The 144,179-nt window shown below is 37.6% G+C and overlaps 2 protein-coding genes and 1 pseudogene across 3 annotated transcripts; 2 read left to right on the top strand and 1 right to left on the bottom strand.

The window, feature by feature from the left end:
• The first annotated feature begins 4,250 nt into the window (after positions 1-4,250).
• LOC114220938 (nucleosome assembly protein 1-like 1 pseudogene) lies at positions 4,251-5,484 on the top strand (annotated as a pseudogene).
• A 32,702-nt stretch (positions 5,485-38,186) lies between these two features.
• On the bottom strand, positions 38,187-86,077 carry TMEM68 (transmembrane protein 68). Its single transcript, XM_028119015.2, has 8 exons — positions 85,945-86,077; positions 79,218-79,262; positions 78,215-78,608; positions 59,790-59,954; positions 57,324-57,517; positions 52,350-52,410; positions 50,544-50,683; positions 38,187-39,538 (listed from the first exon to the last, which is right to left on the bottom strand). The coding sequence occupies exons 3-8, from the start codon at positions 78,537-78,539 to the stop codon at positions 39,434-39,436; spliced, it is 990 nt and encodes a 329-aa protein (XP_027974816.1). The 5' UTR covers positions 78,540-78,608; positions 79,218-79,262; positions 85,945-86,077; the 3' UTR covers positions 38,187-39,433.
• A 97-nt stretch (positions 86,078-86,174) lies between these two features.
• Positions 86,175-130,269, top strand: TGS1 (trimethylguanosine synthase 1). 2 transcript variants are annotated; one of them, XM_028118989.2, is made up of 13 exons: positions 86,175-86,442; positions 91,436-91,500; positions 93,781-93,941; positions 94,261-95,086; positions 97,722-97,839; positions 99,193-99,279; positions 102,756-102,927; positions 104,633-104,936; positions 107,027-107,176; positions 108,618-108,761; positions 112,134-112,350; positions 113,237-113,315; positions 125,434-130,269. In XM_028118989.2, exons 1-13 carry the CDS (start codon positions 86,339-86,341, stop codon positions 125,554-125,556), a joined length of 2,550 nt encoding a protein of 849 aa, XP_027974790.1. In that variant the 5' UTR covers positions 86,175-86,338; the 3' UTR covers positions 125,557-130,269. The 2 variants fall into 2 exon arrangements, with proteins under 2 accessions (XP_027974790.1, XP_027974788.1); XM_028118987.2 differs by having other exon boundaries at positions 107,024-107,176.
• Positions 130,270-144,179: the final 13,910 nt, after the last annotated feature.

Raw genomic sequence — 144,179 nt, 5'->3', positions numbered from 1 at the left:
CCCTGTCCTTCAGAGAGGGAGAGGGGCTAGAAATGGAGTTGATAATTGATTATGCCTACATGAGGAAGCCTCCCTCAAATCTCAACAGTATGGGCTTCAGAGAGCTTCCAGATTGCTGAACACATCCACACCTGGAGGATGACCTTCCCCAACTCCACAAGGATAGAGCCTCCTGCACTCAGGACCCTCCCAGACTTCCCCCTACATATCTCTTCATGTGGCTACTCATCTGTATCCTTTATCATATGTTTAATAAACTGCTAAACGTAAGTAAGTGTTTCCCTGAGTTTTGGGAGCCACTGTAGCAAATTCATTAAACTCAAGGAGGGGATCTTGGGAACCTGGGGTTTGCAGCCAAGTCGGGCAAAAGTTGTGGGTGACCTGGGCACCTGCTGCTTGTGATTGGCATCTGGAGTGGGGTGGGAGCAGTTCTGTGGGCCTGAGCCCTTAACCTGTGGGATCCACACTATCTCTGGATGGATAGTGTCAGAATTGAGTTAAGTTGTAGGACACCCAGCTGGTGTGGCAGAGAATTGCTTTGCGGGGGAGAAACGGCCACATGTTTGGTGACCAGAGTAAAGAGTGGCTGCAGTGTGAGAAGAGAGGAGGCACCCGGGGGCACCACTAGAGTTGTTTTCTTACACAGAGCACAATAGTTGTTCTCTTGGAGAACTTTCCTAATGTTTTCTGGTATCACTCAGTCCCTCATGAAGAAAGCACTTCACTGAAGGGCCATGAATGTTTTCCATGGCAGGGTGGAGCAGAGCTTAACCTAAAAGTCAGTCCCCGTGACATACAAATGCTCCTTTCCCTGATGGAATGAGGAGCAAGAAGGTTGTGTTTAGACTTACTGTCCCTGTGCAGTCCTCCCCTCTCATCCCTGCTCACTGCCACAAACGTTTTGTCCCCACTGCACTCCAGCTCTGCAGCACGACGCTGATGGAATAAGCTGCAACTCCAGAGCTGGCTGCTTTGCATTCCTCATAAACCAAGGGACTCAAATACCAAATTTAAACCCCCAAAATAGTAACATCAGTTTGACACTGCAAACCATGTTGGACTTTTTCCTGGTCTCTTCTTTGCTTTTAGGAATTCATGACAACCCATCTGGACTGATAATGAGGACAGGTGCCCTTGTGGTTAGGTGTCTAACAGGTGAGTCCCTCACAGTCTTGGGCTCAAATTCCAACTCTGCCACTTTTAGTGTGTGATCTTGGGGAAATTGCTTATCCTTGGTCAATCTCGAGTCCCACATCTGTAAAAGGGGGCTGTGAACAGATGGCAGCCGTTTCAGTATTTAAATAAGATCACACATGCTAAACTATTGTCATGGCACCTAGAATGTCAAAACTGGTTAATAAATCATTGTTATTGGTATATTATTATTAGTTTATCATCAGCATGATCACCAGCCAGAGAACGGCATCTTTTAGAAAGAATTGCATAAAGAAGTATGAGGGTGGATCTGTATCCCAGGGTCCCAACAGGAAACAGATGCCATACTCAAAACAGGTGTTCAAAGAGAGCTCAATGAAGGACCTGTTTACCAGGGTGTGGACAGCGAGTAACCAAAGGGGAAGAGCAGAGCACTCCTGGCCTAGTAGCAGAAGCCACTGCCACCTGTGGCCTGAAGGGACCAGAGGAAAAAGTGTCCCAGCTCTAAGAGCGGACCGTCCAGCAGGAACTGTGCCTTGACAGAGACAAGCAGCCACTGTCAACCCAGGGCTGGTCACGGAGGTGGCAGGGGGCTCAATCAACAGACCTTCTCCTCCTTCCACTCCCCAGTCTCCTGACAGAGTCCATTGGCCAAACCCGCATCAGAAGCCAGAGGGCAAGGGCTTGGCTTGCCGGAGCAGACAGCAGGTAGAGAAGGTGAAGTGTGCATCCTCAGGGACAAAGGGGGCATGTGAACAGAGGTGGCGGGACTCTCCTTGACAGATGCAAGGGACCCTCCTTTACTGAACCATGAGGAGAGGAAGATGTCTGAGTAGAGATGGAGATGTTTATGGGTGACAGGTGGAGAGAGCTAAGGGAGTTCTATCATGAGGGTAATGATTTTTGTTTCCTCAATAAAGTTCATGGAGCCCACTAATCACGAGGCTGAAGGCATTATAGTGGGGACTTTGAGAAATGAGGGGAAAGTTGGAGATCATCTTGGGATAGCCATGAAGAACTTATATAAAAGATCTTCAGGTAATGTTTAGGGTCTTAATGATGTTAGAGATTACTAACCCCAATTTCCATGGAGCTTGTAATGTTCAGTGGGCTGGGAACATAAGTAGAGATGTTGACTGATGGGCTAGATGGGGAAATGCTCAAGCAAAAAGAAGTTGATGGATTGGCGGGAAGGGGAAAAGTGAAGAACTTTGAGATTTTCATGAAGTAAAAGTAGCAATCAGAAGAAAGAATGTGAGATAGATGACAGGAGAATGTGATCAGGGTATTAAAGAGTAGAATAGAGGAGTAAAAGGTAAATATCTTCTAGGTCAGGACAAGAACTAGGGTGGTCATCAGAGCAGCTGGCTAAGGGAGAGGTGGAGGTGGGAAGGTCATCAAAGTTAAAGAAGTTGTATCAGTTAAGATAGCATGCCCAAACTGTACCAAATGCTGAGATGCCACAGCAAATTCACAGGGTGCCATGCTCAAGGCAAGCACAGAGATGCCAGACATCTTTCAGACACCATGTGAACTATTAGCTTAAAATATTTCACAGTTCCAATATCAGACCACACTACTTACATTCAGCGACATCATATCTCTGCAAGGGTGAGTTCTCCACAATTATAGAGACAGAAAGCAAACACCACACAAAGACCAATGTGAACAGGAAATGAGGGCACCATCTGATTCCAGTATCCAGTCAGATTCCAAGATCTGAGATGTTATGCATCACCCAACACACACTGCATTAGGAAGTAGTTGTGTTATTTAAGAATAAAATCAAAATAGTATTTTTTCTTTCAATTTATGTGTAGTATTTTTTTTCAAGTGGCTAAGTTGTTCAGGAATGAATACATATTAGTTTGTTCAGACCTAACTATTCAATGAGTGAGATTGTTAAGTATTTCTTTTGGACTCAATGCACCATAAAAAAAATTTATTAAGATGCTAAGGGTGTCCTGACCTGGGAAAGTTTGAGAACCTCAGAGGTAACATGTTTTCTGCTACATTCAAAAGAAAATCTTGTCCTTTTCAACAAATGGTGCTGGGAAAACTGGATATCCACACGCAAAAGAATGAAGTTGGACCTGTACCTTACACAATATGCAAAAATTAACTCCAAATGGATTAAAGACCTAAAGGTAAAAACTAAAACCATAAAACCTTTAGAGGAAAACTTCATTTGGACATTGGATTTGGCAATGATTTCTTGGATATGACTCCAAAAGCAAATTCAACAAAAGAAAAATAAGATAAATTGAATTTGTTCAAAATTTAAAACTTTTGCACCTTAAAGGACATTAACATGAGTGAAAAGGAGACCCATAGAAAGGGAGAAAATATTTGCAAATACATCTGATAAAGGATTAAATCTAGAATACATATAGAACTCCTAAAACTCAATAACAACAAAAATAAACACCCCAAATCAAAAATGAGCAAAGAACTTGCTAGACATTTCTCCAAAGAAGATATGGAAATGGCCAATAAGCACATGAAAAGATGCTCAACATCACTAATCATTCAGACCGTATAAATCAAAACCACAAGACACTACTTCATGCCCAATAGGATGGCAAGTATCAGAAAAAAACATAAGTAGGGATACGTGGGCGGCTCAGTCAGTTAAGCGTCTGCTTTTGGCTCAGGTCATGATCCCAGGATCCTGGGATTGAGCCCCACATTGGGCTCCCTGCCAAGCAGGGAGTCTGCTTCTCCCTCTCCCTCTGCCTGCCACTGCCCCTGCTTGTGCATTCTCTGTCTCTGTCAAATAAATAAATAAAATCTTTAAAAAAAATCATAAATAGGGAGGCCTGGGTGGTTCAGTCGGTTAAGCGTCTGCCTTCAGCTCAGGTCATGATCTCAGGGTCCTGGGATTGAATCCCGCAGTGGGCTCCTTGCTCAGCAGGAAGCCTGCTTTTCCCTCTGCCTGCTGCTCCCCCTGCTTGTGCTCTCTCTCTCTCTCTGACAAATAAATAAAATCTTTTAAAAAACTTAAATAATTAGGCCTCCTGCTCCTCCCGCCACTGCCCTGAGTCACTGCCTGCACAGTTCTGACCACCTGGTTCCCCATGCTAGCCACCGATATTTGGAGTTCTTACAACATGGCAGACACTGACAACAAAGAACAATCTGAACTTGATCAAGATTTGGATGATGTTGAAGAAGTAGAAGAAGAAACTGGTGAAGAAACAAAAATCAAAGCATGTCAGCTGACTGTTCAGATGATGCAAAATCCTCAGATTTTTGCAACCCTTCAAGAAAGCCTTGGTGGACTGGTAGAAACACCAAGAGGATACATTGAAAGCTTGCCTAGAGTAGTTAAAAGACGAGTGAATGCTCTCAAAAATCTTCAAGTTATATGTGCACAGATAGAAGGCAAATTCTATGAGGAAGTTCATGATCTTGAAAGAAAGTATGCTGTTCTCTATCAGCCTCTATTTGATAAGCGATTTGAGATCATTAATGCAATTTATGAACCTATGGAAGAAGAATGTGAATGGAAACCAGATGAGGAGGATGAAATTTCAGAGGAGCTGAAAGAAAAAGCCATGATTGAAGATGAGAAATAGGATGAAGAAAAAGAAGACCCCAAGAGAATTCCTGAATTCTGGTTGACTGCTTTTAAGAACGTTGACTTGCTCATTGATATGGTTCAGGAACATGATAAACCTATTTTGAAGCACTTGAAAGATACTAAGTGAAGTTCTCAGATGCTGGCCAGCCCATGAGTTTTGTCTTAGAATTTCAGTTTGGACCCAATGAATATTTCACAAATGAAGTGTTGACAATCATGAAAGATGAGGTCAGAACCAGATGATTCTGATCCCTTTTCTTTCAATGGACCAAAAATTATGGGTTGTACAGGGTGACAGATATATTGGAAAAAAGGAAAGAATGTCTCTTTGAAAACCATTAAGAAGCAGAAACACAAGGGACGTGGGACAGTTTGTACTGTGACCAAAACAGTTTCCAGTGACTCTTTCGTTAATTTTTTTGCCCCTCCTGAAGTTCCTGAGAGTGGAGATATGGATGATGCTGCTGAAGCTATCCTTGCTGCAGACTTTGAAATTGGTCACTTTTTACGTGAGCATATAACCCCAAGATCAGTGTTATACTTTACTGGAGAAACTATCGAAGATGATGATGATTATGATGAAGAAGGTGAAGAAGCAGATGAGGAAGGGGAAGAAGAAAGAGACGAGGAAAATAATCCAGACTATGACTCAAAGAAGGATCAAAACCCAGCAGAGTGCAAGCAGCAGTGAAGCAGGATGGTCTACCTTCTGCTCCCCTGGAGAGGATGATTTTACATCATTTGACAAGCCTATTTCAAGTTTTTTTGTTGTTATTGTTTGTTTGCTTGTTTTTGTTTATGCAGCCTAAAATAAAAATGTCAAATATAATTTAAAAAAAATAATTATAGCTGTAAATGCTTACTTTAAAAACAAAAATAAAGGGGGGCGGAGCAAGATGGCAGAGGAGTAGGAGACTGGGATTTCGTCTGGTCTCAGGAATTCAGCTGGATAGGGATCAAACCATTCTGAACACCTATGAACTCAACAGGAGATCGAAGAAAAGAGTAGCAACAACTCTCTGAACAGAAAAGCGATCACTTTCTGGAAGGTAGGACGTGTGGAGAAGTGAATCCGAGGCGATATTCAGGAGGATAGACGGCGAGGGAGGGGCCTCCGTCGGCCGCTTCCGGCAAGTGATAGAGCCGCGGAGCACAAAATCAGAACTTTTAGAAGTCGGCTCCGCTGAGGGACGTCGCTCCAGTGGTTAAGCTGGGGGTGGAATCCTCGCGGAACAGTGTGGTCTCAGGACCCTCGGGGTCACAGAAAGACCGGGGGTGCCTGAGTGTGGCAGAGCTCCCAGATATTAAAGCGGGGACGCCGGCTGCAGAGATGGAGCCGAGGCGCGGGCTCTCAGCTCGGGGTGCCCATAAACTGTGATCCGCGGCCCAGTCAGGCCACTGCTCCTCCAGCAGGGACCCAACAAGCGGCAGAGCTGGGGAGACTCCCCTTCCTCCCCCGGGAGGAGCGGCGCAGGAGTGCACCGCAGGGATCTGCTTGGTTTGGAGACTCCACACCGAGTCGGGTGCCAGAGATAGAAACACTCGGTCACAGGCCAGGTGAACACTGAGTGCGGCCGGAGACCAGGGAGACGGGAGTGATTGCTTTTCTCTGGGGGCACACTGAGGAGCAGGGCCCTGAGTTCTCAGCTCTTCCGGATGGAGATTGGGAGGCCACCATTTTCACTCTGGTCCTCCAAAGCTGTACCGAGAGCTTTCAGGGAACAAAAGCTCCTGAGAGCAAACCGGAGCAGATTGCTTAGCCCAGACCGACAAGGGCGGGGCAATTCCGCCTCCGGCAAAGACATTTGGGAACCACGGCAACAGGCCCCTCCCCCAGAAGATCAGCACGAACAGCCAGCAAGCCAAGACCAAGTTTACCGATCAAGGAGAATGGGAGAACTCCAGCACTAGGGGAATACTGCACAGAGAATTCATGGCTTTTTTTACCATGATTCATTAGTTTTTCAAAGTTAATTTTTTTAACTTTTTTTTTAATTTTTCTTTTTCCCTTTTTCAACCAACATCTTATCAATCACTTTAAAAAAAAAAAAACGTTTTTTATTTTTCATTTTTAGAGTCATATTTTATTCCTTCATAGTAGTTACCCTTATTTTTGGCATATCTATAAGTTGTTCTCTCTTTAAAATTTTGAGATACAGTTTCCTCTAACAGATCAAAATATACCCTAAATCACTAGTGTATGGCTTTGTTCTAGTCTCCTGCCTGATCACATTCTCTCCCTTTCTTTCTTTTCTTTTTTTTTTTTAAATCTTCCTTTCTTTTTTCAAACAACTTCTTATCAATTCCTTTTATAAAATCTTTTATAATTTTCATCTTTACAGTCATCTTCCATCCCTTCATTGTATCAACCCTTATTTTGTACATATATAAGTCTTTCTTCCTTTAAAATTTTAGGAGGCACTTTCTCCTAACAGACCAAAATACACCCAAAATCTAGTGTGTGGCACTGATCTATGCACTGGCCTGATCATATTTGATCATATTCTGTTTTTTGTTTTGTTTTGTTTTGTTCTGTTTTTGTTTGTTTTTATCTTTCTCTTTTTCTTTTTTTCTCTTTCTTTTTTCTTTCTTTCCCTTTCCTTTCCCCTGGTTTCAGGTCTTTTCTGATTTGTATAGAGTATATTTGCAGGGGAGGTTGTAAACCTGTTAGCATTTTATTCTCTCATTCATCTATTCTCCTCTGGACAAAATGACAAGACAAAAAAAAATCACCTCAGCAAATAGAACAAGAGGTAGTACCGTCTGCCAGTGACCTACACAATACAGACATTAGTATGATGTTGGACCTACAGTTCGGAATCATGACTTTAAAGATACTACCTGGGCTTGAAAAAATGGTGGAACTTATTAGAGAAACTCTTTCTGGAGAAATAAAAGAACTAAAATCTAACCAAATCTAAATCAAAAAGGCTATTAATGAGGTGCAATCAAAAATGGGGGCACTAACTGCTAGGATAAGTGAGGCAGAAGAGAGAATCAGAGATATAGAAGACCAAATGATGGAAAATAAGAGGCTGAGAAAAAGAGAGGTAAACAACTACAGGATCATGAGGGCAGAATTCGAGAGATAAGCGATATGATAAGACGAAACAACATTAGAATAATTGGGATCCCAGAAGAAGAAGAGAGAGAGGGGCAGAAGGTATATTGCAGCAAATTATAGCAGAAAACGTCCCTAATGTGAGGAAGGAAACAAACATCAAAATCCAGGAGGCACAGAGAACCCCTCTCAAAATCAATAAAAATAGGTCAACACCCCGACATCTAATAGTAAAACTTACGAGTCTCAGAGACAAAAAGAAAATCCTGAAAGCAGCTCGGGAGATACGTAACCTATAATGGTAGAAACATTAGACTGGCAACAGACCTATCCACAGAGACCTGGCAGGCCAGAAAGGACGGGCATGATATCTTCAGAGCACTAAATGAGAAAAATATGCAGCCAAGAATACTATATCCAGCTAGGCTGTCACTGAAAATAGAAGGAGAGATTAAAAATCTTCCAGGACAAACAAAAACTAAAGGAATTTGCAAACACGGAACCAGCCCTACAAGAAATATTGAAAGGGGTCCTCTAAGCAAAGAGAAAGCCTAAAAGCAGCATAGATCAGAAAGGAACACAGATAATATACAGTAACAGTCACCGTACAGGCAATACAATGGCACTAAATCCATATCTTTCAATAGTTACCCTGAATGTAAATGGGCTAAATGCCCCAATCAAAAGACACAGGTTATCAGATTGGATTAAAAAACAAGACCCATCGATATGCTGTCTGCAATAGACTCATTTTAGACCCAAAGACACCCCCACATTGAAAGTGAGGGGGTGGAAAACCATTTACCATGCTAATGGACACCAAAAGAAAGCTGGGATGGCAATCCTTATATCAGACAAATTAGATTTTAAGCCAAAGACTGTAATAAGAGATGAAGAAAGACACTATATCCTACTTAAAGGGTCTATTCAACAAGAAGATCTAACAATTGTAAATATCTATGCCCCAAACATGGAGGCAGCCAATTATATAAGGTAATTAATAACAAAAGCAAAGAAACACACTGAAAACAATACAATAATAGTATTGTATTTAACAACCCCCTCACTGAAATGGACAGATAATCTAAGCAAAAGATCAACAAGGAAATAAAGACTTTAAATGACACACTGGACCAAATGGACTTCACAGATGTATTCAGAACATACCATCCCAAAGCAATGGAATACACATTCTTCTCTAGTGCCCATGGAACATTCTCCAGAGTTGATCACATCCTAGGTCACAAATCAGGTCTCAACTGGTACCAAAAGATTGGGATTATTCCCTGCATATTTTCAGACCACAATGCTTTGAACTAGAACTCAATCACAAGAGGAAAGTCAGAAAGAACTCAAATACATGGAGGCTAAAGAGCATCCTACTAAAGAATGAATGGGTCAACCAGGAAATTAAAGAAGAAATAAAAAAATTCATGGAAACCAATGAAAATGAAAACACAACTGTTCAAAATCTTTGGGATACAGCAAAGGCTGTCCTGAGAGGAAAGTATATAGCAATACAAGCCTTTCTCAAGAAACAAGAAAGGTCTCAAATACACAACCTAACCCTACACCTAAAGGAGCTAGAGAAAAAAACAGCAAATAAAGCCTAAACCCAGCAGGAGAAGAGAAATACTAAAGATCAGAGCAGAAATCAATGAACTAGAAACCAAAAGAACAGTAGAACAGATCAACACAACTAGGAGCTGGTTCTTTGAAAGAATTAACAAGATTGATAAACCCCTGGCCAGACTTATCCAAAAGAAAAGAGAAATGACCCAAATCAAGAAAATCATGAATGAAAGAGGAGAAATCACAACCAACACCAAAGAAATACAAACAATTATAAGAACATATTATGAGCAACTCTATGCCAGCAAATTAGATAACCTGGAAGAAATGGGTGCATTCCTAGAGATGTATCAACTACCAAAATTGAAACAGGAAGAAATAGAAAACCTGAACAGACCTATAACTACTAAGGAAATTGAAGCAGTCATCCAATATCTCCCAACAAACAAAAGCCTAGGACCAGATGGCTCCCCAGGGGAATTCTATCAAACATTTAAAGAAGAATTAATACCTATTCTCCTGCAACTGTTCCAAAAAATAGAAATGGAAGGAGAACTTCCAAACTCATTTTATGAGGCCACCATTACCTTGATCCCAAAAACCAGACAAAGATCCCATCAAAAAGGAGAATTACAGACCAATATCCTTGATGAACATGGATGCAAAAATTCTCACCAAAATACTAGCCAATAGGATCCAACAGTACATTAAAAGGATTATTCACCACGACCAAGTGGGATTTATCCCTGGGCTGCAAGTTTGGTTCAACATCCGCAAATCAATCACCGTGACACAATACATTAACAAAAGAAAGAACAAGAATCATATGATCCTCTCAATACATGCAGAAAAAGCATTTGACAAAGTACAGCATCCTTTCTTGATCAAAACTCTTCAGAGTATAGGGATAAAGGGTACATACCTCAATATCATAAAAGTCATCTATGAAAAACCTACAGTGAATATCATTCTCAATGGGGAAAAGCTGAGAGCTTTTAGAGCTTTTCCCCTAAGGTCAGGAACGCGGCAGGGATGCCCACTATCACCACTGCTATTCAACATAGTATTACAAGTCCTAGCCACAGCAATCAGACAACAAAAAGAAATCAAAGGCATCCAAATCGGCAAAGAGGAAGTCAAACTCTCACTCTTTGCAGATGATATGATACTGTATGTGGAAAAGCCAAAAGACCCCAAAACTGCTAGAACTCATACAGGAATTCAGTCAAGTAGCAGGATATAAAATTAATGCACAGAAATCAGGGCATTCCTATACACCAACAAGACAGAAGAGAGACAAATCAAGGAGTCGATCTCATTTACAACTGCACCCAAAACCATAAGATACCTAGGAATAAATTTAACCAAAGAGGCAAAGGATCTGTACTCAGAAAACTATCAAATACTCATGAAAGAAATTGAAGAAGACACAAAGAAATGGAAAAACGTTCCATGCTCATGGACTGGAAGAACAAACATTGTGAAGCTGTCAATGCTACCTAGAACAATCTACACATTCAATGCAATCCCCACCAAAATACCATCCACTTTTTTCAAAGAAATGGAACAAATAATCCTAAAATTTGTATGGAACCAGAAAAGACCCCGAATAGCCAGAGGAATGTTGAAAAAGAAAAGCAAAGCTGGTGGCATCACAATTCCGGACTTCCAGCTCTATTACAAAGCTGTCATCATCAGGACAGTATGGTACTGGCACAAAAACAGACACATAGGTCAATGGAACAGAATCGAGAGCCCAGAAATGGACCCTCAACTCTATGGTCAACTAATCTTCGACAAAGCAGGAAAGAATGTCCAATGGCAAAAAGATAGTCTCTTCAACAAATGGTGTTGGGAAAATTGTACAGCCACATGCAGAAGAAAGAAACTGGACCATTTCCTTACACCACACACAAAAATAGACTCCAAATGGTTGAAAGACCTAAACATGAGACAGGAGTCCATCAAATCCTAAAGGAGAACACAGGTAGCAACCTCTTCGACCTCAGCCTCAGCAACTTCTTCCTAGAAACATTGCCAAAGGCAAGGGAAGCAAGGGCAAAAATGAACTATTGGGATTTCATCAAGATAAAAAGTTTTTGCACAGCAAAAGAAACAGTCCACAAAACCAAAAGACAACCGACAGAATGGGAGAAAATATTTGCAAATGACATATCAGATAAAGGGCTAGTATCCAAAATCTATAAAGAACTTATCAAACTCAACACCCAAAGAACAAATAATCCAATCAAGAAATGGGTGGAAGACATGAACAGACATTTTTCCAAAGAAGACATCCAAATGGCCAAACAGACACATGAAAAGTGCTCAACATCGCTCGGCATCAGGGAAATCTAAATCAAAACCTCAATGAGATACCACCTCACACCAGTCAGAATGGCTAAAATTAACAAGTCAGGAAATGACAGGTGTTGGTGGGGATGCGGAGAAAAGGGACCCCTCCTACACTGTTGGTGGGAATGCAAGCTGGTGCAACCACTCTGGAAAACAGTATGGAGGTTCCTCAAACAGTTGAAAATAGAGCTACCATACGATCCAGCAATTGCACTACTGGGTATTTACCCCAAAGATACAAATGTAGGGACCAGAAGCGGTACGTGTACCCCAATGTTTATAGCAGCAATGTCCACAATAGCCAAACTGTGGAAAGAGCCAAGATGTCCATCAACAGATGAATGGATAACGAAAAGGTGGTATATATACAGAATGGAATATTATGCAGCCATCAAAAGGAATGAGATCTTGCCATTTGCAACGACGTGGATGGAACTGGAGGGTGTTATGCTGAGTGAAATAAGTCAATCAGAGAAAGACATGTATCATATGACCTCACTGATTTGAGGAATTCTTAATCTCAGGAAACAAACTGAGGGTTGCTGGAGTGGTGGGGGGTGGGAGGGATGGGGTGGCTGGGTGATAGACATTGGGGAGGGTATGTGCTATGCTGAGTGCTTTGAATTGTGCAAGACTGTTGAATCACAGATCTGTACTTCTGAAACAAATAATGCAATATATGTTAAGAAAAAAAAAGAAGGAGAAGATAGCCGGAGAGGAAGAATGAAGGGGAGTAAATCGGAGGGGGAGACGAACCATGAGAGACGATGGACTCAGAAAAACAAACTGAGGGTTCTAGAGGGGAGAGGGGTGGGGGGATGGGTTAGCCTGGTGATGGGTATTAAAGAGGGCACGTTCTGCGTGGAGCACTGGGTGTTATGCAGAAACAATGAATCATGGAACACTACATCAAAAACTAATGATGTAATGTATGGTCATTGACATAAGAATAAAAAAATTTAAAAAAATAATAATTATTGGCAAGGATATAGAGAAATTGGAACCTTTGGGCGTTGCTGGGAGGAAAGTAAAATGGTACAGGCATCTAGAAAAAATTATGGTAGCTCCTCAAAAATGTAAACATAATATCATGTATATAATCCATGAATTACACTTCTAGGTATATACCCAAAAGTAGTGAAAGCAGGAACTTGAATAGGTATTTGTACATCAGTGTTCATAGCAGCATCTCATAATAGTCAAAAGAAGGAAACAACCCAAATGTCCATCGCCGGATGAATGGATAAACAAAATGCAGTGTATATATACACAGTGGAATGTTACACAGTCTGTAAAAGGAATGAAGTTCTAATACGTGCTACAACATGAATAAAACTTGAAGACATTAAACGAAATGAAATAAACCAGACACAAAAGAATATTGAACAATTTCACTTATATGCAGTACCTATGCAGTGAAACTCATAGAGACAGAAATTAGAGCACTGGTTACCAGGGGCTGAGGGGGGGGAGTTTTTTTTTAATAGTTACAGAGTTTCAGTTTGAGATATCTAAGAAGTTATAGAAACGGGTAGTGGTGATGGTTGCCCAACAATGCGAATTATACACTCAAGAAAGTTTCAAATGGCATGTTTTATATATGTTTCCCACAATTTTAGTTTAAAAACAAAAAAAAAACCCCATAGGATACGCTATTTGACAATCATCACAGTAATAAATGATTTAGGCATCAATGGATGCTAATACTGGTGGGTGAAAATATGATGGAGAACAGGAAACTTAGAGTATCAAGGTACCTCCCTTCTATTAACTGTAGAAGGAAAACAGTAACTTTTAGAGTAGAGAAACCAGGCACCTTAACCGAGTGATCACGTTCACTTCACCAGTATTAGGGGTAGTGGACCCTCTGGGCCTCCTGACAGCTTCACTTCTAGGAAGAACACAACAGTACTTCCTTTCAGCAGTGCTCCTACCAAAAATGCGTAGCCTAAATCTAATGATGAGGAAATATCATGGTAAAAGATACTACAATGAAAAAGGAAATTTCCGGTTCAACTGGCTTACAGCAAGGAAGATTTTTTTCTTTCACCAGGTGGTAAAATGGGCCCAGGCTTACCTAATCTAGCATTTCAGATTTGTTTTTGTCTCTGGACATTTTTCACTCTGCCATCCTTAGCCTAGTTTAGCTCCCCTGTGGTTGCAAGAGTGGCCGTGGCTCCTGTGTTATGTTCCAGACATAGCAATGGGCAACGGAGACAAGGAGCTATCTCTTCTTGTACTTCTCCACTTTTAATCAGCGAGGAAAAGATTTCTTAGAAGACCCCACTATAGTTACCCTCCTGGGTCTTTGACCCAAACTGGGTCACATGCGAACCCCAAACACATCTCTGGCAAGGGGAAAGGAGTGGACTATTCAGCAACTCTGTGGGTGTCTTGTGCAGAAGGGTGGCCACTCAAACCAAAACGGGGCTCTTCGGCAAGGAAGAAACAGGAATGGCTGTTTCAGGGTGAATGGTGGACCTCCAGGGTCAAGGCCAGCTGCAAACTTAGAATGTTAGATGATTCATTAATCAGGTAGGGGACCAAGGGTCACCATGGGGGGAGGGGAGGGGAGAGGAAATTGTAAATTACATCTGGAGGTAGGTAGACAGGAGTCGCAAAAACACATGAATGATGTTGTAAGCAGAAGATATAGATCTGAAAAGAGACTCTTTTTGTTGGTTAAAATGGGCAACTAAGGGTATTGAAGTGGTAGCAGGCATGCAATGTGAAGTGCATGAAGAATCCTGTAACCCACCTTTTTCGTAAAAACTAACAACGTCTTCAATGTTAGTTGAGTAGGAATGGGAAATGAGAAAACACACGCTGAAATAATGGAACTTGGGTGGATGAGGAAAAATAAAGTTTTTCCAGGAGAAAATGAATGGACTATGTCTTGTATGTAGTTATCTTTTTAGTGCTTTAAAAAAAAAAACATTCTTTGGGATTCACAATGTCCCTGTCTAGCCGAGTATAGTGCTTTATCGCCCTTAGTCTCAAGAAACCTAATCAATACCAGGCTTGCCTAAATGTAAGCCCAATTAGTCTTTTTCAGTCTTAAACACAGATGAAATACAACTGTTCATTTCCCAAAGTTGCTCCACACAGATTTCACAAAATCTATTCAATTGTATCACGGAACACTTAAAAGATACCTCATTGTAGCATCTCAGCCTGGCAATGCCAATCAATAAAAATGAACAATTCCTAGATTCAGTTTGCAGAAAACTCAATACATTTTACAGGGGGATTTCTTTGTTATGTCTACATTCTAGGCTTGGTGTTGTCCTGAACGCTGATCTTTAGGGGATCAAATTCTTTCCATTTGTCAATAGAGAAAAACATTTTTGAACAGGTTCTAATTTCCTAGCTAGTAGAACTTGTTGCTTGGGATTTAAATACGTTGGTGCATTTTTATAAATAAATTAAACCACCTTTTTATATGAAGTCAAATGATGTTATCACAAGAAAATGTTTTAATCTTTTCATACACTTTGCTCATTTATTCAGTGATTATGTATAACACAGCAAGTATTCTGGAAGGAAACAAGGACACAACAGTCAATGATGCAAACCATTGCTGACAATAATATATGACATGTATCCACTGTCCAAGGGAGGTACATCTTGTTTTTTTGTTTAGTTTTGTTTTCTATTTGTTTGTTCTTCTCAAAGAGGTCATGTGAGTTGCCGAGCTATTGTAGCCAAGAAGTGGAAGAGGTAACATTCAAACCCAGTTTGGATGTCTCTAGAACCCAAGTCTTAACCACAATGCTATAATGCTTCTGGCAGATAATATGTGCTAGGAAACTACAAATGTGGCCAATGAAATAGAAAAGAAATCTATGGCAGCCAACATTGCAGGGACAGAGAAGACCAAAGTGGGTATGACATTTTAGCTGAACAAGAGTTAGCCAAGGAAAGCAAGAGGAGTTGAGGGAAATGTGCAGCTAAGCAGAGGAAAATTGCGGGCAAGGTGCAAAGAAACTACAAAAGAAAAAACCCTGTATGTCTATAATCAAGAGATGAAAGGAGGGAGAAAGGGCAAGGAGCAAGACTCTACTTGCAAACCTGGTCAACAATGCAGGACTTTAAGTGCAAAGGCACCTCAACCTATCACCTCAATGTGGCTTTCCTATATTCTTCTATTTTCATGAATATTGTCCTTTAGTTTTAATAGAATATTTCAATTTTTTAAGTTACCAATTGAACACAAATAAATTTAGTTTTCTTTTACTTTTCATATGTTAGAGATATGACTTGGGTTGCTGTACTATTTTTTGAAGAAAATGATTTTTGATGACGACAAATTCCACATCTTGGTTAGAGTCCTTCACTGTGAAGATATGTTTGACTGGTTTTGAAGGGGATCCTAGCATTTTCAGCTATTTGAAAGGCACAGACCTTATGATAAGTGGGTACGTTCTGCTTTATAAACACGCTTTGACAACTGGTTGGCAGGTGGGGCCCAGCTCCAGGCAGTGGCATCTGGTACCACAGGCCAACCAAGAATCAGGTTCTGCAGCCCACAGCCAAGGCTTGCACTTTCAACAGGTAAGTCTCTAAAGGCACTTGCTTCTAATAGACACCTGTTACATCAAAATTAAAATAATACAGATATGGGAGCAACCTTCAGCATCAATGGAAAAAAAAAACAACCTCCTACAGAACACTCACAGCTTCTTCCTCAGCACCTGCTGCCCCCCGCCCCCAGATCTCTTAACTTTGTGGAAAGAATGGTGCTTCTTGAATCCACTAGAGCAGTCACGTGCACTGAAGAAAGCACTTCTGCAGAATTTCGGCCCTTTTAAGTTTTTTTGTACATTGCTCAGGCTTTTTCGTTAACTCATGAAAAAGCTTGCCTTTGATCAACTTAAAATATTAACAAAGGGGGGGTACCACATATGAACCATGATGCTTTCATGTTATACTGACACTGTCCCCTTATTTCCCTACTTTACAAGGTTGTTAAAGGATTTTTAGAAGACACCTAAAATGCTTTGAACAGCCCCTGGCTCGTGATGAGTGTTCAGCAGCTGTTGGCTGCTATTATTAAATTGGGATCCTCTCTTATTTACAATGTTTAAAATGAAGCCTTCCGAGCCTTGTCAGGTTACAGGACATTTCCCAGGCCTTGGAAGGGGGACTGGCACGACAAGGAAGGGCTAGCTGCTGGGTGATGCTGGGTAATGCTGAAGGGAGACTGAACTGAAGGGAGACGGTTATGGATGAGTCTCATTAGGGGAGCCTGACGCAGACCGAGCTGTGGGGGAGCCGGGACAAAGAGCCTGGTGCCATGACGGTCCTTGTCATGTCTGGTTAGTTGGTTACAGATTATAGGACTGGCAATTTTTCACGCAACTGCTTAATCTCTATCCTGGAGGTATCACTTTTAGATGATTTTTCTCCTCTTGACTGACACAAAGGGTTCCATGCAGACCCAAAACACACCATTGTCATCTTAATTAACTTAATACTTTGTTCCCCGGGAAGGTGGATGCTTACTCCAGCAATCCTTTCGTCCTCTTTGGCATTTTGGTGAAGTTCTTACAATTCAAAATTTGTAAATAGTCATGCACTGTCATATAATATACTTACCCTTTGAAGGCTTGATAGGAATTTCTCTTCTCAGGTCCTCCATGGAATACTGGATCCCATTATGACCCCCAAAGAAGGGAGATGTGAAGAATGTTGATGTTTCTCAGGTTCAGCCACACTAATTTAGTACTTGGAGTTTATCTGCAAGTCGTTCACAGAAATGAGATATTCTAACATAGACAGATGACTATCAAATGAGTCCCTGAATATCCACCAGGAAAAAGATGGTTTACCAAAGTAAAGGGTGTATTTGTTGTGGAGTATTATGCATCTATTAGAAAGGATGAGTTAGGTCTTTATCTATTCATTTGGAGGGGTGTTCAAGCTATGGTTTTTTTCTTTTAAAGTAGGTTTCAAGACAGTGTTTATAATCAGATCTTATGTTTGCAAAAACAGCACGCACGCACACACGCCACACATACACACACACATACACACCCCAGAGTACAACATTTCCATCTAGTACGTATCCATTTGAATATGTCTTGCATGCATGAGGAAGGAGAGGAAGGTGTTCAATTGCACACCAGAAGGCCGACGACACACACCTCAGAGGCTCACAGAGGGGGAGGCATGAAGGAGATCTTTTTATTTTCTTTTATGACTTTGGACAAATTCACTCATTACAAAGAACATGCTTTACTTTTGTATTTTAGAAATCTATTAAAGAGGATTTAAACAGGAAACATTGGGGCACCTGGGTGGCTCAGTCATTAAGTGTCTGCCTTCAGCTCAGGTCATGTTCCCAGGGTCCTGGGATGGAGCCCTGCAATGGGCTCCCTGCTCCGCGGGAAGCCTGCTTCTCCCTCTCCCCCTCCCCCTGCTTGTGTTTCATCTCTCACTGTGTCTCTCTGTCAAATAAATAAATAAAATCTTTAAAAAATAAATAAACAGGAAAAGTTGTTCCAACCAAAAATAAAGTTTCCCTAGAAACTTCTATTTTTTCATGATACCTCCACTCTAAGATTAAAAACCTTCCTAGAAAGGTGGGGCTGGACTCTCAATCATCTATTGCTGTGTGTGTATTTCCCGATTCTTGAAAATGGCCTAACTTGGCTTGGCCTCCTGCTGAATGCCCCCAGCTCCCAAGGCAGTGCCTCCTTTCCAGGGCCTGCTTTTTACCTCTTTTTCCCCTGGCTCCCCTGATGGCAGCCTCTTCACTCACCCCATATCTCTCAATGGCCTCTTAATAACTTGTGTTGACTACCTCCAAACCTCTGGGTCCTGAATTGAGAACTGGACTTGATTCCTGCCCCTCTTGTTCAGTTGAGACCAGGTCAGAGTTGCATGAGATTGTGTGCCTCAGTTTACATCCTTCCCCAAAGCAAGTAAATCTTCTCATTTCTGGGGATTCCCTTCCTCATAGTTTCCAAATTGTGGCTCCCTCCTCCTTGAGTCTGAGGATCTGCCAGGAGAAGTGGACCAAGCCTGCAAGTCCACGTCAAATGAGATGCTTTCCCACCTCGTGATTTCACCAAGGTGACTGTAGCAAAGGGTGCTAATTTTGTTTCCTGGTGTCCTTCCTTCTTCAGGAATAGGAACCTCAGGAATAGAACCTTCGTAGCTGGGCACTTTGCCATCAGCCTCCCTTGTGGTTAGATGTAGTTGTCTGGAGGTTCCTCAAAAAGTTGAAAACAGAGCTACCCTATGACCCAGCAGTTGCACTATTAGGTATTTACCCCCAAAGATACAAATGTAGTGCTTTGAAGGGGCACCTGCCCCCCAATGTTTATAGCAGCAATGTCCACAATAGCCACACTGTGGAAAGAGCCCAAATGTCCATTGACAGATGACTGGACAAAGATATGGTATATATATACAATGGAGTACTATTCAGCCATCAAAAAGATGAAATCTTGCCATTTGCAATGACGTGGATGGAACTAGAGGGTATTATGCTAAGCGAAATAAGTCAATCAGAGAAAGACAATTATCATATGATCTCACCCATATGTGAAATTTGAGAAACAAAACAGAGGATCATAGGGGAAGAGAGAAAAAATAAAACAAGATGAAATCAGAGAGGAAGACAAACCATAAGAGATTCTTAATCATAGGAAACAAACTGAGGGTTGCTGGAGGGGAAGGGGTGGAGGATGGGGGATGGGGTGCCTGGGTGATGGACATTAAGGAGTGATGTAATGAGCACTGGGTGTTATATGCAACTGATGAATCACTGACCTGTACCTCTGAAACTAATAATACATTATATGTTAATTAATTGAATTTAAAAAACATATGAGTAATTGCCACTTCCCAAAAATATTAAAAAATAAAAAACAAAAAGAAGAAGAAGAAGAAAGGCAGGCAGGGACAAGAGGTCCCCACCCTAAGAGGAAACCACCCTTCAAAGGATTTTCCACCACTCTGGAAGGAGCCCTCCACCCTTTCCCATGTGATAGACAGATGACAAAAACCCGATTGGATGACAGGCACATGGAGGGTTAGTCAGATTAAAACAGCCCACTAACAAGCCCATAAAATCCCCTAGACTTAGAAACTCTGGTGGCAACCCTCTCAGGTCCCCTCCCTCTTGGGGAGCTTTGTACTATCACTCAAGAAACTTCACAGTCACTCAATAAACTTAGTTTTGCTGTCCACCCCCCTACACTCCCCCAAAGGATGTAGTTGTCTGAGTAAGTGTTGGGTGTTGAGATGTAAACTAAAGTACTATGTGAAGAATTCCAGGAACTCCCTTAGAGGGAGGGGGGCAGAGCTGTCTTCTGCCCACTCTCCTTTCTGTGGTCTGGACCACAACAGGAGCCTAGACCTTGAGCCACATCATGAACCATGATCCAATTCAGGGGCAGCAGGAGACAATGATGGAGAGGTCCAGGGCACAAATTTCCTTTAAGTGAAAGAAAGATAACATTCCAATGTTTTGAAGTCACTGTTATTTGGAGTTTTCTGTCACATGCAGACAAATTCATCCTAACTCATACATTGAGGTTCCAAATTCTATAGTGACTGATTGCTTCTTTACTCACTGTATACGTTTTTTAATCAGCAGGTAGTTGTTAAGCATCTATTATGTGCCCAAGCATTGCTCTATGCTCTGAAGGACACAAAGAAAGTAGAAAGAGAGAGTCACAGTCCTGAAGAAGTTTATATCCTACTTAGGCAGCTAAGATGGAAATAAGAAAACAATGAAAGGGCAGGAAAAGCTAGCACTGTATTTAATTAACTTACGTGACAGTGGTTGAAAGTCCAAGAGGAGTTGTTGTTTTTTTTTAATTTTTTAAAAGATTTTATTTATTTGTGAGAGACAGAAAGAGAGAGAGCGTGCGCATGCATGAGCAGAGGGGCACATAAGCAGGGGGAATGGCAGGCAGAGGGAGAAGCAGGCCCCCTCTCAGTAATGAGCCTAATGCGGGACTGGATCCCAGGACCCTGGGATCATGACCTGGGCCAAAGGCAGACGCTTAACCGACTGAGCCACCCAGGCACCCCCCAAGAGGAGTTTAGAGAAATGGAAATTTGGAAGAATGACAGTAGTCTTCGTTTTGTCAGAATGGATTATTTTCTTTCTTTTTTTATTATTTATTTAAATTCAATGAACATATACTGTATTATTAGTCTCAGGGGTAGAATTTAGTGATTCATCAGTTGCATAAAGCACCCAGTGCTCATTCCATCAAGTGCCCTCTTTAATGCCCATTACCCACTTACCTCATCCCCCCACCCACTTCCCCTCCAGCAACCCTCAGTTTGTTTCCTAGAGTTCAGCATCGCTTATGGTTTGCCTTCCTCTCTATTTTTGTCTTATTTTATTTTTCTTTCCCTTCCCCTATGTTCATCTGTTTTGTTTCTTAAATTCCACATATGAGTAAAATCATATGGTATTTGTCTTTCTCTGACTGACTTATTTTGCTTCGCATAATACCCTCTAGTTCCAACCACATCATTGCAAATGTCAAGATTTCAATTTTTGTGATGGTTGAGTAATATTCCATTGTCTGTGTGTGTATATATATATTATATATATATATTATATATATATACACAATGGAGATATATATATACACACACACACAATGGGGATATATATATATATACCACATCTTCTTTATCCATTCATCTGTCAATGGACATCTGGGTTCTTTCCATAGTTTGGCTATTGTGGACATTGCCGCTATAAAAATTGGGGTGCATGTGTCCCTTTGAATCACTACATTTGTTTTCAATGAGGAATGCCTATAAATTCTATTGTTAAATGTTGTTAAATGAGTTAAGTGATTTCTCTAAAGGCCGGTTATGCCTCATTCAATACTTCAGGTTAGACTTTTAAAATAAATCAAGAAATGCTAAAATGATAAAATCACTAACAGAATGCAGAATTATTGCTCAAATGATGAGGATGACTCGAGATGATCATTGGACAGAAGATAATTTTTGGTAGTCCTTCTAAATCTGCTAACGTGTTTCAGTTTCCCAATGGCAATGTGATGAGACTGGGAAAACAAGTCTTCTTGGACTTCCTACTGCTGGTGCCCGCACTGGACTGCCTATCCCTATTCCAGCCAGTTCATAGTCATTTATATTATTCTTGATCCGCATGATATTACTAAAACCCCAACTTTCTCCCTGCCTCTGACTTTTGTACCAGAAGCATAGATTTATAAATCATTGCTGCTCAGATTTATAAATGTGTAGCTTCAAAACTATCTGCTCTGGAAGATTGGATTTGTTTAGAATCTCTGTTAGGAGTAAGAGACAAACTCCCTACTTCTTCCCCAGATTTTCAGAATGGGTTGGATATGGAAATGAGCCTTCCACCCGTCACATTCAGTAGTTGTGGACAGAGTAAGTCCACTAAGAGTTGTTTTCTTAAAATCCATGTCTTGCTTTTAGCCCAGATCCTCTAGAAAGCAGAGCCAGGGGCAAGGATTAAGATGCTAATATTTTATTTAGGAAATGCAAGCCGAGGGCATCAATGGTAAAGTAAAAAGAGAGGTAAGGCAGGCAGAATTGTGACACAGCATAATGGGATGTGTTAGCGTGACTGCTCGAGCTGTTTTTCATTCAATGATAACAAAAAACAGCAGGTTGCTCTGCAGTATGTTTATTCACCACATATCATCTTCCAGAAGGGTTGTAAAGAGGGACTGCATCTCAGAGTAGTCCACCGCAGAGAGAAAGGAAGGGAATGCACTGGCTTAACTTCCACTCATCGCTTGGCTCCCCCTCACTGGTAGTCACCACAAGGGGAGCTAATTCCCTCACATGCCCAGGTAGTATATCCAGCCCATTGGCAGCTGCTCAGAAAGGCAAATATCATATTCTTCTGCGTAAAGTGTTAACAAAGTCCAAAAGTGGAAGGCCAACATGGTGCAGGGAGTGGGCCAACCAAGAAATCAAGAAAGAGGAGGAAGTCAAGAGGGTCTGAGAAGGAGGGCAAGGTTTCAAATCTATTATATAGCCACATGCCAACTGGGTATGCTTCCAAAATTTCTTTACTATTGGCCAGGTTTTTTTGTTTGTTTTTAAAAATTATGAAGTAATTTTGGTTATGACATTTTTGATACAGTAAACAAGGGAACAAAGGCTCACCAAATGATAGGCATTAGCTAACATACCTGGGCAGTGTGAGAAGTTCTGGTCAAGATAATGCTGTAAGGTCAAGTTTTATGTTTCTGCCTCAGCTCCAAACAAAGCAGTAATAGAGGTTAAAAGTAAGACAAATTCATCCTCTATGGGACTAGAAGCAGAAGAAATACAGTCATCCCTACTGAACCTTAGAAAAAAAATATTACTAAAGGAATTCTGTAGTTTGTTTTGTTGTTGTTGTTGTTGTTTAGAGAGAGAGAGTGCACAAGTAGGGGTGGAGGGAGGGAGAGAGAGAGAATCCCAAGCAGGCTCCACGCCCTGCATGGAGCCTGACATGGCACTCAATCCCACAACCCATGAGATCATGAGCCGAAATCAAGAGTTGGACGCTTAATCCACTGAGCCACCCAGGTGCCCCAGGAACTCTGTAGTATTTGTGGCAAACAGTTGTGATTTTTGTTTTGTTTGGTCTACCTAGAAGCTAAACACATTTCCTACTTTGGAGAAAACCAAATTTGTAGGAATAGGATGCTCCCAGTAGGGTAGCTAATGTGAAGGGACAGTTATAATTTCTTCTCAACTCGCTCACAACTAAGACATGGTTGCATGTCTTGACTTAGCGAATTAGATGCTTCTGCCTAGAGAGTTGAATCTTGAGAAATAATGTAAAAGTGATGAGGCAGAGATTATTCCTGATATGGGTGGTAGAGACAAGGAGCCTGGGACACAGAGCAGGAGCTCAAGAACAAGAGTGTCATAAGTTTGTTCCATTGGTGACTGTGCATCTTTGAAGCCCAAAAATGTAGACTTTCCATTGATCACGCAAGCTAACCAATATCCTTACAAAAAGGGTTCTTCTGCTTAAGTTAACCAGAATTAGTTTCTGTTGTTTGCAACCACGAACCCTGACAGAGAGAGAGAGCGGGGTGCCTGGTTGACTCAGTCATTAAGCGTCTGCCTTTGGCTTAGGTCACGGTCCCAGGGTCCTGGGATCAAGCCCCGCATTGGGCTCCCTGCTCAGCGGGAGGTCTGCTTCTCCCTCTCCCACTCCCCCCACTTGTGTTCCCTCTCTCACTGTGTCTCTCTCTGTCAAATAAATAAATAAAATCTTTAAAAAAGAGAGAGAGAGAGAGAGAGAACCTGAAGGAAGTAGCATGACTTAAGAAACTCTCATAAAAATAAATATGCCTGGAGTGACACCTGGCTTCCCCATACGTTCTCAATTCCATTAATAAGCCTCAGAGGGGAGCTGTGTGCACTCAGACTAAATGTGTTTCTTTGTCACCTAGAATCAAAGGCCAACACATTGGAATATGATCATGCAAAGAAGACAGAGGCAAGGGCAATATGAAGACAGAGATGAAGATGGGAACCACATGGCCACAAGCCAAGGAAGCTGGCAACCATGAAAAACTAAAAGAGGCAAGGAATCGATTCTTCCCTTGTGTGGCCTTGCTGACACCTTGATTTTGGACTTCTGGCCTTTAGAATTGTGAGAGACTCAATTTCCATTGTTTGAAGCCACCGAGTTTGTGGTAATTTGTTACAGAAATCCTATGAAACTAATACACACAGCAATTTCATTCCTAGGTATTTATCTAAGTGAAATGAGAACCTATGTTCACCTAAGACTTGTACAAAAATATTTATATGCAGCTTTATTTGCAATAGCCAGAAACCGAAAAACTCCAATGTCCCTCTTATGGGGAATGATTAAACACACTATGGTACGTCCATATCATGGAATAATGCTCAGCAAGAAAAGGGAACTAACTAGCAATACATGTAATGACATGGATGAATCCCAAATATATTATGGTAAGTGAAGGAGGCCAAACCCCAAATGCTATCTAGTGTATGATTCCATTGATTTGACATTCTGGAAAAGGCAAATCTTCAGGGATGGAGAGCAGAATAGTAGTTACCACGGGATGGAGTTGGAGAAAGGTCGACTAAAAAAGTGGCACATGGAGAAGTTTTGGGGGTGGATGACAAAACAGTTCTGTATCTTGATTGTGATGGTGGGTACATAGTGATGCCTTCAAAGCCCACAGAACTATACATCATAAAGAGTGAACTGTAGATCAATTGTAAAATAAAAAAAGTAAAAATACTCTGATAAATCATCATTCTAGATTCTAGGATACCCGGGGACCTGGTAAATCAGGAATGTCACTCAAATACTCATAAATGTGGATCTTGTTTTGCCTCAAAAATACCACCGAGGAAGAGGGTACATTTCATTTTCATTTAATGCTACCAACCAAAAATATTTATTTGAAGGATAAAGTTTGTATGAGATATGATAATAGTGGATAAGTTTCTTAAAAGAAATAGTACTTGACTTTAGCGCTAAAGACCTGGAGAAAACTAATATGAAGTAGAATACAAATATGTCATTTTGACAACTTGAAGGAAATGTGGTATCAAAATTTGCTCCTGGTTTATTTTTCACTTCCCTGTGCATTTAGGGCTATTTTTTTTTTAACAAAAAGGTACACTTTGCAGTATTAAAAGAAAAAAGAGTTCAAAAGTAATAGAGAATGAAAGAGGAGATTTTAGAAAGCAGGAAGATTCAAGTAAAGGAGGAAAACAACAATAAAGAAACACAACTCCCTTCCAAAATGGATAAGAATCAGCAAAATATGAAAACTGCTGCTGAGGATCTCACTGGACCAAGAAGAAACAAACAAAATGCAGTTTGTAAATCTTGACTTGCCTTGAAGTTAATTACATCCTATATTCAGTAGAGAGAAAAATACGAAAAATTGTTATTCTTTCTCAATTGTGAACAATAGAACTGGTTGGAGAGGTAAAAAGCCAAGATACCTTAAAAGCTAGCAAAGGAATTCTGAACACAGACACTTCTGAGTTCAGATAAAAAATAGCCACATTTCTGTACCTGGAGATTCTACAAAAGGAAGATGACTCAAGAGGAAGGAGAGGCCACAAACAGATGACCAAGGATGAAGAAATGGAAGGTACACATCAAAACCCTTGTAGCTAGGCAAATTGCCCTCTGGTAGTCTCAAGTTTTAATAGGTCATTATGAAAGATGGAAGAAATGGCAAATGTCCGAGAACAAGTTCCAAAATGGCATGACATGAAACTCTAGATTGGCATTCCAGGCTGAAATAAGCAAATGAGAACAATATATTAGAGTTCTCCAGAGAAACAGAACCAAGAGATATAGATGTATATAAGGAGGTTTATTATTAGAAATCATTTCCTATGATTAGGGAGGGTGAGAAGTCACATGATCTGCCAGCGGCAGAACCAGGAAAGCCACCAGTGTAGGTGCCGGCCCTGTTGCAGACCTTTGTAGTGGCACAAAACCAGACAGAGAGAGCAAATTCTGCCTTTCCCTGCCTACCCCAATAGCGTTGGGCTCCCTGCTCCATAGAAATGTGACCATTTTTTTAATTATGTTATGTTAATCACCATACATTACATCGTTAGTTTTTGATTCTTTTTTTTTAAGGTTTTATTTACTTATCTGGCAGAGAGAGAGAGAGAGAGAGAGCACAAGCTGGGGGAGGGGCAGGCAGAGGGAGAGGGAGAAGCAGGCTCCCTGCTCAGCAGGGAGCCTGATGCGGGGCTCGATCCCAGGATCCCGGGATCATGACCTGAGCTGAAGGCAGATGCTTAACTGACTGAGCCACCCAGGTGCCCAAAATGTGACCATTTCATATATTTTGTAATAGAGATCATAATTTCTACCTCCAAGGATTGGCAGAATTATGTCATATCTGTAAAGGATTTTTAGCACATGGCAGTTACCTATGATGTGAGTACTGAACTGTTTCCTAACAGAATGGTAAGTAACAAATTAAAAACATTTAATAACAAAGCTAAACATTTAATGGCACAGCAAAAACACTCACTTTTAACTTGGATTTGGTCTTCTTCATTAGGAAATATCTTAAAGGTGATGGATATTAAGGAGGCCACATACTGCATGGAGCACTGGGTGTTATACAAAAACAATGAATCGTGGATCACTACATGAAAAACTAATGATGTATTGTATGGTGACTAACATAACATAATAAAATAAAATTTAAAAAATATATCCTAAAACTGGAAAAGTGTAAATAAGCTTTCTTCAAAAGACTTGATGCTTAAAATATGTTGATCAAATCATAGCAATTCCTCATTGTTTTTTATTTTTCAAATCTCCAGGTCCAGATGAATTAGAATTTATAATTACTAATATCCAAGGAATTTTGGGCAGCAGTATAGAAACCCAGGGGGAACTTGAATGAATGTCTTAATTTTCAAGAAGGGGCAGAGGTGAATTCCGAGAACACCAGACCCATAAAGAAAGAAAATGCAGATATTGAAAGCCAAGTGAATTGTTTTAACTCATAGACATGCTGCTTAAGACAATTCTAGCTCTGTTGATCAAGCAGATGTTCTGTAATCACTTAAAAAGGAAGAGATAAACAGCTAAAACCGGTGTTGATTTGCTAAGAACAAGTCATACCACACTAATCTCAATTCTTTTTTGGAGAAAGTGAATTTAACAAGAGATCTGGAGAGAACCATATATTAAATCCAGGAGCCTAGGAGCAGGCAATACTCATGACTCCAGCAGGTGGGTGGAAAGATTTACAGTTGAAGATAAGAAATGACAAAAAATTCAGAATTGAGAACTCCATGATCAGAACTAGGGTCTGAGGATCCTGGTCAGAGCTAGAAATAGAGCACACACACAGAGCTGGCCAAGCAGGGCAGTTGGTTTCTGAGATGGATATTAGCACGCAAAGTGCTATGGTCTCTGGACCATGAGGTCCATTAGGGGCAGGAGAAGAAGATGAACTACAGTGAAGTTGCAAGAGAGTGCTGCCAACTCCATGGGGAAGGCTGGAGCTGGGGTGGCCCTTTAGAGACGTCTTGAATTGAAACAGGGACCACGCCTATCTTCTTCCCGCCATGGACCAGTCACTGGAGGTGAGCTAGTGCCTGGGGAGGGGTGTGCCTTTGGGTAATGTTGCAGCCCTTTCAGCAGAGGGCAATGCCAGGAGAGACGCCCAGCTCTTGAGTCTTCAGCAGCTGGGGGAAAAGCACCTCTGTCCTGAAGGAGGATGCTACCCACTACCCTTGGCCTGATGCTGGATCTCCACAACCCCAAGGAAGATCGCCTACAGCCCCCCTGGGCCCTGAGCAGGGCTGAGACTGGAGGCAGCAGTCATAGTTGTAGAAAAGTCAGGGACTTTTGCTGACAGATCAGCAATTTGCTAGCAAGTTATAAGTTATTTCACTTCTTTGAGCTCTCGGTTTCATCTGTATTTATAGGACACTTGGGGCAGAACTAAAAGGCATAACATATAAAAGAAAGAAATAACAGTATGTGGATGATAGAGTCAGAGAGATCATTACAACTTGGAATGATAGGGTGAAGTAGAGAATATAAAATTTAAAAGGGATACATAAGAAGTTATTTACAAAAGGTCCACAGTTAAATTGCACATACACACATATACACACCAGGAGAGTAAATAATAATAGGAAATATTTACTGAGTACCAAGTACCTATCATGAGCCAGGCCGTACCCTTTGTGCTTTCTATACCATGCAACTAGATGCCTCCAAGTATTAAACCCCTTACAAGGATGATTTCCATTAATCCTCTCAGCAAACCTGCAAGATAGGAGCTTTTATTACCCTTCCTTTTCATAGAGGTGAACTTGTTTTGGGAGGGTAAGTAATTCTACCCAAGCTCACTTAACTGGGAAGAGGTTAGACCCAGGATACTGAGAACCTTGAAACACAAAGCTCTTACATGTGACCACCACACCATGTGACTCTCCAGTCTTAGAGAGAAAAGAAACTAGCATATAACAAATCACATGTTATATTATTTGATCCCCACATCAGTCAGGATATGTAAATTGCAAGTAATAAAAAATCCTATTTTAACAGATTTAAGCACAAGAGAAAGTAATTTGTTCATGTAACTGGAAGTCCAGAGGTAGACTGGCTTCGAGGGTTGACTTCCTCTAATGGCTCCATCTCTGTTTTCCTGCAAATCTTTCTACTTGGCCTCCAGTGAGGTTGGCTTCTTCCCAGCTGAAAGTGATAAACTCTCAGCAGATCCAGGGCTCACTGGATCCAGAAAATAAATCCAAACAAAGATAGAAAGGGTCGTTTCCAGGAGCTCACCCAGGAAAATGAGAAAGAATTTTCCCAAAGCCCCTGGCTCACTTCTACTTCCATCTCCCAGGTCAAAATTATGAACAGATCAAGGACATGAGATCATCCTTAGACAAATTGGGCCATCCCTGGGATTGCAAGAGGGGTCAGCATACCCTAAGATTCACAAACTTCCTTGAGAAGGGGTGGGTACCTGAATAAAGTTAGGGATCTTTTTGGAAGAAGAAAGGAAGAAAGAATGGGTCCTGGGTAGATAATCAACAATGTCTGGTTCAGAGAAATAAATTCTCGTCTCACCCTCCTTTTGCAGGTGATCTGTGACTTTAAAACAGTTTTTGTAAAAAAGAGCTGTGATTTTTGTATTAATAATAAATTTAATATGAGCCAAATGGATCAGATGGTTAATGTAAATGTATCAGATGGTTAATCTTGAGCTCACTGATAAGAGTGGCCAGCTTAAAAGAAGGAATAGTCTTATTGTACTCAATTCTGGTCATATTGGGACATGGTATCAACTCCAGAAGTTGCATTTAAAGAGGAATATTAAACAAAGATCATAGAGAATGTGGAAGCATAGCAATTAAGAATAGGGACCCGGGAGGTTCAAATCCCAATTCTGCCATTTTCCTCCTGTGTGAACTTCAGCAAGTTGTATAAACTCTAAACCTCAGTTTCCTCATCTTTAAAATAGGGATACTTACCTTGCAGAGTCACTGGAAAAATCAAGAAAGACCAAATTCTGCAAGTTCCCAGGAGCATAACGTTTACTTGGATATCATGGTCTCCAGACCCCAGCTTCTGTTGGATTTGTCCAGTTTAAGAATTGCATAGAAGGTCCCAGTGAGCTCGCTTGGCACTGCTCCTAACCCACCTAGACATAAATCTTGGTCCCTTTCTTTGATTTCCACAGAAAAACAACTCCCTCAGTCTCTTGAATAAGTATCAGTGGGAACACTTGACAGACACATGCAAAAGAACGAAACTGGACCACTATTTTATACCATGCACAGAAATTATATCAAAATTAATGAAAGACTTGAATGTAAGATCTGAAGCCACTAAACTCCTGGAAGAAAACAGTAAGCTCCGTGACAGCAGTCTTAGCGATGATCAGATTTGACTTCAAAAGCAATGACAACACAAGCAAAAATAAACAAGTAGAGCTCATCAAATTAGACAGCTTCTGCACAGCAAAGGAAACCATCAACAAAATGAAAAGACAACCTACTGAATGGGAGAAAATATTTGCAAGTCACATATCTGATAAGGGGTTAATATCCAAATCATATAAAGAACTCACACAATTCAATAGCAAAAAAAATAAAAAATAGTCCGATTGAAAACGGGGCAGAGGATTTTAATAGCCATTTTTTCAAAGATGACCACAGATGGCCAACAGGTACATAAAAAGATGCTCAACAAAAACCACAATGAGATATAATCTCACACCTGTTAGAATGGCTATGATCAAAAAGACAAGGGGTAACAAATCCTGGAGAGGATGTGGAGAAAAAGGAACTGATGTGCACCATTGGTAGGGATGTAAATTGATGCAGCCCTGTGGAAGACACTATGGGCGTGCCTTCAAAAATTAAAAATTAAACTACCATATGATCCAGCAATTCCACTTCTGGATATCTATCTGAGTAAAACAAAAATACTAACTCAAAAAGATATCTGCACCCTGGTGTACATTGCAGCATTATTTATAGTAGCCAAAATATGTAAACAACATAACTGCCCTTTGATGGATGAATGGATAAAGATATGGGGTGTGTGTGCGTGCGTGTGTGTGTGTGTGTGTAATATTAGTCATAAAAAAGAATAAAATCTTGCCATTTGGGACAACATGGATGGACCCTGAGGGCATTATGCTAAGTGAAATTAGAGAAAGAGAAATACCCTAAGATCTCATTTTTATGTGTAATTTGAAAAACAAAAAGCAAACAAAACCAAGTACATAGTTACAGAGAACAGATTGGTGGTTTCCAGAGGCAGGGGTAAGGGGTAGGCAAAATGGGTAAAGGGAGTCAGAGGGTACAAACTTCTGATTGTAAAATAAATAAACCCTGGGAATGTAATATACAGCATGTTGACTAGAATTAACAATACTGTACTGCATATTTGGAAGTTTCTAAGAGGGCAAATCTTTCAAGTTCTCATAAAAGAAAGGAGGAAGGAAGGAAGGAAGGAAGGAAAGAAGGAAGGAAGGAAGGAAGGAGGGAGGGAGGGAAGGAAGAAAGAGAGAGAAAGAAAGGGAGGGAGAAAGGGAGAAAGAGATTTGAAAAAAGAAAAAGGAATTCATCAAATATCCAGCTCAAAGGATAAAGAGTTAAACAAGTATCAACAAATTGCAGGAGACTTGGGATAAAATGAAACTACCAGAGAGGAAAACGGGTCCCACAGAAAACATTTACAACCAAAATGCCATGGAGTATCTTATAGGAGATACTAGAAGATAATAGGAAATGATTCAAAAATTCTGAGAATGGAGGCGCCTGGGTGGCCCAGTCTGTTAAGTGTCTGACTCTTGATCTCAGCTCAGGTCTTGGTCTCAGGGTTGTGAACTCAAGCCTCACATTAAAAAAAAAAAATCTGAGAATGATTTCCATCATAGAATTCTACCCCCAGGTAATGTATGTGAAGTGTGAAGCTGCTCAAAAGCTTAAACATGTGTGTCTCACGCAACCTTTCTCAGGAAACTACTAGAGGATGTGTCCCACCAAAAGTGGGCTTAAGCCAAGAAAAAGGAAGAATGGGATCCAGAAAGCAGGAATCCAAAAGAGAGAAGTCAGAAGACTTGCTAGGATGCTACAGCCGGGTCAGAGAGAAACTATGCGAGGCCACAGCAGACAGAGAGAGCAACAAATAGCCTGGCTGGTGTGCTTCACCATAAAACTGTTTTGACTGTTTTTAACAGCTTTGTAGAACAGTTCGGGGAGGAACTATTAGGGCCCATGGAAAATTAACCAAACAGAAAGTGAGATAATTACTAATTCAGCAGGGGAAGTGAGAAGGCTGTTCAAAAAAGGAAATTTAATCATAATACACTCTATGGCTAAGCTGTAAACATATTTGCATAGTTGCAAATCACACCGGATACTAATTTCATCCAGTTGTTGGGCATAGGAGAGGTATGGGAAGCAGTGGATCTAAATGAATTAAATCACTAGTTTCTTAGTAGGAAATCCATAGGAAAATCAGCAGATAAATCTAGAAGTCGTGGTATATGAGCATGTTATTTGGAAGTAATTACCAAAAGCAGCTAGAAGAACTGAAAGTGTTTGTGTCTAGAGTAGGAGATGGGGTGGGGGAAAAGAGAGGATGGAGGACTGCTACTTTTCCTTGTAAGTTTGATTCAGCACATGTACTACTTTGATGAAAATTAGATTTTAAAAAGTATGAGTGTATTTTGACTTCCACAATTTCACAGATACCTAGACTAAGCCCAATTTCAATGGCAGAAAATTACAGAGCTTTTATTATATATATTTTGTTGAGAATCCTTTTTCTTCCTTTATTGATCAGAATAAGCCAAAGACAGTTTTGAGTTACAGAATTTTTGAGGAGAGGCAAACAATAATACACAGCTTTTTGAGAAAAATAGTGTCTTCTGATTTAGATTTATAGAGTTTAGGGTCATTTTTGATTTGTATAAGATAATATTTAGACAGCCAAATTTTAAAAGTGAGAGTTTCTGCTTGGAATTTGATTTTGTCCACCAATTGAGGAATGTGTTCTTTTACCTATAAAACAATAGTCTTGAATGGGGAAATAATGTTAAATGTGGAATTTAAATAAAGGTTTTGAATAAATAATGAGTACTTGGTTTTCAGTACTGCTGGATGATGGCACATATTAGACAAGAGGTAAGAACGGGACAAATAAACAGCTTCTGTAGGGTAAATTAAATGGGATGAACAAGACAGAACAAATGTTTCACAGATATTGAATTATGATCATAAAGCCACCCAGAATTCAAAATAATCCTAATACCACAAACCAGACTGATGTTTAGAAATCAACAGCCAGGGCGCTGGGTGGCTCAGTCATTAAGCGTCTGCCTTCGGCTCAGGTCACGATCCCAGGGTCCTGGGATCAAGCCCCGCGTCGGGCTCCCTGCTCAGCGGGAGGCCTGCTTCTCCCTCTCCCACTCCCCCTGCTTGTGTTCTCTCTCTCACCGTGTCTCTCTCTGTCAAATGAATAAAATCTTTAAAAATCAAAAAATCAACAAACAACATGGAAGAGATATGAGTCACATCTATTCTTTCGTCTTTGAACATGAAAAATAATCATAGAAAGACAAAAATGCCCACTTTCACCACATGTATTCAGCATACTGTCAGAAGTTCTAATCAGAGTAATTAGGCAAGAAATAAAAGATACCCAGATTGGAAAGGAGGACATAAAATTATCTCTGTTTGCAGATGACATGAATTTATATACAGATAACTGTTAAGATTCCACCAAAAAGGGGTGCCTGGATGGCTCAGTCAGTTAAGCATCTGCCTTCAGCTCAGGTCAGGATCCCAGGTCCTGGGATTGAGTCCCATGTCTGGCTCCTTGCTCTGTGGGGAGTCTGCCTCTCCCTCTGCCTGTGACTCCCCCCTGCTTGTGCATGCTCTCTCTCTGACAAATAAATAAAATCTTAAAAAAAAAAAAAAGATTCCACCAAAAAACCTGTTAAATAGATGAATTCAGCAAAGTTGATGAAACAAAATTAACACACAAAAAGTACTTGTATTTCTATACATTAACAGTGAACAACTGAAAAGTAAATTAAGAAAGCAATTGTTTAATAGAATGAAAGAGAATAAAATGCAAAGACTTGAACACTCAAAACTATAAAATATTGCTCAAAGAAATCTAAGATGATATAAATAAATGCAAAGTATCCTGTTCACTGGATACTTAATGTTGTGAAGATGACAATACTACCCAAAACAATGTATGGATTAAATACAATCCCAATAGTTTTTTTTTTTTTTCACAAATAGGAAAACCCCTCCTAAAATTCATATGGAATCTCAAGGGACTCCAAATAACCAAAACAATCTTTCAAAAGAACAAAGAGGACTCATACTTCTAGATTTCAAAACTTACTACAAAGTTAATCAAAACAGTGGTACTGGCATATGGACAGACATATAGGCCAATGGAACATAATAAATAGTCCAGAAATAAAGACTTGCATTTACGATCATTTGATTTTTGAGAAGGGTGACAAGACCACACATGGAAAGGACAGTCTTTTCAACAAATGGTTCTGGAAAACTGGACATCCACATGCAAATGTATAAATTTTATACCAGACACAAAAATTAACTTAAGATGGATCAAAGATCTAAACTTAAGAACTAAAATCATAAAACTGTTAGAAGGAAAAATAGGGGGAAAGCTTCATATTGGATTTGGCAATGATTTCTTGGATATGACACCAAAAGCAAATACAACAAAAGAAAAAGTAGATAAATTAGATCTCAACAAAATTTTTTAAAGATTTATTAGCCATTCTAGAGAGTGGGGGAGGAGCAGAGGGACAGGGTGAAAGAGAAGCCCAAGCAGACACCCTGCTGAGTGGGGAGCCCAATGTGGAGCCTGATCTCATGACCCCAAAATCATGACCTGAGCCAAAATCAAGAGCCAGAGGCTCAAATGACTGAACCCAGGAGGCCCTAGATCTCAACAAAATTAAAAACTTTTGTTCAACAAAGGACACTATCAAGAGAGTAAAAACACAACCCACAGAATGGGATCAATGCAAATCATATAACTGATAAGGGATTAATATCCAGAATATATAAAGAACTCTAAAAACAAACACAGGACTTGAACAGACATTTCTCCAAAGACAATACGCAAATGGCAAATAAGCACATGAAAAGATATTAAATCACGTCAATTAGGGAAATGAAAATCAAAACCACAATAAGATACCACTTCATACCCATTAGGATAAAAAAATTGAAAATAACAAGTGTTGATGAGGATACGGACAAAATGGAATCCGGGTACATTGCTGTCAGGAATGTAAAATGGTAGTCTGTGGAAATTAGTTTGGTGGTTCCTCAAAAAGTTCAACATGCAATTACCATGATCCAGCAATTCCACTCCTAGATATATATCAAAAAGAATTGAAAGCAGGAACTCAAACAGATACTTGTACAACAATGTTCATAGCAACATTATTCACAACAGCCAAAGGGTAGAAACAACACTTTGGATAAACAATATGTGCTATATACATACAATGGAATATTTTGCAGCCATAAAAAGGAACGAAATTCTGATACATGCTATATGAATGAAACTTGAAAACATTATTGTGGTGTAATAAAATATATATGTATTAGGTCTTTGTTCCTAGCTCCTGGTGCTGAGCTCCTAAAATCCTGGTAAATTCCTGAGTGATAGGGATACCTATTTTATGCTAATGACTCCTACTTGGGTATGGTGGGGAAAGGCTAGCTTCAGGATGGGGCTAGTTATCAGGAAAACTATGTGATTAGAAGGTTAGAACTTTCAGCCCCATCCCCAATCTCTAGGGAGGGGAGAGGTCAACCAATGATGCCAAGATAAGCTTTGGGGGAGCCTTCTGGATTGGTGAACACATCATATGCTGGGAAGGTGGCACACCCAGAGAGAACATGGAAGCTTTGACACACCCCCTACTCCCATACCTTGCCCTTTTCCATTTGGTTGTTCCTGAGTTGTATCCTTTATAATAAAATTGTAAGAATGGCTTTTTCCTGAGTTCTGTGAGTTGTGCTACTAATTATCCAACCTGAGAGGGTTGGGAGGAAATCATGGAAACCTCCAAATCTGTAGTAGGCCAGGCAGAGGCAGAAGTGGGGGAAGCCTGGAGGCCCTATTTGCAACTGGCACCTAAGTGGGGACAACCTTATGGGACTGAGGCCATACTTTGTAGGGTCTGTGTTAACTCCCTCCAATAGTTAGTGTCAGAATTTAATGGAATTGTAGGAAACCCAGTTGATGTCAGAGATTGGAGAATTGGCAATGGAACTATGTTATCTGGTGTCAAAGAAGACACAGAATAATTCTGCTAAGTGAAATAAGCCAGACATGAAAGAATAAATATTTTGATTCCACTTATATAAAATACAGAGATCGGGCAAATTCATAGAGACAGAAAGTAGAAAAGATGCTACCAAGGGCTGGGGAAAGCAGGGAATGGAGAGTTATTATTTAAAGGCTACAGAATTGCTGTTTGGGATGATGAAATAGTTCTGGAAATGAGTAGTAGTGATGGTTCTACAATACTGTAAATGTATTTAATGCCAATGAATCATATACTTAAAAAGGGCTAAAATGATAAACTCTGTTATGTACATTTTACAATACAAAGGTAACAAAAATAATTTTAAAAATAGTAATCAGATACAAATACAAAAACATATCCCACCTACCCTTGTAAATATTATTTCAAAGGTTCATAAATGCTATAAACTTCAGAGGGTCTCATATTTAAATTACTTAAAAGTGTAAGTATACTCCTTTGAATAAAATATGAATCTCAGAGTCCACAATGATAACATCAAGTAGGTGGGGAGAGCAGAAATTGGAAAATTCTTTCTTATAGAATGCCAACTAATAAATGTAGAATAGAGTTAGAAAATCACACTTTTGAAAACCTCATAGTAGTAATTATTTCAGGAAATAGTCAACTCAAAGATGCGAAAACTGGAGGGTGAAAGTTTGATGAGAAACAGATATTTACATAGTCTCAAAGTATCTCTCCATAAACTTAATACAAAGGAAAAATTTACAAGGAAGAAACCTGGTGGGCACCATTTTAACCACGTGATCAAAGTTATTACCGTTGCTAATGACAAAAACCAACATTATGTGCTTCCTGACATGAAACACTTGAAAGAGCACAGCATCATTTATGTAGTATTTCTGGAATAATGCATAACCTGAATCAAATCATGCAAAAACAGAGTGAAGGGTATCTACAAAACAGTCTGTCTTTTCCAAAAATGTCAGTATCATTAAAGACAAAGGGCTAGGGAATCATTCCAGATTAGTGACTAACGAGATAGGAAAACTAAATGCAAATTGTGATCCTGCTGTGAACCATGCATCAAGAAGAGAAACTGATATAAAGGATACTGAGACAACTGGTGAAATTTAAATCTGGCCTTAAGATTGGATAATACTAGATATCAATGATAAATGTCCTGATTTGGATCATTGCTCTGTGGTGCTATGAATGGATGGCCTTATAATCAAGGGTAAAGGTAAGGGGCATGGTATCTGCAATTTAGTATCAGTTCATTCAGAAGAAAACATTTAAATTATTTATAAATTTATATATGGGGGGAGGGGTGAGTGAAGAGAACAAATGTGACATAACAATTAGCCAATCTGGGTGAAGAGTATATGGGAGTACTGTGTACTACTATTGCAATTTTTCTGTAAATTTGATATTGTTTCAAAGTTAAAGTTTTTTTTTTTTTTAAAGGATATGAAAGATTTCCCACATGTTCATGCTTCTGGAGAGTCCCTAGCTTTCATCAGACTTGTGAACACTCCCTTCAAAAACTTAGAACATCCCCTTTTATTACTTGCATTTCTATATTTGACCATATTCCCTCATTCTTCTAAATGGCACTTAAATTCAAATAGCAAAGACAAAGATCTTGCATTGAGCAAGACAGGATGGCTTCCAGTTAGTCTGAGTATCAGAGAACAAAACAAGATTTTAAGGAAAGCAGTAAAACTTAAATACTATAAAAAAATAATAGCTTTTGCTACATTAGCAATGAATATTGTTCTTTCTTCCATTTTTAAAAACCAATCGTTGCCCCAAAACATTATTCTCACTTGTTTTATAATCATTTATTCATTCATTCTGGAAATATTTATTGATTTCAAACAAACACTGTTCACTGCCAGAGGGGGGAAAAAGCTGCAAATAATCATTAATTGACTCTTTTCATTGAAATTGAAATTAAAATATATTTATTACATTAGAAAGTGAGGTTTACTCTTTGTGGTTGAGACGGATGAATATGATTGTGGGTGAAAAATGAATAAACAGTAAAACAAAAAAAATAGTTTAAAATAAAATGTCACATATGCAATTTCACAAGAAAATGAATTGCAATTCACCTTTACTTTTATTTTATGTTGCTTAATTCTATATACATTACACATATACATATATACTCGTTATACAAAAATTTATACAAAAATCCAAGTAATTTAATATCTAAAAAAGGAAGAGGGAGATACTGCATTTGATTTCTGGTACTCTTCCACTTAAATACTTTTAAAATTCAGATTTCAAGGAGACAACAAATCGAAAGCCATTAATTTTTCAGAAAGCTTTGTGTTCACATAAATTTATCATTCAAGTATATTTTTATTGAAATAATAAACCATCTGACTGTTTGCAAAGTCAAACTGAATAAGCCATGGTACTGAGCAAAAGCAGAACTTTCTTTAGCTCTGCTTTTATCAGCCTAGAATCAACTTCTAACATATGAAATGTAGAGCACAACAGTGATTTTTAACCTTATACTATTAAATGCCATATTACATAGCTGACAATGCATAGCACACCCTATATGGTGTGTCTACAGATTCTTCCTAAAAAATATAATACTAAAAATAATAATGATTATTCGAAATTTTACTGTTCCTAATTTTTTTTATTCAATTTGAAAAACAGTGTATCTTTTCCATTGTGCTTGGCAACTGGACATCATACCTAAAGAAATAATTTAAACATCGTGTGGACCAAATATATACATAAACTTTTAAAAATTCTTGGTATTGTTTAATTCAGTTATAATTTCAGTTCCTTAGTTATCAATCAGAGCAAATATAAAGAATTTAAAATTTAAAAAAAGAATTTAAAATAATATTCCTCAACAAAGTGTTAGCATGTTTTTATAGAGTGAATTGTTGAGGCATAAAAACATTATATGATTCGCCCAAGGTCAGGAAAGGAATGAGAGGCAGATGAAAGAGTATTTCTTCTCTAACGTCAGTGTCTGTACTGAATTATGCCATCCTGCAAAATTAGCTCAGTGCAACAGATACAGAAATTAGATGCAGTATTTTAGGAATGTTTGTTTAACCTAAACTGCGATTATTAATGAACTTAATTTTTAAAATCTATATGTTTATTATACATTATCAGGAATTTATAAAAAGAAACATGATCATTTTCTGAATTATTAGGCATGTAATGAGTTACTGTTTAAATTTGACACAATTGATTGCAAAAACAAAATCAACAATACAATTTTAAACAAACAAGTTCAGTCTAGGATGCTTATTAATATTTTTTTAAATAGTAATTATAGAACCTACAAAATTTAGAGGACAGTACCACAGACACAAACATACTAATATAAATGGATTAAATCGTCTTCTAGTTGGTCTTTTGTTTTTTATGAAAACGTTCTAACAAAGCGCTCATAATGTTTCCCGGTATTCTTTGGTGCTTATCAATCAAAGCTTGAACAGCATTCTTTGTCTATTAAGAAAACAAAAGAAAAGCCATTATTCCTTTAGTTCTCAAAATAGATCATTTATGTTGTAAAGATTTTAATACACTACTTTCAAAAAAGTCCTTCTTAATTTAGCACCCATCTCTCCTCAAAATTAGTGACTTCCTTCTCAGCACACCCAACAGTGTAGTGTAGTCCTCATACTGATTTTATTATGCTGGAAGTAGTTAATGTTACATGGCTATTTTCTACACCAGACTGTAAGTTCCTTAAGACATAGCTTTGTATTCCTCCAGCACCGAGCACAGCAATGCTTTGCATACAATAAACACTACAAGGAATTGAAGGAGAAAAATCAGAAGAGAAAAAGTAGCAGGAAATTTTCTAGTGGAAGTTTTACTCCTTTCTATTCATGAATAAACTTTTGTGTATTTTTCTTTCATCACTACACACCCAAACAACTACAGCAGGCAGTGCAAGAGGAGAAAGAGAGGAAAACTATGAATGAGTTGATATACTTTTTAGTTCATTAGGTCAATTTCTAGAGAGTTTAATAGGAATTTAAATTAGGTCACAGCAATGGAAAAGTCAATTAAGATATAATAAGAAATTTCCTAAAACTATTTGTTTTCCATTAAATTCACGATAAACTTCAATAATTTTTACTTTTAGATCAGTCTGTGGCTATCTGAAAAAATTTCTGTGCATGCACATAATGCATGTGTGTACCCACATACACACTTCCTTTTAGATGCTAGCCTTTCAATAGCCTTCTTTTTGTAAATCTTGGACCTTCATCTTTTTTTTAAGTTTTTAGTTAAATTCCAGTTAGTTAACATACAGTGTAATGCTAATTTCAGGTGTACAATTTAGTGATTCACCACTTCCATTCATTACCTGGTGCTCATCAGAAGTGCACTCCTTAATCTCCATCAAATATCTCACCCATCCCTCCACCCACCTCCCTTCCGGTAATAATCCATTAGTTCTCTATAGTGAAGAGTCTAAGCTGCATCTCTTTTAAAATATAATTAATAAACCCTAGCCCAAAGATTTATTTTAAAAATATGCCTCTCTAGGGGCGCCTGGGTGGCTCAGTCGTTAAGCGTCTGCCTTCATCTCAGGTCATGATCCCAGAATCCTGGGATCGAGCCCTGCATTGGGCTCCCTGCTCGGCGGGAAGCCTGCTTCTCCCTCTCCCACTCCCCCTGCTTGTGTTCCCTCTCTCGCTGTGTGTCTCTCTGTCAAATAAATAAATAAAATCTTTATTTAAAAAAGTATGCCTCTCTAAAGCACAAGTTTTCACATCTGTGAAAGGAGAACTATTTCATACACTTATTGTAAATAATAAATGAAATTGCAACCATGTCTTCAGGTACTTGGCACAATGACTAAAAGTGGCTAATACAGGTTGTTTTCTGTGAAGTATATTCTTTAAATTGTATTCATGTATTTAGAAAACAGATGCTTTGGAAGCTATAACATTAGTGAAACAAGTCTCTAATCTCAAGCTCATAACTTAATAAATGGATCAAATACAAAGTAATAAAAATGTAAGATCATTTGTAAGATGTACCTGTCATCTGAGATGTGAAAAGAAAGCATTTGGAAGTTCAGACCTGAGAGCTCATTTGGTGGGAAATGACAGGGAAGGACACATGAATGAGCCGCTCTTTGGTCTGGGTCTCCAAGGACCAGTAAGATTTCACTGACAGTGAAGGCAAAAGCAGGAGGAAAAAGTCCACAAGAAAACAACTGCCTAGGAATGGTGAGTTAGTGAGTTTGGCTGGAGTTTCAGGTATGTGTTCAGAAGCTGGGTGTACAAGGCTCTAAAATTAGACTTCAATTAAATCATGAAAGGCATTAAACACCAAGTGAAAAAGTATAGACTTAATTTAATATAAATTGAGGTGTCAAGGAAGTGTTGTGGGTGCAGAAATATCAGGGTAATGATTAAGAAAATACAACTCTTGCAAAATCACCAATGACACCTTTCTGTCACCAAACCCAGTAACATTCTTTTAATCTTACTTGACCTCTCAATCACCATTGATCTTGCTTCTGAAATTCTCATACTGGAGGAAAAGCTAGATTTTCTTCTAGCTTTCAGGCTGCTCCTTTCCAATCTTCTCTGCAGATTTATAATCCCAAAATCAGGCACTGACTTACTCTTCAAAGGTTCAGACAACTTTAATTAACTTTCATTTGCTGATGACTCCTAAATTTGTATCTCCAGCCTGCTCAGCTTCATATAGGAATATTCAATATGACTTCCCATGAATGTTTTAAAGGCACCTCAAATTCAATATCCTTAAGACTAACCTAACGTTCTTTCCCTCATACTTTGTCCTTTTCTTAGTTCCCTCCCTATTTCAGCAAATGACACTACCATGAACCTAGCCAAGTAAGCCAAAACCTAGGAGTCACCCTTAACGACTCCTGCTTCCCACTCACAATGGCTAATCCATCGGCAACATCCATTTGTTTCACCTCCCAAATACCACTCACATCTAGCCACTTCTCTCCATCTTCTTTCCACCCTAACAATACATGTATACTATATATGCATGTATATATGAATAAACCTGTATTTACATATATGTGTGGATGTGTGAATGAGACTGTAGAGAGAGAGTTAAAGAGACAGACAGAAACAGACACTGTAAATACAGAGATGGAACAACAGCTTAAGCCTGAGAGAACTTTCAGGAAATGTCCCAAGTGCCCTGTTCAGCATTAGCACACTATATTTTAATTTAGATTTAGATAGTGCTCACAAAATGGTTTTCCACAATCAAATGACTGAACAATCTATCACCCATTTTTAAATGAAATTTCATTTCTACAATAATTTGGATGCTAATAATTTTGAATTTGTGATAATCCAGGGATTATCTTACAGTTTATGTTTATATTATTAACAATGAAGATTGGAAAATCATGACAATATATTCACAAAAGGAAAATTTCAAGTATTCCTTATTTCAAGTATACTTCAGTTCAAGAATGACAACGTACAATCAAAATTACGAATACGGCAACTATGTATTTAAATAAATTCCCCCAAGAAATTCTACTATGCTTTGGTAGACTACTTGCTCCTTTTGGTACTGATAATAAAGTACATAAAGTAACTGGAGAGGGTAATTGAGGTATTTCAAGGATTCAGAAAGGCCTTCTTTCATACTTAGTTTAAATAGGTAAGGTTGTACTATGTTTATATATTTTAATATATAAAATATCTAATTCTACCAGTGACATGAACATGAGTAAATTTTGCTCTCATATGAAAAAACCTCATATGAAAAATCAAGGCACTGGAATTTAACTGGAATTTTCCTTAACTGAGGAAAATAAGGGAACAGGATTCATTTAAGAGACCTGAAAAAAAGTCTGAGATCATCTAGTTCAATTTATCTGCTCTACAAATAAGGAAACCGGGACCGAGAGAACATATTTATCCGAAGTGACACTGCTGCCTAGTGGTAGTGCGAGGATTATAACCCAGATCCCTAAACCTCCACACCAGGCTTTTCCCCCTCCTTCTCTATTATCTTCTATTTTGCCCATAAAAATATATGGTATTTATAAAAAGTGTTCCTAAGTAGCTCTGACCCACTTAAATCCTAATAGACAGGAAAAAAATTTTAAAAGAACAAAACAGAATTTGGTTATATTCTACAGGAGAATGCAATGTTTGGGGGTAGCAAAAAAATGTGTTACGTTAATAGTAAAGTGCATGCAGGTAGAAGCAACGTCACTGGGTAAGGTCTCACCCTGGTGTAAAAGCTCGTGGAGGCCTATCAGTAAGGCATCACTTCAGGATCAAGATGAGCGAAGCATCATGCACACAGAGAGCATGTCCTGACCCTGAAAACCAGTGTCAAAGAGTTTTGTTTTCAGGATACAGGAGAACAATAAACTGTGAGTATATTTAATGGACCAGCAGCATAACTGGCAGTAAGTTTTCTAAGAATGAAGTTCATAGACAGGGCACATAATGTTTCTTTACAGTTCCCTTCGTGAAACTTCCTATCTATTTGAATTTCCTACCTGATTTTAATAGTCTCATCTAATATAACATTATAGCTGTTTCAGCTGTATATTCTTTTCTAAGTGTCTGGTCTTGCTGGGTCCCAGTATGGTATAGTAGGTTACCGTGATTCATTCCCTCTGCCTACCAGCCCCTGTCTTTTGGGCCATCCTTTGGGAAGAATACAGATACTGTCCCAGTAAAGTCTAGTGTGTCCGTGTGACTGCTTTGGCCAGTAAAATGTCAGTGGGAGTAAGTGAGCCACTTCCAAACAGAAGCTTTAAAAGTTTCCATTCCTGACATTTTCTTTTTACCATGGCAACATCCCACATGTATCAGCCTGAACCCAGGAGAAAGAAGACATGGACCTCAGGGGAAATACAACATGAACAAGAAGTAAGCTTTACTGTCCTAAGCCTCTGAGATTGTTTGTTTGTTACTGCAGCACACCCCAGCAAAACTAACTAAATCATCCAGTTTTCTTACGTGTAGAACAGAATAAGGTCTACCCTACAGGATTAAATCAGACTTATGCATAGGAAATGTCATCACAGATGACATGATCTTATACATAGAAAACCCTAAATACTCCATAAAAGAACAGTTAGAACTAATAAATTCAGCAAAGTTGCAGGATATAAAATCCACACACAAAACTCAGTCGTGTTTGTATACACTAACAATGAACACTCTGAAAACAAAACAAAAACCAAAAAACAATCCCATTTACAATAGCATCAAAAAGAATAAAATACTCAGGAAAAAAGGTAACCAAGGAGGAGAAAGTCTCACACATTGAAAATTATAAAACACCGCTGAAAGAAATTAAAGACACAAATAAACAGAAAGACATCTGTGTTCATGGATTAAAAGATTTAATATTGTTAAGCTGTCCATTCTATCCAAGGTGATCTACAGATTCAAGGCAATCCCTATCAAAATCCCAACAGCGGGCGCCTGGGTGGCTCAGTTGGTTGAGCGACTGCCTTCGGCTCGGGTCATGATCCTGGAGTCCCGGGATCGAGTCCCGCATCGGGCTTCCTGCTCAGCGGGGAGTCTGCTTCTCCTTCTGACCCTCTTCCCTCTCGTGCTTTCTATCTCTCGTTCTCTCTCTCTCTCAAATAAATAAATAAAATCTTTAAAAAAAAAAAAAAAAATCCCAACAGCATTTTTTGCAGAAGTAGAAAAAAAAATCTTAAAATTCATTTGCAATTTCAAAGGACTCTAAATAGACAAAAGAAGAAAGTTGCAGGCCTCATACTTGCCAATTTCAAAACATATGACAAAGCTACAAAAATCAAAACAGTGTGATACTGGCAGAGAGACAAATATATAGACCAATGGAATAGAATGGACAACCCAGAAATAAATACTTGCATATATGGCAAATGATCTTTGACAAGGGTGCCAAGACCATACAATGGGGAAAAGGCAGTCTCTTCAACAAATGATGGTAGAAAACTAGATATCCACATTAAAAAAGAATGAAGTTGAACTTTATCTTACATCATATGCAAAAAATTATCTCAAATTGGATTAAAGAACTAAACATAAGACCTAAAACTTATTATAAAACTCCTAGAAGAAAATGTAGGAGAAAAGCTTCATGACAGTGGATTTGGCAATAATTTCTTGAATATGACAACAAAAGCACAGGAAACAAAGCAAAAATAGACAACTAGGACTACATCAAACCAAAAACTTCTATACATCAAAAGAAAAAATCAACAGGGTGAAAAGGAACCTGTGGAATGAGAGAAAATATTTGCAAATCATCTATCTAATGAGGAGTTATATATAAAGAGCTTCTATAATTCAACAAAAAACCCAAATAATATGATTAAAAACATGAGCCAACACCTTGAACACACATTTCTCCAAGGAAGATATACAAATGGCCAACAAGCCTACGAAATGATGCTCAACATCAGTTGAGATAATCATTAGAGAAATGCAAATCAAACCATTGTTACAATGAGATACCATCTCACACCCATTAGGATGGCTACCATCAACAAAACAAAACAAAACAGAAAATAACAAGTGTTGGCGAGGATGCAGAGGATTGGAACCCTCGTGTACTGCTGGTAGGGATGTAAAATGGCATGGCCAACTATAGAAAACTGTATGGATGAGGCTCCTTGAAAAGTTAAAAATAGAATTATCGTAGTGTGAAATAACTGAAAATACATATTGGTCTCTGCTCCTGGCTCCTGGCACAGAGTTCCTGAAATTCTTATAATTTTCTAAGTGATAAGGGCACTAGAAGCACCTTTTGTTCTAATATTTGGTTTCTGACTCCAGTTCCTGATGCAGTGCTCCTGAAATCCTTATAATTTCCTGGGTGATAAGAGTGTCTTTTGTTCTATTGGACTTGTGGATGGCTTCTGGATAAGGGCTGGTCACCAGAAAGACCAAACCATGATTAGAAACTTAGAATTTTCAGCTCGACTCCATCATCCTCCATCAAATCCCAATAGTACAGAGTTCAGGGAGTTTCCAGGTGGGTGAACACATCCACACCAGGAAGGTGATGCACCCTAACTCCATAGGGGCCCTGCACTTGGAGCCCTCCCATTCTTTGCCCTACATTATCTCTTTATCTGGCTTTTCATCTGTATCCTCTATCATATCATTTAATAAACTGATAAAAGTAAGGGCATTCCTGAGTTCTGTGAGACATTCCAGCAAATTAATTGAACCTGGGGAGGGGTCATGGGAACCTCCAAATTGTAGCCAACTCAGACAGAAGTTGTGGGTTACCTGAGGACCCAGTACTTGAGATTAGCATCTAGAGTGGGGTGGGAATAGCCTTGTGGGACTGAGCCCTTACCCTGCGGCATCTATGCTATCTCCAGGTAGACAGTGTCCGAACTGAGTTAAATTACAGGACCTCCAGCTGGTGTCAGAGAATTGCTTGGTGGGGGAAAAACCTCCACACATTTGGTGACCAGAAGTGTCAGAAGTCACGTTGTGTGTAAAAGTAAAGGAGACTCACAAGTGAAAGAAAGGCATAGTACAAAAGAACTGGGCTTTTCCCTATAGGAGGGAAAAGCTGGAGTTTTTTCTTTCCACATATGATACAGCAATCTCACTTCTGGTATATATCCAAAAGAATTCAAAACAGGATCTTGAAGACATATTTGCACATCGATTTTACCTGTAGCATTATTCACAACAGCCAAGAAAATGGAAGCAACCCAAATGTCCAACAATGAATGAATGGATAAACAAATGTGCCATATACATATAATTGAATATTATTCAGCTTTAAAAAAAGAAGGAAATCCTGTCATAGCTACAATATGGATGGACCTGAAAGACATGCTAAATGAAATAAGCCAGTCACTATGATTCCACTTTCCTATGGTAGTCCAACTCATAGTACTAGAAAGTAGAATAGGGGTTGCCAGGGGCTGCAAGGAAGAAGTGGTGAGCTGGTGTATGATTCTCCTCACATGCAGGATCTAAAAAAGATGAATTCGTGGAAACACAGAGCAGAATGGGGGTTGCCAGGGTGCGGGGGAATAGGGAGATGATGGCCAAGGGTACAAACTTACAGTTCTAAGATGAGTAAGTTCTGAGGATCTAATGTGCAGCATGGTTACTTACAGTTAATAATACTGTATTATATGTTAGAAAGTTGCTAAGAGAAAAGGTCATAAATATTCCCACCACACACACAAAATGGTAATTATGAGGTGCTGGAAGTGTCATCTAACCTTATTGCGATAATCATTTCACAATATACACATGTATCAAATCTTCACTTTGCACATTAAACTTTTACAGTGTTATATGTCAATTATATCTCAATTATGAAGCTGGGGGAGAAAAAGAATCTTGCATTGACCATAAAGGAACCAGAATAAAATGTTGATGGATATATATGAAAAAAAAAGAGAGAGAGAGAAAGAATGGGTAGTTGGTGTTCAGTGGGTATAGAGATTCAATTTAGCAAGATGAGAAGGTTCTAGAGATTGGTTTCACAACAATGTATAAATATATATTTAGCACTAATAAAACATACACTTAAAAATGGTTAAGTAATAAATTTTATATCTTTTACAATTTTAAAACTTAAAAAAAATCACAGTATACATACAAAAGGCTGGTATAAAGTTATAATCAAAACACATTCATCCCATTCTCCAGGTGATTCAATAATATGACATTCATGGCTTTTATCTAGTTCTATACTCTCCGAAGGTGTAACTGCAAGCTGAGTGGTCTTTTCTTCCTTCATGTCTTTGCAGGGATGAATATTACTGATCACTCCTGTTTTTTAAACATCCTCACCTGTTGACTTCTCTCACACAAATTTACTTATTCCCCACCTCTCTGCCATCTCCCTTTCTGTCAGCTTTGGGTGTTTTCCTTGGTACACCCCTTACATGTTACTTATCCTACGGTCTGTCCTAAGTCCTCTTTCTTCTCTCTCTAAGCTGCTTTGTAAGGCTCATGACTTCAGTAACTGTCTCATGCAGATAACTTCTAAATCTTCATCATCAATTCTGACCTTTCTCCCAAACTCCAGTGCAATATTTTTTAAAACCTATGCAGGGGCGCCTGGGTGGCTCAGTTGGTTAAGCATCTGCCTTAGGCTCAGGTCATGATCTCAGGGTCCTGGGATCGAGCCCTGAGCCCTGTGCTGGGCTCCCTGCTCAGTGGGGAGTCTGCTTCTCCCTCTCCCTCAAATAAATAAATAAAAAATTTTTTAAAAGTATGCATATAAACATATACATACATATCCTGCAGGGAGCTATAGAATTAGGTTTCAAGTCTGGTATTTTCTATCGCTGTAAAATCTCTCAAATCTGCAGCCTGCTCTCCCTTTCAAGTAGATAAAAATATCATTATGTAATTCATTCATTCATCAAACATTTATTGAGATCTAATTAAATACCGAACGCTGTGCTGGGAACTGGAGACACAAGAATTCATAGCATAACCTCTGCTCTTAAAGAGTACACTTATATGTATCTAAGTAATCACAATTTCTAGAGTCATCTTCACAAACCATTGCAGAGAAACAGATTATACATCTGCTTGCTTCCGCCAAACAAATTTGAATGAAACTGATATGAGCCATTCCCAATCAGAGGCGTATCCTAATTGAAATGTATTTGGTAGACAAATTCCCTAGTCTGACAGTTAAGGGCCTAAAAATATAGCTCCTACTTACTTTTCCAGTTTCATCTCAACCAAACCCTACCCATCAAGATAGTGATTCCCCAATTGTTATTAAGTGCTACTGAAGGAAAAATAAGGAGAGGGTTTTGGTCAGGTGAGAATGGAAAATGTGTTTTGAAACAAAGTTAAAAAGACCTCTTTGTTGCAGGGCTTCTTAGAACCTTTAATATGTTAATGTGTTTCGCAAAATCCCTGGAGGAGAATTTATCAGGCAGTTTTTCCCAACCCTGCTGTTCTAACCCCCTCAGACTGCTCACCATTGTTGGTACATGGTCAAACTTCCCTACCGCCATTTCTTTGTTCATACTCTTCCTCCAACCCCAAGTCCACATGTCCAAGTCACATCCTTCTTTCAAGACCCACCACAAATGCCCTCATTCCAGAAAGATTTTCCTATTTTTTCCTTCACAAAGCAGTATTTTTCCCCTTTGAGCTTCTACTGTCTCACTCAAATTCAGCCTCCATATTGCTTCCAGTGATCTTTGCAAACGCAAACCTATCACACCATTCACCTATTTTCAAGAGCACCACATGCCGCCCCTGCCCCGGCTTTCAGGAAACAAAATCAATTATAGGCCATCATAGTCCAGACCCGTCCTGTGTTTCTAGCCTCATCTTCCATAACATATATTCCTTTTAGCTATAAAAGACTACTCTCAACTCCCCAAAGATTTTATGCTGTATCATATTGCCATCCATTTATACATTCAGTTTCCTCTACCTCATTACTCTCTGTCCAGCTAATTCCTTGTCTTTCCAAACTGAATTCAACCATCATCTCTCTCAAGGAGGCATCCCCGATCTAATTTAGATATCTTTCCTTTGTGCTTCCATAATACCCTAAGACAGCAGTTCTCAATCAGGTGAGATTTTTCCCCGCTGGGGGTTACATGAAGAGGTCTGGAGGCATTTTTTATTATCACAATGAGTGAGGGTCACGTGAGGATGGGGAGTGCTACTGGCATTTAGTGAGCAGAGGTGAGAGATGGTGGTAAGCATCCTCCGGTGCACAGCACAGGCCTCCACAACAAAATGTCAGTAGCACCCAGGTTAAGAAACCTTGCTGTAAGCACACCATTGTGGTTAATGCATCACCATATAAATGCTGATTTGGTTCTTCAGCTCCCACACTGGACTGCAAGTTTCTAGGACGACAGTATTCACTATTGTTAATAATGTTAATACCCAGCATTCACGGAGCACTTACTGTATGTCACTGACTGTTCTAAACAATGATCATGTAAAATCTCACGTAATCCTCAGGGACAACTGTGAGTGGGTACTATTCTCTTCCCTGTTCTGCAGACTCCCTGAGGTCACACAGCACACAAATAGTGGAGCTAGGAACGACCTGATTTCATAACCCACACTCTTAAAAACTATTCCATTTTTCTGCCAGGATATTTCTATCAAACAAGAACAATACTTTCTTTTTATGGAAGTCAACTCTTTCTTCTGGACATCACTTATGACACTTTTTAATTACCAGTGCCAAGAGCCCCAACCTCTCAGCACTTGTGACATTTTAAAATGAGTGGTTCTTTGTTGCGGGGGGCCATCCTGTGCATGGTAGGAAGTTCACCGGCATCCCCGGCCTCTACTCACTACATGTCCGTAGCCCCACCACCTCCCAGGACCTGCCTGTCATGACAATAACTAAATATCTCGAGACACTGCCAAATGTACCCTAGGGAAAAAGCACCACTGATCTCAAGAACATGTCTGTGGAATTAATGAATTCAATTTTAATATAATAACTGAAAGTAAAAATCTGTTCAAAGATTAAGAAAGAAAGAATAATTTACCTTTTCAGCTAATTCTTCTGCTGTTATCTTTGGATCATAGGGGATAGGATCACCTAAATAGGTGCGTAATTTCACTGGAAAACCACCATACATTGGAGCAAACGGATAGCGGAATTTTTCATAAAGCCACCTAAATAACCCTGTTTTAAAGTAAACACAATTATTTTAATTGGTTAAATATTCTGAGCAACTGTGAACTTTCAAATTAATAATTAATAATGTAAGACTTAGAAGAAGGTAGCGAACAGTATCACCTCCTGGCAATTAACACAATGTTTTTTCTTAAAGATGAGCTTTTCATCAATTCTAACGAATGTAGCACATTAATGTAAGATGTTAATAATATGAGAAGCTGGAGGGTGGTGAGAAGCTTTATGAGTACTCTTTTGTACTTCCACTCAATTTTTCTGTAAAGCTAAAAATGACCCCCAAAATAAGGTTTATTAATTTTTTTAAAAATGAGCTTTCAAAAATATGAGAATTTTAAAAGGCAAACCAATTACTATTATTACAAAACCATGGGTAAAGACTGCAACCAAAAGCTAGAGGCTAAAAAGTTTAGAGACTCACAAATAAAGACTTATATGAATAAAAGAAAAAAAATAAAAGCATAAGATAAATTCACATAAACATGAAACTAAAATGCACCAACAGGTAAAGAAAAAAACATTACGGTAAATTAAGAAAAATGCAAAGAGTAGCAAAGAATTACTAATGCTAATGACCAAGTATGAAATTTAGCAAGATTAAAAGCAGTAATAATGTAAAATAAACTGGAGGATTAAGTAAAAAAAGAAAGTCAAAAAGCAGTCAACAGTAATTTTTAAACCACTTTATAATTAAAGAAACAAAATTAGGAATAATTTGTTATGCAACTAAAATTCTGAAGAAACAACCTGAGAGAAAATTAGAAGAAATAATTCTACAGCAACAGCTAAACCTCACATCAATCTGCCTTTCCACCTTAAATTTGAAAAAAAAAAAGGAAAAAAATGTTAACACCTAAAAAAAGTAATAGAATATCAACAACATACCAACATTACACATAAAAGAAACAACAGAAGTTTAAAGTTTTTTAGGAGGGGATCTGTATGTGGATAGGAACAATATAGTGCTAGGGATATAAAATATAGTCAATCAAATATATAAACCATAGGGTATAAAAACAAACAGAAAATTTCAAAATAAAAAGAAAACAACAGAGAAATTGCAAAGAAAAAGCACTTCTAATCGTTATCACTCCTATAACTACACTCAAAGCTTATTTTGTTACCCATAAATTAAAGTTAGGCAAAAAGAACTTTACAATATAAATGTATCATGGTTCAAAATATTTAAAAAGCAAAAAACAAGAAGTAACAGAAATGAACCAAAGCAGACGATACATCCTTAGGTTGTTAATCTTAATTCAGTATCATATTGTCATCCATTTTTAAAGCTATAACTTCTTCAGCAGTGAGTTAGGAAGATAATCTGGGCAATGGGTACATTTGTTCTAAACCTCAACAGCGTGGTTCAACCAAGGAAATTAGATAACTCACTCTGTAATTTTAAGAAGCCCATGAAACAAATAAGCTTCAGTATGTATGTGAGACTCTTAATAAAAATCTAACATCTAAGAACTGCCATTACTTAGAATCAGTTATCATTTAGACTTTAAACAGAAAAACATCTAAATAATATATCCATTATCTAAAGTAGTAATTCAAAAGAATTTCTTAATAGTGTTCAAAAGCCCAAGTATTTCAAAGATTATATTCTAAATATTACATTATAATTAGAAAAATCGTATGAATCAGAACTTACTTGTTCCTCCAAGTGATCTAAATCCTTCTCGAATATTTTGTGTAAACATAGGAATAATGGGCTAAAGAGAGAATTTGAATTAAAAAATAAATATATTGATACATTCAATATCTCCACTGAGTCAATAATGCAAAATTTTGAGGGCCTGTTCAAGATTATGAAAATGAGGTATTTTTAAAATAAAGGTATACTTTTATTACCAGTGTGATTTATCAGACTAAATTTAACTTGATCTGTAAAAACAAAAATTGGAAACACTACCCTCTAGTGGTAACACATAATATTTCATTTACCAACTTTCCTACCTTCCACATAAACTCTTGACCCTCAAAATAAGATTGCAGTAATCATTAATTTCATTAAATAAAATTAACGTATAGTGTGCTCACTGGAGAAAAAGTTACAAGGTAGATATTCCCTCTATGGGGAAATTTATATAAATTTAAATGACAGGTTTTGGCAAGATGCTGTCACGGAACTACGGAAACACTATTTTTTCGTGTGTGAGATTATTAAATCTAAAAATTTTGAACATCAATGAAAAGTATGACTGCAAAAAAAAAGGAAAATATATAAAACAATTCCTTTTAGCATTAATTTTAGAGGATTTCTGCTCACAAGTTCATGGTTTTTATTGTTCCATGAATATCTGTGATTAAGTATGATTTTTTAAATGGAGACCTTAATTAAACGTCCTAAAACAATGATGAAGCAGCAAAGGATCATATAAGGAGGTTCCACCCTGGTGAAACTGAAGTAGATAAAAAATTGAATAAAAACATTTTAAAATGCACATAAAATACATTGAATTAAATGATGTTTTAGAATTTAGAAAACTGAGTATCACTTTACTTACATTCTACCATCAGTATTTGCCTAATACAGAGTTATCTGCCTTAGTGAACAGGGTTTGAGATATTTAAATAAGTTGACACTTAAAGAGCCACTCTTACTCAGCTGTGGAAAACAGTAAAATATGGTGGACTGAAGGAAAGGAACTACAGGTAGAGCTTTCTTCATAAAACGTATTACCTCACACAGAACTACTGATCATTTATTTAGTGTATTTCTCCCCTCTCCAGAAAGAAGACCTCCAACAGCAGAGACATTGTTTTGTTTACTGTTGTATCCCCAACACCTGGAATAGTGCCTGGAACAGACTAGGTGCTGAAACAAAGTGTGATGGATGAATTAAAGAAGGAACGAAGACACACGACAGAGAGACAATGCACATAATGAAGTAGTTTGTATTCTCTGAATATAAAGTGTCGGAAACAGGCAGCAGCAATCTTAAAACCAGTTTGGAAAAAAGAAGTCAGGTAAAGAAAGGCACTCTGATGGAAGAATTTAAAGTTTCATGGTGTTAATTCACAAAGCTAAAACATAAAACACTGACTCTTTCATACAAAATTCAGATTATGATCTAGGAAACCAACACTAGTTTTGCGAAATAGTGACTGCTGACATCCTAATGTTTTAAAGAGTTATAAAATGTCTTTAGAGTTGAGAACATAAAATGCCCAAAAAGGACCAGAAACCTTTCAGCTCGTATATATACCCTTTGTCTTCTCTGACCAGTACTGCTGGATTTATGTCTGACTGGCATGAACCCCTAGGTTCATACTGAAGCATGCACTTTATAAAGACTCTTCAGGGTACATACCACCCTTTAAATAGCTTACTCTCCAGAAGCTCGATATATCTAGAACCTACTCAATAGGAAAATGCTTACCCTAGCAGGCTCAGTATTCCAGGCTAGAGTCTGGGCATATGATTTCTAAATTTGCATTCAAGCTAACAGCCTTAAAGCTATAAGCATTACTTTATTACAACTTGATACTGAAGTACATTATCCATTCCTTTCCTTGTACACCTTCTGCATATAAGGTATTAGCATAAGTAACCTAGAAGTAAATTATTTGCATGTATACATGTGTCTCCTTATGTATGTGTGTGCACATGTGTGCAAGAGAAAGAGAACGTGTATTTTGTTAAAACTATTCTTGGGGAATTAGTTTAATATGGTCTTAGAGTCTAAACTTTGCCCCTAAAAATAAGTGAGCACCAATGGACAAGTTACTTACCATGTCTATGCTTCAGGTTCTTCATGTATAAAGTGGTAACAATAATAATTATACTATCTCAAAGGTTATTTTATGGATTGATATAATACATATAAACAATTTTATTAAAACAAATGTTGGGGCACCTGGGTGGCTCAGTTGTTAAGCGTCTGCCTTTGGCTGAGGTCATGATCCCAGGGTTCTGGGATCAAGCCCCACATCGGGCTCCCTGCTCGGCAGGAAGCCTGCTTCTCCCTCCCCCACTCCCCCTGCTTGTGTTCCCTCTCTCGCTGTGTCTCTCTCTGTCAAATAAATAAAATATTTAAAAAAAACACACACACAAATGTTATCTTCTTTTACATCAGTTGTTTTCCAACTTGAGTAAATGGGCTAATATTTTTCCAACATGAAGTTCCCTAAAAATTCTCAGCAATTTCACAAATAAGAGTGACTTAAATTATATTAAAAAGCCTGTAACTTTCAGATAAACCTTAAACATTTTTTATCAATATTGTGTGAATTTGCATTGACAATCTAGGTTTTTCCACTTTAATTTGTTACTATGCCACAATTTAAATATAGTTATTCCTCCAACAGTTTTAAATTTTTACCCAAAGCTTATGATGATTTCGTGAGGACTATGAAGGGGTTTTCCCGATGGGATACTTGTACCATTTACGACGATCTCTATATATGGTTGAAAGAGCTCCCTCACGTATCTGGAAGGTCGCTCTAATCTCAAGGTCAGCAGACTCACTGTGAAATGCAGTCAGGGATGGCAACAGCCCCGGCTGCCTGTGGTCCTGAACTGTATGCTCTGCTCTGCTTCTCCCTTGCTGTATGACCCGATCCCTCCATCCCTTCATCTCTCTGTGCCTGAGTTTCCTCATCTGTAACATTGGAATAATTATATATGTCACCTACTTACAGTAAAAGTACTGACATAAAGCCTTTAAAAGCACTACAAAAGGTTGGGGTGGTACAACAGTTATCAAATGTACAATGCTATCCTGTAAATCAACAATGTTAAGGATTTCTGGCTTTAAACTTACAAAAGGATGTTTATAAAATGTTCTCAAGTTTCATACAAAAACCTTAAATCATCTAGATTATCTTATCTAGAAACTCTAGCAAAGATTGAAAAAAATAGTTCCTTTCTCTCTATAATTTCTTTCTTTCCGGCCTTCTTCCAGGCAATATTCCTTAAATCTGTGAAGTTAAGGATAAGAAATTAGAATCTCATGATCAATTTATATAATTCCAAATCTATTTTTGTCATTTTTACCTTTAAACTTCATAAGAAATAATCCTTTCAAAATATAAACCTGAAAATAAAACTATCTTGATTAGGGTTTTAGTTTTTATCATTGCTTTAATAGACATTACTTTCATTACCCTTAATTTTTGTACAATGGTACATATATCCTTTTGTACTTTATATTCATATATTCTAGAATTTTGTTTTATACATCAGCACTTAAGACTTTTTGGGAAATAAAATGTGCTGTGAATTAATTTTCTGTATCACTAATACTATTAACAAAACGTTAAATTCCAAATGTCCCTTTCTAGTAGTGCTTAATATTGTGTTAAAAAAACCAATTCAATTCAATTCAAATAGCCTACTAAGTGCTAGTCACTGTACTAAGCGCTAGTCATTGTACTAAGGACTCAGAATATAAAAAGATGATCTTGTCCTTAGGGAGCTTATAATCTACTGTAGGATAAGAATGTTTAAATTTTTATGTTGTCTATTATTAAACACTTGGGCAAGTACATTAACTCTTATTCTGGGATCACATTACTAAAGCACTACAGCAATAACTTCTAGTAGTTATGTGTACATGTGTACAGGAGAGAATAAAGCTCAATGCATTTTATTTTAACTCTGCAGTTAAAAAAAAGAAAATTTCCATTTTTCTCCAAATAGTGGTCTTGGGTTAGAATGAATCATCCATAAACTCTTTCTTTTTAATCCTGTATTTGCAAGATGAACAGGCAAGCTAAGGGTGCATACTGGTCTCTATGTAGCAGCAATGGGTACACAAAAAAACTGAGACATCAAAGTATTGGCAACAGTCTCTAACTAATTGGCCTGGAAAAAGAACACCGTCCTGTCAAAGGTCCTACCATTTCTTTTTCTGACATACAATCTAAAACGAAAACAAAAAACAAAGAAGAAACATTCCATAAGTAATAAATAAGTGTTTCATAGGATAAAGTACAATATGGAGACCAAAAAGTTGAGAATTACTTTCCAAAGCAAAAGAAAAGGACAAAATGGCTTTCACATTCTCCAGTCTGCTAAGGAGAATAATTACCGTGGATCCCTGAGGAACATTAATTTTATTGACTAATTCTTTTAGAAAATCTTTTTAAAAAAATCTAAATTACACTAATATCTATTTCTCATCTTTATTCATACTATCAGATAGCTGATCAAATTTGTTGATAAAAAATAATAGGAGTTATGTATTATTCAAGTCCTGTTATTATACAAATTGGTCACAGATAAAAGAATTGCAATGAAACCAACCAACAACCATCACTGAAATATGCCAACTCAATCATACCAAAGGCTTAAAATACATAGAACTGAAATGATTATACTTTTGAAAAAGGTGTAACTGAAGGAATACAAAAAATTTTACAAATCTAGTTAAAAGAAGCTGGATTTTGAAATGTAAAATAAAACTTGGATGGATATTTGCCAAATTTCCAGATTGAGTTTTTTAAGATGGCATCCCAAGCTCAAGGAATATTTCTCTATCGTTAACCTTACAAAGAGTACACTGATTTTTAAGTAGAGCAATGAAAGTATCTAAATTCTTATATATTCTGGCCCACTACATAAGCATTTATTTTAAATTCAACCTAGCTTTACTTTAATAATTAGTTTTACACAACTCACCACTTTTGCATCAATTGCAACCTGAGCGAAGCCTTTACGATTACCCCAAATGATGTTGTAGGTTTCATCACTAATTAGGGCTTCTCGAACTCCACCTGGTGAAATAGCTAACAAGTGACCACTCCTCAGAATTTCAACACATTTTTCTCTTGGTCCATGTAGAGCACAAAATACATCAAGTAATAAACTAAACCCTGTAAGAAACATTAGCATGAAGATATATCTTAAGTACTTCTTGTCCAATTCTTCAAGACAAAAATCTTTACAAGCTACATAAATATCTATACTTAAATCAGTAAATTCCTTTTTTTTTTTGAAATCAACAAGAACTCTTACGGTTTACATAAGATTAACATTGCTGGTAAAGTAATAGCTATGTCTTATTGATCACCTCCTATTGATCATCTCCTCAGCAATCACCTACTACTCGGGTTACAGTACATATTCAAACTCTGAATTAAAACTCACAAAATCCTTGGAAAACAGGGATTCTGATCCCCATTTTTCAGACAAAGAAAGTTGGCTCAGAGGGTAAGTATCTTGCTCAAAGTCACACACCTAGCCGATGGCAGGGCAGAGATTCCAGTCCAGGTATGTTTAGTCCAAAGCTCCTTCCACTGCATCTCAGGGCCAAACACTGTCTACAGTATTTATTAGAGCAATCAGAAATGATATCCCATCAGCAATCACAAATCTAATCTTCCTTCAACCCTATAAGAAAAAGAATCACTCAAGAGAATGTAAATCTGACTAAACTTAGCCCTACCAAAATTGGCAAGCCATAACCAAATCTGCTGAAATTAAAAGTTAGATGATATTAATCCCACAATTAAATTTTTTAAGTCAATAATAATAGCAAAATCACTAAGAGTTTTTAATAAAGTGATGGTTTAATTCAGTAACAGCCAATTCCAAGTCTTAATATTATACAGTTTTTCAAAGCACAACTATTTATGGATCAAAGAAATAATCCTATCGGTAATTAACTATTTTAACCAAATCCTAAACCAGAACTTTGGAGGACTGATGTTATTGTAATACATTATTTTTGAGAATGGGAAATATGAGTAGTGAAAACTTCTCACAGGTTTAAGGATCTGAAGCAAGATTATAAATATTATTAAGATTGAAATAATATTCACCCCATATTATATTAAAAGCTCATTGACTTAACGGAATGCATTTTCATAATAGGTTTCATAAATTACAAAATCAGAAAGGGGGAATCTTTTTAAAAGCCAAGTGCTAAATAAAAATATTCACATTATATTACATATAAAAAGAAAAAAATGGAAGCAACCTAATATTCTATAAGAGAAAATTAGTTAAGTAAATATTTTAGTCATACATTAAAACTATTCTTTATAAAGCATAGTAAAATGTTAATGCTAACATTATATTTTTTTTAAAAAGAACATAAAAGAGTTTGCATAACGTAAAAATATGCAAATTAAAAATGAAGTATAATAAATAAAAACGATAACTGTTTATGTTAGGGTGGTAAGATTAAAATGATGTTTTCCTTTTCTCTAGTTTTCAAATTTATAATAAAGTGATCATATTGCTTTCTAAAGAAAAACCTTTTCTAGCCAATTTAGCTTATACAGACATAAGGATACCCAAAACATTAACCATGTCTATGAAAGCCACTGAGTAGACTCTTATTTAATTCATTGCTTGGTGTTTTGTCTCTCTGGTTGATGGGTGGCTTTGGGTTTTATTATTCTAGGGGACATACTATAAGCTTTGTTGGCTTATTTCTGGTCATTCAATGACAAAAGAAAATAGGATTTATTACCAATGAGTTTATTTTAGAATGGCTTTTTAAAAACTGTTTAAAACTATTTGGTTAATTAATCTTTTTAAAAAAGGTATAAAGCCTTTACAAACAGATTAAGAATATAGTCCTTAATTTTAAGAGTTATAAGTCTAGACGGCAAGTGAAGTATGATGAAGACATACAGACTCTTTAGGATAGGATTTCTGAAGCAATATTATTATATGAAGACAAAATATATCCTGGTTGATTTTTTTAAATAATTTTGATTTGCTATAATACTGACAGTAATCAAATTACTATGAAGTTAAACTCCAAAAATCAATATCTCATTGAAAAATTCATCATATGAAAAATCAACTACCTTCTATACCAAAATATAAATTACATGGCAAAAGTTACAATTTATTTTTTTAAAGTGGAAGTTCAGCATTTAACTTAGAAAAATAATGACTAAATACCTGTTTATAAAGAAAAAAATTAGATAACATTTTTGACCACGTTTTTATATTTAGATATACTACCTAAATAGCATAATCAGATACTCCCAAATTAGAGCTAAGTGCATTACCCTAAAAAGGCAAAAAGATTTTCCAAATGATACTAGAGACCTCAAGGATACAGACTTTAACATAATTTGATCATGTTAATTAAACATTTTTATATCACTATCTACAGTCAAAGTTTACCTGGGATTTTAAAGACAAAGTGATCAGCTACTACACGGCAAGTTCTGCCTTTATGGATAAAAATTTTAGCCATGAAGTAGTAAAAATCTATAGGAATAGCTCCATGATAAAAAATTATAAGTGCTGGTCCTTCTGGTATTTTTTCCATCCCATGAACTTCATAACCTGTTAGAAAGACAAAATACAGATGCTTAAAATATATTTATTAGTTTATTTACACTAAAGGACGTTTACTAACTCAGAAACTCAGTCTTTTCTTATAGAAGTGCATGAGCCTTCCTCTTTCTCCTTCCCTTCTTGCACAAATCAGTCCTACAGCCATTAGGTGGGCCAGAGTCAAGTCTGGGGTGGAGGGGTGGCCTGGAGTGGATGCTGGAGCCAAGGCAGGGTGAGGAGGGCATCCACATGAGGTGGCCCAGAGTCAAAGTCCAAGCAGAGTTGTGAGTGCACCCCCACAGGAGGAGAGCCTAGAACATGGTGCTGGGGCCTGAGTGGGAAAGGGAGGGGACCCATGGGTGGGATTAAGCATGAGTGTTAGAGGATAGTATGCAGACACTTCAGCGGCCTAGTATGGGGTATCAGCCCAAGTGGGGTAAGATGGTGTCTGTGAGAGGCAAAGGATGGCGGCAATGATAAGAGGTTGGTTACATACGTGGGGTTGGTCAAATGAGTCTACACATTAAGGATAACGTGAGCCTAGTTTTTCACTGTTGGAGAAGGTAGCTACAAAAACAGAAAAGGAGAAAACTAGAATAAACTCGAGCCATAAGAGAAGCTCGCTCCTACCCTAAAACTAAGAAAAAGCAGTATGTCAGAAAGCTGAGGTTGCTCTCTCAAAGAGATGAATCGACAGCTCTAATGGGTGACAAGCTCCCCTAATGAGAGACAAACCAAGGATGGGAGGAAGACGTAGGTGCCCTAAAAGTAGACAAATAGAAAATAACTGAAATGTTAACAAATTTAAAGGCCAAGTGCAGGTGACCACTGAGTGTAGAATCACCGGGAATCCCAGATACAAACAAGACTTCACACTCACTAACATTCCTCCACAGGACTCAGTAGTTGCTTACAAGAAAAAGCAGGGCCATGGCAGGGAAGAGACCCAAGAGAGCCCCTGCAAATAGTATAGAGAACAAAACCCCACTGGCTTCTCAGAAGCTTCCCTTGGAAAAGCAAAACCTGACACTGGGAGAGGTGCAGGAAACTCTTCCATCCCTTCTAAGAAAAGGGCATATACAAAAAGCATCTGATGCTGGAAAGGCCAGAACTCACTCCCCCTCTCCCCTCACGCTTGCCTCACCCTACCACTCCACTCTCAGGCAGAAGTCCACCACTGCTAGGAAAGGGTAGAAGCCAAAGGATGAGGTAGAGAGTAGGCCCAGGTTCTAAAATGACATCAAGCAGAGATCTGCTACCACTCGGAGGAAGAGCAAGAGACTTGCTGCCAACCCCAAACTCCCATGTACACAAGGCAGAGTTTGCCTTCCACAGGGAAGAGGCAAAGGGACATTGAGAAAGCCTCACACCTGAGCCTCAGGCAGACAGGACCTGTGTACAATTCTGGCTAAACCAAGAAAATTGAAGAGTTGCCCATCATCCCCAACCCACCACAAGCTTCACATGGAGTTTTAAGCAAAGGCAAAGAGAGACCCCCTCTGTGGCACAAGTATACTGGATTGAGGATGGAGAAGGAAGATGGAGAAAAACCCTCTGGCACTCCAGGCCCTATACTAATGCACAAGGTAGCAGCAGGATTTTGTAGTCTGTGCTGAACTGAAGGTACCTAGAGCTACAAAAAACCCAAACCCAGTTTAATTACAGAGTAAGCTGAATTAAAGTCCACCCGACTCTAATGGCCTGACATCAAAAGGTCAATTTTCAGTTATAAGTATTTACCTCATTCTCTACTGTTCTTCTACAAGTAATGCCCAGAATTCAATAAAAAGAAATTATGAGACATACAAAACATCAAGAAATAAATCCATTGTCAAGAGATTGTTTAATCAAAAGAACCAGACCCAAATGTTTAAATTATTAGATAATAACTTTAAAATAACCATGGTTAATATGTTAAAGGACTTAGCAGAAAAGTGAACACATACATAATCAGATTAGAAATTTCAGCAGATGGGGCGCCTGGGTCGTGAGGTAGGTTGAGCATCCTACTCTTGGTTTTGGCTCAGGTCGTGATCTCAGGGTCGTGAAATCAAGCCCCATGTCGGGGTCTGCACTCAGAGTGGAGTCTCCTTAAGACTCTCTCGCTCTCCCTCTGCCCCTCCCCACTACACACACACTCTCTCTAAAATAAATAAATCTTTAAAAAAAGAAAAGAAAGAAATTTCAGCAGATAGAAGGAAATTATAAAAACGAGTCTAATGGAAAGCCAAATACTTGAATGAGATCTAAAGATTAGTAACATATCCACATTAATTTCCTGATTTTAATGGTTTTGTTGATGTTAAATATGAGAACATCCTTATTTGTCAGAAATATACACTAAAAGTGTATATTTAAAGAGAAGATAATGTAGGTTCTTATAGTTAAATGATTTAGGAAAATAAGTTCTTTGTATAATACTTGGAATATTAATTTTTAAAAAGTCTATGAATAAAAGCAATAGTCATTATTCCTTCTATGAAAAAAACATGTAAGACCTTAGAATCATAGAATCTATAAAATATAAAGAACCTTTGGGTTCCAACCCAATAGACAATATTAAAACTTAAGACTATCTCTGGTTGTTAATCAAGGCTATTCAAGGAGTTACACATCTGTGAAACATCAAGCATATTTTATTAATCCTCTAGTTTCTATAACATAATCTGGACCCTTCTGTGTAAGCTTGATACAGAGCAGTTTAATAGGAGTATGAGATTCTACTTGTTACCAGCAGGTTGTAAAAGGGGGAAATCAACAGATAAAGGGGACTAGAGAAGAGGGCCAGGGCAGGAGACATCAATTAAGTTATGGCTTCCCTGAGATAACAAAATCTAGAGTAAAATTTAACAGTTGGTCATAAAATAATTCATTGACGGCCTGCTTTGGCATACTAAATAATTCATTGATAAAAATAAAACTCTTAAGAAACTCTTGACCCAATGCAAAATAAAACATCATTTAAACTGTTATATCCAAATGGGTAACTTACTAATGCTGCAAACTTTTGTTTCATTCACAAACACATAAATTATACTTTAGAAATTCCCATTTTATTCATCAAAAACAAAAATGATTTATAAAATCTAACTACTACATGCAGGGGAAAAAACCGTGATGAGAAATTTGAACTAGATGTCAAGAAAACATCTCTCCTGTACTACAAGTGAAATTAAAGACTTGTGCCACCCCTTATCTCTCCTTCCTGCCACATTGTTAACCCTATTCCAAGTCACTATAAGGGGAACAAGAGTTTCAGTAAGACAAGCAAATGACAAGATGAAAGGTTGATGGAGATGGGGAGGGGGATGACCTCTGGAGGCTTCCTTCTAACATGACCCAGTTTGCATTGGCTTCCTGTCCATACTTTTTTTCTCCTCTGCCAGCTAAAGAGATTAACCTGCCTACTACCTTTTACACTGCTATATCAACACATTTTTTTAAAGATTTTATTTATTTATTAGAGAGAGAGAGAGAATGAGAGATAGAGAGCATGAGAGGGAAGAGGGTCAGAGGGAGAAGCAGACTCCCCGCTGAGCAGGGAGCCCGATATGGGACTCGATCCCAGGACCCTGGGATCATGACCTGAGCCGAAGGCAGTCACTTAACCAACTGAGCCACCCAGGCGCCCTATCAACACATTTTTTAAGGCAATCCTGTGCTATTGGTGTTTGTGGAGAATATAAAAGATTTAAGTAAACTCCACCAATGCTTCAGAGGAAAATGTCCTGCATATTTTATCACAAGAGTTGTAACTTATACTCTGGGTAGCAGATGAAATGTGAGCATGGCTCTAGTCATAAGATCTGTTTTTCCTTCCCATCTCACTGATGTCAGGTGTCACGTGGACCTCAGGCTCAGCTGGTCCCAGCAAAAAGAAAAAAGCCTACTGAACAGCCCATGAGTCAATGAAGAAATCAAAAGAGAATGAACAATACCTTGAGACAAATGAAAATGGAAATATACCATAACAAAACTTGTGGGATATAGCAAAAGTGGTTCTAAGAGAAGTTTACAGTGATAAACGCCTATCTCAAGAAAATAAGAAAAATCTCAAAAAAACAACCTAACTACACCTCAAGAAACTATAAAAAGAACAAAGTTATAGAAGGAAGGAAATAGAGTGAGAAGGAAATAAGTGAAATAAACACTAAAAAGACAATACAAAAGATCAATGAAACCAAGACATGGGGCGCCTTGGTGGCTCAGTTGGTTAATAAACCTTTGCCTTCGGCTCAGATCATATCCCAGAGTTCTGGGATTGAGCCCCACATCTGGCTCCCTGCTCAGCAGGGAGTCTGCTTCTCCCTCCGCCCCTCCCCCTGCTCATGCTCTCTCTCTCTCTTGCTCTCTAGCTCCCTTTCAAGTAAATAAATAAAAATGTAAAAAAAAATCAAGAGATGGCTCTTCGAAAAGATAAATGAAACTGACAAACCTTTAGCTAGACTCATAAGAAAAAGAGTACTCAAAAAATTAAATCAGAACTCAAAGAGGGAACCTTACAACGATACCACAGAAATACAAAGGATAAGAGACTAGTATGAATAATATACACCAAGAAACTGGACAACCTACAAGAAATGGATAAATTCAACCTTCCAAGACTGAATCATGAAGAAACAGATAATCTGAACACACCAATTACTAGTAAGGAGATTGAATTAGTAATCAAAAACCTCCCAACAAAAGTCCAAGACTAGATAGGCTTCACCAGTGAATTCTACCAAACGTTCAAAGAGGAATTAATACCAAATCTTCCCAAACTCTTCCAAAAAATAGAAGAGGAGAGAACTCTTCCAAACTCATCTTACAAGGCCAGCATTACCCTGACACAAAAACCAGCCAAGGACATCACAAGAAAAGAAAATTACAGACTAATATCCTTGATGAACATAGATGTAAAAATCCTTAACAAAATATTAGCAAACCAAATTCAGCAATGCATTAAAAAAATCATATACCATGATCAAGTGGAATTTATTATAAGGATGTAAAAATGGTTCAACATTTGCAAATCAATGTGATAGACCACATTAACAAAATGAAGAATAAAAATTATATGATCATCCCAATAGATGCAGAAAAAGCATCTGACAGAGTTCAATATCCATTTATGATAAAAACTCTCAACAAAGTAAGTACAGAGGCAACATACCTCAACATAATAAAGGCCATATATAACAAGCCCACAGTAACATCATACTGAATGGTGAAAAACAAAGCTTTTCCTCTAAGATCAGAAATAAGACAAGGATGCCCACTCTTACCACTTTTATTCAACATAGTACTGGAAGTTCTAGCCAGAGCAGTTAGGTAAGAAAAAGAAATAAAAGGCATCCAAATTGGAAAGGAAGGAGTAAAACTGTATTTACAGATGACATGATATTCTATACAGAAAACCCTAGACACTCCATCAAAAAACTGTTAGAATAAACAAATTCAGTAAAGTTGCAGGACACAAAATCAATATAAAGAAATCTGTCGTGTTTCTGTACACTAATAACAAACTATCAAAAAGAGAGATTAAGAAAACAATCTCATTTAAGATTGCATGAAAAAGAATAAAATATCTAGAATAAATTTAACCAAAAAGGTAAAAGACCTATACACTGAAAACTATAAGATACTAATAACTGAAGAAGATACAAATAAATGGAATGATATTCCATGCTCATGGATTGGAAGAATTAATATTGTTAAAATGTCCATACCAGCCAAAGCAATCTACAGATTCAATGCAATCCCTATCGAAATCTCAATGGCATTTTTCACAGAAATGGAACAAGCAATTCCAAACATTTATATGAAACCATAAAGGATCCCAAAGAGCCAAAGCAATCATGAGAAAGAACAAAGCTGCAGGCACCATCTCAAACTATATTATAAAGCTACAGTAATCAAAACAGTACGGTATCGAAATAAAACCAGACACACAGATCAACAGAACAGAACAGAGGGCCCAGAAATAAACCCATACATATATGGTCAATTAATTTTGTCAAAAGAGCCAAGAATAGGCAATGGGGAAAGAATAGTCTCTCCAATAAACAGTGTTGGGAAAACTGGATGGTCACATTTAAAAGAATAAAACTAAACTACTATCTTCCTCATTCACAAAAATTAACTCAAAATGGATTAAAGATTTGAACATTAAGACCTGAAACCACAGAACTCCTAGAAGACATAGGCAGTAAGCTCCCTGACATCAGATTTGGCAATGATTTTTTAAATCTGATTCCAAAATCAAAGGCAACAAAAACAAAAATATACAAATGGGACTGTATCAAACTAAAAGCTTCTGTACAGTAAAGGAAACCATCAATAAAATGAAAAGGCAACCTACTGAAAGGGAGAAGTTATTTGCAAATGATATATCTGATAAAGTTAATGTGCAAAACACAGAGAACTCCTATAACTTCCCCCCAACTCAAAAATAGCAAAAAAAAATCCATTTAAAAAATGGACAGAGAATCTAAATAGACATTTTTCCAAAGATATACAGATGGCCAACCAGTACATAAAAGATGTTCAACATCACTAATCATCAGGGAAATGCAAATCAAAACCACAATGAGCTATCACCTCATATCTGCTGTAATAGTTATTATCAAAAAGTCAAGAAATAACTGTTGGCAAGGATATGGAGAAAAGGGAACCCCCATGCACTGCTGGTGTGAATGTAAATTAGTGCAATCACTATGGAAAACAGTATGGAGGATCCTCAGAAAGTTAAAACTAGAACTATCACACCATCCAGCAATTCCACTTCTCGGTATTTATCCAAAGCAAACAAAAACACTAATTCAAAAAGAGATCTCATCCCCATATTCACTTTAAAGCAGTATTTCCAACAGCCAAGATATAAAAACAACCTAAGTGTCCATGAATGGATGAATGGATAAAGAAGATACAGCATATATACAATGGAATACTATCCACCTAAAAAAAAAAAAAAAAGGAACACTATCTTACATCATCTGCGACATAGATGGACCTTGAGGGCATTATGCTAAGTAAAATAAGTCAGAAAGAGAAAGATAAATACCGTATGATCTCACTTATATGTGGACTTTAAAACAAACAAACAAACAAACAAAAAATGAGCTCACAGATACAGAGAACAGACTGGAGGTCACCAGAGGCAGGAGATAGGGGGTGGGCAAAATGGGGTCAAAAAATATAAACTTTAGTTATAAAATAAATAAGTCATGGTGATACAATGTACAGCATGGTGACTATAGTAATACTGCATTATACATTTGAAAGTTGTTCAGAGAATAAATCTTAAAAGTCCTCATCACAAGAAAACAAAATTTTTGTCACTATGTATGATGATGTATTTTAACTACTCATTGTGGTGATCATTTCACATATATACAAATATGAAATCACTATGTGTACACCTGAAATATGTTAATTTTATCTCAATTTTTAAAAAGGAATAAAATTATAAAGTGATAGAGAAATTGTTCTTGCTATTACTATTTTTTCATGTCATAAAAGAAACACCAACTTTGGTTTATACTCCAAATCATTCAATTAAATAAAAATGTAGACATTCTTCTCTAAAAAAAACCCCAAGACAAGGGAAAAAAAACACGCATTTAGAGGCCAATGGCAGAATTAGGCTCAAAGTTAAAGGAAGCCAAGAAGGAAGGAAATCTCAAGTGACTAGAGCAGAAAAGGAAAGGAAGCTCCTAAAGCCATACTGCCCCGCAGAGAGCAGCTGTCCCAAGAGGCCTGCCGTTCATGTGTAACAAAAGTCCAGAATATGAAAATCTGAAACTATCTGTTTCTTTCCTTAAGTTTAACCCCATTTGATTTGCTAAAAAACAAACCTGAATAATAAAGACTTCAGTGTAAATTTTAGAGCAGGAAATTCATTTTTGAAGTAGTCTATAATGTCTTCACCCAACAGATGAAAGTTAAATGTGGTAACTGTGATTCTAATATTAAAAGAATAAAGTACTTAGTACTATCTCAAATGGACTTAAAAGAATGTTTTTAAAAATTGAATTTAATGGTATTTTGAGATTATGTATACTTTTAACTTTTCTTTCTAATTACCTAGTTCTAATTCAAGTAATTGGATTTACTTTTGGCTCTACAGAACAATCACTGAGGTGGTCTCAAGTTACCAAAAGAATCAACTATTTCATCAGATAAATTTTTTTAGAAATAAGAAATACTTCTTTGAGGGATACTACACAGAATATTTCTGAGGTTCCTTCTTGCCTTCCAGCATATTAAAAAAAATTTAAATAATTGTACTTATATAATACCAAATCATCAGCTGAAAGCAGAAATGTACAGTTAATTCAATTATTGACAAAAACTATGGTTTACCACAGTGGCAATAAACATGAAGTCCAAATATTAAGCGGTGTCACTCTTAAAGCAAAGATGTGATATACCACTCACTGCTCAGAAAGCATCAGATTACACTCCAGTCCAACATTTTCAAGGTCTTTTAGAGCCCAACTGCGTATCAAGTGTTATTAGTAAAATTCTTTCATGAATTATATGGACAAAAGGTGGCTCCCTAAAAATACTTTCCCATCTTTGTGCTTCCATTCACGTGACTGCCTCTAAATGGAATGCTTCCTGTCCAATGTTTCCCTGTCTAGCAGAAGTAGAAACATTAGGGGCATCTGGGTGGCCCAGTTGATTAAGCGTAGGATCTTGGTTTCGGCTTGGGTCATGATTTTAGGGTCATAGGATAGAGCCCGGTGCTGGGCTCCACACTCAGCATGGAGTCTGCTTGGGTTTCTCTCCCTCTACTTCTCCCCCCTGCTCTCTCTCTCTCAAATAAGTAAATCTTAAAAAAAAAAAAAAAGTAGAAACTTAAGGACATTTTAGTTCTTCCTTCCTCAAGACTCCGTATTTACCTGGTCACCAAGTCTATGTTTTACCTCCAAAACCTCTTAAATCTATCACTCCCTCTTCCCAATGTTACCTTCAAAGTGCAGTCCTATCATCTCCTGCCTATAGTATACCAATACTTAGGGGATTTCATGAACAATACAAGCTCAGATAAAGTAATCACAATGGCAATTAATTGTCACTGTCCATCCAACCACTGTCCGGGGGGGGGAGCAGATTTTGAGTAGTATGGGCCCTGGGCCCAGGTCACACAGTGGTGGGGCCAAGGTGTAAACCCACATTTGTCTAACTCCAAAGTCTGTGCTCTCGCCCTATACTGTAACTTGTACTACAGATTTGTCCATACTAAGCTACATATGTGATTTGTAAATGCTGGTTGCAATCTATTAGTGAGTTATGAAATCACTTTAGTGAGTTATGAGCATTTTTCTTTTTAAATAAGAAAGTAGAATAGAAAATAAAACAGATCACTGTAGAAAGTACATATACTTTTCATGAAATAGTATGTATATATATATATATATACACACGTGTGTATACTTGGTAGCAAAATGCATTTCTTACTAAAAATAATAGTAAAAACTGTGATGGCCTAAAAATAACTTCAAAATGCTAGGGACTCTGAACATAGGTATGTTAAGTTGAACTTAATAATGATCAAAATACAGACAATGTATTTTGGTGCCTTCCAAATTATTGGAGAGAGATGCTCTTTCGGGAGCCCGGGTGGCTCAGTTCATTAAGCGTTCAACTCTTGATTTCGGCTCAGCTCATGATCTCAGCGTCATGAGATGGAGCCCTCGGTCGGGCTCCATGCTCAGCAGGGAGTCTGCTTGAGATTCTCTCCCTTTCTCTCTCCCACTGCCCCCCCCGCTTGCATGTGCTCTTGCTCTCTCTCTAAAATAAATAAATAAATCTTAAAAAAAAGATGCTCTACAATTATGATAGCTAACATTTATTAAACATTTAGTATGTAATAGAAATTATGCTAAATACTACTTTACATGAAATTTCACTGAATCCTTAGGAAAATGAGGTTCAAAAACATTAAGTATCTTGTTTGAGGAGAAAGGTTACTTACATAGTTTTAAGTGGTCCCCCCAAGATACTTATCAATTACAAAATAAAAGATAGCAACTTTATGGTGGAGAAACACAGAGACACCTCCTTAGCCACATAATCAAAGTTAGTATCACTAGTAATAAGACATATCGACATCATGAACCTCTGATATAATGCACTGAGAAGGACACATCATTTTTGTGGTATTCTTGTCAAATATGCATAAATATGCATAACTTCAGTCTCATTATGAAAAACATCAGATCTAAATTGAGAGTCTACAAAATAATTGAGCAATCCTCTTCAAAACTGTGAAGGATATGAAAGACACACAACAAAACAAAACACCTAACTAAATAACCATCATAGATTGGAGGAGACATGACAACTAAATGTAGCATGGAACTCTGGTACAAGGACACTGGTGAGAAAACCAGTAATACTTGAGTAAGACCTGTAGCTTAGTTAATGGTATTGTACCATTATTAAGTCAATAACTGTAGAAATCGTTATGTAAGATGTTAACATTAGGGGAAGCTGGGTGAAAAATATGCATGAAAAAATATATTTTTGCAACTTCTCTGTAATTCTAAATTTTTTAGAAAAAATCATAATGGTTGCAAAAGGCAGGGAGGAGAAAGGAGAGGGGGAAGTGGGAAAAGGAGTTAGGTAACTTGTCAAGGCCAGCAGCCAGTAGATGGGGAGAACCCGGTTTTAAGCTCAGGCAGTCCCTCACTCAATAAAAGACAAGAGAAGAGGTTAAAGGAAATGCTTTTCCAGCTGAAGTAGAGAGGGGATGTCTCTTAAGACCTCAATTTAATTAATAGACTTCACTACATACCGTTTAATTTATAGGACCCTTTTAGTGAATAAAATGTATCCACTTCTTTATGAAATAATAATAAAATATAAAGTAAAAGAAAGTTAAGTTTGTGCTATTACGGCCCATTTAAAAAAAACTCTAACTCGGGGCACCTGGGTGGCTCAGTCATTAAGCGTCTGCCTTCAGCTCAAGTCATGATCCGGGGTCCTGGGATCAAGTCCTGCATCAGGCTCCCTGCTCAGGGGGAAGCCTGCTTCACCCTCTCCCACTCCCCCTGCTTGTGTTCCCTCTCTCTCTGTCTCTCTCTCTGTCAAATAAATAAAATCTTTAAAAATAAATAAATAAATAAATAAAACTCTAACTCATATAACATAAATAATAAACCATAAACCAGCCTACTTAATCAAACCATCGTATTTTTCAAAAATTTTGTATTGCCAATGAATTTAACCAGTTATGACAGCATTAGGTAAGCATACATATTTTCAGACAATGAAGTAAATTTCCTTGTAAAACAAACAAGATAAAACAAACAACTAAGGGGCACCTGGGTGGCTCAGTCAGTTAGGTTCAGGTCATGATCTGAGTGTCCTGGGATCAAGCCCTACATCGGGCTTGCTGCTCAGTGGGGAGTCTGCTTCTCCTTCTCCCTCTGCCCCTCCCCATTCATGCTCTCTCTCTCTCTCTCACTCAAATAAATAAATCTTTAAAAAAACAAAACTAAAAGCCCCAAAATGAAATATTCCTTACTTCCCTAAGGTGAAAGTTACAGTCCTCACCTTTACAGTTGTGCTAAAATATATAGCTTTTATTTTTCTCAAAAACATCTAGATATCTTACTGAGGACTCTTCCTGATCCTATTAATTTTCAGGGGAAATATTAAATATTAAAAGTCCAGCTTTTAAAAATATTCATATTTTCTAGGAATAATTTTTTTTGAAAAATAAGTCAAATTTTTTAATAGTTTAAAAGCTAACTTGAGGGTAGGGATTCCATCGACCTACCACCAAGCAAACTGCCTAGAAATGTAGGTATTTAAGAAACATCAAATTAATATTTTTTGATTTACTATAGGCATTATGTTATGCAGCAAATAAGAATCAGGAATTTTTTGAAAAATGACAGAACACTTAAATTATGTACAGTATGACATAAAATACAACTTCAAAACAGAAAACACTGGATAGATTCTTATACAAAGATACTTATAGTGAACAAATTATAAGTGATGGTTCAACAGGTAACTGACTAAATTCATTAAGATTTACAGAGTTCCATGTAGTCATTAGAAGTCACTAAGGCTTAGTGACATGAAAAATACTAGTTGGCGGCACATATAAAAAATCATAAACACACCACAATATTAACAAAATGCAATTGCAATAGTAAATTTTAGGTGACCATCATTTTCCTTATTTTTTTTGCCACTTTTTTTTTATAATAAACATTTTTATTAGTTAAAAAATTCCTTTGAAGATTCTTTTAAAAAGCATGAATTAAAACTGATTTGACACCAATACAAAATCCAAATATGCACACAAATGCCTTTTATATATGTCACTAAACATGGCAAAGAAAATCATTTTTTCCAGTTTTATTGAGAAATAATTGGTATGTATCACTGTGTAAGTTGAAGGCATACAGTATCATGGTTTGAATTACATATTTTGTGAAATGATTATTACCACAGTAGGTTCAGCTAACATATATCATCTCATATAGATAAAATAAGAGTAAAGAAAAAAAGTTTTTCTCCTTGTGATAAGAACTCTTAGGATTTACTCTTAAAAACTTTACTATATACTGTACAGCACTGTTAGCTATAGTCACGTACATTATATCCCTACAACTTATTTATCTAATAACTGGAAGTTTGTACCTTTGACCACCCTCCTCCAATTCCCCTTCTCCAACCTCTGCCTCTGATAACCATAAGTCTGACCTCTTTTTCAATGAGTTTGGGTTTTTTTCTTTTTTAGATGCCACATATAAGTGAAATGATACAGTATTTGTCTTCCTCTGACTTATCTCACTTAGCATAATGCCTTCAAGGTCCATCCATGTTGTTATAAATGGCAGGACTTCCTTGTTTTTTTAATGGCTGAATAAGGAAAAATCACTTTTAAAAAGAGTATCACTTATCCTAATAAAATATAATGTCAAGTTACCATAAAAAAATTAAAACAGACTAAGAACTATATATTTTACTTCCTCTGAGCCATAAATGCATATTTAAAAATACCTCGGAAAGCTCAATACTCCACTCTCCGCAGAAAAACAAAGAAACAAGAGCTTTGAATGACACACTGGACTAGATGGACCTCATAGATATATACAGAACATTCCACCCTAAAACAACAGAATACTCATTCTTCTCGAATGCACATGGAACTTTCTCCAGAATAGACCACATACTGGGTCACAAATCAGGTCTCAACCGATACCAAAAGACTGAGATTATTCCCTGCATATTCTCAGACCATAATGCTTTAAAACTGGAACTCAAGCACAAGAAAAAATTTGGCAGAAATTCAAACACTTGGAAGCTAAAGACCACTCTGCTCAAGAATGTTTGGGTCAACCAGGAAATCAAAGAACTTAAACAATTCATGGCAACCAATGAGAACGAAAACACATCGGTCCAAAACCTTTAAGATACTGCAAAGGCAATCCTAAGGGGGAAATACATAGGCATCCAAGCCTCATTCAAAAAAATTGAAAAATCCCAAATTCACCAACTAACTCTACACCTTAAAGAACTAGAGAAAAAGCAACAAACAATGCCTAAGCCACGCATTAGAAGAGAAATGATTAAGATTAGAGCAGAGATCAATGAATTAGAAACCAGAAACACAGTACATCAGATCAACGAAACTAGAAGCTGGTTCTTTGAAAGAATTAATAAGATCGATAAACCACTGGCCAGACTTATCCAAAAGAAAAGAGAAAGGACCCAAATTAATAAAATTATGAATGAAAGGGAAGATATCACGACTAAGACCAAGGAAATAGAAACAGTTATTAGAAATTATTCTCAACAACTATATGCCAATAAACTGAGCAATTTGGATGAAATGGATGCCTTCCTGGAAACTTATAAACTGCCAAGACTGAAACAGGAAGAAACTGACAACCTGACTAGGCCAATAACCAGTAAGGAGATTGAAGCAGTGATCAAAAACCTCCAAAAAACAAGACTCCAGGGCCTGATGGATTCCCTGGGGAATTCTACCAAACTTTCAAAGAAGAAATACTACCTATTCTCCTGAAGCTGTTTCAAAAAATAGAAAGAGAAGGAAAGCTTCCAGACTCATTCTATTAGGCCAGCATTACCTTAATCCCCAAACCAGGCAAAGACCTCATCAAAAAGGAGAATTTCAGACCGATATCCCTGATGAATATGGATTCCAAAATCCTCAACAAAATCCTAGCTAATAGGATCCAACAATACATTAAAAGGATCATCCACCATGACCAAGTGGGATTTATCCCCAGGATGCAAGGGTGGTTCAACATTCACAAATCAATCAATGTGATAGAACACGTTAATAAGAGGAGAGAGAAGAACCATATGGTCCTCTCAATTGATGCAGAAAAAGCATTTGACAAAATACAGCATCCTTTCCTGATTAAAACTCTTCAGAGTATAGGGATAGAGGGAACATTCCTCAAGTTCATAAAATCCATCTATGAAAAACCCACAGCGAATATCATCCTTAATGGGGAAAAGCTGAGAGCCTTTCCCTTAAGATCAGGAACACGTCAAGGATGCCCACTCTCGCCACTATTGTCCAACATAGTACTAGAAGTCCTAGCAACAGCAATCAGACAACAAAAAGAAATAAAAGGTATTCAGATTGGCAAAGAAGTCAAACCCTTTTCGCAGATGACATGATACTTTATGTGGAAAACCCAAAAAAGACTCCACCCCCAAATTACTAGAACTCATACAGCAATTCTGTAATGTGGCAGGATACAAAATCAATGCACAGAAATCAGTTGCTTTCTTATACACTAACAATGCAACTGTAGAAAGAGAAATTAGAGAAACAATTACATTTACTATAGCACCAAAAACCATAAGAAACCTCGGAATAAACCTAACCAAAGAGGTAAAGGATCTATACTCTAGGAACTACAGAACACTCATGAAAGAAATTGAAGAAGACACAAAAAGTTGGAAAACATTCCATGCTCATGGATTGGAAGAATAAACACTGTTAAACCGTCTGTGCTACCCAGAGCAATCTACACCTTCAATGTCATCCCGATCAAAATTCCAATGACATTTTTCAAAGTGCTGGAACAAACAATCCTAAAATTTGTATGGAATCAGAAAAGACCCCTCATCGCCAAGGAAATGTTGAAAAAGAAAAACAAAGCTGGGGGCATCATGTTGCCCGATTTCAAGCTATATTACAAAGCAGTGATCACCAAGACAGCATGGTACTGGCACAAAAACAGACATATAGACCAATGGAACAGAATAGAGAGCCCAGATATGGACCCTTAACTCTATGGTCAAATAATCTTCGACAAAGCACGAAAAAATATGCAACGGAAAAAAGACAGTCTCTTCAATAAATGGTGCTGGGAAAATTGGACAGCCACATGCAGAAGAATGAAACTCGACCATTCTCTAACACCATACACAAAAATAAACTCAAAATGATGAAAGACCTCAATGTGAGACAGGAATCCATCAAAATCCTAGAAGAGAACATAGGCAGTAACCTCTTTGACATCAGCCACAGCAACTTCTTTCAAGATACATCTCCAAAGCCTAGTGAAACAAAAGCAAAAATGAACTTTTGGGACTTCATCAAGATAAAAAGCTTCTGCACAGCAAAGGAAACAGTCAACAAAACAAAGAGGCAACCCACAGAATGGGAGAAGATATTTGCAAATGACACTACAGATAAAGGGCTGGTATCCAAGATCTATAAAGAACTTCTCAAACTCAACAACCAAAAAACAAATAATCAAGTCAAAAAATGGCTAGAAGATATGAACAGACACTTCTCCGAAGGAGACATACAAATAGCTAACAGACACATGAAAAAATGTTCATCATCATTAGCCATCAGGGAAATTCAAATCAAAACCACACTGAGATACCACCTTACACCAGTTAGAATGGTAAAAATGGACAGGGGAAGAAACAAATGTTGGAGAGGTTGTGGAGAAAGGGGAACCCTCTTACACTGTTGGTGGGAATGCAAGTTGGTACAGCCACTCTGGAAAACAGTGTGGAGGTGCCTCAAAAAATTAAAAATAGAGCTACCCTATGACCCAGCAATTGCACTACTGGGTATTTACCCCAAAGACACAGATGTAGTGAAAAGAAGGGCCATATGCACCCCAATGTTCATAGCAGCAATGTCCACAATAGCCAAACTGTGGAAAGAGCCGAGAGGCCCTTCAACAGATGAATGGATAAAGAAGATGTGGTCCACATATACAATGGAATATTACTCAGCCATCAGAAAGGATGAATACCCAACTTTTACATCAACATGGATGGAACTGGAGGAGATTATGCTAAGTGAAATAAGTCAAGCAGAGAAAGTCCATTATCATATGGTTTCACTTATTTGTGGAACATAAGGAATAACATGGAGGACATTAGGAGAAGGAAGGGGAAAATGAAGGGAGGGAAATCAGGAGAGATGAACCATGAGAGACGATGGACTCTGAGAAAAAAACTGAGGGTTCTAGAGGGGAGGGTGGTGGGGGGATGGGTTAGCCCGGTGATGGGTATTAAAGAGGGCATGTATTGCATGGAGCACTGGGTGTTATATGAAAACAATGAATCATGGAACACTACACCAAAAACTAATGATGTATTGTATGGTGACTAACATAATAAAATAAAATTAAAAAAATAAAAAAGTAAAAAAAAAATACCTCAGAAAGATAAAAACACCTCAAATTATATTCTACTACAAAATAAGCTTAGTGCTTGAAGTTATCTAAGTTAAATCATGTTTCCTGAAATCGAAATAAACTCAAATTTCTTTTGATATACATTATCCTGAAATATAGGGGATGTATATTTGGGAGGGGGATATATATTCCCAACAAGTATTGGAAACAATGCCACTTAAGTTGTGTGTGACCGTATTAAAGACAATAAACCAAAAGCAGCCTACAAAGATGCAGTCTCTGCACATGTACACATCTGATATGCTGAAGTATCATCTTGTCTCATATAAAACAACCATAAGAGGGTATGAGAGTTGTAATGACTGGCAAGAGCATTAGTGTTAATGAGTAATATTCAAAATTCAATACATCAAAGGCATATGGCTCCTGTTTGCAAACCTGCTGAATACCACTACTTTTGACCCTGAATTCCCAACCTGGGACAAACTGACCACACAGCACAGATCACAAGAGGACAGGCTCTGGAGCTGAGATTGTATCCTGTCTACTTCCTAGCTTCCTAGTGTGTCTTGGGCAAATAACAATCTCTCTGTTCCTCAACTTCCTCACAAAATCTGTAAAATGAGATAAGATGTAGATAAGATCTATTCTAAGTTTAAGAAGAATGTATGTTAAACATTCGACAGTGTATGGCATAAAAAGTGCTCAAAAAAGACTTGATAAGACTGCATGTAGTATTAAAATGATGACACACTGGCCTAATAAGCATGTCACTGGTGATCTTTGCTAACAGCAGCCTTGTACTCCCATGGTATATATCCTCTGGTATCTATTTCAAAATCTGTACTTCTGTGTCTTTCTGTGAAATGACTTTGATGCCCAAAATGAAACAGAAAGTACAACTTTGTTACACACCTACTGAATTCTCTGTATTTTTTTATAGTTCTAATGCAAAAATGACCAACAGATAAGATAAATATTGGCAGAGAAAGACACCAAGTCCTTGATAATAGGCCACAAGAGGGTAATTTTCATGTTATCCAAAGAACCACACCAATCATTAAATGTAGAACAACACAATCTCTCAAATGATAAAGAAAAGGATGAATACCCTAGAGAGAAACTTGTTGCTATCTCATTTATTCAAGAGACATATGACCTCTGAAATGAATCAAACAGGAAATGGGTAAATTATGGTATACAAATTATATTTAATATTATCAGTTAATATTCATTTTTTAAAAAATACACTACACAAAAATAAGTCAAACTTATTTTGAACAAAATGGAATTAAATACTAAATAATTAAAGCAGATTTCTACAGGTTTCTATAGTTTTAATTAGTTTCTTAGTCTTTCAGACGTCTTACATATGAACTTTAATATTTTAGGTTATAGTAAGACCTTACACTGTTGTATGGTTCTTTGTTTAATGGAAATTAATGTGTTTGGAAAAACTCACTTTAAGAAAAGCATATGCATGCAAAGAGATAAAAGGAAATAGTAAATATCCCTCATATTTTTCAGTATTGATCAATAAAATGGGATGATGATATAGTTTCAGTGCCACACATATTATCAGCCACACACAGACAGCAAAATCATCTTGCTTACCATGCCAAACTGCTGCATGTCCATCCCAGAGAGTTGCCACTGTCTTCCTTGCGCCATCCCATAAATTATGAGAGTAGGCTTCTTTTAATACATTCTTCCTCTTATAAATGTGTAAGAAAATAATAGTAAGATAGAGAAGAAAGATAGTGAAGTAAGGAAGTATTAAAAGTATTAGTGGTGTAAAAACCCACAAGAGATAGTTTGCAAAATTCAAATAGTCCTCCAACTGCTCCACACCAAACCATTCTTCAAGTATGTGAATCAGACAAGTCATATAGGGCATAGAATCCTGTCCTGTACCACAGGTTTGATTTTTGTCTATCATTTTTCTTTAGGTGAAAATGACAAATTCAGTCTCTTTCTTCATTGTCATGGTAGGTCTTTAATTTGGCCACTAGAAGGGAAAAATAATCCAGTGTTATTCTCTTCACAGCTGAAAAGTTAAATGTTTTAGTCTATATAAATACTACATAGAATCATTTCTTAATACCAAAAATGAGTAGATTGTTAATGGTTAACTTTGTTGCAGACTTCAGTGTGAAAATTATAAGGTTTCATTTGCATGCTCATGAAGCATGTCAGGGTTAGCTTTTGAAATAACTCACAAGCTATAATTGAGAGAGAAAAATAAACCTGATGAAGAATGAAATTTCAGATTGATCTTAATAATGTGACTTACATCTTAAGTGGATCATACTGAATGTTTCTATCTTAAACTAGGTTATGTTGAGATAACTTTCTTCACAAAGGAAAGCATCAATATGTGATTCAATAAAAGTAATCCAATTCTTTAGGAAATGATGACCTACATTTTTGGCTACTGTCTTTTACAAGCAAGTTCACAAAAAATTCTCTGTTCTTTTAACATTATGCAATAAGAAAAATTTATCCCTGCCATTTTTATCTTATAGTCACTAAAATTTCTCTTAAATGTTCAATGACTAAAACTATAGCCATATAATTATTTCACGTCACTTATCTGTAAACCAGTCACTTATCTTACCAGAAATTAGGTAAATATCTTGTCCCAAGCTTCAGTGTATGTGTTCTGGAAAACAGAGGATACAAATGGGAAGAAAAATATTAATACCTAGAGTTAAAGTTTCCATAAAATAAATAGCAAGAGACATTCACAAATGTGTGACAAATATTATAGAATGTGTGACAAATATTAATTGTAATCCACACCAGTGTATCACAATTAAAAATTATACTCATGTTACCAATGCTTTAAGGAGGATAGCTCTATACACTGTTTATTTCCATTACATAAAAACCCACCTGAGACTTTTTTAAAAATCAGAGCTATAAAAACCTTTGCTTATTTGGAGAAAAAGTATGAAGGTAAAATGTGTAACTGACCATGTCTCTTCTTAGTAACTTTGCCAGATAATAAGCTGATGTCAAATATGGATATTCAATGATATAATGACATTAGGTCTTAACGATCATGTTATCCTGTACAAGATTTCCTTCTTTCATTCCTATCTTCCCTGGTTCTGATTCTATTCTTAGAGCTATTTTGTCATTACTCCAGGCTACATAATCTTTATGAAAATCATCTCAAATCCTTTATAGCTGAGATAGGAAATGAGTAAATAAAGAAAGGGATGGAGGGGGAGGGAGAAACAGATATACAAGAGCAGTTATATGTTGTCTTTATGCCAAGGTTGTCTTGCTGACTGACTTATTAACAGGGCATACACTTTGACTTAGTCCTCCAGGGATGGAATATTTAGTCTAATTTAATTTCCTTGTAACCAACAGCATTTACTTGTGAGAAATGTAGGCCTGCTATGGTAACAGAAGGTAAACACAACACACGTTAAGCCCACAATCTGGGCTTTATTTTTTTTTCTGAAGTATAGTTGACACACAATTTTTGTTTCAGGTATATAACATAGTGATTTGACAACTCTATATGTAATGCTGCGCTCACCACAATTGTAGCTACCATCTGTCACCATACAATGATGTGGGCTTTAATTACATCATATTCTCATCAATCCATCTAAAGACTTGAACCCTTATAATGTATCATGGTTTGAAAATTTAGAAGGCAACATAAACATAGTGAAACTTACTACTTTTAAAATGAGAGCTGCCCCCACTGGGAGGGCTGGAATCACAAAAATGTAAAGTAAGTGATGTGGAGAAATTAGAACCTCCATACATTGCTTGTGGGGATGTAAAATGTGCCACACTGTGGAAATCCGTTTGGTGGTTCCTCAAATAGCTAAACATAGAATTACCTTATGACCCAGCAATTCTACTCCTAGATATGTATCCCAGAAAACTGAAAACATGCATTCACACAGAAATTCATATATGAATGTTGATAGCAAAACTACTCCTAAGAGCCAAAAAGTGAAAACAACACAAATGTCCATCAACTGATGAATGGATCAATAAAATGTGCTCCACGCCTACAACAGAATATTATTCAGCCATAAAAAGGAAAGAGGTAATGGTTCATGCTACAATAGGCATGAACCTTGAAAACATACTAGATTAAAAAAGCCAAACACTAAAGGCCATGTTCTGTATGATTCCATTTATATGAAATACCCAGAATAGGATAATCAATAAAGACAGAAAGGTAAGTGGCTGCCAGGGGCTGGGGGGAGGGGGGCAAAGAGAAGTAACCGCTAATGGAAACAGAGGTGTCTTTTGGGAATAATGAAAAGGTTCCAGAATTAGATAGTAATGATGGTTGTGCAACCTTGGGAATACCCTAAAAACCATGAAGTTGTACATTTTAAAATGGTCAATGTTATGGTGAATTACACCTCAACAGAAAAAGAGATTTTAAATATTGCTAATAAATTAAAATTTATGACAGTCTCTCAAATATGTTAAAAGGAGCTGTTCCTAGGCCTAAAAACCAATCATTTTGATGATCTGACCTCTACTGCTTAATACAATTGCCCTAATAATCTAGTCTCATTTCTGATTTTAACAGGACCATAATATGTTATGATTTTAAAACCTTCTTTAGTACTTCCCCCCACTCAAATTGGTAATAGAACCATACTTCTTATCCTCAATTACACTCTGACTTATCAAACAAACACAGTACAAATACCAATCAGCAATGAGGGGCATCTTCAAAAGTAGTCCCTGAACAATAGCCCAGTGCTGCATGCAAGGCCTCCTCCAGAATGGTCATCCTCGATTTCGATTTAAACCCTTCCACAACAGAAAACTGAAAAGGTGTCCGATTCCATCTTCAAAACCATCCACCGAACTACTAAAAAGATCTTCCACATACTTATCTCACTGTAACTTTTCCCTACTGCACCTAGTTCTATACTATAGAACCTTTTCCATTAAACAAACTCTTAAGGTTTAACAAAGCTATGATGAGCTGCGAAATCCCATTTTCTGGTCAGAATCCTTACTTCTTTCAACCACTCCTCAGACCCTAGTTTCATAACCTTCCAGGACTCAGGTCACTCCCCATGACTGACTCTAGTGGTCTGATATTGAAAGGAGCATGTACAGTAACCCACCTGTACCTCAACTTGCGAAGATCTGTAAAATTGGGATATAATAGTACATATACTACATTAGATGATGACAGGTGCTATGGAGAAAAATACACAGCAGGGTAAGAGGAAAATGGAGGTCTCTAGCTGACTAGAAGGTAGGAGGGGGGTTGCTATGTTATATATAGTAGCCTGGGAAGGACTCTCTGAAAGGTACATTTGAGCAGAGAACTGAGGAAGTGAGGAAGCAAACTATGTGGGTATTTGGAAGAGAAGATCTCCGGCTAAAATAAAAGTAAATACAAACGATGTGTACTTGGTGTGGTCTGAGGAGCAGCAAGGAAGCAGGCTGAGGAAGAATGATAGAGAGAGCAGTCAGAAATGGGCAGAGGGGTAGCACTGTAGAACTTTGTAGGCTTGCTTTAATCTTAAGTAAGATGAAGAAGGCACCAGAAGACTGAGACTGCCTAACTTGGGTTTTAAATGATGGCTATGTTGAGAAATGCACAGGAAACAAATAGGAAGTTCAGGCAATAATTGAAATAAGTGATGAAAGTGGCTTGGACAACGGTGACAGAGTGAAGGTCTGTAAGAGATGATCAATTTCTAGATATACTGTGAAGATAAGGCAACAGGAATTGCTGATGAATGGATATAGAACGTAAGTGAGAGAGAGAAGTCTGGGATGACTACCCGGTTTTTTGGCAAGGTGGGTTTGTATTCCAGGAGACTCTTGCCACTTACTGTGTGACCTAGGCAAGTTACTTATCAAGTTGGCCTCAGTCTCTCCATCTGTAAAGTGGGGATATTAACAGTACCTGTCTAATAAGACTGTTGTGAAGAATATATGTTTAAAAAAAAAAAAGCTTAGAGGAGTACCTTCCACTATATAAGCACTAGGTGAGTATTGCTGGCATCGTCATTATTAGCTTGCTTGTGAAAAGATGGAGTTACAGGAAGAACAGGTTTGAGAGTGGGATAGAGATCAGGAATTCAGTTTTGAATGTATTAACATTCTAATAGACATCCAAGTGAAGACCTTAAATAGGCAGCTGGTCATAGAGGTTAGCAGGAAGATCAGGTTTAGAGAAATATATCTGGGAATTGGCAACATATAGATTGAATGAAAACCATGAAAGTAAAAAAGATCCTTCTAAGGAGGAACTATAGAATAAAAAGAGTCCCCAGGACTGAGCCTTGGGGCACTCAACACTTTAAAAGTTGGGAGAACAATGAGGAACCAGCATTCCCCTTCCAGGAGTGGCACCCTGAATGTCAAAAGTAACAAAGTGTTCAAGAAGAAAGGAGTATTCAGCGGTTTCAAATGATGTGGAGAGGTCTAAGAAATGATCATGGATCACTGGGTTTTACAACACAGACATTGACAAACCCTGGTAATTAAGAACTATTTTGATACAGTGGGGATAAAAGTCAGGTAGAGTAAATTCATGAAAAAGTAAGAGAAAATGAATTGGAAACAGCAAATATGGACAGCTCTTCAGAGGAATGCTGATGCAAAAAGGAACAGAGAAATAGGTGATTATCTAGGGAGGACTGTGGGCCAAGTTTGTTATTGTTTTAAGATGAAAGAAAACATAGCAGTCTTTAATACCAATGGTAATGCATCAGTGGGAGAGTAAGAAATAGATGATGCAGGAGAGGAGTAATTGTTGGGACCAGTCCTTAACTAGGCCACAGGGGATAGAATACAGTGTACTGGGCATGGCTCAGACAAGACTTAAATCATTGGGTTATTAATTCATTTACTCAACATGTTTACTAAGCAAATAATTTGTGCTTGACACTATTCTAAACACTGGGGGACATACTGGTAAACAAAATCATATGAGAAAACATATGTAAAGCACTTACAATAATATGACTGGCACATAGTAAGCACCTAACAAATACCACCTAAAGATAGACCTTAACTGTGTTCATTCAAATCTTTGACAAAAGATGTGGACCAAGACAGTGCCCTAAAACTTGCCACTCAAGAACTATCGGAAGAGTCTGAATAACAAGCTTTTGAGTTAATAAAATACTTTCAATAATATGAGAGCATGGCTTTAGAATTCAATGAATGCAACCTCTTAATTTTGCAGAAACCAGTTAAAAAGAGACAGCCAAGTTGACTTGCCCAAAGTTACTAAATCAGTGAAGAACCAAGGGCCAAAATTAAAACTCGATTCTCCTACTTCCTACCCTGGTTTTCATTACACTTTCTTTAACATCTCCCTCCCTCTCTCTTACAGGAAGGATGAAAATGTTAAGATTCCAATCTCTGTCTTCCCTCTACTTCTGCCTAGCCCTTCTCCCCCTCCAATTTAACATTGATTATATTTGACTCCATACCAATTTCTTTTAATCCAATTAAAAACTATAATCGTTAAAAGATGTTTTGGGGGAGATACAATATTTTAATTACCAAAATTCCAGGTCATTTCCTAACAACGACAACAACAAATCTACAATTAAACATAGTCCTGTGCATCACATATAAAGAAAATATCACCATGTTGATATTGATGGTGAGGAACATTCACTGTAATTGACTTTATACATTTTTAAAATAAAAGTATTTCAAAAACTAATAAACCAGAACAGAGGATCTTTTGTTTTCTAGAAACCCTTAAGGAAATAAATCTATTTTTAAACACCTATTATCAGGACTTTTAGCACCATAGATGGCAGCAGATCCATTTTTTACTTTTAGTATATAAGGCACATTGAAGATACATTGAAAATGCCAATTAAATTAAGTACTCACTGAAATAAAATTAATTTTCCCTTTTCCTTTCTGCATTTTTGATAATTGTTTAACAGGGGTTCAGGACTCCGTTCTAGTGAATGAGCATTCCACTTCAAACTAAAAGTAGTTTATCTAATATAAATTAATCTATTTGGCAAACCTAATCATTTTCTCTTTAAAACAATACCTTTTAGATTCAAGCTTCAAACTCTAGGCTCTATTATGAACTACCTTTCAAGGTTTTGTGTTTTCTTTTTTTTTAAACCCCAGAATGTCCTTCGACTTCTAGCTAAAATCTTCCACTCTGATAACTACTATTCTACCTTTTTTTCTTAACCTATCCTCATCCCCCAAATGTGGCACATCTATACCGGTCTATCTGTAACCGTGCAGCACTCTTACCTCCTTGAGTCACTAAAATGAGCGAATCTCCGACATCAAAGTAAGACAGAAGTAAGGTTGTGGAAATAAACATTTCATTTGAAAATTAATCTTCTATTTCCATCCAATAGTAAATGCGACCAAAATATTAGGGACTGTCTTAAATATCCGGATTTCACCCTCAGTTGTTACACATTCTAAAGCAATAACAATGCCATTTTGGCATTAATAGCACAACCAAGTCCTGAAATGCTCCAACCACCTTCAAGTTGGAACTTGCTTCTTTGAGGAAGCTGCCTGGACAGTCTCAACGACTACCACACACCAAATACGAACTGCCTTTTTCAATTTTAGCAGTGGTGTTCCAGTTTTCGGCATCCTGGTTAAGCGCACATGCATTTTTCTTACGCATCAGCAGCTTGAGGACAGAGACCTGTTCTACAGGCTGCAAACCCCAGAGACCAAGGCAGCGTCTGCCGCGCACAAAGCAGGTACCCACTAAAACTATTAATAGCATTTGAGAGGTCTGATATACACAGTTTCATTTAGTCGTTCCAGTAGCCCTAGGAAGCAGGGACTATTCATCATTCCTATTTTACAGATGACCACAAGGAGGCTCAGAAGGGTTAAGTCGCTTGCCCGGATCACACAGGTAGCAAAGGAGCATCAAACCCGGATTCCAAGCCCGACTTGTCGGGAAGCCTTCTTAACCACTTATTCCTGCGGCCTCCCGAGTACAGGAGGTTCGATTCGGATCCTGGAAAGAAAGGTCACCGGGTAAGCCCAGAGGCCTCTGCCGAGGTTCTGACACCTCGCCCCGCCGCCCAAGTTGAGACGAAACGAGATTTTTGAGCGCGAAGGAGGATGCGCGGCGGAGTGAACGGGCTCGTTGTGACCCAGGCACTATCACCCCTCCCCGCCACTCCGGTGCCCGAGCTTACACCGAGTGCGGCGGGAAGCCCAGTCCGCCCGCCCCCGCCGGGGACTCCGGGGCTGCCCCACGGAGACTAGACGTGCGGCCTTGACCGCTCTGAGCCCCGCGAGACTGATGCGGAGCCGTGCGCCCGGCGGGGAGGAGCGCGAGGTGGCCAATATGAGGACCGACGCACCTCGGGCGGGAGGGGCAGAAGCGGCTCGCCCTCACCCTTGAGCAGCGGCGGGAGCTCTTCGGTGGCTCAACGACCGAGGGAGAAGAGAAATTTCAGCGGCCGTTTCCCCCCCGAGCAACCTGGGAAGAAAAAGACAAACGGCGGCTGTAGTCCGGACGGCGTTGAATGTGACACCTCCCATCGCCCCGCCCCTTCCCGTGGGCTCCCGGAGCCACTTCCGGTGGCGGCTCCTTAGCCCGCACCAGTCTCGTGCGGCCCCGGGCCCGTTCCTGACCCCTGGTGTACCCTTGGTCGCGCCGGCGAGACCTCTTTTCGGTCTCCAGGAACCGAGCAGAGGCCGGGAAGGCCTGTCCCGTGCCGTCTCCCGCAGAGTGTCCTGCACTGAGGTGGTAAAATGTGCTGCGAGAAGTGGAGCCGCATGGCTGAAATGTTTCTCTTCATTGAAGACCTAGAAGAGGATTATAAGATCCTTTGCCTCTGCTCCAGGGCATTTGTGGAGTAAGTAAAAACGTGTTCCTCTTCATCTCTACCACGGTTATTTCCCAGAAATGTAGGCTTTGCAAACTACTTGGAATTGGGATCCACGGCCGGAGTGTATAAGACCGTTGGGCAGGGTGATGTTTCAGAGAAAAAAGTCCTCGAGCTTCACGGAGAGGTCGCCGATTGCCATTAAGTGAAAAAGTAAAATCTACTTTGTAGGCTGCCGTGAAAAAATGTGGTAGCTGATTCATTTCGTTTTAATGAGGGGACGTTTAAAAATCGGGGAGCGAAATGTAAAATGAAATCTCCTCAGTGGCTGTGACATCACAAGTTGAAGGCTATCAGATAAGTAACTTTCGTGGGTTGACATTTTTTAAAACCTAAAGCAAATGCGCTTAATAGAACTAATTACCTGAGATAAAAGACTTAACTCTAATTACATCAGTTTTTGAGCTGTATTTTTGGAAAATATGTGTTTGCGGTAAACATTGCCCTGCACGGAAAATAGCCAGTGGGCAGGAAAAAACTGACTAAAGAATTGGACTCCAGGTATGGCTTTCTTTATATTAGGTGTGTGAGTTTAGCCCCTTGAATCTTTTTTTCATTCCTAAAACAGGTATATCTACCCCAGTTATCTCACAGGCTGGTTGTTAGATTCAACTTGTGGAGGCAAATTTCATGCGCTAGACTTTTAATATAGTTTATTGTGGTAGAGTTTAAGTTTGAAGCAGTTCTTACTGTTTGTCATTGTGTTTCTGTGGGGTAATCGGAAAATTAATCCGAAAGGAAATGAAACACTTTTTAAAAAGTATTGTCGTCTTTGTATACATTCATGCACATATTCATTCAGCAGATGCTTTTTGTGCTTCCTTGTATTAGCTACGCTGGTAGGCACTGGGGTACAAGACACAGCCGGTCGGAGCCCTGGGTGTTACACACAAACAATGAATCATGGAACAGGACATCAAAAACTAATGATGTATGGTGATTAACATAACAATAAAAATGGTAGAAAAAAAAAGACACAGCCTGTCCCTACACCCTTTGAGTGTACTTTCTAGCAAAGGAGATCACTTAGCTAATTACGTAGTTACTTAGCTAATTACAGTTGTAAGTACTATAAGAGAGAAGCAGTACAGCTGTATATGATACAGAAACCTAACCTTTCTCCAAAGAGATCAAAGAGATTTCTTGGAGGAAGTAACATTTGAAAAGAGGTCTAAAGAGTGGTGATAAACAGGGGTGTATTTGAGTGGTAGGGAGTGATAATCAGAACTCTGTGTAAAAAGCAAAAGAAAGCCAAGACTACATACTTAGTTCTTCGCCTGAAGCTGGGTTGAGTCATGGGGCTGTCTTCATGAAGCCTCCTTTCCAAAAAGAAGAGAAAGAGAATGTAAGTTATAAAATGTAAAAGGTTGAGAAAAATTGTCATGCCAGACCCCTACAAAACAATATGCTACTGGGTTCCAATTAAAGCAACTTTATTTAAAACACACTTTAATTGCCATATAAATCACCAATTACTTTGAATTTAGTCTTTTTTGAACCAAAACATTCATCTTTTAAATTTCAGATAATTTCATGCATATTTTTAAAACTTAGAAGCTCTATTTACTTTTCGAAACTACCTTCTGAGTTCAAAATAGGTAAAGAGAAAAGAATGGCTTTTTCCTTTAGATCATTTAATGCTCAAATTATAACACTTTAGAACAAAAAGAACGTGATCTTGGCATTATTTCCAGTAGCTGTTTGAAAAGTCTTTGAGACTTGGAGACATGCTGGAAGTTCAGAAGCTTATTAGTATAACCCTACTTTCCAGGTAGGGAAAAGGTCTGTTTCACGGTCTTGTTTGTTTGTTTCAGTCTTAACAGATTGATTGATAGCAAAATTCTAGAATAAATTATTAAACTGAGAAAGTAGTCCATGTAGCAGAAAACAGAAAATGAGCATTAGCATAGATGCCTAATACCTTCTCAGTATTGAGTTGATCTCATAGTGAGTAAGGTTATTGTACACCTCTCCTCAAAGGCAGGAAATAGAACCTAATATCATAACTAAGTTTTATTATCTGAGGACATTATATTAACATACTGTAGTCTTAAGAGCTCTAGAATAATAATTCTATTTCATCTGCACATTCAGGTTTCCGTATATTATATATACGAAGAAGACATAATTATGATATAATGGAGCTCTTAAAAATAATCTTTATAATGGCTCAGTAGGTAACATGAAAAAATATCTTGTGTTACTTAACGTATCTGAATATAAAATACCTACACTATGACTACAGTTATGTAAAATTTTGTGTTGTTATGTACAAAGCCTAGAATAGAATATAGGAAAATGCTGAAATGATGGAGTAGTAGATTTTTGTTATAAAGTCTGTGCTATAAGTAACAGACTTTACTTAATTTTTTTTAGTAAATCATTTTAAAATAATTTCAAACTTGCAAAAATAAGTCAGTAGAGGAGTAGAGAATGGGTTCAAACTTAAAAACAAACAAAAAACCAAAAATAGGTCAAAGAACTCTCATATTCCCCTCTCCCAGATTCACCTAGTGTTAACAGTTAACTGCATTTGTTCCGTCTCTCCCTCCGCATACACACAGACACACGCGTGTGCCCCCCTCCTCCCCCAGACTCAATCTTTAGTCTTTTTCTGGACCCAGCTGCACATATGATTCCCCATCACTCCTAAATACTCCATCGTGTATTTTCCTAAAACAAGTGTTTTCTCTTCCATAACCACTGTGGTGGGTGCACATTTCCCCAGCTTTCCCAGTAGTGTCTCTTTTCTTTCTGATCCAGAGTTCCACATAGTTCCTCTTATGTTTACTTATGACTTGTCAGTCTCCTCCTTTGGAAAAATTCCTCACCCTTTCCCTCCCTATCATGGCCTCAGCATTTAAAAAAATGCCGACCTTACCTTCTGTGCTGATCTTCCTTAACCTGGGTCTGTCTGACATTTCAACACGAACAGAGCTGGGCCATGCCTTCTTGGCAGAAATGCCACAGAAATTATCCTGTGCTTGGCTCTGCATCATTTCAGTCACTTGCTGTGGACCCATTTCACCCCTGGTGACATTGACCTCCGTTACCTAATCATGTTGCAGTCTCATAGCTATCTCTACTGTAAAGTCACAGCGGTTCCCTTTGTATGTATTAGTATTTGGGGGGAAGGTACTCCAGTGTTACTAGTACCCTGTTCCTGCCTGAATCAGCTGCCTCTGAAGGTTGCCAAAGAGCAATTCTCTGTCTCTGTCATTCTACTTTTATTAGTTGACATTCTGTATGGAGCACTTTCCCTTCTCTCCCCATGTATTTGTTTACTTCTTTATTTACACTAACATGGACTCTGGATTATTCATTTATTAATAAGTTCTATTATTCTCATTTATTTTGATGTTCCTATTATCTCAGTTTAGGTGGTATGGGCCCCTTGAGGTGGCTTGATTATCATTTTAATGTGTCCCTGGCATTCTTTGACCTCCTCCTAACCTGGCACAGAAGGTGACCCAGTCTTACCTTTTACAGTTCATGCTTTAACCTGGAGCTGCGATTTCTCCAAGGTACCTTGGCTCCTGTTAGCGGAGTATAGTGTTCAGAAACCAAGACTTGGATGCTCATTGTGTTCATTGCTCCTGGGTTTCCATTGCCTCTACACTCTCTCAGCAGACACAGTCAGGATGTATCCAAATTTTACATACATACATGAATACATGTATGTGGGTGGAAAATCTTAGCTATCATTATCTTCAGTGTATTTACTTATTTGCTCAATGTAACAAATCTTACAACCATATTAGTCTTTTCCTCCACCTGACATCTAGGGCCCCATATCCGTGGGTACTGGTGGGCATACCATTGATGTCCTCTGTACAGCTGCTGATCTCCCCCACCACCTAACCACTTCTCCATTGTCCAATGTTCTTGGGGGCCTGTGGGCATGCGGCCAAAGCACATTTGCACTTCATCCGCTGGCTTGTTTGCTGTCCTGCTATGAGTCATCACCTACTTTATGTTTTATAAAGTACCAAAAATAAACAGGATAGTGAAATATATCAAGTATATAAGAATTTTATTTTGTTGAATTTATTGTGGCCCCATTAGAAAAATAGTGTTAGCTAATACTTAAAGATAGCCTTATTATGGCACTTCTGATGGAGTTTATTACAGCTGAATTTAATGGTAGAAAGATAGTAGCAAAATTTTATTTTTTTAAGTGTTCTGTTAAGTTTATTTGGGTTAGGTAATTTCCAACCTTAGCAGATAGAGAAAAAATTTAGAAGTAGCTATGTAAAGAAAAGTTTAATCATTCACTGTTTTTTAAAAATTGTTGAGACTGGGATGGCTGTCTGGCTCCGTTGGTGGAGCATACGACTCTCCATGTCGGGGTCTTAAGTTCAAGGCCCATGTTGGGCTTAGAGCTTACCTAGGTGGGTAGGTTGGTAGGTAGATAAAATTTAAAATTGTTGAGGCTGAATTGTTTTGATTTATGTTTCAGTTTGATAAAATATTTAAATAAGAACTTTGGGGTTAGTCCACAAAACAACCTTTGCTTGGACCATGAATAGCTCGTCTACTAGGCAATGATAACTTGACCTATTTGCAAATGGAGTAGGGCCTGCATGTGGATTTATATATATGTAAGATAAATCTTTCCACTTTTATGCTTACTTTGTACAGCAAATTTAGAGAACACTTCATTGTTCATGTATTATAAGATTGCTTCTTCCCCCAAACCAAAACTACCATTTAATTTTAATAATTAGTAGTTACAGTTATAAATGCTTCCCATGTGATATATATTACTTTACATATACTATTCTTATAACAATTTCACGAGATATGTATTATTACCTGTATATTACAGATGAGGAAAATATATTAGCAAATTGCTTTTCTGTTCCTTAACCTTTTTAATTAATCTGTGCTGCCTCAAACTTGTTTTTTTCTCGAGTTTATAATTTAATTTATTTCAGTATTGACTGTTTAATTTGCTTTGTAGAGATCGAAAATTGTGCAATTTGGGATTAAAAGGCTACTATGTCAAAGGCAATGGCGACAATGCAGGTAATACAGTAGAAAACAATATGGCCCTTTTTTTGCTCAAAGTAATAGTGTATTGATTTTAAATATAATTTGTTATAATACTATATTAATTTGTTGGCATAAAATATAAATGACAACCAGTAATGATAGATAGTCCTTATTTTTTATTATAACGTGGTTCTAGAACCCCTGTCAAAGCAGATCTTTTCTTTTTCTGTAGCTAGCTCCTGTATGGACTTGAGGTAGCCTCTTTTGTTCTGTGTAGCATTCCTTCCTGAGTTGTTGCCATTAGATAAGAGCAAGCTGAAATTTGAAGCTTTGAAAAGTAGAGAACATAAGGTTTTTTTCAGCAAAATTTTATTGTGTTGGAAGAGAAACAGAGGCACATTAAAATTTTCAAGAGTTTATTTGAGCTTATATCTGTGCAACTTGGGCAGTACCAGCTCCCTAGATAGGAGCACCACTCCAGGACAGGAGTTAAGGGAGGGGTTTTTATAGAGAAGATGTAGAAGCAAAGCAAGGAAATTATTGATTGGCTCTGCCTTAAGCAATGACCTCATTTGGGGAAGCCTAGTTAACTGTTTGTGATTAGTTGTTCTTAACTGTTATTTTCTTAGATTTGAGTGCTTTGATTCTGGCTTAGGTGTTTGGTTTGCTTACATAGACAATGAAGGCCTTCAAGCTACCTCAGTCTAATGACCTCCTTGTTTAGATACTTTAACGGTTGTATAGATAAATTATTCAGGATAGATGCCAGATGAACATCCATAGTCTTCTGCTTGAAGTAAAGAGGCCACAATCTGGGTTAACTTTCCCAAATAACAAATAGAATTTGTTCTGTATTTTGAGTCTCACCTAGTTACCTAAAAACCGTCTTGCTCTCTCTTAGACTTCCCTCAGTGACCCCATTTGTTTTTCCCGCACAGATCTTTTTTGTTTCTCTAGATACAGGGAAAGCTAGCGTGAGTTCTAGGCTAAAGTCAGCACAAGTAAAGCGCATCATGTTACCCTTAAAAATCCCTTAACTCTCACAAGGATGGAACAAATCACTGTTTCTTCAGTTGATCACTCAATGAAGTGTTTGGTTTGTATTTCAATGTAATGTACAAATGAGGTTTCTTTAGACACCAGGCTCCTACTGAACATAAAATATGCATACCATGAAAGGAACATAAAAGCTCATTTCTTTTTCCTGTTTGCTCCCTCCTGAACTTTCATAAGTTCATTGAATGGAATGGTAAGTGGAGTCCACTTTATTATTTAGGTAGATATCTTTTTTCCGAATGTGTTTCAGTAGAATTTATACACAGAAGATTCCTCTTCTTTACAGTCTCCATTTTTGCTTTGTAAGATTAACTCTTCTGTTGTCTACGATCATTTAGCTGGAATGTAGCTCAGCCCTAATTGAGTATGCTAATGTGTAAAGTGATATTTATCTCACATTTTAAATGGTTAATAGAGCATTTGAATGCCATTTGTCCAATTAATGGTGTGATATACTTTTATATAAGCATATTAATATAAAGCTAAACTTGTTTTGTTACAATAAAACAGGTTTTCTGGGAGAATCAGGGAGCTTGAAAGGATCTTCCAGTTCAGAGGATTTCAAACTTTTAATAGCTTTCATTAAATCATTTCTCGCTCAGAGTCGCAGACTATAAATCCCAATTGTGATTGAAATATCCATGAAGGGCCTAAAGACATACCTTTCACCTCTCTTTTTACTAGCTCCTAAAATAAACTCCACAAATCATTTTAAATTCACTGATCTAGTTTAGTAATATTGCATATAAGGAGTGTCAATGTAAGTATTTTCCCTGTGGTTATTCTGCCATGTTCCCTCTTATATTCTCAATACTTTGCACAGTGCACCGCACAGAGGAGATGCTCAGTAAGTGTAAGTTGAATGGGCAGCTGGTGGCAGGCAGAGCCAGACCAGAAGTTGTCTCCTGATTCTTAATTGGCTATTTTTTACTAGTCTATATTACCCCTTAAAAATCGTAACATTTGCATAACTCTGGGTCTCAGGTTCCTCTTTAAAATGAGGATGAGGGGCCCCTGGGTGGCTTAGTTGGTTGAGCGTCCAGCTCTTGATTTTGGCTTGGGTCATGATCTCAGGGTCCTGGGATTGAGTCCTGTTTTGGGCTTTCTGCTCAGAGGGGAGTCAGCCTTTCTCCCTCTTCCTCTGCCCTTCATGTGGGCTTGTGTGTATATGTGTACGCTCTATCAAGTAAATAAACCTTTGAAAAAAACCTGCATCTACATTTTCTCTAAAATGAAGCTAACGAATGCTGTCTGTAGGAGACCAAGCTACAGAAGAGGAGGAAGGCGGCACTGCAGAGTCACATAACAATAAAGGCTTAGGCCTAGATGAAAGTGAACTTGATTCTGAAGCTGAACTCATGAGAAGTATGGGACTACCACTTCAGTTTGGTGGGATATCTGCACATAAGAATTTTGAGGTAAGTTACTTATATTTCTTTTTCTTAGTTTTCTTTATAAGATACCACAAAGAATTTTTTTTATATTCATAAACTAGAGCATTCCATCTCTTTTTAAATGTACATATTTATAAATTAGTTAAAACTGCAAGTATGATACATTCATGTATGATTTTTCCTCCTCCTGGAAACATAAATAGTAAGATTAACTTGTTTGTATAACTAAAACCCAGGATGGGGGTTTGATGGTATATTATTTAATGTTTAAAATAGACTTGGTTTCTCTTTCTCTTATAGTTTATGAGGTGCATTTTATATTCAAGTTATTTATCTTATGTAGGTGTCTATGAATACTAGAAATAAGGTTAAAATAAAAAAGAAAAAGAAAAAACATCAAAAGAAATACCTAGATGAAATTATGAGAGAATCTTGGAGACAAGTATATGAAGAAGATGACATTTTGGCTTCAGACGATCCATCTTCAGTTGAACAGTATGAGAGCACCAAAACATGTAAACTTCAAACCAAAAAAGACATTGAAACTGAAAATCTTCCTGTTGAAAATATATTATCTCCAAAGCCAGAAATCACAGAAAATTGGGAAAAGTATTGGAGTGAATATGGTGGAGGACTATTATGGCAAAGCTGGCAAGAAAAACATTCAGATCAGATACTATGTTCTGAACCTTGGAACATTCCTGATACAAAGGAGGAATGGGAACAACATTATAGTCAACTTTATTGGTATTATTTGGAACAATTTCAGTATTGGGAAGCTCAGGGTTGGACTTTTGATCCCTCACAAACCTGTGAACCAGATACTTGTGGGTCTAAAATAGAAGTTGACAATGAGAAAGATGAGAATTGCATGAAAGCAGACTTAATATCTTCTCCATCTCCATCTGTTACAATTGATAGTGAAAGCTCTAGTTCAAGTGATAAAGAGCATAATGAAATCCTTGGTGGAATTAGAAATATAAGTTTGAATTCAGAGGAAGTGGAACAGAGCCAGTTAGATTCTTCAGTAAGTTGTGATGGACGTCCGTGGCTAAGTGAAGTCAGCAGCAGCAGAGAATGCCCTACTTCTGGCCAGAGTGAACCATGTAATGGAGGAACCAAGGACAGCAGCTTGTCTGGGAACAGAAGCACGAACCAACCAGCTCAGGGTAAGGTTGGCCAAGATTTATTCTACTAAATAACAGTTGGGAAAATTAACCTACTGATCAAAATAATTAACACCTATCCTTTATGGTAGGGTTACACAATGCTAACTACAATTTATAGTATCATATGATTTAATCCGTATATCACAAGTTGTTTATTACCTTTTCATGTAAATAAAAAGAATATTTGTTTAGAGTTCTCAAAAGTATCGTTCCTTCCACTTGTACCTAGGTGGCCAGTGAGTTAAAACTTGGAACTCCCTTGAGAAATTTAATAGAGTGAGTGTGGAATTTCCAAGTTTCTGTAGAGCAAATGAATTTATAGGAGGCATATTAGAGAATGGTTCAGAGTACACAGTGGACATCAGACAAATCTGATTGTAAGTCATACTGGAATTTATTTCAGAACAAATGAAGTCTTGCTCTGTAGGGAATCTCAACAGGGCATGATATTTATAACTGGAAGGGTTGACTTCAGGATAAGGAACTTGGTTAACTCTAGCCTAAGTGATTTAAAACAAAACAAAACCTATCATGCAAACTAGTGTCCAAAGAACTAAAGAAAGCCAGTGAGAGGTGTTTTAAGAAAAGTCAGAGGTTGGTAAGAATGCTCTTCCTGGGAAGGAGAATTCTAACTGATGGCACCAGGAAAATGAGAGAGGAGAAAATTTTTATAACTTCTGAATTTCCAGAAGGCCACTAAGATGTCTTCTTGGCATCCTTGATGTTTGGTGCTAAAAAAGTCTGGTCTATAATATAGGACTTTCTTCTCTGCCTCTTCATACCCTATGTGAAGTAAAAGGTTTTGGCATTTTATTTAACAATTGGATTTGCTTTGCTCCTCAGATTGCTGCATCTAGCTGAGAGTTTCCTTTAGAGAGTTACCAAAGGGCTCTACCTCTTTTTTAATTTCTTTTTTCTCTGTGCTCTTCTGATGGAGCCTGCTTAGGTATTCTCATTCCTTTCTACTTTGGTGTTATTTTCATATTTTTGTAAATAATGTGATTATTTTACATTGGTCTTTTGATACTCTTCTATACCTTCCTGATTACTTTCTATGCTGATTTTGACCATAAAACCTGAAATATATTTACTGGCCAATGTATTTTCCCTTGTCTTACTCCTTCATGTTATTCCTTTGAGCATCCTCCCTTATCTTCCTATTTTTCCCTTTGTCAAACATAGTAAAAACCTCGTAGTCTGTGCCATCTGTTGCCTCTTTCCTAACTTATATGTATAGATTGTCCATTTCTTTAATTAGTCCCAGGGTGAGTGCCATCGGGATGAATCTGAGAATTCTGAGTTTTAATTTGTTTCAGATCCTGCCTTGAGATCAAAACACAAGGTAAAGAGGCACCTGGGTGGCTCAGTAGGTTAAGTGTCTGCCTTCGGCTGAGTTCATGATCCCAAGGTGCTAGGATCAAGTCCTGAATTGGGCTCCCTCCTCAGCGGAAAGTCTGTTTCTCCCTCTCCCTCTGCCCTTCCCCCCACTCATGCTCTCTCGGTCTCTCTTGCTGTCAGATAAATAATATCTCTCAGATAAATAAATAATATCTCAAATAAATATATCTCAAATAAATAAATAATATCTCAAATAAATATATCTCAATATCTCAAAGAAATATATCTCAAATAAATAAATATCTCAAATAAATATATCTCAAATAATATCTCAAAGAAATATATCTCAAAGAAATATATCTCAAATAATATCTCAAATAAATAATATCTCTCAAATAAATAAAATCTTTAAAACACACACACACAGGTATATATTGCATTTCTTTGTATGTTTTCTACTGTTTGTGGTTGGGTGTTCTCCTGAAATAGTCTGCTCCTACACAATCAAAGCCTCTCACTGTCTACACTGCAGACAGTTCTCCATTTCCAGTCCCACCCACTCGCCTTGTGCCAGTCTGAAGAAAGACAGACAGGTGCCTCAGTTGGAGCTACCACAAGTTAAAAATATTCTTTCTAAATGGTGGAGCTTACCTTGCTATTACTTTTAATTTAAGAGCTATACTAGAGATAACTAAATGTATTTGCTTATTAATAAGGAGAAATCATTTTTAATCAATGTATTCTGTCTTCAGAGTGATTTAAGTTAAAATTCCATCAAAATGTGGAGTGCCTGAGTGGCTCACTCAGTTAAGCATCTGACTCTTGATTTCGGCTCAGATCATAATCTCAGGGTCATGAGATAGAGCCCCATGTCAGACTCTGCTCAGCAGAGTCTGCTTCAGATTCTTTCTCTCCCTCAAATTAATTAACTAAATTTCCATCAAAATGTGGTAACTGTTCAGCTATCACAGAGGTAACTGCGGATTACTTTGTGTAGATTTGGACAGCTATGAGGAAAAAGAAGTTTTAGTTTGCTTTTTAAGTAGTTAAATTTAAAACTTTTAAGTAGTTAAACTTTAAACTTTTAAACTTTAATAGATAGACATAGCTATAGGTTTTTATGCTCGGACTCTGAGTGTAGATACACAAAATAGGTAGATGGGGTCTGTCACTGTGCCTGATGTGCATATACAGTTCATTGCAGGAAAGTAACAAAAATATTTTGATGGCCTTTACAAAAGGTAGAAGAGTTGTTAAGCTAAAGGGGAAATCCACTGCAATATCTCTGCCTCTTTAGATTCACAGGACTCTTCAGAAGCAAACACAATCAAAGAAAGACCACATCCCAACAGTACTGATGGAGATGAGAGTGGAGAAGATCCACCTGAACGTAAGCCAAGCAAACTCAAGAGGAGGCAAGTTACATATTACCTCTTTGTCCACGGTGTGGTAGCATAAACATTTGTGTCTTGAGGGAGTGGCTCTAAATGCTTGTTATACTGCAGTACTGTTAATCCTGTGAGGAGAAGAGACAAGACATTCTAGCAAGACGCTGCATCTTTGAACACCCAGCAAATCCCAACTCTTAATTCTGCCACAGTTTCTTGTTTCTAAAATGGAACTGCTGCTTTTTTTATGAGCTCATTGGGAAGACAAAAACTAGCATATAATATATCTGACAGTAGCTATCAATGAATGACAGCTTTTAACTAATAGATAAGTTGATATGGTTTCTTTCAAGGAAGTTCTATTAAGTGCTATGCCCAGAGTTACATAGTAAAACAATGGCAGCTCCAAGTCTAACACCCAGACCAACTCTTCTGGAAGCAGTGCTAGTATACTGTTGATATGTAAAATTAAACAAGTAGCAAGTAATATAGGTAGGATATGGTTAAATGCTAATTCCTTAAAATACAAGGAAAGGATGGACATTGCAGAACTCAGATGTTAGCTAGTAACATTTTATTTCTTTGACAGGATATGAAGTGTTCCACATAAGACTTATGTTCCATACAGCTTCTAAAAAAATATATAAGCTTTGGAGGTTCAATAACTTAGTATATTCATAAAAGCATGCCTCCATTGTGTTCCTTCTACCTGATACACAGTGCTGGTTAATTCCTCCTTTAGTTCTGGAGGCAGAGACTAGGTTACATTTCTGGAACCTAGTAGGTCCACCGTAAATGTTCAGTGACCTTAACTTAATTTGTAAGAATTACTTCTCACCATTTTCTCTTTCTTGGTACTGTCACCAGGTAGTAGGGATCACTAGAAGGCATCCCTAATAGATCGATGATGATCATGTGTTACTTATTATCACTTGTATCACAACCGTATTCTTCTTGATATATATATGGGGTTTTTTTTTGTAATTTTTTAGTTGCTTTGATACTTCTCAAATGTTTCTGTCTTCATTTTTAAGGAAAACTAAAAATAGCACTTTAGGAGATTAGTTAAAGGCTGCAGTTTTTACAGGTGTTTTTCCAAAGGCAAATGGAGGGGTCTGTATTAGTGCCATGTTCAAGAACAGAGATAATTGGGAATTGAGTACTTATTGCTGTGTTCCAAACACTGCTGGGTACTTTATCATATTTGGAAAATCTGATTAAACTACTCTTTCCTGTCTTCCTGGATTTGGGAGCTGTGGTTGACTGTTGCAATAGGAAAGTATGTGTAGGTTGACTATACGTATCTTTCGATATTTGCCTGCACTGATAGGCTCTGGATGCAATGGCTGATCACTGTTTACCTTTTGTTTATTTGTTTAGCCACGAACTGGACATTGATGAAAACCCAGATTCAGACTTTGATGACAATGGTTCCCTTCTAGGATTCAAGCATGGCTCAGGACAAAAGTAATTATATATAAATATAACAGAAATACTGTTGTCTTCCTGAAATCGTTAACACTTCAGATATCTTCAAGTTCTCTGATATTCAAATAGCTAATGATGGTTATAGATTTAATAGAATTTGAGATATTACAGTTAAAACACTAACCTTTCATAGAAAGATTACTGCACATTTGATACACTGACATGTGTTATTAACTCAATTGTACTTCGTAGCAGTCTAATATCATTATTACAATTTCATGGATAAAGCAGCTGCAGCCCACAGAGGTGTGACTTGGTCAGGATCACATCGAGGATTCAGGCCAATCTCTTTTCTAAGCATGGTTCCCTTTTTCACCTTGCATCGCACATGTCTACCTTTGTATATGTAAAGCGAGCATGTCATGAAAAGTTCAAATCTGCAGGAGCCTTTTTTCTTTTTTATTTTTAAAACTCAAAACAGAAGTAATAAAGAGTTACTTAGCCTCAGGCTAAGTAGGATCCTGGAAGTCAGTTTCTGGTCCAGCATTTCTTGTAAGCTTTAATTTTGAGGTCATCTAGAGGAGATCAATCAAACTTTCCACTAACCAGTTCATCCTAATAGTCTCATGCTAATTTAGTGATTTACACTGCTAACTGGAATATTCGTATCCCCTCTCTTGGACTCTGCTATACCTGCTGTCCAAGCACCTGAAAAACAAAGGTAATTAGAATTATTTTTGTTTGGTTTGACGAGTGATGCTTATCCATTATAGGAGAAAAAAACAAAAACACCTTCTAGTCTTTCAAATCATTCCTCAGAGGTAGACAGTGTTTGGCATATGTCCTTCCTAATTTACTTGTGTGTTTTTATGCTTATGTACATATAAACAGGTTATTCCCTTTTTATAAAACACAAAAATAAAATCATATTATACATCTTCTGCAGCTTGCTTTTTTTCCCTCAACAATGTACCATGAACATCCTGACTTATCAGTACATGCACATTTATCTAGTCCTTGTGTTGTTTAATTGACCACCCTGTATGTACTTCTAGGTTGTTCTAAGATCTAGGCATATGCCCTTGAGGTTCCCCACAAGGTTTTACATTTACCAATAGCTCATTCCTACTTACTGCTGAATAATGTTCACTGTATGGATATATCACAGTTTTAACCATTCATCTATGCAAGGACATTTGGACTGTGTGGTATTTTGCTATTACAAATAAAACTGCTATGAACATTTATATACATAAAGTATAAGTTTTCTCTGGGATTAAATGCCCAAGCATTTAAATCTGAGATTTATAAGAAATCTGAAACTGAAGAAAATACAAGAAAACTAAATTATATATAAGAAAACTGAAGGGTCTATTGCATATAGCATGAAGACTGAACTGAGTAGTTAAGGCACACTAAAGACCTACCATTTATGTCAGCTTGCACCAGTGATTTAAACCAAAATTAAGGTCTTTGATGTTTCTAAGGGGTGAGACTTATTTTGTTAGTTGTGAAATTTTAACTGATAACCTATGTATTATGAAGTCAGCAAGAAAAGGACATAGATCTCAAAATTAACTTATAAATTGAATCCAAATTAGTTCAGAAATACATGCTCATAATTATAATACTATGAATATACTTTAAACTATCGGTTATCTCTCCCTTATGGTACTTGAAGGCAGTTGCAGCTCACATAAGCATTTAAAACTAAAGATCCTAAAGATTAGTAATATAAAATATTTTCCCAATATTGCCATGTTTAAATTTCTGGCAGAATTTATTTCTACCCACATATAATTTTATTGAGAAATTACTTGGGTGGCTCTTGCTAGTATACATTTGTAGAGATTTATTCTGTTACCTGGGATTTAATTTTTTTCTACTTAGGATTCCCAATTCTGCTTGAAAATGATAAAATCAGGGTGCTTGGGTGGCAAAGTTGATTGAAGGTCCAGCTCTTGGTTTCAGCGCAAATCATGATCTCAGGGTCGTGGGGCAGGGCTCCACGTTCAGCATGGAGCCTGCTAAAGTCTCTCCCTCTCCCTCTCTCCCTTCCCACTGTGTGCGCGTGCTCTGTCTATAAAATAAATAAATCTTTAAAAAAAAAAAGCGGGCGCCTGGGTGGCTCAGTTGGTTAAGCGACTGCCGTCAGCTCAGGTCATGATCCTGGAGTCCCTGGATCAGGTCCTGCATCGGGCTCCCTGCTCAGCAGGGAGTCTGCTTCGCCCTCTGAACCTCCTCCCTGTAATGTGCTCTCTCTCTTTCAAATAGATAAATAAAATCTTTAAAAAAAAGAAGCATAAAATAGACTTTTTATAGAGAAGTTTATAATATGGCTAGAAGATAACACCTGAGATTTAACACTCAACTGTTCAGGAGTTTATAAGTGCTAAATTGTATATTACACTTTAAGTTTCTAATAGTCTGTGGGACTGTGGAAGAGGTACTTAAATGAGGCTCGATACGGTCAAAGAAGTCTTTGTAGCACATCTATATGATTTAGGACTAGAAAAATTCAGATGGTTAGATTAGCAGATATTCTCTAATTATTTTGATAATAGGGGTTTGCTTCTTTGGTAAGCTCAGATTAATTTAGGTTAAAAAAATAGTGACCACTTTTAAAATAATTCATATCAACAATAGCCAAACTATGGAGAGAGCCCAAATGTCCATCGACTGATGAATGGATAAAGAATATGTGGTACATATATACAATGGGATATTACTCATCCATCCAAAAGAATGAAATCTTGCCATTTGCCATGACGTGAATGGAGCTAAGGGTGTATTACGCTAAGCAAAATAAGTCAGCCAAAGAAAGACAAATACCATATGACTTCACTCATATGTGGAATTTAAGAAACAAAACAGATGAACATATGGGAAGATGAAGAATAAAAAAGAAACAAACCATAAGAGGCTCTTAATGATAGAGAACAAACAGGGTTGATGGAGAGAGGTGGGTAGGGAATGGACAAGATAGGTGATAGGTATTAAGGAGGGCATCTGTGATGAGCGCTGGGGGTTGTATGTAAGTGATGAATCACTGAATTCTACTCCTGAAACCAATATTGCACTGTATGTTAACTAACTAGAATTTAAATAAAAATTTAAAAGATAAAATAAATAAACAAATGTACCCAAATATGTATTAAAGCACTTTGGTATCATCTCACCATGAGAAAAGATTATATTTCCCTAATGTGCAGTAGGGTTATATTTTTCTGCTATTTCTTTATTAATTTTAACATCTGCCTTCTGTTACATATAAGGTATGTGGATATCCCCAAATGGTGTTTCACATTTACTTGGAAATTAGCATATAACCAAGACCTTAAACTCCTCTATATTCGAACTTTATTTCCTAATTGTTATAATTTAGAAAAATAAAATTAAAATGGTGGCTGCTAGTAGAAAAATAGTGAAAATTGTCAGTTTTATTCTCTTTTCATATAAGAAAACAAACTCATAGAACTTAAGGTTTGAGTCAACTTCCTTTGGTTTGGTCACAGATACGGAGGAATTTCAAATTTCAGTCATCGGCGGGTCAGATACCTACAGAAGAATGTGAAGTATAAGTCAAAGTTCCTGGACATGAGAAGACAAATAAATATGAAAAACAAACACATTTTCTTTACTGAAGAGTCAGAAAAGACGTTCAAAAAAAGCAAAACTTTGACTAAGGTATATATAAATTTTGTTCTTTATTTATAGATAAAATTTCATTTTGTAAGCTTGACTCCCTAAATTTTTTTTCAAGTGGAAATCCTGTTTCTCCCAGAGATAAGGGTACCTAAAATTCTCTTCTCCTTGCTTACTAAAGGCATATATCATGTGAACCAAATTTGAAATAGAGTAAGTTGGTAGTAATACAAAAAGGGGATGTTTTGAAAGCTAGTATCAGTGTCTGGGAAGATAAATGGATAAAATTGCTTCGTATACATGGTAACAGAATTTCTCATCTGCCTCAGGCTAAGTAGGATCCTGAAAGCCAATTTCTGGTCCAGCATTTATTGTAAACTTCAATTTTGAGGTCATCTAGAGGTGATCAGTCAAACATTGTACTAACCAGTTCATCCTAATAGTCTCATGCTAGTTTAGTGATTTACACTGCTAACTGGAATATTCATGTCCGCTCTCTCGGACTCTGCTATACCTGCTGTCCAAGCACCTGAAAAACAAAGATAATTAGAATTAATTTTGCTTTGTTTGATGAGTGATGCTTATCCGTTATAGGAGAAAAAAAACAAAAATACCTTCTAGTGAGCAAAACCTTTGTATCAATTACCTCTCCAGCAGCTCCTTCAGTCAACAAAACAAAATCTCAGACCCCGTGATGACTTTGTTTTACCCTTAGGGACATTATCCTTCCCAACTTCAGCATTCTTCCAAAACATGCTATAGATTTATAGCTGGCTTTATTTTTGTTATATTTCGGATTGGTTGGTTGCTGGTGATACTTTAATATTTTAGTGGCCCTGGTTATATCTGGAACACATTTCCCAATATCAGACCAATCAGTCTTATAGAACTTTTTACATGTTGGATGTGATAGTCCCCATACATCCATCTGTAGACAAACAGCAGAAACATAACTGCTAAGTATTGCCAAGGAGAAAAGAAGTATGGCTGTTGTGTCATTAGATATCTGACTGATGTATAGGTACAGTCCCTTTGAAGATTCTGGGTTGTTGTCTATGTTCATCTTTGAATTTCCTAACTCATAGGAAGGTCACGAAGATCTGTTATGAAGAATATTCTTGTTACAGAAGTTTGCAAGGAAGTACATATCTGCTAACACCTTGTTAACGTTTCTAAGAAACCCAGTTTTTAGGAATCATTTTACTGGCCTACTGCCCCATTAGAGGGTAGCTTGCATTCTAAGATAGCACTCTTTTTCTTACAGATAGATGGGCACTAGATCTTTTTAGAGTTTATCTTTGATGCTGAGTACAGTTAAACATAGCCTGGGCCATTGAAGAAAGGTCTGTATAATTTGAAAAGCTAATAATAATGACTCAATAATTAGTAGGTACATTTGTAATGGTAATATCACATTGTATGGTTATATTGTTAGAAGCCTTTTATGGAAAGCTACTGGGACAGTTCAGCTTTATCCTCTTAGTGTTAATTGATTATAGGAAGTTCATTGTCATGTGTTTAATCTAATACTTTCTTCCTTTTAAAGAAATTTTTAATAAGATCATGATATGTCCAGATACAAAAGTGTAGTTAGAATTACTTATGTATAATTAGCTTGTATGATATAGTATATTTATTAGAGCTAATAATTACAACAGCTTCTCAGTGAAATCCAAATGGTAAAACGGGTGGGAATATCCTATGTAATTTGGCATTCATTCATGCTTGTGACGACTTAAAATTTCAGGTAGAAAAATTCCTAAAATGGATTAATGAACCAATGGAAGAGGAAGCACAACAGGAGTCAGTTTCTCATGACAATGTGCAAAACACCTGCACAAGCAGTGATTCAGAGGAACAAGAAATGTCTGTTAAAAGTGATGATCCACTGGAGACAAGTAATCCAGAGCCTGAAAAGTGTCATGCCATGTCTTCAGCTGATGAACTTGAAACAGAAAAAAATGAAGGAGACAGCACAGTAGTAGCTATTACAGATAAGGAAGTTGGTGTTACTCAGATTACACCAGATTCTCTTCAGGTAGAAACTGAAGGTAAGACTAAGTATGCTTCAACTTGCAGATGAGTTTAGATAATGTGCTTCCCTAGTTTTCACTTATGAATCATCTATACCTAAGGATTCACTGCTGTTTCTTTTTAAGTAGAGAGAAGGCACAGCAAGTGTAAATGTGCTAGTGGTTATGTTTTGGCACCAGAACACTACATTCTCGGCTGAGCAAGCATGACAAAACAAAAGGCCAAACACATGGGAAAACCGAGTACCTCTGTCTATGCCATTAAGATTGGTCTCTGCCACTACCCTCTTCCCTGGGCTAAAAGTGACTGGCGGTCCCTTTTATCCCTCTTGAATTTGGTATTGCCCTGATTTTCCTTTTGATAATTCTTTTTTTTTCCCCCTTTGGCTTTTGTGGTATGGTTGTTGGTAGTGGTAGTTGTTTGGATGGTACACTGACATAAGGTATTTATAGTAGTTGCCTGTAATGAATGGAGAATGGAGTCACATTTTCACTTTATGCCCTTTTTGTACTGTTTGAATGTATTCTACAGTAAATGTTCTGTTATAATTGTGTTCAGTGGAACATTGAGACTTTTATGGGGTAGAAATTTTCATTTGACATATATTCGTTTTTACTGATGAATGATTTCAGATTTCAGACTTGCCCTAACGAAACAATTATATTGTGATGGTCTCTTTTCTTAATTTAGTATTGAGGAAAATACCTCATTTGAATCTTAATTCTTTTTTCTGTGTGTGTGTGTATATGTGTGTGTGTGTAGAGCTGTGTTGTTTGTATCATGTACTTCTTTGCCTTTCTAAAAAGCATACTTAAGGTAGTTTTAAATTTTTTTATTGTCATATACAACTGATGTTCATGGGGTACTTGCAGATTTCTAGAATGCCTTCATGTGCCTTATTTTCATTTAATCTATAAAATAACACAGTGAGGTAGGAGGGATTATCCTCATTCTAAAAATACAGAAAGTAAAGCTCAGAGAAACTAAGAAATTTGCCTGAGATCACAGAGCCAGTTAGGTGGCATAGCTAGGACTCAATACTAGGTTGTCTGATTCCTCAGTCCCATTTTCCCGCCCTCTCCTACTTCCCTAACTACCTTGCCTCATAGTGCTGGTAGTTCTCAGCTGGGGTGATAACTACCACTTCAGGGGCATTTGGAAGATGTTGGCTGTTAGAATGACCTGGGGGTGCTGGCATTTAGTACTTTGGGTTGCTTAACATTATGTCGTGTACATGATGGTCTTGGACAGTAAGGAACTGTTCACTCAAAATGTTAGTGTCCCCTCTCCTAAAAAACTCTTAGTACACTTTGCTGGGGATGACACCTTGTGCTCCCTGCAATGATCAGATGACCATATTAAGACATAGTCCTATCCTTGAGGATCATTTAAATGTAGTAGTTTTATTTGCCAACACCAATTCTTGTCATTATACTTAGCTGTGACAGCACTCTTTCTGCACTAATCTGCTCAGAACTTAAACCAAAAACCCAAATTAATAAAAAGTGTTTATCTAAGAAAAAGTCAATCTCTGAATAAGTGAGATCCTTTTCTATTAACATTAAAGCAGTGACCTGTTTTAATTTCCCGGAGGCCATACGACCTTCAGGTCACGTCTGGATTTAGAGGCTTGACCAAGCTGAAAGTTAGGGGCTAAATCAGTCCTTGGGAAATTTTGTTTTAAAGAAGGGAAGAGAAATGTTTGGATTTCTATAATTGACCAACTAAAACATTGTCTTCTCTAATAGAAGTAATAACTTTTATACTTATATAGTATCTCTACATATGCCCTAACAATCCCGTGAAGTAAGTAGGTAAAATACTATTCATTCATTCCTTTTGAGGAATTAAAAATTGGATCTTAGAGAGCCTGGATTACTGTTCCAAGCTCAGGGAGCTTTTACATAGCAAAATAGAGGCTGTAATCTAAAGTCAGTGCTGTTCGCAGTATGCCCTTCCGCTTCTCCTGGGGTGCTGTTGCCTGCATAGTCTGCAGTACATTCCCAAACTGTAAATACTGAATGTGGCTGCACTCTTTAGATGAATTCATCTATGATTGCCTTTTTTCATAGTGAGCGTCTGTATTTATATTCTTTTATTTTAGCAGAAAGTAAAAAGAAGAAGAAGAAGAAAAACAAGAACAAAAAGGTAGTTGGTCTGCCTCCTGAGATAGCTGCTGTTCCTGAGCTGGCAAAATATTGGGCCCAGAGATACAGGCTCTTCTCCCGTTTTGATGATGGGATTAAATTGGACAGAGGTAAAAATTATATATAATGTTTAACACTGTTTTGAAACAATTTCAGACTTACAGAAAAGTGTCAGGAATAGTAAAAAATTTTTCATAATGCCCTTTACCCAGATTTGGCTATTTTTAACATTTTGCCACATTTGCTTTATCATTCTGTGTGTGTTTCTGATCGAGTTACTCCTACCCCTTGATACTTAATGTGTGTATTTTCTAAGAACAAGGATACTTTATGTAACAATGGTAAAATTATAAATTTAACATTGCTACAGTATTATCATCTGTAGTCCAGACTCTAGTTTAATCTGTTAACCTAATCATGTCCTTTATGGCATTTTTTTTTTTTTACTTCCAGTATAGGGTCATGTATTGCATTTAGTTTTCATGTTTCTTTAGTTTCCTTTCATCTGGACTAGTTCCTCAGCCTTTTTGTCTTTCATGACTTTGACATTTTCCAAAGAAAAGTGGCCAGTTACTTTCAACAGTATCTCTCAATTTGAATATATATGTGCTTTTAAAACTTCACATTCAGGTTTAATCTATACTTAATCTATATTTTAGGATAGATAGCAAAAGGAATCAATAGATTATTAAGCAGAACATCTAATGATGAAATACTTAGTGCAGAAAGACACTATTTAATGAATTAACACTGGAAACCAAGTTCTTCTGTGAGTGTTCCTGCTATGTCTTGAATACCTTCCTTAATTCAGTTCTACAAACTGATGCTTAGTTTCATATTGGGGCTACTTAAACATTGGTCTTTATTAACTGTCAAAATTAGGAGGCTAGATCTGGGGTTAGAATTTTGGGTTCTGTGACCTCTTATAATTATTTACAAAATGTGTATTGAAGAAGGCACATAGGAGTTTGGAGAAATAAGACTGGATAAAAGCTGTTTAATTCTATAAAATAAGTTTATATTTTTATTCTTCCAGCAATAAGGAGCCATTTAAAGTTTTGGTAAGAAAAGGGAACAGGAAAATTGGTGTATCATTTTGTTCAGAGAAATATCTTTCTGAAAAAAATGTTAATTTCTTCTATTGGGAAAGGAGGTCAATTTGCTTCTCCGTTAGAAATGAAATAATCAGGAAACTCAGTGGAGTTTGGGGTGTTGGCCAGTTGAATAGCTAACTTTCCATTTCCCATAATAGTAGTTAATACTTCAAACAGAAAAACCAAAATTGCATTCAATTATTGGAAGTATATTACAAAAGAATCAGGCAGGAACTGAGGCGGTTGCTTTGGTGGAAATTGGGAATGGAAATGGTACTGCTCCTTTGTATAATGAGCTTTGTGGAACTTTTTTAAAACTAAGTAATTTATAATTTTTGAAAAAGAGAAACTAAGTTTTGGTTAAGTATATATAATATATAGTAATGTTAGCTATGTTTATGCTTGGGTTGGCTTCTTGAAACTGAGTATCTTAACAGAAATACTCTTCCCTTCACAGAGGGCTGGTTTTCAGTTACTCCTGAGAAGATTGCTGAACACATTGCTGGCCGGATCAGCCAGTCCTTCAAGTGTGACATTGTAGTAGATGCATTTTGTGGAGTTGGAGGAAATACTATTCAGTTTGCCTTAACAGGAAAGAGAGGTAATTAGTCATCAGAGGAAGAAAAGTAATTTCTTTTTAATTTATTCAGTAAATGTTTCATTTTGCTTTAGCCTATCTTTGCTGAGATTTAATATATAATTAGTAATTTAATGCCAAATTTTTAAAATAATAATAGCTAGCATATAGTAAGCATACACTTTGTATCACATACTGGTGTAAGTGCTTAATATGTATTAATTTATTAGTCAGTGATCTTGTGAGGTGTATCTTCTACTATCTGCATTTCACAGATAAACAGGGAAATAGATGAAATAACTTGCCCAGGATTACACGGACACAGCTTGGTGAAGCCAAGATTATAACATTATATAAAACTAAAAATATTAAAATGGGAAACCATTCTTTAGAAGAAGAGTGGACAGGGAGTTCCAGCTTTGCCACCTTTATGACTTTGGACATCATTTAACCTCAATTTAAAGGAGACTTTAAATTGATAACCTCTGTAATACCTTTCAGCTGTGCATTGTAAAACTCTAAAAATCTTCTAAGTATTAGATCATTCTCGTGGTTGTTTGACTTTGGAATCATGAAAAAGAAACCCTCTATCACTATTTATGTGCCAGGAACTATGTCAGGCAGGTTGTATGTGTGCTATTTCCTAAGGAAAAGAAAACTATAAAATTGATGGTCTGCCCAAATGGGCATAGCTGAGTCATGAAGCCAGGATTTTTACTCATTTTTTTCTGATATCCCTGTTCTTTTTAAATTCTTTTAAAAGTGTAGTATATGTGACATTTCAAAGATATCAATTGTTAAGTCATACTCTGAAGATGCTTTTTTTCCCTAACATCTTTGTATTATACATATAGCTTCCATTTCAGTGAATTACAGTTAAGTCTCATTAATTTATATAAAGTTTTTAATATTAACTAGGAAAGTATGATTCTGGAAGCATAATATAGAAGCTAGAAAATGGTGAAGGAAAATTAACATTCAAGACCCAGACCCATGCTGATGAACTGTAACCCTTATTAAATCATGCCCCAGGGTGTGACACTTCTCACCTTATATGGTCTCCTAATAGCCTGAATGAAAGTTGTCTTCACATACTGGAATAGGATTTATTTTCCTGTTTTCCTTAAATTCATTATTTACTCTTAAAGTTCTCTGCACTTGCCAGATTAGCCAGTCCTGTGAGCTCAAATCAGTGTTTATTGCATGAAAATGATTTTTTCCTCAAAAATTTTCAAATTTGTCTTCATTTTGACATTGTATCATAACATAACAATTAAAATATCTGCCCTCTGATAAAGCAGCAAATAGATGTGGATATTTTTTCAAAATATTATGGAAACCATCCATATTGTAGATTTATATTTCTATGAATATAGGTTTCTTGCCAAGGCTTTCTGTAGCTTAGTACACATTTGGTAAAGAAAAATGTCTAATGTGGGTCCAAAGCTAAAGGAAGGCTACTTCTGTCATGTACTCCCAGACCCAGTTGTTGTCTAGGCATATACTCAACTGAATGGTTAGAGAATCCACAAAGTTTTTCATTTCGATGTTAAAGATTTTTTTCCCTTTCTATGTACTTCAGTATTACTGCTATCCAATAGAATTTTCTGTGATGATGGAAATGTTGTGTATCTGCACTGTCCAGTATGATAGCCACTAGCCACATGTGGCTTTTGGGCATTTGAAATTTGGCAGTGTGGGGGTGTCTGGGTAGCTCAGTGGGTTAGACAGCCGTCTCTTGATTTCAGCTCAGGCCATGATCTCAGGGTCCTGGGATGGAGCCCTGTGTCATGCTCCCTGCTCAGTGGAGAATCTGCTTGAGAATTCTCTTCCCCCTCCGCCCCTCCCCCAGCTCATGCGTGCACACACATACTCTCTCTCTCTCTCAAATTAATAAATAAATCTTTAAAAAATGTGGCAGTGTGACTGAGGATCTAAATTCTTTATTTCATTTTATTCAGTTTAAAGGTAATAACCACGTATGGTTAGTGGCTACTATTGGACAGTGGAATTCTGTATAATGTCATCCAATATTTGCCAGCATTTCATTTACATGATAGACTGAGTGTTTACATTCTGTTAGGCCTAAAAACAAAGCAGCCTGTAGGAGAAATAAAGATGAAAACATGAGGATTGACTGAATATATTTGATGTTGAAAATCATTTTTCCTGTTGAGTTTTTAGTGTTGTCAGCATATCTTTCCATCTGTCTCTGTACTACAAATGGAGCAGATTGAACAGCTAAAAAGGACATTTTCATCTTTTCTCTTATGTTAGTTTATTTAGAACAGAAAAAATAGCATTGTAAATGCATGATTTCAACATGTAATTGGAGCTTGTATTCATTGTTCAAGTGATTTATTTAGTGCATTATTTCTCAAAAGTGTTAACAAATTTTAAAAAACATCATTTTCTAGAAAACAACTATGTTTCCATGACAACCATGGAACCATCAGGGTTCCATTTAGCCCTTCCAAATATAAAATATTGCCACCAGCACATTGGTGCACATACAGGTGCACTTGAGTTATTGACTGCCAGATAGGAGTGAGCTAAAATTAACTTATGTTTGCATTGCTAATTATGAAATTGCAATAAATTAAATGAAAACCCATTCGATGAAAACATAACGTTGTTGGTTTCTTCTTCCTAAGATGTCTCATTAAATATCGGCAGATGTTTTTACATTTCTTCTTCATAAGCTGGCTATATGGGTTTGTCAAAATGTGTTTTAATTTGCTTTTCTATAGAAGTTGTCAAATTTGTCTTTCTTTGGAGGTTGCATCTCATTTTAGGAAATTGGTCGTTTCTGAAATCCTAGTGTTACAGGCTTGACATGCAGTCAGTGGCCTTTCCAAGTGTTTGCTGCTCAGGCTGTTCAGAGCACAGTGCTGAGCATGTGTTTAACTCTTCAGTAGATACTGTGTGGCAGCTGTCACTACTTGCTTTGGAAAAGCTGAGTGACACAACTTTGAAAGCGAGGTCCTTCAGTCACATTTTCTTGGTACTACATAAGTGAATCTTTCTAATTTAGATTAAAATGTTTAATTAAGGTCTTTTATCTCTGGTATATGTGCCAAACTCCCTTAGTCTTTAAGTTCTTATACCAGGGCGCCTGGGTGGCTCAGTTGTTAAGCGTCTGCCTTTGGCTCAGGTCATGATCCAGGGTCCTGGGATCGAGCCCCGCATCCGGCTCCCTGCTAGGCAGGAGGCCTGCTTCTCCCTCTCCCACTCCCCCTGTTTGTGTTCCCTCTCTTGCTGTGTCTCTCTCTGTCAAATAATAAATAAAATCTTTAAAAAAAAAAAAGTTCTTATACCGAGAAAAAAATGAGATTGCTCAGAAGATGAACTGTTCTATAGCTCAGTGTCATTTGACTCTTCTTTTCCCACTTTTAGTGATTGCCATTGATATTGATCCTGTGAAGATTGATCTTGCTCGCAATAATGCAGAAGTTTATGGAATAGCAGACAAGATAGAATTCATCTGTGGAGATTTCCTCCTGCTGGCTTCACATTTAAAGGCTGATGTTGTGTTTCTTAGCCCCCCTTGGGGAGGACCAGACTACGCTACTGCGGAGACCTTTGACATCAGGACCATGATGTCTCCTGATGGATATCCTTTGGAAGGCTGAGAGTTTACTCAAACAGTGGTTGTGGAGAGAAAGGTGTGCATGTGAGTGACTGTGTGTGTTTGTCTGTGTGTTTCATAGATTAGTGAAGTGGGATTCCAGTTTATTTTGCATAAAAAGCCAGTATGTAAAAATTAGTGGTGGTTGATTTTCAAGAGGAATGGCAGATGTGAAGTCATATTTCCTTCGGGTACTATCCAATTTTATCATTATAAAACAAGAAATAGGAACTATTAATTGCTTGAAATTATTGTCTTGGAAATTGGGAGTTTCCTCAAGACCTGTCCATAGACTCTAGGTGACCATCCCTTAACTTTTCTTAAGCTTACACTGGCTTGTGCTAATTCTCTTTGCATCTTCAAATGTTTCCTGTCACTCTTCCAAGATACTGAAGCAAACCCTTCTTTCATAAAGAATAGCTTTTATTATTTGTCCCTTTCTTTATCTCTCCTCCCCAGAGGACTCATCTGTTTGACTCTAACAGGAAGCATGTTTCTAAATTGCTAATTAAAATTTAGAATGTATTCCACAACGACCAGATTTACTTGTCTTTATTCTTTACTGGAAAGAGGTAGTATTATGCTTTCCTGTTCTGTTTGCATAATAATTAGGAAATGGCAGAAAGAGAAAGTGTATTTCTGACTCTTGGATGCTTTCCACAAGGATAATCGAATTAATAGCCTTAACTTCCAATCTCTGACCCATCTGAATTACAAAATCTGCTACTTAGTTCTCTTTTAGGTTCCATTAGAGGATCTAAATGTGTGTCTCTTAGTTATATATCAAAATACATTTGGGTTATGACATAAGAACATATCTCTGATCAGAAATTAACTGCTGTTTTTGTTACCGTTCCTTAACTATGTCCACCTTTGAAATCTTCAGGCTTTCCCAGAAGATCACTAATAATATTGTTTATTTTCTTCCAAGAAATGCTGATATTGACCAGGTAAGCCACTACTAAAGAACTTCAATGAGCCTCTGGCATAACTTAAAAAAATGGGCAGAAAAAAGATACAAGGCCTTCCTTTGAGAACGTATTTATGAGAAATCTCGGCTTTTTGACTATTACTAGAAAACTGGAGGTGTTTGGCAGTTAAATCTATGCCTGTTTCATCCACTTCATCTCCACACCTCCTGGAGGACATATACATAAATTAGAACCCTTTGGGCTTTTAATTATATGTTCTGAAAGGGTAACGTGGAAAGGATAGTGTGTTGTGTTTCGAATACACATACCTAAACTAGCCAAGATGTCTCTATTGAGACCTATCTTGAGAGTAGAGGTTTTAGGTACTCCTCAAAAGAGGAGCCTAAATAGAAATATACACATAAAACTTTAATTTGGCCAGAAGCAATTTTAACTACAGTCTTGGAATGTAGGACACTTGACTAATAGTTAAATGAGTTAAATGTCCTTATTCCATTCTTCTATAAACACTTATTTAATAATGTTATTTTTTTCTCTTGTAGAATTGGATTTGGTATAACTGCCTCATAAAGATTCGATGATGTCTTCATGTTTTTGTTGATTTGCTTTCTATAAACACTTACTGCATATCTAATGTGTGATAAGCATTCTCTTGAAAATCTTTTGTTTTTTTATATTTTAAATTTTACTGTATTGTTAACTAGCTCTAAGGTTTTTCTTTCTCTCCTATTTGATACTGAGAGCTGACCCTGTCGTTCTGACCTTTTTCATCTTGTTCTGAAGAAATTATCTCATTATCTATTCAACTAAATTTCTCATCACTTTTGTTCCTTTTTCTGGGGCATCACTTATGTGGACATTAGTCTTTCATAACTATTTCCTGGTGCTTTTTCTCTTTCTTTTTCTTCTGGGAGATCTGGTCTTCCATCTAGCTCATTCTTCAGGTATACATGTTCTATTATCTATCTCATCTATTGTGTTTTTTAGTTCAACTATTCTTTAAACTTAATATTTCTATACTGTTTTTTGTTTTCTTCTTTTACACTCTAAATCTCTTACTGTTATTTTAAGAACTTTAAATTCCTAATCTGGTCTATCCTTTTTGAATTTCATATAATTTAGAATCCATTTTGTTTTTCTTCCGTGAAATACTTTTCATCCTCAAATATCTTGTCTTACTGTGTATTGGCTATTCTCAAGTAATGCAGAAGAAGACAGGCTGTGCTTTAGGGTCCCTGGGGACCCTTGTAAAAACTGTAACAGCCCCACCTCAGAAATTGATCTAACCAGTTTTTTAAAGCTGCCGGATCATTCTAATGTGCAGCCTGGGTTGAGAACCACTGCTGCAGTCTGTGTTAGGCCCAGTGATAACCTCAAGGGATGAAAGTGGGTAAGCTGTGGGGTTGCCAGCCCAGGTCCCACAAGACTACAGGTGTCACCGCACACCATCTCAGGACACAACTCCTCACCTTTGAGGAGGAGCTGGACAAAAGCAGATGTAAAGACTGTACGCTTTAATCTTCTAGTGTCATTCATCAGCTCACTGGTGTGGAGAGGGAAGAGTGAGACAGTGGATATCGGGGATTAGTTCCCACCTGTTGCTCTCAGCTCTTCACAGCAGGATTTCTTTTCAGACTGCCCTACCTTTACTCCTGAACATAGACCAGCATTCCCAGTTCCTGTGAGTGAGGCAGCATACCCCAAATGCAGGGTGATTGGGAGGGAGCACCAAGAGCAGAATTTCTTTTATTTTTCTTTTAATTCATTTTAGAGCGAGAACACAGGCAGGGAGAGAGAGAGAGAGAATCTCAAGCAGACTCCTCTCTGAATGCAGAACCTGATGCGGGACTCAATTCATGACCCTGAGATCATGACCTGAGCCAAAATCAAGAGTTGGCTGCTTAACCAACTGAGCCACTCAGATGCCCTGAGAGCAGAATTTCTAAGTTCTTATTTTCTTTCTTCCTGTCTTAGCTTCTCACAAGCACAAACACTTCCCTCCTGCCCTAGGCAGAGGCACTCCCCTCCATCCTGCACACATACATTCAGACCATCCTGGGTCTCCAGAGATTTCTTTTGTTTGGTTTCCCTCTGTTGTGTCAGCATCTTCCTAGGGCTTTGGTCATGGGGACATAAGTAACAATGCAACCTTCTCATTAAAAAGGTAGAGATTAAATGTTCTGGCTCTCTCATTGTGATGACCTCAGGAAAGGCTCTAATGATCTAGAATGTAAACTGGACTTTAAAGAAGCTTTGATTGTAGGAGTTGAGAAGGTGGCAAGAGCACCAATGACATGAAAGTGAGCATATGTGAATAATGTTCAGTTAATGGGCTCAAAACGAGAGAGAAATTAAGAGTCTAACAGACCTAGTTGAGTCTCAGCCCTGCCACTTACTAGCTGTCTGGCGACAGTTCTGAGGCATAAATGAGTATGTGGATACTCAGTACGTCTAGCCCATAAACTCTCAATAAAGTCCTGTGTATGTGACTTTGAAGAGCCTGTTATAAAGTTTTTGTGAGAAGAATGTAAATGTTAGTAACACTTTGAAGAGGGCCAGAATGGAAAGATGACATCTTTTCTCTAGAGGATAGAATAGAAGGTTTTATATTTATAAAATGATAGAATCCCAGATAATATTTTTCTTTTTCTCTTATCAGAAACATATACTCGCTTGAAAGGACATATTCTTGTATCAGTTTGTCACACTCTCCCGATCTTGGCTTATTTCCTTGGTCTTTGGGACACTGGCTCTCAGCTCGGGCTACTAATTGGAATTGTCTGAGGGGCTTTTTTTTAAATTGTGGTAAGACACACATAACAAAACATGCAGTTTAGTGGCGTTACATATATTCACATTGTTGTGCAAGCATCCCCACCATCCTTCTCAGAACTTCTTCATCTTCCCATGCTGAAACTCTCTACTTTGAAACTCTGTACTTTTAAACACTGACTCCCCATTAACTGGCCACCACCATTCCATGATCTCAATGAATTTGACTATTCTAGGAACCTCAAATAAGTAGAATCTTACAGCATTTGTCCTTTTTTATCTAGCTGTTTTCACTGAGTGTAACATCCTAAAAGTTCATTCATGTTTGAACATGTGTCAGAATTTCCTTCCTTTTTAAAGCTGAGTAATATTCCATTGTATGTATATGCTACCTTTTGTTTATCCATTCATCCATGGACATTTTGGGTTATTTTCACCTTCTGGCTGATGTGAATAATGCTGCTATGGGCGCACAGTATCTATTCCTGCTTTCAGTTCTTTTGGTTATATAGCCAGAAGCGAAACTGCTGAATCATAGAGTAATTCTCCTTAAGTTTCTTGAGGACCCACATTTTACATTCCTACCAGCAGTTCTTTAAGAGTTGCAGTTTCTCCACATTCTCAGTTTCTCCACATTCTCGCTAACATTTGTTTTTTGTTTGTTGTTATTTTGTAATAATAGCCATCCTAATGGGTATGAAATGGTATCTCATTGTAGTTTTGGTTTGCATTTCCCTGATGACTAGTGATGTTGACCATCTATTCACATACGTATATTCTGGATATTAATCCTTTATCAGTATATGCTTTGCCCATATTTTTCCCCATTCCATGGGTTGCCTTTTTACTATCTTCTATTTTTTATATCAAATTTGATATTAAGCCATACCTCCTACTCATGTAACTCCGACCTGCATCCTAGACTCCAGATAGGGTTGAGCCTGTTGATTCCATAATTCTTATTTGCCTATGTAAATATTATGCTCTATAACTAGTCTCATAAGAGGTTTTATGTTCCTTGTATTAAATATTAGATGGGCTCACTTTGATACTTGAATGACAATAGGAAATTTACTACTTATTGCGAAGTTACAATGAGTACATTTTTTCTAGTTAACACTTGCCCAAGGAGGAAGTTAACTTTTTTCTTTAACTTGTGTTTTTGGTTTACTTCAAAAACCTGCTAGAATCACGGTTGGTGATTTTACATCTTCTACCTGTAGAGGGAGTAATGACACTGAAGAATAATAAAAGTCAAAAAGGAAATGAGATTTCAAATACATTATATTGTTTGGTATTTGGATCAAATTACAGAAGAAAGTCAGAGACCTCTGACTGACTGACAGAGACCAGAGGTCTCTGACTTTTCTTTTTAAAATAAAGAAAATCTATCCATATGTAGGATTTTTAAAATGAGAGGAAACGCAGTACTGCAAGAATGAGAGCTGCGTTACAGAGAAGTCAGCTTTTTTGTTAAGGAACATTTAGAATGTCACAGCGACCTGAACTTACAAATGGGCTGGTTTCCCCAAGTTTATGAGTTGGCTTTTTGAAACTCGGGCTGCATTTTTCCCATAGAAATGTCTATAAAGAACAGTTAATTTTTCATCCAGAAAGATTTATACTCTGGAGAATATTTATATTTGGGGTGACTAAACTGAATATGGGCCCAATACAGATACAGCTTGTCCTGTAGTCTCTCCACGTGGGAGATGAGGCCAGTTGTTTTCTGTATCTAGTAAGATATTTTTCTAGGTCCCTTATTATCTGTCTTTTATTCCCTTTTTCTGTGTTGGGCTTACTCCAGGACACATATTCCCTTGTTACCCAAACTCTCAACTATCCAACTCAACAACTAACTAATTTAGAAAGTCTTTTTGTGCTAGGCTCTTTGGAGGGAAATCACAAGTGAACCTTTGGAACTGATTAGCTTCAGTTCAGAGGGCCCAGGGTATATAGATTTATCTACTGGATACCTGTTTCTTGCTGTGTTTTCTTTCATTTCTTTCCTTTGACAGTCATATAATTGCAGCCAATACTAGCTTTGGATCCATGAGGCATTCCAAATACGGAAAACTTCTGTTTTAAAAAGTAAACATACACAGTATGGATAGAGGTCTCTGAGCAGAGTAGAATGTTTGTATGGCGTCCCTGTGGGCGGAAGTTCAAACCAGAAGGAGCCCTGTCTCCTAGGCAGATACTGGAATGCGGGGAGGAGGGGCTGGGGCTTGGTGTCACCCAGCACCTTATCCTTCTCTCTTAAAATATCTGGACTCAGAAAAGTGATAGCATTTATGCTTTTCAGGTCAGATTAACTTAGAGCTCTTTCCTTTATAATTTGTTTAAACCAGTATAGAAAGCAGGGCAACACTGAGCAGCATTCCTAAGCATTGTGTTGAAAAGTGAACTGAGAGGTGGCCCTATATTGTGTAACTCCTGGCACTTGGCTAGTAGACATGCTCCACTTTCCATGACTTCCCCCACACAGACATCATGGTAACAAGTAGGCCAAGTCCCACCTATTTTATTTCCTGATAAAACAGGAAAATACTTGCAAATTGACCTAATACCAGGTAAAACTTAACCTGCAATTGTTGAAGTTGTATCCTTAAGTATAGAAATTGTGAGATTTAATCAAGAGGGCTCCTCTTTCTGGTGGGCAGAGTTCTTGAAGTTCCCACTGAAACCAGTATGTCATGTCTGGGAAGGGGCAGATTCCCCTAATTAGAGCCGTCATCACACTTCTCATAACTTATTTCATTAGGTAGGTAGCCAGGCAGGGAAGGAGAAGGGAAGGGAAGGAGGACTTATGTATAGGTAACATTTCCAAAACCACATAGAAGAATACAGCTATGCAGTTGAATAATTAAAGCTATTTATAAATATGGAAACTATTAGGAAATATTGTTATTTGGAAAAATATTTTAAATATAATTAAATTCAATTCATTAGCATTTGTTTTTAGCTGAGTACAAGAAAAATTTACCACTAATTTCTTTGCAAATATTATAAGCTATTGTAGTATCTATTTAATAAATGAAAAATTTATTCCAGCCTTACTGTTCTAAATATTAAGAGTGATAAGAAATTTGTGTCAAATTCTTCTAAATGAAATTTCCATAGTAGAAATCTGGTCTAAGGGCAGCACTATCAGATAGCCAAAACTCTGTCCACATGGTAAGTACGACAAAGTCATCCCAAAAGTGGAGGACCCTTAGTCCAGGTGTAGATACCAGAAGCAGGAGAGAATAGCAGGAGGACCAAGACCTGGGTTGGACTTCTGGTACATGTAGGAATAGTAAACTCTAAAACTGTTGAACCTGGAAATAACCAGACTCCGAACACTCAGAAGTACATTCATCCTACAAAGGACCAGTAGTACCCTGCATTTGTACACAACACAAATAATTTTTAATTATAAATGTTTAATAAATGTTTCTTGTCTGGATGGCATACTTAAGAGTTTGGGGCCACCCTGCACGTTTCATTGGATTATCACAGCAGCTAGAGTAGACAAGTCAGGTTATAAACCAGCCTAAAGTTACAGAAGAGTGAACAAGGGAAGTTCAGTGATTTGCCTGGTCATTCTCTTTCACAATGGCAGTGCCTTACTGTCTCCCACTGATAAGGGATTCATTACCAAAAGGAACAGATCCATCTCTTATCACTGAGTTAGCCCACCCTGAAGTTGGGAGCAGTGAATAGAAGTTGAGGTGACAAGAGAAGCAAAGGGAATTATGAAGAATTTCTGCTGAATCAGTTCTGTTCCATTCTTGATTGGTGAGAAAAGCAAAAGAAAGCTAAAAATTCACCACAAACTAGAAGGCACTTGCTGCTGAGCTTTGTCTGCCACAGGTATTGTCTTATCTCGTCTAGTAACTGGTACCCAGGTTCACAGATCACCTCTGTTCCTAGCGAAACCTACTGCTTAGTACATGCGTTGCAGTTAAGGACATAGTTGACCAGCTTCTCATGTTTATTAGCCGGCCCTTCCCTTGTGAAGTTTGCTGTTGGACAATAGAGCAGTGTTGTTCGTTTTTGTACCCTGTATATTCTCATGCTCCACAGGGGCCATGCACCTGGCCTCGTAAGTGGAATTGGAAAGGCACAAATGCTTCTGAACATAAGCTTATATTTCCTTCGCCCCTTTGGGTAAATTTTTTCAGTAAATGATGTAGATAAATAGAAGGATACCACACATAGTGCTGTGAACAAGTCCTGTGCTAACAGCTGAGGACTTCCTGATTCTCTGGTCTGTTGTGCTTTATGTAACTAGTTAAAATTTAAGAACAGTCTTCATGTTTCCAGATTCAGCTTGGAGAACAGGTAAGAAGTAAAGCTTAGTGAACTGATTTTTCGTAGCCTTCTTCTAAGAGACTAATGCAGGTAAACTTTTAATGCCCAGGAGAATTTTTTTTGACATATCCCCACTACCGTCCTGTTGATAATGGTGGCTTTTAAAAATCATACTTCTTTTAATCAACAAGTAAATATTTGAAAAAAAGGAAAACAGGAAATGATATCTGAGAGCCTGAGGTAGCATTCAAATTATCTGAAAAATTATTAGCAAAAAAAAAAATTAAGTTTCATTCACTTAAGAAAAAATTTTTTTAAAGATTTTATTTATTTGACAGAGAGAGACACAGCGAGAGAGGGAACACAAGCAGGGGGAGTGGGAGAGGGAGAAGCAGGCTTCCCGGGGAGCAGGGAGCCCGATGCAGGGCTCAATCCCAGGACCCTGGGACCATGACCCGAGCTGAAGGCAGACACTTAACGACTGAGCCACCCAGGCGCCCAAGATTCATTCACTTAAGCATAAAAATCTCATTTCTGTTTACCACGTGCAGATAGAACTAATCTTAATAAGTTTTGAGTATTGCCTGGTTTTCTACTGATAAAAAATATATCCTTTTATCTCCTGGAGAACCTGTTCATCAGAATATTTTACCCAACTTACTTTGACTTGTGTGTAATTATTAGTTGGATGTCAGAAAAGGAACATGAAGGCGAAAGGAACTGTAGATAAGGTACTTGCCTCTTGGACACTCGGTTTCTAATCACAGCCAGTAATCGTTCAGGTGCTTGCTACTCCAGTCACTAATTGGCAGAAATCCATAGACCCCATAAAAAATACTCTTCATTTTCACCTGATGTAATTTGTGTCTAAGCAAGTTTTTGCATATTGCAGATATAACCACTTCTCCAGTGTAGTAATAGGACTGTTTTTCAGTGCTCTAATTTTTCTGTATCTTTCTTACAATAGAGTGTTCCTGTCCTTGATATTGATTAAATGTTTTCCATTAGGATCCAGTATGGTAGTTATTGTCTCTCATGCAGCTGCCATACATTTTTACTTCAAATCAGTTTGCTTTTGAAAAAAAAGGCAGAAGTGCCTGGCTGGCTCAGTCAGTAGAGAGTGCGACTCTTGATCTCAGGGTTGGTCGTGAGTTCAAGTCCCATGTTGGGTGTAGAGTTTACTTTTAAAAAGAAAGAAAGAAATGCACTTTTGAATGTTTAGTTGGCTCTTAAATCTTCAGTGCCTTTCGTTTTTACTAAACTTACCCCTTTTAGTAAAAATAATAGTTACCCCTTTTCTCCTTTCCCAGTCCCCGAGGAATAACTATTATAAAATCTAGTTGATGAAAGTTCCAGCCTTAGTTCTAGTGCCAATCCAAAATAATTGGGATTTCTTTTGGTAAATCTAGTTAGTATACTTGGGTAATATGCCAAAAACATAGCGTGTAATCCAGAGCCGTTAACCTTTATCTATTTATCTACCTGTGCCTTTCTTTCCCTCCCCTCTGTCTCACCCCCTCTTTTCCTCCTCCTCTCTCTCAATTTATTAAACTTTAAGAAAGGGGAAGGAATCAGATAACATTTTGCCAGTTAAACCTGCTAGTGAAAAATAAAGACAGTTGGAAGTTAATGGCCTTAATTTGGCCTTTTTTTTTTTAAGATTTTTTATTTATTTATTTGACAGAGAGAGACACAGTGAGAGAGGGAACACAAGCGGGGGGAGTGGGAGAGGGAGAAGTAGGCTTCCCGCCAAGCGGCGAGCCCGATGTGGGGCTCGATCCCAGGACCCTGGGATCATGACCTGAGCCGAAGGCAGACGCTTAACGACTGAGCCACCCAGGTGCCCCATTTGATTGAAGCAAAGCATTACTGATTTGAACTACATAACCTTATAGTCTTTCAACTCCCTAATGCTAACCTTTAAAAGTACAAAAAGGCTAAAGTTAGAAATTGTTTTTAATTAGAATATGTGAAAGTAACATATTAAGTGTTGTGTTTTTTTTAATTTTCTCTCTAAACACTGAATAGAAACAAGTTTTCTCACTGTATTTTCACATAGATTCACCTTTTCCTCCAATATCAGTAATGGTGCACACATGTTTTATTTGTCTGTCATCTGACTCTCTTAGCCTTCATGAAGGCAGAGATTATTTTGTTTTTGCTGCACTCCACTGCCTGGGACAAAAACCTCTAAGCGCTCAGTAAACAGTTGTTGAATAAAATAATAATTCATTAACTATTTTGCAACAGACCTGGAAAAACCCGCACACGTTGAGGAGGACATCTCCACTCCTTTATCCAAAGCACCCAAGTCCAGGCAACCCTCTAAAAGGTGGGAGAAAGGGAAAAGAAAGTACCCCACCTTCTCAGAGATTTGTTTTAAAATTATTCTATTTATGGCTCACAAAATACACTATTTAGGGAAATAGGTAGTATTCCTATTTTTCAGATCTTTCTAAATTGATGGTCGAACTGGTATTAAAATTTGCCTCTGACTTTGCTTTTGGTTTTCTGCTAGACCTATCCTAGCAGATTTTTGCTATGGTTTCAGCTCTGCTTTGGTTCTCTTAACCTGCCCTCCTCTCTCCTCCCCAACCAACACTATTCCCCCAGAGAAAACTTCAGCTTTTGCTGCCAATGCTGCTTCCTCTAAGTAAACCACTATTTAAAGGAACAGGAGAAATACTTCACCTGAGTTACATCTAACTCCTAGAAAAATTACTGTGAAATAATTATATTTTAGATGTACCAGTCAGAATGCCTTTTATTGGTAAAGACAAAATTTTTCATTTTGCCCTTCCTTATGAAAAATCAGACTGGCAGGGGCACCTGGCTGGCTCAGGCAGTGGAGCGTATGACTCTTGGTCTTGGGGTCGTGAGTTCAAGCCCCACGTTGGGTGTAGAGCTACTTAAAAAAGGAAAAAAAAAATCAAGCTGGCATAAAGATACCAAAACAGAAAATAAAACAATTATTCCTATAATTGCCACTCTGAGACTAGTTGAATACTTTTAATTTCTAAAATTTTACTTTAATATATTCCTTATTAGTGAATAGTGGATACACATGTGCTTTTTATCATTATGACAGATACTGTGTTTGACTCCAGTTGTCAGCTATTGCTATTGATGAAAACAGCCATCTCTTTGTGTCCCTCTTGGAGATGGGGGTTGATATTGACATTGCTGCTGGTTTAGTGGGACAGCTTCTTTTAGAATGACCTGTGGTTTCTTCCCTATTTCTGTATCTGTGACTTTTTTCTAAGAGGAAGTTGAAATGCTTTAAAATACATACTCATTGGTGATGCACAGTAAATCTTCCCTTCAGCCAGATGCTGGTGTGGCATGTGTAATACCACTGAGATTAGATTTCTCAACCTCAAAACCAAATTAAACCAACAGCACCTCTCTTCACAAAATAAACAGTTTTGCCAGTTATGATCACAATGAATTACAGAAACTACTTGTCTTGGGGCCCCTGGGTGGCTCATTTGGTAAAGCATCTTACTCTTGATTTCAGCTCAAGTCATGATCTTCAGGGTCATGAGATCGAACCCTATAGAGCCCGTTTAAGATTCTCTCTCCCCCTCTTCCCCTCCCCCCTCCCCCACCCCTTCTCTCTCTCTCTCTCTCTCTCTCTCTCTCTCTCTCAAAAAGAAAAAAGAAACTACATGTCTCCTTTTTGTTGTCTAACATTTTGGGTATCCCTTTTTCCATCGCTGCATGTGTTCAGTTATCAGACTCCCGGGGTTTTCCTGATGCAGTGCCCTTCGCCATAATCGTTCTCACTGCTACCATGATGAAGTTTATCTCTAGTATATAATCATGGGTTTAGAAGGTAACACTTGCTAGTTAATAGACCTGAGAGGTCACATGAAAAGCTGTTAGACAAAAACAAAACTTTATCTGTATGAGAACTTAGGGGAAAGCATTGCAGTTTGAAGCATCTGTGTGTTTTTGTTTGGTTTTGTTTTTTTTTTAAGGTTTTATTTATTTGACAGAGAGAGCACAAGCAGGGGGAGCGGCAGGGAGAGGGAGAAGCAGGCTCCCTGTTGAGCAAAGAGCCCGATGTGGGGCTCGATCCCAGGACCCTGAGCTCGTGACCTGAGCTGAAGGCAGACGCTTAACTGACTAAGCCACCCAGGCGCCCCTTGAAGCATTCTTTTGATATTAACTCTGTGGAGTTGAAAAGGGGGTGATGCTTTTAGATTCCTAATTAAGGTTTAAGGTTAAAGGTCGGTCAGGTCACCCGGGTGGCACAGTCAGTTAAGCATCCGACTCTTGGTTTCAACTCAGGTCGTGATCTCAGGACTGAGCGTTCAAGCCCCACACCCCGCACCGGGCTGTGCGCTCAGCACGCAGTCTGCTTAAGACTCTCTCTCCCTCTGCTCCTCCCCTCCGCTCTCTCTTTCTCTCTCTCTCTAAAATAATTCTTAAAAAAAGTCACTGTAGTCTAGTAGACTTCAAGAAGTAGGGGGACCTAAAAATAAACACACAGGAGCAGCAGATGAAGGAAGTGGTTCTGGTCAGGACAACAGTACAAGAGTCAGGGAAGGAAGAAGGACATAGTAGAGACTAGAACTCTCACAGGAGGGTGGGGTCAAGTCCGTCTTCTCTTTGATGCATTGCTAGCATCGTGTAGCAGGTGCTCGTAAGTAATGTTGCATGAGTGAGGCAGTAAGGTGAAGAGAACAGAAGTTTTCAGGGAAGAGAGTTATTCTTTATAAGTTTCTATCTTAATAAATAAAACTGATATTTGGGAAGAATATGTTCATTTTCTCTTCCTCTGAGTTCTTTAGCTTCTGGCATTGGAGAGATTAGGCCCTGCACAAATAACATAGCACGATAGTCTTACCCATATTATTGGGAAGAAGTATTTCTGCCACCAAATACTGCATAAATATTTGCTTGCCTGCCTAGAAAGTAACAGTGAACATTTGAGGTGCCTCATTATTTTGAAAAACTTAAATGAAAAGCCAGAGGCTTATTATTTGATAAAGCATATAAATAAAATACTTATTTTGAAATCATGTTTATGTTATGTGTGACTTTCTTCCTTTCCTTTTTTTAGGTGGCGTCCTTAGCTGGGCCTGGAGGGCAAGTGGAAATAGAACAAAACTTTCTTAATAATAAATTGAAGACAATCACTGCTTATTTTGGGGACCTGATTCGAAGATCAGCCTCTGAATCGTAACTGTGAGGTGGTACAAAGACAAAGTTCATGTGTGGTCAGAACACTATTCAGATGAGACCCTTGGGATTTCTTTCTATATTCACTAATATTTTGTACCCATGATCTTATATCACCATATGAAATGGAAACTTACAGTAGATTAAGGAATATTAATGAAGTACTTTGACGTCTTTGGATAATATTAACTCTGTACATTATACATAAGGATAGTAAGTAACTGAAATGGAAAAGGTAGTTTTTTCCCTGTGCTTACTGTCAGACAATGTGTATATATGTACGTGTGTGTTTCTGGTTTTTTTTATAATTGCATATGTTTTGGTTTAACATCTTTGTGTGTGTGTGTGTGTGTGTGTGTATGTGTAAAAAACAATTACTGTGTTTTTTCTAACAGAGAGATAAAAGAAAACAATGAATGAGCCATAGTCTATCTGCCCATTTGACCCCTGCTGAAATAATGTTAAACCTTAAAGGATAGAAACATAAAACAGTACAGAAGGGTACAAAATAAAAAGTAGAACTCTTCTACCCCCTGGCCCTACTCTTTATTCATTTATTTAAAGATAACTACAGCCAACAGTATTTTATAATTCCTTTAGAAGACAGAAACGGAATTGCAGTATACTTTAATATACTTTTTTCCTTCTCATTCATGCACTGTTCAATACTCCGTTTTTTTTACTTAATCTTTTTTTAAACTATGTACATTTTACAAATATATCTCGAAGACCTTCCCTTGTCCTTACATACACAGAGATCCACCTCATACCTTTCATGGCTATCTTCTAGATGGAATGCACTATAATTAATTTAACCAGTCCCCTGCTGATGGACACTTAAGCTGTTTTCAGTTTTTCGCAACTATTAACTATTGTGGGCATCATCAGGCATTTTAATTTTGTTATCTCACATGTCAGAAAAATGGTGTCTTACTGTTTGTATGTATTCCTTAATTATGAATGAGATTTGAGCATATTTTCATATATATTGGTCTTAAAATAGTTTTCCCCTTTTAAACTGACTGTTCCTATCTTTCATCAATTTTTCTTTTGGATTATTACCTTTTTCTTATTAATATGCATGAATTCTTCATGAATTAAAGAGCCCTTTGGCTTCAGTAGATGTTCCAAATACATTTTTCCAGTTTGTTATTGGCCTTTGCTTGTTTTGTGACTTTTTTTATTTGCCATACATAAGTTTTTAAGTTTTTATGTAGTCAGACTTATCAATCAGTCTTTTTCTCCGTTGCTTCTGGGTGTATGGTTTTTTGAAAGATCTTTTGCATTCCCAGAATACACACACATCTGTCCAAGCTTTTTTCTAGAATTTTACTGTTTTTGTGTCTTTGCTTCATTTGGAATTTGCTTTTTAACATCCTTTTATTTTATAAAGTTGGTGGGTTTTTTTTATTTCAATTACAAAAACAATATGAAATATATTTTGTAACATTGAGATTTATATTCTTTTTCTATTAAAATGACAATGAAAGGAAGAATGTGTGTTGCTTAATTATTCATCTAAAAATGTGTGTTCAGTTCATTTTACAAGTAGATAAAAAGACAGGGACATAGGACTCTGGCTATCAGGGATCTGGGACCTTTATCTTTTCATAATGTGAGCATGTTAAACATTAAACAAAACATGGTTTGGGCTTGGATGGAGCTGGAGGAATTGAAATAAATTGGGGGAATTTCCAGTAAATACTGGAAAGAATAACTTAAATAAAAACAACTTTGTTGGAGAATGGAGAAGCAGCACTAACTTCTGTCTCTTCAAACTTTACAATGTGTGCCCGATTGTCCTGCACTATAGAAGCAAGAGAGCCAGTCATGAAGGGTTAATTTTTTATTGATTTGCAACATCAAAATCTGTCAGGGTTCTTTGTTTTTATACTTCATCATCATGGAACATTAGTGTATGTATCATAAATTGGTCATCATTTTTAAATTAATGGTAGCATTGGTCATAAGCATGTGGCCTCTAGAACTAGAACATGACTTGACTTAGCCACTGAGGTAGGAAGTGGAGGAATAAAAACAGATTTCCAAAATCACCACTTGTTTTTTAGTTTGTGTCCCTTAACCTTTCATGCATACCTTTTTTTCCACAATTCCTTTTCTTATTTATATATTGTTAATATTAAAACTAGTTTATCTTTCTGAGCGTACATAACCTTCTATGGGTAGAAAAGGAAACCTAACCAAGATTAAAATATTTCTCCACGAATCACACAGAGATATAACATTTGTAGACTTGTTCATGGATTATTAGTGCTTAAAAGAACTTTATTGTGCAGCTCCTGTGTTCAAATAAAATCTTACCAAACAGCCAAATACGTAAAATGGATAAAAAGTAAAGCTGCTGGAGCTGCTTCGGATAAGACAGAAGTGAGGAAGTGAGCAGCCCTTGTTCTAATCCAGCTCTTTTTTCTTTTGTTATATTGCAAAACTTCTTAAAAGACATTTTTGTAAAAAATGAGTATGTATTGTCAATTTCAACACAAAGTGAACAACTCAAAAAGTGACACCCCAAACCTCACCTTCTGTCTGGGGCGCTTCCTCTCCACCTCCTCTCCCACATTTCCATTCCACTTCCCAAAGTCCACCATCGCCAGCACCTCGATATGTGTGCAAGACATTTCCCTAACTAATAAACACACACACAGTGGGATGGGATGGCATGGGATTATATGATTTTGACACCTGACTTTGTTTTTCATTTAATATGCCTTACAAATTTTTCCACATGAATACATACACATTTGCACTATCATATTTAACCGTCACATAGTATAGATCTGAGAATTTCTTTAACCATTACCCCACTATGAACATTTAAATTGTTCCCAATTTTTGCAAGGGCAGATGATACTGCAGAGTATATTTCTAAGTAGGGTAGGATCCTAGAAGTGAAATTTTTAGGTTAAAAGTCATGCTTATCTTTATATTTAGTCAAGTTGTCAAGTTGCCCTAGAAAACTATATATTCTCCCTAACTATGCATAAAAGGGGCCACTTTTCCCCAGACTCTCAAAAACATGGCATGTTTTCACTTCTTATTGTTACCAAATTAATCAACAAACAATAAAGTTATCTTAATTGGCATGTCCTGATTACTAGTGAGGGATGAGCAGTTTTTCATATATATAATTATTCAAATGCATGTGTTGTTAGGCATCTAATTTTTTCACCATTTTCTAGTAAATGAACTAAACTTTCTCCATTAATTTGAAATCTAGTGTGTGTGTGTGTGTGTGTGTACTTCTGTGTCTGGAATTCTTTTTGTTCATCAATCACTTGTCCATTCCTGTGCCATATGTTTTGATTACTGTAGTTTTCATTGTACATGTTAATAGTTGGAAATACCGCCATCATTAGTCTTTCAGATTTTTCTTGGCTCTTCCTGAGCATTTTTTACCTTTTCAGGTGAGCTTGAATTTGTCGGTTCTATTTTTAAAATCTTTAGGATTTTAAATTTTCAGTTGAGGAAGAATGATGTCATCACAGCATTGAATCTTTCTATCCAAAGACTTAAAATGTATGTCCCTTTCTGATCTTCTGTGTCTTTCTGTAAAGCCTTCATTATTTTAGTTGTATAAATCTTGCAATTTTTTTTGCCAAGCCTATTGCTTGGTATTTCACACTTACTGTTTGATTTTAAATGGGGATCTTTTTGTTGTTACTATTTCCTACTGGGTGTATTGTTTGCATGTAACAATGCTTTTACTTTCTTACATCCAGTCACCTCACTGAACTCTTTTTAATAGTTCTATTATTAACTGATTTACTTTGATTTTCTAAATCGGCAGTCATGACATCCCTGTAAAAGTTTTTCTCTTTGACAGTATGTATGCCTTTTAATTCTTATTCTTCTCTTATTATATTAGTTAGAACTGCCAGGAATGTTATGCTAATGTTACTTACTCCTTGCTTTTTATTTTGCAATGAAAAGTTAGAAGCATTTCTGTTAAATATTAGAGCTTGCCTTTAAAATTAGAGATAGTACTTTATCCTACAGGGTTTTTTGTCCTTATTTAATCTAATAACGTACTAAATTGCTCTTAAAATTTCAAATTATTCAACCATATGGGCCTTTATCACTAAATCCTACTTTATTATAATGTATTATTTTAGTCCACTACTGGATTTCACTTGGTAAGTTTACTCTGTTTATGTTTGGGTTTTGTGCACCTTACCTGGTTTTGGTATCAGAGTTAGACTATTCTGGCAGAATGCTTTGGAAATGCCTCCATTTTCTTCTGAATCCTAAATAACATTAGCATTGTTGGTCCATTGAACCCTTGGTTAGAACTCCAGGAAAACTGGGCCTGATACTTTTTCAAGAAAGATTTTCATTGTAGCATTTTTTTAAATCCTCTTTTGAGTTTTTTTAATTCTTTCATAAGTTTTTTTTAATAACTTATAATTTCCTAGGAAATATCCTTTCACTTAGATTTTGGTTTATTGATATAAAGTTAGTACATTATCTTATGGTATCTACTTGCTTTGTTTAACTTTTTTATAATTTCTGTCATAAAAAGATTGAAAAACTAGCCTAAAAAATTTTTGTGTGTGGAGCACCTGGGTTAAGTGTCTGCCTTCAGCTCAGGTCATGATTCCAGGGTCCTGGGATTGAGCCCTGCATTGGGCTCCTTGCTCAGCGGGGAGCCTGCTTCTCCCTCTCCCTCTGCCTGCCACACCCCCTGCTTGTGCTCTCTCTCTGTCAAATAAAATCTTTAAAAAAATTTTTTTGTGTGTACAGCTCACTCATTTTCCAAATGTTAATGTCTTATCTCAAGCTACTACTCAGAAGTAGGCCTGGGCAAATTCTGGAGACAATAGCAGAGGGTCTAAGAGAAAACATGAAATGCTCCCCAAGCCCTCATCTGCCTGGATCACAGCCTAACCAGACAGAAGCAAGACTTGAGTCAGGCCAGGGCTGCCCAGACTTCAGGTAGTTGTCTGCTACCATCGTAACATCGCCATGTCTGTGTCCATGTGTAGGGTTTAGTTTTTTTTTAACTCAGGTAATTTTTTTAAACTTAAAATATATATGAAAATTTCAAATACTATCATAAATGAAAAATCACTCTCCCTTTTAATATTTGTATACTAAGATAAAAAATGTTCATCCATTTACTACCTAAAACAATGCTAGATACCACACTTTGAGAAACAGTGGGATGGATGGCAAATGAAAAGATCCACACTGTCCCCTCAAGGAGCTGAGAAGTATGACACGATGCCCTGTGTACCATGAAAAGGCTGCCTTTTGAACAGCGTGATAAGTTATCACAGGTTAACAAATCGGGACAAGATGCTCCAAGAATGGAAACAGCATTTAGAAGGCACAAAGGCAAAAGCATACAGAGTCTATTTGGGCATCAATAAATGTTAAACCCATGGTGAAGTTGCTGAAGAGTAAGCATGCTGCCCTATGCTGTGCTAAAGAGTACCCACTACATCCTGAACACAGTGTAGCATTTTTTTAATCAACACATTAAATAAAATCCGCTGGAGGGTCTACCAGCTACTGCAGTTTCCAAGTAGTGAGACCTGTAAATGGTATTTCAAGAAAGCTGCAACAACTAGAATATTAGATGAAAACATGTAAAATGTCTATTGGTGGCAGAGCACAGTTACTGCTAGGAGCCTGTTTTTATGTTTGCCATGCACGTTCACAGACTGCCTGAGTTCTACCCCTGATCCCTGTGGGGGCCACAGACTCCAGATGAAGAGAGCTCTCTGACTCAGGAATTAGCCTGACCGGAAGTCAGAGGCAAGGGAGGTAAGGGAGGAGGCCCTCACCCACATCAGTGATGTGTGTGCGGCAGGGAGGACCGAAGGCAGAGGCAGATCTGAGAGAGGTTTAAGAGATAGAGCTCGCACCAGAGAGGCAAGTTAGTGTCAGCCCCGTGGGCAATTCGTTATTTTCCTTAGGAGACACTCAGTTCCTGGAGACTCTGTAAGATAAAACTTTCTGCAAGAGAAGAGTGGGTTCATTCTCCAGCTTTGAATGGGGAAGGCATTCTGTAATTAAGCAAGATGCCCTGTGGAAATAGTGGAGTGTTAATGGTGATCATCTAGCTCACATGAGCCACAAACGTAATTTTAAATTTTCTAGTGGCCACATTTAAAGGTAGAAATAAACAGGTGAAATTAATAATATATTTAACTGTTGAAAATATTGTCATTTCAACATGTAAATGATATAAACCCTTATTAATGAGATATTTTACTTTCTCACTAAGTTTCTGGTATCCGGTGTGTATTTTAAACTTAATGGTACATTTCATTGGTACCAGCTACACTTTTTTTTTTTAAGATTTTATTTATTTATTTGACAAAGCGAGAGAGAGTGAGAGCAGGAACATAAGCAGGGGGAGTGGGAGAGGGAGAAGCAGGCTTCCAGCCTTGCAGGGAGCCCAATGTGGGACTCGATCCCAGGACCCTGGCATCATGACCTGAGCTGAAGGCAGACACAACTGACTGAGCCACCCAGGCACCCCATCCAGGTACACTTCTTGTATTCAGTACCTACATGGGGCCAGTTGCTGGTGGCTTCTGTTCAGATCGTGTGGATCTAGATTTCTGGAGAATAAAAAAGAACACTTTCACTTGGAGGCTTTGGTATCTAGTAATTAAAACTCAAATGCTTAGGAATTCTGATTTCATCCCCAGCTGAAAGACATAGTAATTTAAGCTGGAAAAGGAAATGACCAGATTTGCATTTTATAACATAGGTTGAAATAGTGTGCACAGGTCTTCCTCCTTCCAACTAGAAATATGGAGATTCTTTTACAGTATTTCAAATAAGAGCTTAGGAAGTCCTACATTAAGGTTATGATAGTTTAATTGTCCCAAATGAAGTATAATCATGATTTTAATCCTTTAAGTAATTAGCAATAATATAACAGATTAAACATAGTGAACATAACATGCTGAAGGTTTTTGTTGTAACTGCCACAGTGACTTGCCTCTGAGCCTAGACTGAATATGGATCTTGGATGAATTTGCTTTAATTCTTTTAGGCCTGACAGCCTCTCTCTGGGAGCCGATGAAGAGCTCGGGCTCCAGGAGAACTCTGGGGAATTGGCCATTCTGAGGAATCCCTTTTCAACCTGCACCACAGCAAGAGACAGAAGAAGCATTTTACTCTTAAGTTTTAAGACCTATGCTCCCTTTATTCAAATTCATTTCTTTAAATTACCTTTCTAGTAAGTAAATAGAAAAAAAAGCATCTAAACATTAATGTACATGAGGAAATAAAAACTGTATGCAAACAAGAAATGTACTTCTCCCTGATAATCATTTATTAAACAAATAAGTATGCCAGGCACTGCTAGACACTGGGAACTCACAATCCCAGTTAAAACAACCTTTAGATAGATACCAGATTTTATCTCATCAGTTAGCAATTTAAAAGTAGCATCCCATGCTAGCTTGTTACGATAAATAATTCACTCATTCAGTAGTTGTTCATCATTAGTGCCTTTTGCAAAAGCAATGGAATGGAATCCGAGATAGCTCAAAGTCCTTTAGCGCTCACTGTCAACCCAAGCTGGTGGCTACAACTTGAGAATTTAAGTTCCAACAGGTACCTCTAGTTCCAAATACGCAGTTTCTTGTCTTGTGTCCCTCGGGTCTAACGGCTTATCCCTGGATTCTGTATCTCCTACTGGGCCTTACACACTGATGCATTGATTGGCCTCACGGTTCTTCCTTTCCATTTCACCTCTAGACGTGATCTTGGTCCATCCTGGCCTCTTCATCTTCAGCCCTCAGTCTAGTCTGAATATACTCCCTCTGTCACTTACCTGACTCCTGGGGATCTGCCCTATAGAAATAAACACTTGAAAGGGGGAGGAAATAAAGACATACATGAAGATGTTCATTGCATAGAAGGAAAAATTTGAGAACAACCCAAATATTCCCTAAAGATGAATGGTTATTTACACTGAGACTATTAAGACTATGAAAGCACATAAATGCATTTACAGCTCAAGAGAATCTCCACGGTATATCCTCTAACAAAAAATAGTGCCCTTTGAGGCCCCCTTCTTAGGTCTCGCTACTCCCTCTCCATTGATCAACTTATAACTCTTTTTTTTTTTTTTTTTTTTTTATTTGAGAGAGAGAATGAGAGATAGCACGAGAGGGAAGAGGGTCAGAGGGAGAAGCAGACTCCCCGCTGAGCGGGGAGCCCGATGCGGGACTCGATCCCGGGACTCCAGGATCATGACCTGAGCCGAAGGCAGCGGCTTAACCAACTGAGCCACCCAGGTGCCCTCAACTTATAACTCTTTAATGGCTATTCCATCCAAGAGAAAACCCTGAGTATCACTCCTGAACCCTCCCTCATGCTGCCCTCATAATAAAGCTCGAATGCCTTTCCATGGCTGGCATGACCAGCCCACTCCTGCTCGTCTCCCAGCCACACCACCCAGTCTCCCCTCATCCTACCATCCAGCCCTGATCCTACTGTTCAGTTCCAGCTTTTGCACAGGCCATTCCCTTGGCTAGGACATTCCCCCACACTGTAGTCATCTGCGCCTAGCTCTCTGAGCTCAGAGGCCTTCCTTATCACTCCCTTACCTTCCAGTGCCTTCTTGCCAACTCTATGGATCAGTGCCTTCTCTGAGTTCCTGTGACTCTCTGCCCTACTCACCTGCAGATCCCTCATCCTCGGACAGATTTTGGACCGCTTCTTTGAGTTGAAGCATTGAGCAGAAAACCCCTGCTAAAATGTAAAAAAAAAAACCCTGTATTAATCACAGTCTTTTTTGTCCTCAACTAAAATAGTTAGGTTGTCATTGTCCTTTTACCTTTGTGGGAAGATGGCAAAAAATTCTTCTTACAAATTACTCCATCCAATATATGGTAAGGATTTGTAGCATCATCTAATCTTTCCATTTATAGAAATTGAGACTGACCCACAATCACGTGATCAGTTGGTTTCAAAATCAAGAACAGCACATACAATTCTTGAATCTCTGACTTCTACCCTGAGCTCTTATGAACACTTCCTCTCTCTACTCATGCTCACAAATCCATTGACTTCTCCTTTCTGCCTACGAGAAAGGCAACACCCAGCCAGCATTACAAAACACTACATATAACCCAAATACATTTGTCCAGGGAAGTCTTTACCTAAACATTTTAACCATATTTGGAAAATTCATATCCATCCAAATTTATCTGAATGATAAACTTACATTTTTAATTCTATTGATGAAAACAATAAAAAAAATTAGTGAGATTTTCACATCACCATGTGATCGATATTAAAGTAACAATTTTGAGTTTACATTCTAGCCTAGCTGTGCCAGACTTTTTACTGTTTGTATGTAAGAGGAGAGTTTCAAAGATCAAGTTTTACTTTTTACTGTTTTTTAAATAGTTATAAATTTACTTTAAACTTTTTAAATTTCTTTCTTAAATTTTTTTTTTTAGTTTTTGCATTTGGAAGCCTGCAATGTGACAAGTTTTAAAAAATTGCTTCTCTCTCACCCACCCTAGAGGAAAGCAACCTGCTCCAGTTGAAAAAGTGAGCCATAAGTCATTGAAAAAAGATCTGTAATCGAAACTAAATATTTGGCACTTGGAAAAAACAAAACCTGTAAAGCAACTATATCCTTCCAGAAAGTATAGCAACAACTGTATGTTGTAGCAATTCATATCTGTGTGTAATACTTTCGTAGTTCAGCATGTACTTCCAGATAGCTACTATCTCAGTTGGTCTGCCTGACACCTCAGGATGATGTGTGACAGCCGTGATCATCCCTGTCTTACACGTGAGCAGAGATCGAGAGAGTTTCAATGAATCCGTGGCCTGCCCCACCTACCATTTGAAGGACCCAGGCCAAGAGCATCGGTGGAGGTCCACATACTGTGTGCCTTTTGGTTTCGATGATATATGGTGCCTCTAGAGTTCAGGGCCTATGGCATGGTTCTAAGAACAGATTTGTTATTAAGAGTTAGAGCCACAACCTGGATCTTTTAAAACCAGATCCAACACTCAACTATCAATGTCACATCACAGTCAGGGGGCAAAACTCTCAAGTCAGCACTTGAATCAAAACAGGACCAGTTGGACTTGGGGTATTTTAAAGCTCTGACTTAATATTCCCTAAGTTGCCCTATGAAGTATAATACACATTGTTTGGTGTTAATAACCCATGCACTATCATAGAGGATATTATTAATCATTACCAACCTACCAGTCATTCTGAAAGGATCCTGAATTTCCCTGTCATGGGATTTGGATAGATGGCCCCCAGCCTCTATTCTAAGGGTGGGCCGAGAGTAGCCAAAGCAAATCAGTATAGTTACATCTGCCCTGTCACAACAACTGGATTAGAAGTGGACATGCAGGGCGCCTGGGTGGCTCAGTCATTTGGGTGGCTGCCTTAGCCTCGGGTCATGATCCCAGGGTCCTGGGATAGAGCCCCACATCAAGCTCCCTGCTCAGCGGGAAGCCTGCTTCTCCCTCTCTCACTCCCCTTGCTTGTGTTCCTTCTCTTGCTGTGTGTCTCTCTGTCAAATAAATAAATAAAATCTTAAAAAAAAAAAAAGAAGTGGACATGCAGTCTAAGTCACTTCAATCAGCAGGAAAAGACTCTAGAGAGTTACTACTCTTTTTAGAGGGATAATTTTGATGTCTTAATGATTTCCTGTTCCTCATCTCCTGTGAGGCTCATCTTTCTCCTCTGCCACTGTTTCCCTGCCCCAAAGTCTATGTGCCTCCTCCCCAGATTTGGGGGATCTTTCTTTCCACATGAAAAAAAGAAAGATGGTTTATTTTTAAAATGAAGAGGAAGAAAAAGAAGAAAGGGAAAAAAATGGGTGTGTAGCATATGGATGACCTCTAACTCATATACACAGTCTTGGTGCTCAATCTATGTATCTAAATATAAAATACCAGATGATTTCACTTATGTGGAGCACTTAGAACAGTCAAATTCATAAAGACAGGAAATAGAATGGTGTTTACCGGGGGCTCAGGGAAGGGAGGAATGGAGAGTTACTGTTTAATGGGTATGGTATTTATGATGGAGATGATGAAAAAAATCTGGAGATGGACAGTTGTGTTGATTACACAAGAATGTGAATGTACTTAATGCCACTGAACTGCATTTTAAATGGTAAGTTTAAAATGAAAAAGTGTGTGTGTGTACATCAATATGTAGTATTTATTACATAATTATGTGTACATCAATATGTAGTATTTGTTATGTAATTATATAACTATCATTTTTTAATGTGGCTTTATCTGTCTCACTTCCTCATTAAGCTGTTTGCCAGCCCAGCCCTCGATCATTCCAGAAAGCAGACTCAAAATGGATGATATCAGCACTTTAGAGCTGGGAAACAGCTCCACAGAGCCAACCCCTACTATGGTAAAGGAAATAATACAGTACTCACAATGGACAGAGACTGCTCCAAAACCTCTGTGTATATTTTTATTTGTATTTTTTTTAGGATTTTATTTATTTGTTTGACAAAGAGAGAGAGCACAAGCAGGGGGAGCGGCAGGCAGAGGGAGAAGAAGAAGCAGGTTCCCCGCTGAGCAGGGAGCCCCACTCGGGGCTTGATCCCAAGGACCCTGGGATCATGACCTGAGCCAAATGCAGATGCTTAACCAACTGAGCCACCCAGGCACCCAATATTATTATTATTATTATTTAAATTCAATTAACATAGAGTGTATTATTAGTTTCAGAGGTAGAGTTTAGTGGTTCATCAGTTGCATATAACACCCAGTGCTCATTACATCAAGTGCCCTCTTTAATGCCCATCTCCCAATTACCCCATCCCCCCACCCACCTCCCCTCCAGCAACCTTAAATTTGTTCCCTATAGTAAAGAGTCTCTTATGGCTTGTCTCCCTCTCTGATTTTGTCTTATTTTAATTTTCCCTCCTTTCCTTTTGGATCCTGTATTTTGTTTCTTAAATTCCACATATGAGTGAAATCATATAATAATTGTCTTTCTCTGATTGACTTATTTCACTTAGCATAATACCCTCTAGTTCCATCCACATCATCGCAAACGATAAAATTTCATTTTTTTGATAGCTGAATAATATTCCATTATACATATATCACATCTTCTTCATTCATCTGTTGACAGACATCTAGGCTCTTTCCATAGTTTGGCTATTGTGGACATTACTGCTATAAACATTGGGGTGCAGGTGCCCCTTCAGATCACTATGTTTGTATCCTTTGGGCAAATACCTAGTAGTGCAATTGTTGAGTCATAGGGTAGCTCTATTTTTAACTTTTTGAGAAACCTCTATACTGTTTTCCAGAGTGGCTTTACTACCTTGCATTCCCACCAGCAATGTAAGAGGGTTCCCCTTTCTCTGCATCCTCACCAACACTTGTCGTTTTCTGACTAGTTAATTTTAGCCATTCTGACTGGTGTGAAGTGGGATCTCATTGAGGTTTTGATTTGGATTTCCCTGATGCCGAATGATGTTGAGCATTTTTTCATGTGTCTGGGGGCCATTTGTATGTCTTCTTTGGAGAAGTATCTGTTTGTGTCTTCTGCCCATTTCTTGACTGGATTATTTGTTTTTTTGGTGTTGAGACTGGTAAGTTCTTTATAGACTTTGGATACTAACCCTTTATCTGATAAGACATTTGCAAATATTTTCTCCCATTCAGTAGGTTGTCTTTTGGTTTTGTCGACTGTTTCCTTCGCTGTGCAAAAGCTTTTTATCTTGGTGAAGTCCCAATAGTTCATTTTTGCTTTTGTTTCCCTTGCCTTTGAAGACGTGTCTAGCAAGAAGTTGCTATCTGTGTTCTCCTCTAGGATTTTGATGGATTTCTGTCCCATATTTAGGTCTTTCATCCATTTTTAATTTATTTTTGTGTATGGTGTAAGAAAAATGGTCCATTCTTCTGCATGTGGCTGTCCAATTTTCCCAGCACCATTTGTTGAAGAGACTGTCTTTTTTCCACTGGATGTTCTTTTCTGCTTTGTCAAAAATTAGTTGACTATAGAATTGAGGGTCCATTTCTGGGTTCTCTATTCTGTTCCATTGACTTATGTTTCAGTTTTTGTGCCAGTACCTACTGTCTTGATGATTACAGCTTTGTAAAAACTCTGTGTATATTAACTCATTAACACATATAAGAAATTTAAGGGATAGGTAGTATTTTGTTCTTTGTAAATGAAGAAACTGAAGTACTGGAAAACTAAGTAACTTGTCCCAAGTTCAAAGAGCTAGTAAATGAGGTAGCTGGGATTCGAACCCAGGTACTCTGTCTCCAGAATTATTGCACTCTTCCGCCCAAATGAAACTTAACAAACTGGGGATCTCTCTATGCCCCAGACCTATAAGGATACAGAGATGCGTCTAGAAATGGACTTTCTCTTTCTGTGCCTTGATTTCTCCATCTGAAAAACAGATAATAATGACACCTATCTCATGGAGTGGTCATGAAGATTACATGAGTTAATGGACATGACTTTGTAAAGTGCTCTGTATGTCTGGCATGTGGTAAGAACTAGCTTGTATTAGTCATTATTCTTAAGGAAAAATAAGGAATCAAAGATGGTTGTCATAATAAAAACTCTCAACAAACCGGGTATACAAGGAGTGTACCTCAACAAAATAAGGGCCATATATGACAAGCCCACAGGTAACATCATACTCAACAATGAAACACTGGAAGCTTTTCCAAGATCAAGAACATGACAAGGATGCTCACTCTTGCCACTTTTATTCAACATAGTACTGGAAATCCAGGCAGAGCATTTAGACAAGAAGAAGAAATAAAAGGCATCCAAATCAGAAAGGATAAAATGAAACTGTCTCTATTTGTAGATATCATGATATCATATATAGAAAACCCCCAAAATCCTACCAAAAAACTGTTAGAACTAATAAATTCAGTAACGTTGCAAGATACAAAATCAATATGCAAAAATCAGTTGCATTTCTATACACCAGTAAGGAACTATCAGAAAGAGAAACCAAGAAAAACAATTTTATTTATAATTGCATCAAAAAGAATAAAAGAATCAAAAGAATCAAATACCTAGGAATAAATTAGGCAAGGAGGTAAAACACCTATACACTGACAACTATAAGAGCTTGATGAAAGAAAATGAAGAAGGCATAAATAAATGGAAAGATATTCTATACTTGTGGATTGGAAGAATTAATACTGTTAAAATGTCCATACTATTCAAAGCAGTATATGGATTGAATGCAATCCCTATCAAAATTTCAATAGCATTTTTCACAGAAATAAAACAAACAATCTTAAAATTTGATGGAACTACAAAAGACCCTGAATAGCCAAAGCCATCTTGAGAATGAAGAACAGAGCTGGAGGCATCATACGCTGTGATTTCAAATTATATTACAAAGTTATAGTAGTCAAAACGGTATGGTATTGGCATAAACCTGATACATAGATCAATGGAACAGCATAAGAGCCCGGAAGGAAGCCCACACGTATGTGGTCAACTGATTTATAACAAAGGACACTGGGGAAAGGACAGTCTTCTTTTTTTAATTTTTGTAAACTTTTTTTAAGATTATTTATTTATTTATTTGACAGAGAAAGGGAGTAATAGAGCACAAGCGCACAAGCAGGGGGAGCAGCAGAGAGAGAGAGAGAGAGAAGCAGGCTCTTTGCTAAGCAGAGAACCTGATGCAAGGCTCCATCCCAAGACCATGGGATAATGACCTGAGCTGAAGATGGACGCCCAACCAACTGAGGCACCCAGGTGCCCCAAGGACAGTCTTTGCAATCAATGGGAAAGCTTGATTTGATAGCCACTTGCAAAAATATGAAACCGGATCACTTTCTTATATCATACACAAAAATCAACCCAAAAGGGATTAAAGACTTAAACATAAGACCTGAAACCATAAAAGCAGACACAAACATAGGGGTAAGCTCATTGACAGGTCTTGGCAATGATTTTTCTGGACCTGAGATCAAAAGCAAAAGTATACAGAAGGGACTACAACAAACCAAAAAGTTTCTGCACATCAAAGGAAACCAACAAAATGGAAAGGTAACCTACTGAATGGGAGAAAATATTTGCAAATCATATCTCTGGTAAGGGCTTGATATCCAAATATATAAAGAACTCATAAAACTCAAAGTAAAAAAATCCAATTAAAAAACCCACAGAGAATCTGAATAGATATTTTCCAAAGAAGACATCCAAATGGCCAACGGGTACATGAAATTGGGCTCAACATCACTCATCATCAGGGAAATGCAAATCAAAACCACGATGAGATATCACTTCATACCTGTTAGAATGGCTATTATCAAAAAGTCAAGAATTAACAAGTGTTCATGAGGATTTGGAGTAAAGGGAACACTTGTGCACCACTGGTGGCGATGTAAATTGATGCAACCACTCTAGAAAACAATATGGAGATTCCGCAGAAATTTTAGAGTAGAATTAACATATGATGTAGCCATTCCACTTTTGGGTATTTATCTGAAGGAAACAAGATCACTATATCAAAAAGATACCTGCACCCTCGGGTTCATTGCTATGTCATTCACAATAGCCAAGATATGGAAACAACCTAAGTGTACATCAACAGATTAATGGACAAAGAAAATGTGAGATAGATGATATAGATATAGATAATGTAATATGATCCAGCCATAATAAAGAAGGAAATCCTGCCATTTGTGACAATATGGATGGACCTTGAGGGCATTATGCTAAGTGAAATTAGAAAAAGACAAAACTATATGATCTTGCTTATATGTGCAATCTAAAAATAAACCAACTCATAGATGCAGAAAGCAGATCATGCCAGAGATAGGGGGTGAGCAAAATGGGGAAGGTGGTCAAAAGGTACAAACTTTCAATTTTAAGATAAAGAAGTACCAGAGAGGGGCGCCTGGGTGGTTCAGTTGTTAAGCGTCTGCCTTCAGCTCAGGTCATGATCCCAGGGTCCTGGGATCGAGGCCTGCGTCGGGGTCTCTGCTCCGCGGGAAGCCTGCTTCTCCTCGCACTCCCCCTGCTTGTGTTCCCTCTCTCGCTGTCTCTCTCTCTGTCAAATAAATAAATAAAATCTTTAAAAAAAAAAGTCCCGGAGATATAATAATTACATCATATTGACTATAGATAACAATACCATACTGCATATTTGAAAATTGCTAAGAGAGTAAACCTTGAAAGTGTTCATTACAAGAAAATAATTTTGTAACTATGGTGACATGTTAACTAGACTCATTGTGGTGATCATTGCACAGTGTATACAAATATCAAATCATTATATTGTGTACCTGTTATATCAATTAAATCAATTAAATCTCAATTTAAAAAAAGAACAAAATACTAAAAAAAAAGTTGCCAAGAGAGAGGATCTTAAGTTTCATCACAAGAAAAAAGAGTTGTATCCATGTGTGGTAATGGAACTCATTTTGGTAATCATTTTGCAATATATACATCTATCAGATCATCATGTTGTCCACCTAATACAATATTATATATCAGTTATATTTCAATATAAAAAAATGGTTGTCAGGAGGTTGATGAGAAACTTTTATTTTTGTTACATAAAATCTACCTTCTTAAGAATTTTGTAAATTTAAATTTTCTTCTTTTTGCAAATGAGTCAAGTTAAAGGCATGAACATTAACGTCATTAGGTCGTCTCGTTTTTGAACCTAAAACCCTCACCTTCCTGATCACATTGTTGTAATCATAAAGAAGCAACGATATTGGGCTTGAGGTCATAAGACGGTAATGTGATCCAGTTTGGGCAAGCGCTTCAGCATCTCTAATTCTTTGCATGTTAAAAAGGAAATAACAATTGCAGGTTCGCAAAATAATTGGGAGAAGAAATGAAGAGATGGTGTCATAGAGTGGCTAAAGTTCGTAGAGTCATTCGCATCTGTGTTACAGCCCAGGGTCTTACTGAAGCCCCTTTGTTTGAGAGCTTCTCATAGGTGACATAGGGCTTAGCACATAACGTCAGAACTATTATGGGAATGTTGATGAAATGATGCTGTAGTGTTTTGAAGGCACTAAGAAAGTACAGGTTATTATTTCTGTTACTTCCTCAAGTAACACAACTTAAAATCGCATTAAAAAAAAAAAAAAAAAGGAGTGAAGGTTAAAGGCAGTTGCGGGCCCACTACACAAAACAGTCTTGAGCTAGCTTCCCTGTTTGGGAAGTCTGGCGGCTTCTACTGCCCAGCCGCTCAGAGTAGCAGGGCTCCCAGGCGGAGTAAACGTGTTGTGCCCTCAAGTACAAATGTGAAAACAGATTCACCAGTATGTGCTGCTGCGTTTTTAGTTTCACTACCGGAAAAGCCTGCTTGGATGGAAAGATTTCATTTGCTATGCTTTCTGCCTTTGAGTCTGGTTAGCATTGTAAGCAGGTGTTTTTTCATTCAAAACATGTTGTGGCCCTTGTTAAAGGCCACCGCGCAACAAGTAATCAGTGCAACCTGGGAGGGACACGATGATTATGGACTTCCTAGGGCTCTAGCCAGTCTCTAGAAATACTTAAAGCAAGAAAACTTCACTCCCTGGCTCGTACACCTTATCTCACTAATCTTAGAGCAACCATCCTTCAATTTCCTGTACCTAACCAAAGGATAGTGGTGAATATTCGAAATTTCTCAGTTCTTTTAGGTCAGGGGTCAGCAAACTATGGTCCACCGGCCAAATCTGGCCCAGCACTTTTTTTTTTGTAAGGCTTGTCAGAGAAGAATGGTTTTTACATTTATAAATAGGTTTTTAAAGGAGAAGAGTATTTTATTTCATGACAAATGAAAATTAAGTGAAATTCAAATTGCAGTGTCTATAAATAAAGTTTTATTGGAACACAACCCATTCATTTACATACTGTTTATGAGAGCTTTTCACGCTGCAGGGGCAGATCTCCACTATTAGTTGAGAAGTTCCCATTACCTTTTAGTTGAACAAAAACAAAATTAATAAATAAAACAAGAAATACTTGCCTTTTAATATGACAGATTCTGATTTTCCAGTAGTGCTAGAAGTTAGAAATTAATTTCAAAATTTAATCTAGAAATATTTAGGAATTGGCTCAAACAAAGGGGAAAACCATTACAAAAAGTATTATATTTAATCTTTATTCTCCTAACCAAGTGCCAAATATGCACTCACTAACCCATGGTTGTCTCTAAAATACTTATGCAAAACAAAACAAAACAAAACAATTGTTCTACAATAGACATTAAGCTGAAATGGATACTGTAAAAAATGAATTTAGGGGCTTTGGCTAAATTAGTCAAGATTTTAGCAGCTGCTGAAACAATTCCCTTAAGTCTCTATTTTACTTTGGTGGCAAGGCAGGCCTTATTGTTGACTATAGTTGAGTAAATCTGACCTAGAATTTCAAAGCCCTTCCTTTACAAGTCTCCTGGGGCTTACTGCAGTGCTCCAGTCTCTGGGGTGGAGACTCTAGCCTCTGATTTTGCTGTTCCTTCCTTTTCCACTGTGTCTCCCTACAGAAGAAAGCAGTCAGTGAAGTGTGTGTGTGTGTGTGTGTGTGTGTGTGTGTGTGTGTGTCAGGAGAGAAAGGGTGTAATAGCCACACCAGCTCAGTAACTGAGTATAACCCTGATGACTAAGTAGAAGAAGCAAGCCATCATAGGT

Source organism: Eumetopias jubatus, unplaced genomic scaffold, assembly GCF_037043125.1.
Source record: "Eumetopias jubatus isolate StellerSeaLion01/CBP00866 unplaced genomic scaffold, mEumJub1_p1.0 scaffold_4, whole genome shotgun sequence".
NCBI classification, from domain to species: Eukaryota; Metazoa; Chordata; class Mammalia; order Carnivora; family Otariidae; genus Eumetopias; species Eumetopias jubatus.
Note: the sequence above shows the minus strand (reverse complement) of the source record. Positions and strands in the feature narration are given on the sequence as shown.

Bases quoted from the DNA above. Each gene is read 5' to 3' on its own strand.
- TMEM68 (XM_028119015.2), bottom strand. From the start codon at position 78,539: ATGATAGACAAAAATCAAACCTGTGGTACAGGACAGGATTCTATGCCC. The intron at 59,955-78,214 runs GTAAGCAAGATG...TCTTTCTAACAG, and splicing joins ACATGCAGCAGTTTGGCATG to GTTATGAAGTTCATGGGATG. The intron at 52,411-57,323 runs GTGAGTTGTGTA...TTCTCTCTTTAG, and splicing joins TTGCAATTGATGCAAAAGTG to CCCATTATTCCTATGTTTAC.
- TGS1 (XM_028118987.2), top strand. From the start codon at position 86,339: ATGTGCTGCGAGAAGTGGAGCCGCATGGCTGAAATGTTTCTCTTCATT. The intron at 102,928-104,632 runs GTATATATAAAT...TTAAAATTTCAG, and splicing joins AAAGCAAAACTTTGACTAAG to GTAGAAAAATTCCTAAAATG. The intron at 108,762-112,133 runs GTAATTAGTCAT...TCCCACTTTTAG, and splicing joins TGCCTTAACAGGAAAGAGAG to TGATTGCCATTGATATTGAT.